We start from the raw sequence: 125,212 nt of genomic DNA on the forward strand, positions 1-125,212 counted from the left end.
GACTGTTGACAAAATGTTACCATTCATCTGAGCATCTCTGATCTCAGATTCAGACTTCTTTTGAAATCAGTTACTTTCTATGCGGAGCGTTTTATTAGTTTTGTCACTATTACCCAGCTGCATTCCGCCTACCATCCTAACTTTTGCCAAAGAAGTTTCATCGTCTTTAACCTCTTGCCTTTTACATTAGTCACATGGATAGCATGGTCTACGTGACAAACCGTCAGCATTGTCATGTCTTCGGCCTGGACAATGTTGTATGGTCACCTTGTAAGTTCCAAAGATTTCCAGCCACGGCGCCATTTGTCCCCCCAGGTTCTTGAATTTATGGAGCCAGTTAAGTACTCCATGGTCTGTGCGAACAAGAAAGTATACTCCATACAAATAATGACGAAAGTGTTTGATCGATTGTACCACTGCAATAAGTTCTTTTCGGGTAACACAATAATTTCTCTTAGCCTTGGAGAGTGCCTTACTGTAATAAGCAATTACTGTTTCAATACCATCTTGTACCTGAGATAGTACGGCTCCAATAGCACATTCACTTGCATCAGTGTCCAAAATGAATAAATGTTCTACATTTGGATATGTAAGAATAGGGGCTGAGGTGAAGAGATCCTTTAATTTCTCAAAAGATTGCTGGCACTGTGATGTCCACTGAAACTTTACCTGTTTCTCAGTCAGTTTGTGTAATGGTCTTGCGACCTCTGCAAAATCTTTGATGAATCTGCGGTAATAGGAACAGATTCCAAGAAAACTTCTCACGTCATGTAAATTCCGGGGCTGTGGCCACGCTTTAACTGCTTCAGTCTTGGCTGGATCAGTCGATATGCCCTCACTGGAAACAATATGGCCAAGGAAAGTGACCTTCCTTTTGAAAAGCTCGCACTTTTGGGGTGACACCTTTAACCCTGCATCGCGGATACGTGAGAGAACATCAGCAAGCCTTTTAATATGAGTGTCTATGTCTGTGGAAAACACGATGATATCCAAATAAATGAGACATGTCTCCCAATAAAGACGAGACAGGACAAATTCCATCAAACGCTCGAAAGTCGCTGGGGCGTTGCACAGCCCAAATGGCATAACATTGAACTGATAAAGGCCACATGTCGTCACAAATGCTGTTTTATCTTTGTCTCGGGAATCCATTTCAACTTGCCAGTAGCCACTGGCAAGATCAAGGGTTGAGAACCAACTTGACCCTCTCAGTGCATCAAGTGAATCGTCTATGCGAGGGAGTGGATATGAATCTTTCCGTGTGACATGATTGAGGGGCCGGTAATCAACAAATAACCTAAGTGAACCATCTTTTTTGTAACGAGAACCACTGGAGCAGCCCAGGGACTTTTTGAAGGTTCGATGATTCCTGAGTCCAACATCCGCTGTATTTCTTCTCTGGCTTCCTCTCGCTTACTAAGAGGCAGTCGTCTTGGGGCTTGCCTTATTGGAAGCGCATCTCCAGTATTAATCCTATGGTGAACGACATTTGTCCTCTCAATGTCTTCTTTATTTCTAGCAAAAATGTCCTGATATGACCAAAGGAGTGTTTTAACATCTTCTAACTGTTTTGATGATAATTGCTCTTGACAGTCCACCGAAATATTTTGTAAATGCTCTGGGCAACCATCTTGAACTTTGACGGAGCCAACACGGTCTTCTTGGACATCAGTGTCGTCTTCTGGTATTTCTACTTTTACACAGACCGCGGCACGAGTACCTCTGTACAGTTTCCTAGTTTCATTGGAAACATTCGCTACCCGTAGGGGAATTTTTCCCCCTCGAGGATCAACGAGAGTTCTTGCTATAAGAATTCCCTCCCTTGCTAATCTTTACCCATGATTTTCTACAAGAGCACTCTCGATGTTTGAGACATCACCTTTTACATCGGCCAAGATCATCTTTTCGGTAGCTGGAGGTATTATCCATGTTTTGCTTATTGTAATCCGAAAAATAGAGTCCAGCTCATTTTCCTTTTGGCACAACAATTTCTCTCCATAAATTGTGAGTGTTCCCTGTCTCATATTTATTTGACAGCCATTTGCATGTAGAAAATCATATCCAAGAACGGCAGGTGCGTCCACTTCAGCAACAATCACCTTATGTTCTACAACTTTGCATTTAACCTTTATAGTGGCTTGTACGTATCCATAACGAGTGACAAGTCCCCCATCTGCAATGCGTAGTTTTGCGTTATGTTGTATAAGTTTCGGTCTGTTGTGCTTTGGAATGGTGTTAAATTTATCTGGATGGACAACTGTAATGGTAGATCCAGTATCTATCAAGCAGTTTACTTCAACTCCACATATTTCTGTTTTAATGTATAATCCATCTGGTAATGATTCAAACTTAACAGCTTCTAAATCCTTGGACCTTTTTGTTGAGAAGGCCGATGTCCATTACACCAGCCGATTCAAGCTTTCCGATCTCTTTTGTTTGTTATTAAGAGCTCCCCTATTGCCTTTTGCGAGTTCGTCCTTCTGTCTCTTGATACACTCTCTTTTCCAGTGTCCTGGTTTATTACAATAATTGCAATTCCCCAGTTTTCTATTGCTAGAACCATTCCTAGCTTGTCCCACAAGTGTTGATGAAATTCGTCCGTCAGTCTGAGCCTGTATCACAGAAGCTCTATATACCGCCGAATCCATGACGTCTTTATCATCGCAATCTTCTCTCTGTTGTCTGATGCTGTGTTTGAGTCCAAGCCTCCTTCTTCTACCAGTTTGAAACGCTTCGTATTCCAGGGCTATCATTAATGCATCCTCAGCTGTTTTTGCCTTCCCATGACGCACGGCCCATTCCATTTCAGAGTCATTCAACGCATCTGTAAAATAATCTAGGCATAGCTGTTGTCGAATCTCCATCTGTGCAGAGTTATATGCCAATCGGACTAACCTCTTTATTTCCTGTGCCAACTCAGGACGTGTATCATCCCTCTTTCTTAATCGTGTCTTAATCTGAGCCCTATATAATTCAGCCTGATTCTCAGGTTGGAAACGTGCCGTTAGTGCAGCAACAAGACTATCAAAATCTCTACGTTGTGATACGGAGAGGTCGCTCAGCACCCCTTGGGCAATTCCTTTCAAAGCAGTAGCTAACTCTAGAGCTTTGCTTCTTTTATCCCAGTTTTTAATCTCAGCCACCATTTCGAAATGGACAATATAGTCCTGCCAATTTATAGTACCATCATAAAAGGCTGGTTTCCGATGTTTCAGCTGACCCCCACTGAACCGGACATGAGACTGACTTCCACTTAAATAACCCGGATCATCTCTGACATCCTGTAACATCCCAATTCCATATGACCGCTGGCCAGTTACATCACCACCAGCATAGGAAACAGATGTCCCAAAGATCCCCTGCCGTGTCTCACATTGAAAATCCCTGGATATTCCCGTGGTGCCCAGCACATTACCCAAATTAGTGCTTGAGCATCCAGCCCCAACCTCGAGGTTTGAAGCATAACTTCTAGAATTACGTGTTCCCCCAGTCTGGGACACTTCTCCTAGACCACCACCATTAATTCCCCTGGAATGATCCACAAACAACGGCTCCCCATGAAAGTCAAGTCGTTGTCTCACTATTATGGTTCTCAGGGCATCATATGCCTTTTGTAACATATCCAATTGATAATGCAAGTTTTCCCTTTCCTTACTTATCTCTTCCAACGTTTGACATTTTTCCCTCTGGCATGTCAGTTCTGTTTCAAGGTCACAATCAGAAGCTGGCATCCTTAATTGCACTTCTCCACTTGGTGTTCCCGCTGTATAGGCAAAGGCCTGCGTGAGTTTAATTCTCCCGGCACTGGGTTCGCTGTCTCAACTGTACCCCTCTGTGGACGACATATTCCTTTCCATTCTTTTGAAGTATCAAAAGATGTATCTTCCAGTAAGATCTTCACCGCTGCCACCACTGTAACGTGCTCCACCCCGAGGTTAATTTCCCAACGCAAGCTCCCTTATATTTAGAGAATTTCCTCCTGTTTCGGCAATCCTTAAACTGAGACTTTGAATTGTTTGCAATAGTATAATGTACTGGTAGTACATAGTACGTCGTCTGATAACAGACGAAATCTCTGTAGAAATAATGGCTTCTTATACTAGCTACTTATCCGTGAGAAGATTAGTTATCTAAGTATATAAGCAACATAAAATCTGAATGAGAAAAATAGTGGATTTATTTTAGTCTTAACATGTCAATAAACAATTCAATATAATAGAATTCAGATATTCTCTTCCTAGTCAATAAATAAATTAGTATAACAGAACGTACATATACTTATAGCCAGCAGTCTCAACAATTAGTATTTAATAATAATATTGATCAAATATAATTTACTATAATAATTTTATAAAATTCATAGGAGTAACATTAAAATCCCAATACAAACGGATTCAAATAAATAGAATTAACAGGCGAAACGGGTGACCATTTCTTTTACGATAAAAATATAAAGTCATACAAATGTACTGAAAAAGCGTTATGGAGGCCCTATATCCCTACGTAAGAGTACTCAACACTTTATCTTTGGCTTTGGTTTTCCTTAGTACATAAATTTACTATTAATTTTTATATGCATAAATGAATGTATATTTTCTAATATGATTATTTCTACTTAGAGAATGATAACATTCCCTATCACATTTGGAAGCCGATTATATATTGCAGTTGCATACGAACCCGATGCCGGTTGAAGGGAAACTGACTGGTTTGTGCGACACCGGTATTTATAACCTTCGGTCGCACTACACAGTGTAACACTCCGCCAAAATAATACATATTGTTAACAAGTATTTAAGACTTAATAAATGGTAAATATCGTTAAATTATTGAGATATAGAACAAACATTAAATGCTAATTATATTATTACAATCTTAATCGTAAACATATGATCAAACACTAAAATCCTTGTGTCACACGTATAAACAGTAAACATTGGACTCCAAACAAGTTGGTGGTGCGGGAAAATTAGAACATGCACCATCCTAATGCGTTATCCTCGCAGGTGAAGGTAAGTGCATTATTTTCTTGTTGAGCATAACTTATTCAACATAAAAACTAGTTATATCAACGGTTTATTGGTGTTCAATAATGATTGCATATACCGCGTAGTGGAAATCTGAGGTTCCTCCAATACGTAAATTACCTCCAAAACAAAGATGGCGGACATCATGAAATACATTTAACGTTGTACATAATATGAATGATACAGAACATTTATTTTGTAATACATCGAACTTAACAGTCTCAGAATATCCATCTGTACATGAAACTGTTATATGTGTAATTTACAGCATTGAAACAATGTAAACCAATGATATGACACACTGGAGGTGCCTCCAGTACATAAATTGCCTCCAAAATAAAGATGGCGGACATCGTGAAATACATTAACGTTGTACATAATATAAATGATACAGAACATTCTTTGGCAAGACATCTTACTTGACATAGTCTTAAACTACCCATCTGGACATGAAACTAGTATATTTGTATTCATGTAAAATTCGTAACAATATTATTAATCATTTATGGTTTCTACATGGATTAAATATAGACCTTTCTATAGAATTCAGGTGTGTATGTGTGCGTAAAGAGTACATACGCAGGTGGGATGTGTAAAAAGTACGCATGTGTACAGGGAGGGGGAGAGGTCAAGCTTTGCCAGATTCTTGCGTACGTACTAAATGGATGGCCCCTAATAATGCAGTACCAGTCCAAACTACTTCAGTGAACTTAATAATGAAGTACATAAAAATTGCGGACTTAATGCAGGAAATCGGAGAGCGAATATGATTAACTTGATAACATTACTTATTTACTCGGGTTAAAACATGATGCAAGAGATGTGTGTGTGTGTGTGGTGGCTGGATTTGTTTTGCCTGAATTTTCTAAAAAAATGAAATGAAGTACATCTAAGAGGGATAGAGATATAAAGACCTCATAAAAACAGCGCGCGCGCGTGTGTGTAAGTGTGAATATCTTTTTCATCTGAGAGAGAGAATTTTGCATGGAGACGGTACTCTAGTATAGAGTTAAGTGAGAGGGTTGGATACATTATAAAATGTGTGTAAATATATTACCCATATTTTTAAAAAAAAAAAGAATGAAAACTTTGTATGCTATATATTCCTTTTGAACGAACGACAGTGAAATTTCTAAAGTGCATTACAAAACTACCCCACAGAAATACTCCTTTTTATGAGTAGTCATAAAGCTTCCACAAAGAATGTTCATGTGAACGATTTCCATCGAAATATGTCAAAAATACACACATGACATGTTATCAAAAGAAAATCAAATGAAAACATATCGTTGAGTAGAATCCGACCTTTGCAAAATCGCAAATGACTGAAGAGTAGATACGGCATTTCTTTTGTAGTCGTCGAAGAAATGTAAAAGAAAAATACCCTTATTTGTGCTGTCAGCTATCGGTGTCTGCCTTGAAGTCGGCAAGTTTTTTTCATTCGTCCGTTTGTTATGAAATTTCATTAGTTTGGTTAAATGGTTGTCTTCAGCTTACGTAAGGTACAGATTGAATGGCATTAAAAGGAGGCCCAAAGTTAATTTCACTTTGTTCCTATAATCCCACAAAAATGCTAATCTAATGTTGATTACATATTGTCACACAAGTGCCATTAAAATGGCATCCTAAGTTTAATTATTACTTTACTCTATAGCTAACCAGCATGGTAAACCTATGGTCATTTGTATCATAGGATGTCCCCTTGTCCCCAGAATCCTACAAAAATTGAAAACGTAACGTTAATTTGACCCTTCCTCTAAAATTAACCATCATGCTAAAGCTGTGGACATTTTTCACATAGGATTTTCTCCTTGTCCCAAGAATCCCTAACGGAACAACAAAGAAAATGGTAGTTGAATGTTCATTCCCGTCGTCCCTATAATCCCATAACAATGGTGGTCTAATGTTAATTTAATATTTTTCCACACCAGTGCCATACAAATGACGGCATAGAGTTGACCTCCGGCTTGGTTATTTAAGCTTTTAACCCTATTTAACCAACGAGTCACGAGATAAATGATAATATTGAATCAAAGGCAGCAAGAGTTATTAGATAAACAGTCACAATCAGCTTCTTCTGTTATAAGGTGTAGTAGTAACAGAGATCCATATCTTCATCAATTTCATGATTTTAGGATGAATAGTGCCTGAAAAGTGAACAACACACAAAACGTTAATTCATGCCACTGAAGCCTACAATATGGACCCAGTCTTACTTCTGTAAAGAGTGTGACTCTCATAAAGTTGTATCCTCTCGCCAAGTTTCTTGACTCCAGATACGAATATATTACACAACAAACCAAAACGTGTGTGCTCATGAGATAAATCCAGAAATGGAAACTTAACCGAGCGAAATTTACAATGTAAGCAAGTTCACTTCATCATATTGATGTCCTACTAAAAAAGACGTATACAATGAGCTAGTTTATGACTGAGCAAAAACTGTAAATTTGCGAAATTTAACCAGTCAATGAGTGTACAAAGTTGGTCAGTCGCCTACTTTAAGGATAGGAAACAGTACTCGACAAGATGCATGCTCTATCCATGTTTTATAATTACAGGTATCCTACAGTATTGTACCGTGATAAAAGAAAAAGGTCTATGTGGTCATAAGCTGAACAAAAACTGAACATAAGCCAACAAAATGTAAAATTGAGGTCACAGTTACCTTCTGTTGAATGGCTATGGTATCAATAGAGATGCATTTAAATTATTATTTTGATGATTCTGGCATGAACAGTGCATGAGACTAAACCCATGTCTAAGAAGCATGAAATAGGGGACACGGTGGCCTACTTGTGTGATGCAGCTGTATTTACTCATCAATATGCATCCCACCTGCCAACGTTCACGATTTTAGGTGCATTAGTATGTATACTGGGTGTAATGGACCTATTTAGTTATGACCTAATTGCGAAATCACTTAAATGTGAACTAGAGGTCATCATGACCTCTTTTTGCAAGTGTGTTATAATATTAATATACTCATCTGGTTTAATGATTCTAGCATATACAGAACATACAAGAATAAACTTACACCACGAAATTTAATCAGAGTCGGTAAAATATGAGTGACCTACTTTTGTTATGAGGTGCAGTACTCAAGTTTCATGAATGTAGATATAACAGTTTTTGTATGTAAATTTGTTGTTACAAATCCGCGCGGAGTAATTTGTGCTTTTGAGAAAAAGTTTTTAATGTAAGCATGTCCATATTTCCACTACATCAAGTTTGATGAATGTTTCTCAAAGTATGTGCATCAACTCCATTAAACACAACTAAAATATTGCAGTTATCTCTGATCACTTTAGGTATTTGTGTATATCGCTGAGTAACATAAATCACATCAATATTTTTATGTCTGCCTTGAGAAAATGTCCGAGCTGGATTTGATTGTTTGTCCAGCATCACATCGTCGTATACAACTAAATTATTAATAAATCCATCAAGGTCGTCTACGGATGATGCTTAATCAATATCAGATATAAAATTAATAATGTCAACGCCATATTCATTTAACAATTTTGCGTTTTCATTAAACGCTTTAAGTACATCGTAACATCTCTGATCATCTACAGATGGAGCTACTCAATATAACTTATCCCACTGGAGCCATCTTATTATCAAATTAAGTAATAATTGCGTTTTACCAGACCCAGATAGACCTATTATTATCATTCTGATAGAATTTGGTAGCGCTGGATAATGTCTGTCTGGCTCTTGCTTTCGTATCGCTGAGAAATCAATGACATCCATGTTGTAGAAATATAATAAATAATATGGATCTATATTGTGTTCGATGTAGAGCATTTACATCCACATGTGGACTAGCAACAATAATAACAAAAAAAAAGCGTGCACTTACAGGTAAACGTAGTACAAAAAAATATATAAATTTTCTACCAGTAATAAAATTACTGAAGGTGGTGATATCGCTACTTCATTAGAAAAATTACCAGGAACTCCATGGGCTAAATACCCTGGAGAAAAACACCTCCCTGTATATAATTATTGCGGTCCTGGTACCCGACTCAATATCCGACTTGATGAACAAGATCAACCAAGACCTGGTGAATATCCAATAAACGCTATTGATAAAGCATGTCATATTCATGATATAGCTTATAAAAGTAAAGATTTACAACAAAGATATATTGCAGATGCGAAGTTGATTCATGCATTAAATTCCATAAAAAATAAATCAGAACAACCAGTTCTAGGTAATGTTACTGTAAGATATTTGTATGAACCCGGTAAGCATGAAGGCCGTAAAAAAAAAAAAAAAAGCGAGTGGTCCTATTTGGAGTATTACAATACATACAATTTCTAGCGTGGTACGATACGAGTAGACCTGCAATCTAAAGACTTTCAACTGCTCCTCAACGTGGATTTCTACGTGAACAATTACAGGTAACTCCTGAAGACACAGTTACCACCGCATTCACTTTTGTAAACTAGCACGAGTGTCAGCACCCCTACGTCGATTACACTCAAGACAGGTCAGCATCACATTTTCGCGTGTGTGACCAAGACTACTATTAATTAGGTCTACGGTAAATTATCTTGGATTATTAAGAATATTGTTCCACAACATTACCGTGTTGCAGCTTGTACAATGATTATTATGTTGTTCTTTTAGAGTCATGATAAATTTAACATCGAGATCAAAATTGCGTTTATTGTTTTATCACAGTTCATAACTAATTTGTTTTTTAACTATATCATCGTTAGCTTCCTGAGTTTGATTATTTTTTATGCAAAGTCTGTGACAATTCTCCGCAACTGAGATATTCTTCTGACTCGAGACACTGCGAGATAAACTAAGTTTGACCATTCGAAATGATCATCGACGATCTAAACATTTGTATCAGAGAGGGTTAATCCTTGTGACGAATGAATCGTTATAGCATATCCTAGCGTCCATGGCGTTTTGTCCCTGACCTCATCAGGAGTTAACGCGCTCTCGACAACACTGATGGAAACTAAAACTATATAATTTAGTACAAGATGTTGTTTTTCTGACGATCCTGGTATATCAGATTCAATATTTTGTCGTCGCGTATCTGCTGGTTCATACCAAAATAATTGTTTTTGAAGTGTATCACGAACTATCTTTATACTTACAGCTATCAAGCCATTTGGTCTCCACACTTGCAGAATATCATTCATAGGAGTTTCTGAAATTATTTCACGCATTATTTCACATTGAATTATATAGGGCTCTATGATCATCAGTTATTTCTTCATACTCATCTACAAAATCCTTTGACCATTCAAGTGGAGATAATCCAACAAAAGGTGGTGGTTGACCGTGATCTCCGCACATTATTACAGCAGTGTTCTTCAATAACAGCCAATCAAGAAATATTTTTAACATATCCAAGGATACCGTGCATATTTCATCCCAAACGATAATCCTTGGAATATATCTTAACCCATTCGTTCAGGAGTCCATGCGTCTCCTTTCCATCGAAAACAGCTTTGATAAGTACAAGATTTTACTCCTCGTGCGTTCATTTCTCCGGTGAGTCTGTGTGTGGGTGTTAAAACAATCATGTTACCACATCTATAACGAAATAACTCGATCACACGTGTTGTTTTACCACAACATCCAGTTCCGTTGAGATAAAGTTTTATGTCTAGCCACAGGATCATATACAGATGGTGCTGATGACAATTTTGATATTTTATTATTTTTGTAATAAATATCTTTAATCGAAACATCAGCGGATTCCGAATAACTAAGTAGCTTTTTTTGTTTTGTTCTCCATTCTCCACATGATGCATCAGCGCCAATATGTACCTGTTCTAACAATCCTGTATTCTTGCTGACATAAAATGAATCTGTGGCGAATCTAATGGAAAATTTAGAAGATCTGTTCACCATCGATAATAAATTTATTGAAACGCACGCGAGCATTGAAGATCTTAAATGAGTAAACTGCGGTGACTCACCATCGGTCTAACTAACAACTGTACCTAATTTAGTTCAGTCATATAAGTTAACATTACTTCGACTTATAAACGTATTTTCTTCGTTGTATCAGCAATTATAAAATCTAGTTCAGCATCATCTATAATCAATCTTGTACTGTGTCGTTTATGATCACAAAATCTTCCTTGGATGAATTTCACTATTATTTTTCTGCCAAGATCTTTTGCGAATTTATTCTCAACATCGGTTATATCAGGATTTTCATCATCAGAATATTTCTTTTGCTGTGGAACCAAACTTGTTTCTGCGAACTATATGATGTAATTGCTTCACTTACAACCAACTATATCAATATTTTTATATCAAGCATATATCGTTAATAATACTTTCGGTGCTGACATTTGTTTGAAAAGTGTTTGCCAAACCAGACATAACAAATCATATGGAGATCTTCGGCAAACTTAAATGACTCGATACAAGCAAATCCAGTCAAGTCAAAATCTGGTAGAGGTCCATTTAGCGATACTCTGGTCATTTCATGGGTTGGATGTCCAAATCTGTTAAAATATTTCGAACATTCCCCCATTCCAAGAAAATTTCCGGGATAGCATGCAACTATATCAAGCGAAATAACATCCTTATAATCGTATATAGTATTCCATAACCCACCGTGTCCGTATTCGACACAACTTGATATTATGTCATCTAGAAAATCAAATCGAGTCGGTTTCCACGAATTTTTCTCTCTAGCAAAATGAGCCGCAACAGATGGAACGGTATAAAAATTACTCAGTAATTGTTAAGCCCTGACATCGTTAGGGTCATGGGTATATTTCAACGCAAGATTTTTCATTTCTTCGTGGAGAGATTATGTACGATAAATATCTCCATTAGGCCGTACAAACTGATCATAGTTTCCACCAACTGAACTTTTAAATAATCATATCGATACACATCAACGTCATAAAATTTAACAGTTCGATCTTGTGGAAATATTGTTACCGCAGAAGTCCAATCGTGCGCATTGTGATCAACGATACTTATCGGAGCTCCTTTCGATTAATATTTTGGCTCGTAAAAAATCTCTCCGGTTATTGTTTTTACTTTTATTGGGAATTTTAGTGGGTTTTTTTTTCTAACTTAGCAACATCATTTACTGTATCTCCTTTATCCCTGACTGATTCAGCCCATTCGTATATTTTTTTTCACGTCGCAGATCGGTTACTTTATTTCCACATATTACGTTTGTGAAGTATTCTTTCATTCGCTCGACTACACAATTGAATATCAAGGAAGAAAATTTCATTGGTATGATATCAGTAACACTAGGTTTGTCATTCAGCGGATATATTGCATAAATAACTGCGGTGACAGGATAGGCTCGCTCATAATACGGTTCGTCAATACCAGTCACTATTCCTGGTTTGGAATTTTTATTTAACCTAACAATATTTACAGTGTGAACACCGACTCGGTCAGTTTGTCACGGATAATTCAAGTATTGTCTACTTCCGCAATAAATTTTATTCTAAAAAAATATCTTTGATTCTTGAGATAATTAATAATCGTCGCCGCTCGATCATCGTTTATTGTAGCATCGACATTTTTATTGTCAATAATTCTGAATGTTGACCACCCATGAGATGCACAATCGTAACGAAATTCTTTCTTGGCATCACGAATACTTTAATCAGAGTTTTCGTCGGATCAACCAGAGCTCATATTGGTAAGTCAGGGGTTCTTCTGTCAAAATCGAATCTGGCATTAGAAGGCTCGATCGTAATTAATCTCTCAAACTCTTCCATATTATAATTAAGACAAATATGTATTTAAATTTAAATATAATTGTATATATAATGATTCAAAAAACAAAGAATAAATGTAGTTGGTTAATGATAGGTTCTACAACTCCTTGTGACAAATCTTGTGTAAACGAACTCGACGGACTTCATTTACAAAGTGTACGGAGATGAAATTATGGACCTAAACCGCGTTAGAAATATGGTGTTGGCGTTAGAGGAGAAACGCAGTTGTGTGTGAAATATGGTGGTAAAAAGTACAGAGCTGAAAAGATATTGATTTTTAAAAAATAACACCGATAATAATAAGATTATAAGAAATGTGAAAGATTATCTAGCTAGATAATAATTTCGACAAATAATCATTTAAGCAAATATTATTATATATAAATGGAGCAGAAAGAATTTGTGAGACATACTATCATCATGAATTATGAGGCATCCAGGTATGATCAGACACTGTCGACTAAAAAAGCCAGTCGGTAATGTCACTAATACTGGTTATCTCATGATCAATACTAAAGGAATAAACATTATTCCAGTCACAGGTTCGTCTAGGAATGTTTTCGAGGGGTACTCGAAGACGGTCTTGTGATCGATCATATTAATAATCACAAACTCGATAACTCTATAAGTAATTTGCGAGCTAATACACAAAGCCAGAGCAGCAGATTTGGAAATATTGGTAAACATTCAAGAATTGCAAGACTTGTTAAGTCTGTAAATTCAGAAACTGGCGAAGAAATTATATCTGAATCGGTGAATGCAGCTGGTAAATATTTTAATATTTCAGTGTGTTAGGTAAAACATGTCGCAGATCGGAGTTTTCAAGGAAATATAACAAAAACTTACATTTCATAATTGTTAAGACTTAGCTCTGGGTAGAGTAATTAAGTAGTTGTTACTTTTTATTTTTTGTCATCTTATTTATTGTTACAAGAGTTATTTTATCATTCTGAAGGAAGGGAGATAACTGTTAAGGATACGTAGAGCGGTTAAATAGTTATCTCGCCTGTATTTTACAATAGTATTCGCTTATAAATTATTTTTGGGTTGGTTTTCTCTCCCATCGTGTTGCAAATAACATAACCAAATCGCTATTTTCAAAGAGATCTTACTTCAGAGTATAAATTCAACGTCAATGACTGTCATTAATATGATCCTTGACTAAGTACCTGTATGATCAGGGGAATAACTCTGTTAGATAATGTAGAGCCTGTAATCTTATAAAATAATTTTTATTTTTGATGAATAATGTTGTTTTTTAAAGAAGTATCCTATTTTTTCTGATTCAGTCAGGTTTCTTGCTTCATCTAGATTTTTTCAGCCATAATGATTAAGAAAAACATACAGCAAATAAGCCATGCGAATTGCGTAAGGTACTTTTAGATTTCTAAGTATAAGTTAGCTTATATAGCATATGACCCATAATTGCTCGAAATTCAACAGACAAGCACATCCTCCCACACTCACCACATATATATATATTGTGTGGTCCATAGAATTAAGTTATAAGTAGATAAAATTGTATGTTGTTCAGTGTACAGAATTAAGTTAATGTGCTAAGTAGTCTATAGAATTAAATAGAATTAAGTTAGTGTTGTGCCGTCCTTAGTATTAAGTTAATGTTGTGCCGTTCTTAGAATTAAGTTAATGTTGTGCCGTCCTTAGAATTAAGATTGTATATCCTGTAAATATGCTACCATATATACTGTGCCATTCTTAGATCTAAGATTGTATATATATTTCGTGGCCTCTGAACTTTGCTAGAATATCCTTTGGCAATCTAGGAATTCGCATGGGAGTTGTGTTGTGTAAATGATTTTTATTTTAAATAAATATTTATGATTTAATGAACTATGAAAATATTAGTATTATTTCTGAAATTAAAAAATTAAAAGACGGCATAAAAATGTCAGATAAACTTAATCCTGAGAAATTATTTCTGATTTTGGATCATTACAAACATGAAAATTTAAAGATAGATACACACTACCATCAGAGTACAAATTCATTAAGCAAATTCAACAAGCTATGTTCCAATCCTTGACAATGAAACAGAAGTTAAAAATTCGTATCCCTCGCAAGCGTGACCGAAAAAAATTAAATCAGAATTAGCTCACGAAAACGAAACAAAAAAGACTTAACACTCTTATAAGACAATTAAGAAAGTTTGTCAGATCGTGAAAGTATGGCAACTGGAATCTTTGTCGCTAGTGAATAATAAGACGTGTAATACTTATTCTGAAATATTTATTCAGATTATAATATTGATCCTTGACTTTCAGATTTATTTTTATTCTGATTATATTTAACTGATTTATATCTTATTTTCTTAGAAACATCAGATATTTTAGTAAAATTTAGTCAAAATTCATCGTTGCTTTCAGATTTTGGTCGATTTGTCAATGAAAATCAAATTATAGATTTTCGAATGGTCAAACCTCACGCGATTATCTGAATGATATTGGCATGTTTTGATAAATTCTCAGCAATACAGATTTTTTATGATTCTCATTTGATTTTTTACAAAATTTGCGAGTACAAAAATGAAAATATAACGAAAAATGCCAAAATCAATTAGAAAACCGTGGAGTTTTCACCTGAAGAATATCTGCAATTTGATTTTCTGTGACAAAACTAAAATAGGCGGGAAAAACCCGACAAAATTCAACATAAAACGACTAAATTTCAGAACTTTCAGATTTTTCAAATATAAAAAAATAAGTCTGTAATTTTCAGAAAATTTCTACGATCTTACATATAAATTTATATTCACAAATTCTCCATGTAAATCATTTGTGTTTGGATTGGTCAGTAAGTTTGGAATGTATTCTTGACAATAAATTATTATGACACTAGATAAACCGGATTGATCAGTTCTTGTACAATCAAATATCCAGGAGGTACTTATGGTGTAAATGTATATAAGATATAGCCTTGTTGAGCCTAACTAGATTTTTCAAGATCTACTTGGTAGCTACCATCAATTGTATCACATACAAGAATTACTGCATTGATGTAACTCCTGGTAAAATATGACGCACGCCTCCGTATGGATCATTGTCATTCTTGAGAAGAGATGCTGGTGGGGCTATTTTTTCCATGACTCAACAATTATAGCAAAATTTTCATTAATAATGTTTTTTAAGTTCCTCTTTATTAAATTTTGGTACAGCAAATGTAAAATCTCCTGGTCCTTTATACTCTTCTTTTATCTTACAATGATTGTTAAATGGTTTTCTAGGGCGGGGTAAAGAAATGGTTTGTTTAAATGCTTCTTTAATGAAAGTGTCAATAACAAAATCATAATCCAATTCTACTTAATTTAGACGTTTTGTTTCAATGATCTGTTCTTTTATATCATCATTATAGCACTGTGATAAGGACGAAAATAAGTTTCTATTTTGTTGATTGGTTGCTTTATCTCAGAATTAATGGGATCAGAACATTTTATAAATGTCCAAATATCTTAACTCATCACGAAAAGCATAAAATATATACACTATCAGTTCCATTCCACGGAAAAATATTTTGATATTTTGGAGTTGCTGTATTTTTTATTTGCAAGAAATTCATTTAACTTTGGTTCTAGTCACCTTGATGAACAGGTGCTATCTCACGCCACCCTAACATGGATCTGATTGATGATTGATAAATGTCAATGACATAATCTGGGGAATTTATTTCAACTGCACCTGATAAAGTTGGTTCATCAACTGTTGTAGCTATTTTCGATTCTTTTCTAGTTATTGATTTTATTCTGCGTTGAAATTCTTTATCGATTTGTTCGATTTGATAGCTACCTGTAGGTATGCCGACAACATCCCAGTCTGGTGTTCCATCTGGATTATTTTTATTTGCAAATACAAGCGAATTATTTGCTGGTAATCCACCAAATGATTTTGATCTGATATTATATTGTAATATACTCATAATTGTGCAAGAGCTATTTGTAAACCGGTATCTTTATTTTGATCACGTCCCATAAATGTCACTAAACAATGAAATGCACGTGCTATAAAATTATTTTCAAAATTTTAAGTTATATCTTCAGATAGTTCTTTATGTCCTTTTATCCATAAAGAAATTTCACTAATTGCAAAGTTGTCAAATATATGAATACGTTGACTATCTATTTGAAAAGCATTTTGTAAAGCGATAAATATGCCTTGGCGCAGAAACTCCTTGTTGTGATACAATATGCCATGTAAATAACCCAGCAATATTACTCTGAATGATATCTGTGGTCATTGTTAACAATGATAATGATTTACCACCCGAATCCATAAAAGAAAGTAATTTTTGTTCCTCAGCAATTGATGGAGTCATTACTGGCATCCAGACTGAAAGTTAGAAAAATATTATTTTACCAGCAGCAATGTCTGGTCGTCAAACAGTATCATTATCATTACCCTTTCTTCAAGTACCAATGTATGTTTCGCTCCAAATATAACTTTTCTGACATTTCTACAAAATCCAACGATGTGTGATAATGGAATGACTCTGGAAAATCTTCTATGACCATCTTTCAACACTGATTTACGTATAGCAAATCCTAGGTTATAATTTGGTCTGGTGTTAATAAACATTTTCAGCATCAGTGTCAGCAGCGCCTGCATTGTTTCTTGGTCACCTTATATCATACTGGTTAATTTCAGGTTGATCCATGTTACCTTTGGCAAACATCATTTATGGACCAGCTGATCTTGTATAATCATCTGAATATCTTGCTAAATTTATTATCATTGTAGCAAAATCAACGTCTTTTTGAACTGTTTGAATATTTCTTAGATGAATCATGTATGTAGCGCTATCAAACAATGCCATAATACCATTTTTAACAAAACCAACTACAATATCGGCTTCATATGCTGTATTAGGAGGGACATTTGTTGCAAGCTCTCCTTGTACTTCAATAAATTCATCAGCAGGTAAGAAATATCTGCTTTTATCTTAAACTTGTAGTTCACTTCTTCCTCGTGCGTTAGGTACATGTGTGTCATAAGAATAATATTGATAATCACATATAGATTCATCTTTAGGAATTGGTGCGTCCATGTTGAATGCTGGATCGGATATATTAAATTGCTTCTTAAGTTGGTAATTGCAAATTCATCACCTTGACAATGATCCATCTACGATGAGCATTAAGTACAATCATTTATTATTTATCTAGTCACTGTGATAAGCATCAACGATTTCATCGATAAGAGATCGATAAAAATTTATGTCCATGATACCACCAGTAAATAATCTTCAACAAATATCAACTGCTTCATTAATAATTTCTGGAGAATTATTTCCAGCACGTTTCCCTCCCATGAGGACTTCTAGTCGTTCTACGTCAGAAAGAACATTGTTAGGACAAGCAGTAAGACGACTTCCTCCTGGCATAGTCAGGGAAGAAAAACCACTTTTGGTTGCTCCTTCTTCCCCACTTTTGTTTGATCTGCTTTTTTCTTCCAGGGTCTTACAGGTGATCGGTGATCTTTCTACTTTTGCTTTTTTAGGTTGCTGCTTCATTTCTTTTTCACCCCGTTTCCTTTCTTTTCTAGTCTTTTCAGATTCCAACATCATCTCTTACTGCTGTGAAGAAGATTGTTGTCGTTCTATTTGTTGCTGCAGTGGAGGAAGTTGATATGAAGGTTCTTGCTAGGGAGGTTATAGTCTTTGTTGTTGAAATTGTTCTGACTAAAATCTGTCATTAATATATTCATTGTATACTTCATTACTTCTAGCCTGGGATTTGCTATATACGCACAAAATAGCCATTTAAAATAACTAGCAGCATTTATGTTAACATAGTCCGTTTTAAAATTTCACACTTTTGAGAAAAATATTCAAAAAATATCCTTCCTTTTAACTCTTTTCTTTAAGTTCTTCAATAACACCGTCTCTAAATTTAGTAATCAGTTCAATATTTTCTTGCTTTAGGTTTAGGTGCAAGTTCTTTTCTCACATCGGCTATTTCAGTATGAACTTTGCCAATGCCTTAAAGTATTTCTCCATCTACAGTGGGAGGTTGTGCAGCAGCTATCTCAGTTTGAAGATCTCATAAAATCTCTTTTGTTTAGTCCTTTTTGCTATTTTTTCAGTTTGTTCAGCAGTTTGTCTTACTGATGAAAGAAGACCTTCAGTAGCCTCTGTAACTCTTTCAGTAACTTTTGTAAATAACTGTTCTGTGCCTTCTGCACATTCAACTTGAGATTCTTGATGTTCTTGTCTAACAGAATCACAAACGGGAAGAATTTTTTTTATTGCTTCTAATCTCTCTCAAGTTAATCTAGCTGTACAAGACTCCATAGCTGGTGTCATTAATGATACAATAATGATTTAATTAAAGCAGCTGGGAGGGTGCAACCTCAATGAAGTGTCACAGTGGGTAAACATGCACGCACTTTTTAAAAAACGACAACAATAAAGTACCAAAAAACTAATTTCGGGTTTGAGTCTGAAGTTCAGCCAATGTGGATATGTGAGAAAGCATGTCAATAACTTCTCGAGGGTCGGATTTTTTTTCAAGGCTTTTCCACCATTTATACTGGCCCCCATGTATAGCATATCTTGTGCTAAAACATGGAGTTAACCCCTACAACAACAATAAGAACCAGTTCTTGGATGATTCTAGTGAGAACAGAGGTTGAGAAATAATCTTGCAACACAAAATGTTAACTGAAGTCTGTGTAATGAGACAGTAAACTTGTTTTATGAGGGTGTAGTACAGTACTTAAGATGCATCCCTCCACCAAGCTTCATGATTCCATGTATAACAACATTTATACAGTGTGTAACAAAAAAAAAACCTGAACTACATGCAAAACCTTTACCAAGAGTGTACAATTATGTACATGGACCAAGCTGGCCTCATCTCCTATAGGTAAATGTAATGAATCCCACTCAACTCTGTTTCCTAGGATGTAGGAAAAAGAATAGTTGAAACACAGCATATAGTGTATACATGTCGATGCTTTTATTGTGTGGATGTCGACCCTGTGATAGTGAAACAGTTCTTTACTTCATGTTGGTAACAGTGACCTAATTTTTCCTCAAAGGGTTATTTGAAACGAAGCATGGAAGAACCATATACAAGTTCCATAAATAAAAGTGGCTGCAGTAGCTGTAACAAATAGTCAATATATGTTCTGTTCTTGATATAGATGAGCTAAATGTATGCAGTGAACAGTTTGTGATGCAACAATTATTGAAAAGATGACTTCAAAATGGTTTTATTTTTAAAACACAATTTTTTACAATAGAGGAAACAAAACTATTTACTGTCAATTTTAACTAGCAACATAAATCCAAAGGAATTAAAAAAGCCAATGCTTTGCCATGTACGTGTCTCTATAAACATGTCAACTCAACAGAAACATCAGTAAACAACTTGAATTATGAACAAATGTACCAATATCAGAAATGTTGGGTTTTAATGACAAAATGAATGTCTTTAACCTTTATCTACACCATACATCTGGTCTCCTTTAGAGCACAGATGGAAATATCAAAGTTTATTGCAACTGCCGTTAAAGCTAGACTCGACCATGTGTTAAAACTTTTCCAAAGCCCTTGCACTTTTACACTGTTCAACATCCCTTCAACTTTGTCTATTTTGTTGAAAAGGCATTAAATGACACTGTAACAACAGAACTCAGTTGGAAGTGTTAGACTTGTAAGCTGAGGGTCACAGGTTCAACACAAACCTAAAGGCAAGAAATGACGATATAACAACAGAACTCAGTTGGAAGTGTTAAGACTTGTAATCTGAGGGTCATAGGTTCAACACCCACCTATGCCAATCTGGGTCAGCCAGCCCTTGGGAAAGACACTCAACTCCCATTTCCTCAAATGTGATATTACCAGTAACATATTAAAAGTGCCTTTAAGAAGCTGTTTGCCATGAGCCAAATGAATGTCTGCATCTTTCTGTACCCATACTTTATATTTTTTATTTTCGAGCTATGATGCTTGAAATTTTGTCTTGCTCACTGTCTTTGCATCTGGGCATATGTATTGGTGATAAACTACATCCAGGCAAAACTGACAGTTACGATGTTCACAAAAGTCTCATTTAAGATCACCATATCTTTTTTCTTGCATCAGTTTTCATTTTCAAAGGCTTCCTGGATTACATTAAAATTAAAGCCTTTTTCAAGGTTTTCCAGGATTTTCATGGATTGCTACAGACCCTGATTTTAAATAAAAGTGACCTTGACCTTTGACATTTGGACAACCAAATCAATAGGTTTCTTTCTTACCCAATGTGCAGGCCAGCCACAAACTTTAGTGAAGGTACATTAATGAGAATTGAAATTCCCAAGGAAAAATTATTTTTCCCCTCTGTGGCCTCATCTTTTGACCTTTAGATCCCAAAATCTTTGATTTTGTTTCCTTAATCCAAATTCAAGTTATACACAATGTCTGATTCAGGTACATATATAACACTAATGTAATCGTAAACAATTTGCTGGTGCAGAAACCCTTCTTCCGTTTGAGTCACATTGACCTTGACCTTTTGACCCCAAGAATAACTGGGTTTTCCTTACACCAAGTAAAAACCATCCACCATGTCTGGTCCATGTAAGTGATGTAGCACTTGTGTTCTTTTCTCAGTCAGTGGCCATAATTGTTGACCTTTTCACCCGAAAACTGATAGTTATTTCTCACCCAAGTGCAAGCTATCCACAAAGTTTGGCAATTGTAGATGCTGGAGAACTGAACTGTCATGCAAAAAAAAGGAAACATTTGTGAACAGCAAGACGGAAGTGCAGAAAGGGTCATAGCATAATATGCTCCACCAAAAAAAAATATATTAAAGACTTTATGTAGGTTTGCAAGATGGGAACAAGTTATCTTACAAACTACTGACTGGAAAAAATGTCACCTTAATATTTAAACATAAAATTCTGTGCAAAAAACAGCAAATCTGATCAAACTCAATTTGTTCTTTATTGGCTTTTTTGTTAACACTATACATAGCAGTAAAATACCATGCATAACATATAGTGTTGGTTTGATGCTATACTGCCTATCAAAAGATAAGGTTATTGAGTGCCAAGGCAACTGAAGTTAAGTGACCTGCTCAAAGACACACCACAATAGCCACCAAACCCACACGCTTTCTGTCAAGGGTCCAGCATGCTGACCACTAAACAACCACAGCTCCTCCATGCATAATGCAAGCTGAACTATGAACAACACAGATCCCAATCTGCCATCACTCAGAGGGCCAGCAGTCCAAGATCAACACTGCTCTGGTCAGCTTAAAATTATGAGTGAACACTGTAGACCCTGATGTGCTACAACTTAAAATTATGAGTGAACACTGTAGACCCTGATGTGATACAACTTAACCAACAGTAGGTTTGGGTCCATGATGTTTGCAGTTACACATGGAAATATTATGATACTAAATATTATCCTCTATGATGGAGTTATGCATAACATTTTATTAGGAATAAAAACACAATAGACTCAGCTCTCATATTACAAGATCTGCAAGATGTGCAGCAGAAAGGCTTTATATTGCTGTAATGAGCAGATGGCTAAGCAAGAACCAGTGTTAAATAACATTTTCGAATTGTCATTTACAATTTACATATATACTCGCTTCAGTCAGTACATTTACAAACAGCTTAGACCCTGATCTGACATCACATAATGTGCCAGCTGAGCAGAGTCTATGTTGTTTATTCTACTAATTATTTCTAACAAACTGCAAAGACCCAGATCGGCTGGTGCATTATGCAACAGCAGATCTTGGTCTGTGCTATTTGCAACTGGACTCGGTTTGTGAGTATTTACAACATATACATTCTACTCATGAGAACATTTTATCTCAGCATTTTATAATGAACAAAACTGAGTAACATATTTAATAAATGTCATACAAATCCACAATTTTTCATAACTTTTATTTTCATTCGGTAGGTTTAAAAGCGAGGTGCATTCTAATCTTCAAAACAATGAATTTGAGGAAACCCAAATATCCCATGATATGACCTGATAATCTAGTTTTGGAACCAGGTGGTATATATTTTAAAAGCCCAACATGTGCAACCAGTCCATTAGACAGCACAAAAAAGGAGTAAAATCATGTGCACAGAACACAAATGCGCCACATGTATAATGATGACCAGATGCTTCATTTTCATGGCCTGTTTATCGCATGTGCATGGTCAAGGTCATACATTCTTGGAATTCAAAAAACTTTTTTGGCAAGAAACTAAAACCTGAAGTCCAGAATCTTCAACAGTCTACAACTTTCATTTAGAATAAAGCAAACAAATAACACCAATTATTCTAAACTTGAATTTCTTCACTATACTGCTAAATTTTCATGACATGATTGCATCCCAAATATATCTGATTTGGGGATTCCCATCTTGAGCTAGAGTTTCTTGCACAGAAAAAGTTTTGAGAGAAAAGGACCAAGTGTAAGATGCTGGAGACTGGTCTTAAAGTTTTTAAAATATTGTCATTGTTAACTTCCTTGTGCTACCAATACATATGAAAGAAAAACACTCAAGATGAACATGTAATATATTATGTCGGCCATCTAACACATCAAATTTTCCAGTGACAGAATAATGTATTCCATATGAACATCTGTATATACATATATATCCCAATATTATTACATGCAAATCGTGTGACTATATGATCTAACACATATCACAAACCTCGTACCATGCACCATCATACAAGGTAGCCTAATCCACAAAATAAAATAATTTCTCTTAGAAGAAAAGAAATTGTACAAGTATTTTTCCACATCAAATTTCATTCCTTTTTGTCCTACTTGATTACTTTTATAAAATTTCACTTGTTCAAATAAAATATGCAACCAACTGCAAACCAAGTAAACCATCATCTTCCGGGGTATACTGTGTTGGTAGATCTGGGTATATTATTATCAACTAGGTACATATGATATGAAATTGCATATAAGCTTTTACTATATAGAGGGTAAGCACCTGATGCCTCATGGAATCAGTTGTTAATTATTCCAATTTCAATTAAGTAGTTTTAGATGTGAAATGTATTTTGCACTGCATACTGATTTTTTCTACCTGCTGGTTTAAAATGTGTGGCTGACCCTCTACAAAGACTCATTGGTCATGAAATTTACAAAAATCCTCCTCAAAAAGGAGCAGCGGTGTCTCTGAAATATCTAGCTTTGTTTTAGGTTTCAAAAGGTTTCAAAACATATTTCAAACATCGGTGGTTTGTCTTTGTACCTTTATTGAAATGTTTTTCTAGGGCCTATTTGGAGCTGAATATTGGTACTGCTCCCAGTGGTGAATTACTTTAAATTATGCAGAATGTCCTGTTCCAAAAAGTTAAACTGGAATTTTTGTTCACCAAAAGTATATTTTGTCAAACATGGTTTTCCACAAGTAAGGGCAATGAGTCTCATTTGGAGAATAACAAAAAGTCTGAAAATCTAAGATCCTCCATAAGACTGGAGTTAAGCTGAAAATGAAGGATAAGTATTTGCAAACAATATTATCCCATCCTGGACTAGTTTCCTCATTTTCAGTGGTAAAAGTGAGTCACATAAATTCTTGGTATGAAACCACGATCAGTCAGGAAGAAAAATATCAAGTGTGATGTGATATAATAAATAACATCATTTTGTCATTCAGTCACTCAATGTTTCTCTGCCCTTTCTCCACTAAAAAATGTCAGAAGATAATGTGTAAAGAGACCATTATGGTCTTTGGTGGGGTAAATTTGTTGCATGGCTTGTTAGTGACCTTGTATGGAATGATTTGAAGTCAGCAGGAAACTCATCACGCAAAACATTTGTGCTGAGCACAGGTAAGCTTTCTACTGATTCAGCATCATTCTACACCAGATTACCAATGAACCATTAACAAATACCACAGAGATTACAAAATTTCATTGAGCTTCAACATAAACAAGAATGTTCCTAACACAGATGATATTCATGACTATTGGAAATGCAATTACTGCGACACCTTACAACAGACACCTGCTCATAAAGGTCAACATTTGTGAATCCTTATATTTAACGTCACACAACCTCTACTCTATATCAAGGTCTTCTTTCCATATATGACAAATTTATGTGATCACCTGAATGGTAACAAGGAGATAAACATTATTTGAATGACAAAATATTTCACTTAAGAATAATCAACAGCATTTGACCCCGACACTTTTGATCACATTTCAAGCACTCTAATGCACTTCCTCTAAATGAAAACAATACTAATAAATTTTAAAAAAGCAAAAAGTAAATGTTAAATAGTGTATGGACTATCTTCCACTCATGCCTGTGCAGATGCCACTGGAGTTCACCGCTCTATGCTGTGCAGATGCCACTGGAGTTCACCCCTCTATACTGTGCAAAAGCTAAGTGCTACAGATGTAATCAGGTCCATGCTACACTATACTGCAGCATGTCAGACTTTGATTACTTTATGGCACATGAAGTTACCACCTAAAGTAAGAGCCTCAAAGATAGAGTTTAAAACATCCATAATCCATAAACTGTCTAGGTAGACTCCCCGCATGTCTGTGGAACCGTCCAGGTAGACACCACACATGCATATGGAAGTGAGTGTAACTTGACACAGAGAGTAATACTGCCAGACTGAGAATATTACACTATCATGTGTCAGCTATCGACACTCAAATGCATGCTACACACGCACCAGTGTTGTATTGTCAAATCACTGTATATACTACACAACTTTTGTGCACGTGAAATACTACAAATTAGATCAATTATGTACAATTATGCAATGATCAAGGGCAGTCACTTGACATAAAAGTATTCATATAATATAAACCTTTTTTTTCTCCCTCTAAAACTTCATGGGTCAGAACTGTATATTTACATGCAAAAAATCACACTCAACAAGAAAGTCATTGGTTTATAACATGTACAAAACAAATACATTCATTCGTAACGGTTTATACAGAGTAATCTCACTTTAAAAAGAAAAAATTAATCCTCTGACACTATTCTACTTGAGATCTTCAAAAATAAATATTTAATTTTTAAAGTAAAAATATAAAAATTGTCATGTATTTATACTATTATCAGGAATCATCCATACTTGTTTTTCAATGTACAAGTCAGAAGATAAACGTCCCATATGGAGTGGATCTTCAATTTAAGCGTCATGTGTGGTTCCTTTTTTTCTCACCTACTGTACAACTGCTTTACTTCGCACAACATTGAATTTTTTACAGTTCCTATCTGTTAAAGTTCAAACAACACTTAATCACATGCAAAATTAAGATCCAGTAAAAATCTGATTTTTATGTTCTCGATGCACCAATACATTATCATCAGACCCTCATTACCTCCCAAAGAAAAGTATTTGAATTTTGACCAACTGGGAAGCACTGGCAGCACTTATCAAACATGTATAACTATACATATATTATGCTGAGTGCATTTCCAATGTTGCTATAATCATGGCAACACTGTTGGCTTCAAAAGGCAATTTTGGCTAAATTTACCAGTAAGAGTGAACAACATATATCTATCCCTGATCAGGTAATGGACTACAGAAATGCATGTATGAAGTAAGCTACTTTCTGAAATGGACAGTAGTGAATGATCAGCCTAGAGTGTGTTGTAAAGGGAAGTCATGGGGGCAAATGACAATACTACACTCAATTCGAATCAACAGTACCCTTCAACTTTCAAAAGACTGATCTACTGCATTTTTGTTTACTCCTACATCCCCATATCAGTCTGATCACTTCATCTGTCAAAAAAAGCCTCATGAATTATTCCTATATTTATGTAACTTTATCAACGCCAATGGATGGCTCTTGAATTCATTTCCAATGCTGAAGAAACATTAAATTTAAAAATTCTTTACACAGTTTATGCCGAACAGTATTGCTAAAAGAACAAACACAACTCAATGAAATGTAGAGAAAAAGACTTTTAACTATTAACGATGTGCACATCACAATTGAAATGCATTCCATCAGCGATCATTGTGCTCCAAATGTTTATATTTCAAAATTCATAATTTAAAATGACAGCTAAATATAGCCTTTTCAACTATGAAGAGCTCCATTTACGCAATTTGCTTACCTTGGGCAAGTCACAAAAGATAAAATGTTAATATTTTCAGAACATCTTTGGCAAGACTTAACAATAATGTTCCTATGCAATATCTTACCAAGATTTTAACAAACATCCTAGAGCCAAGATATCACAAAGCATGAAAAGCAAGAATAAAAATGAAGCACAAGAAGAACTAAGCTGGCAGATAGCTAGAAATGAATAACTTCATGATGAAAAACGAGATCTAAATCACATGTCAAAAAGAAATCAATGTTAAACCCGAAGTTAACATTCCCTCACCCGACTCAAAATGGCTTGTGAAAATTAACATTCCCTCACCAGACTCAAAATGGCATGTGAAAATTAATCAAGTTCTGAATTGGAGATGACCAGTGGTTCCCTTCAATTAAAAGGTTGTTCTGTTGTAACTGTTTCTAATTTGGTTCACTCAAGGTTCATATTTCAACCAAAAGTTTGTTTTCCAGTTGCTCCTATCATGCTCCTATCACACTGTGCATCACTCTCACACTTCACTACTAATAAATTAATACTATATAGTAAGCAGGCTGGTCTTAATTTGTAATTACTTACGACTTGTGTCAGAAGGGTCACAGAACAAGTTTCAGAAAACAACCAGAATGATAAAATTAAGACAACTTTTATATTTTTGTTCATTCTAGGCAAATAAAGTTTTTAGTAATTGCCTGACTCAACAAGTGGAACTTTGAATTTTTTTGTCAACCCTGTATATGCACTTGAATTCATTATAAAGGACACAAATTTCATGATTTCTGTTCTCGATACAAACCACAAATTTAAAACCCTAACAAACAATTATCCATCTTGTAAGACAACATAGACCAGTTTCCCCGTTAGATGCATTTCAACAAATTACCAAAACAAATGTACCATATATACTCACTTGTAAGTAGAGTCTAACTGCAATAACAACAGAGGCTGATCTCAGGGTCTATGTTATTTGTTCTATTTATTACTCCTAACAAATTGCATCAACTCAGATATGCTGGTACATTATGTGACAGGTCTGTGCAGTTTGCAGTGGACTTGATTTGTGAGTGAGTACAGACAGTAATTTGGGGAAAAACCACCAAAATTGATCCCCACGAATATAAATGAATTAGCAGAATATTCTAAGTAGGTAATAGAATTAAAATTGATCACGTTTATCATGTACAATAATTCCTACACATGACTTCTAACATTTGAGTTTTGGGGGTTTTGATTTATTAGTTCTACCTGTCTGATGACATAAAACTGATCAATTAACTTGAACTTTGTAAATAGAAATTAACATCACAGAATTTTAAATTTAAGACTTTTGTTTAAAATATTTACAGATAAAAAAAAATAGTTGAAAAGAGTATTTAATTGATATCGTTTCTTCTTGCTTGAGCAAGAGAAGTCAGAAGAAAAACAAAGTCAGATAACCGTGTTAACTGTAATGATTTGCCCAAGGATGCCCTCTTGTCCCAGTAGGTAAGTGGTCGCCCATGATGGAGCTGACTTTTATTTTTACATTACTTCTTTTCAACTTCCAGTATTGTCCTCACTAGAAACAGTGGAATCTTGAAGCCCACTGCTCATGATGAGCACGTTCTTGTTAGCATTGGAATCTCTTCCAGTTCACTCTGAACAATGGTCGCTTCTCCATTTGAACATGTAAGCAGAATTCCGTCACTGCTTGTGGTCTTAACTGGCATATGGCTATACCATTCATTACCTCCAAGATCTGCATCCAAATACTCCATGGTGTCAAGGAACCTCTTGCTGTCAAACCCACCTACAGCATACAGTCTGTTGGCAAGACAACATACACCTGCATTGGCTCTTGGCATGTTCAATACAGGGCCCATTGTCCATGACTTGGTCGTTGGATTGTAAATTTCTGTCGAGTTGAGGGCATACATGCCGTCATTTCCTCCAACTACATAGAGTTTACCTGAAAATTTTCATGAAAATAAAGGAATTTAGACTTGCTCATGTAATTCAGAGATTCGGCCAAGCAGAGCTAATAAGCACAAACCACCCACTGCACATAAAATTCTGCTTGCATATTTGTTTCCATATCATGATGACCCATTTAGACTTTTATTAGTGTCACTACTATTATTCTTCAAGGTCCATTTTTCATTTTTTTATTCTGAATTCTTTTGTTTCTTAACTTTGAAAAAATCAAAAGCATTAAACCACAATTATAAATCTTTCTGTATGCGTTATCTAATATAAACATTGCAACACCAACCGTTGAATATGTCTATCCCAGCCCCACGTCTGCAGAGATTTAGTGAAGGCCCAGGTTGCCAGGTGTTTGTTTCAGGGTCATAGATCTCAGTAGAATTAAAGCACTGCCAGCTGTTTGTTCCACCAACTGCAAAAATCTTGCCCATATAGCCGCATACTGCTACCTGGAATCGAGCTAAAGAAAAGTAAAAGAGTAAGAAAAAATAAATCTGAACTTTTCCCAAACTGAAATGGGTTTTAGCTAACTTTTCCAGCATAAGGAATGTTTGTTCCTCCATGACTCATTTCAAAAGAACCAAAAAAAGCACTAAATAAGCAGGTTTCCGGTTAAGGGTTGTTACTGTACATGATCTTTATAAATGAAAAACATAAATAAAACCAGATTTCCAACACCTAAGCCCTAAATCATTGCCGTAAAATGTGTGACTGTGACACAGGAGTCATAAGGTTGAGCAAGCACATCGAAGAATGAAAGGCCTCATTTTTATAATCAATTATCCTAGTTATGAACAAAATCCAGTGCTTTAGGAAGCATAATTTTAGCCTAAAATTTAATGCATGGTTTAAGTGACCATATTTATCATTTTGGCCACATGGTCAAAGAGGCAAGTGAGTGTGTTGAAAATTAATGGTATTAGCATCACAATTCATTCCAAGTATGAACAAAATCTATCATGGGCTTTAAGAAAAATAAGCAACTGAAAAAAAAACTAAACTTGAGCTTATGCCTTAGTGCATTATTTCTCTGACTAAGACCTCAACCCCAGTTGCACAATGAATTTATCTTAGCATCCTAAAGATTTAAGCCAAAACATGACATGTATACCTAACGAAGTTTTTAGGATATATACACAAATGAAAACCTATAACCAAAACTGAAAATTATTAGTACCACTGTCACTGCTTGCAGAAATATTAATGCCACATCTCACATTCCCACTAACACGAGCTTGCCAGCCATCAGTGTTCCAAGAGTAAGCATCTTTATCACCCCCAATGGTCTCTGGGGTTCAGCAAGTGCTTCTGAACCTATGACCTGGGATGAGAATGTTCCAGAATGCCTAATCAGGAACCTTTTCCAAAATTTAAATCTTGCCCCGAAGATGAAAAACAACAGTCACTGAGACAAGGGCCAAAACCATGTACTCAACAACTGACATAAATAAAGGGCCTTGCATACAGAAGGACCAGATTATCACAGATTGCCCTCCTACTTGCAAGAAAACAGTGAATATTAATTTACTGCCAATTTTGTCCTTTTACATGCTATGAAATTACTCCCAATCAATTAAATTTTGTAATCTCCCAATCTGAATTATAAAAACTTGAATGAATGGATCTGGCCTATTTATCTTATGTGTGACTGTTACTGTATGCATCCAGATTCTGCCATTACCTGTGTGACTGTTAATGAATGGACCCAAATCATGACTTAAGCTGTGTGACTGTTAACACATTAACCCCTAGCGACGACTTTACAGGGCAGGAGGTATTAGCCTACTGCCGAGCTCTGTAGCATCATGGTCATGCATGATACACTAAAGTGGGTGGTATTATAGAAAGGTAGACAGATGTTGCTCTACAATGATACCAAATAATCTGGAATATCTAGTTGCAATACAAAATACTGATATAAAAACCTCATTTTTTGGACCAGATTTTTTTTAACCCAAAATTTGCCAGTGGTCGGAATCCGATTTTGTGTCAAGATTTTAGAATTTTTGGTCTCAGATCTAAGGCAAAACCAGTATGAACTGCAAACAGACGGATGAGCCTTTGCAAAAAGTAGGATAAGATGGACATTTGGAATAAAGAGTGGTCTCCATACAAAAATAATGGCTCCATTCAACAAAAAAAAAATCCAACTTTTACGTTTCTGCTCATGCCCGAGTCAAACAGCCAACGAAAAACGATGTTTCTAACACAACTAGGCAGTATGTTACTGAAAGATGACCGGGCATTTGGTGTTATCGAGTCTATTCAGAAATAGCTTTCAAAATGTGTTTCTTACTCAATTTTCAGGCAAAAATGACAAAAAGCTCCAGGGGTTAATGTGTTAATGAATGGATCCAGAACCAGACTTTACCTGTGTGACTGTTAATGAATGGATCCAGATCTTGCCTTTAACCGTGTGACTGTAAATGAATGGATCCAGATCTTGTCTTTATCTGTTTGAATGTTAATGAATGGATTCAGATCTTGCCTTTACCCGTGTGACTAAATGAACAGATCCTACCTATATTGTAACTGCATGGATCCTATATTTGTGACTGTGAACGGATCCTATATATGTGACTGAATATACAGATCCTGCCTATAGTTGTATGTGTAACTGAAAATATGGATCCTGATCCTGCCTATATTTGTATGTGTGTAGCGTGTTATGGGAGAGGGGGCCACGGTCAGAGAGAGAAAGGAAAAGCAAAGAATCCAGTATATACAAATGAACATCAATAACTACTAAGCTTGACCACTGCCAGATATCTCTCACCGAATGTGTTTCAACTTAGTGGTGAGGAACCAATTTCAATAGGATGTCAGCTACTTAAAACATGAACATCAATAACTACTAAGCTTGACCACTGTCAGATGTCTCTCACTGAATGTGCCTCAACTTAGTGGTGAGGAACCGATTTCAATACGATGTCAGCTACTTAAAACAGATTATTCACTAAATAGTGATTAAAGACAATTTATGCCAGGTAAGCATTTCTCAGAAAACAGCCCAAGAACTGTTACAAATTGCATGATACAACAAAGACTCATGGAATACATACCCATGTTAAGGGGTGCTATGCTAGTCCAGGTGTTAGTCTCTGGGTCATACAATTCACAATCTGTCACAGTAGTCTGTCCCATGGATCCTCCAATGACATAAATTTTCTTATCCAATACAGCAATACCTGTAAATAAACAATCACATTCATTTGTTATTCTTCAAAACAATAGATTGTAAATAAATGTTGGTTCAGCAATACCTGTAAACAAGCAATGACTTGCATTTTATTCTACATAATGCAGGCAGAGACTGTTGCATGGAAAGCAAGAAATGATGATGTATATTTCGAAACTTTTGAACAAACTGTCACATTAACTTGAATGCTAAGATATATGTTACAGATTCCAGAAAATGTATGTAATAATTTCCTACACATTTTATCTACAACTCTGAAAATTAATCTCTAGAACAAAGCTCTATATAAGAACTGAAAGAATTTGGGATTTTACTCCAATTTCAAACTAGCTGCATTTTTAAAACTTCAATGGGGTATTTTGTGAGTATTGCAGAACACAAACATCAAGACATTAAACATGTCTTTCACATTCTACAAAACAGCTTAGTAACATGTTGCAAAGAAAGCCGACTAACTTCTTGCATATGTACATTACATGTGAGAGGTTGCTAAAAAGCAAAACATGACACCTAGATTATTAAAAAGCGTTTAAAAAAAACATTACAAAACCGAGTTAGGTGTAAAACTACAATATCTTGATTAACAAACCTGATCTCGAATTTATCTAAGGGGTCATATATTAGTGAGGCTTTAATCTCAATGCCTTCATTTAAAACACAATTTTCATGATTTGGGCCATGTTTAATATCAAGCCAGCATTTGGTGCCTTTGGTTTTGTTGCAAGTTGTGAATTGGATTACATGTACTGTGTTGAGTATAGTCATGACTAGGGCAAGTATCCATTAGAACTCATTCATTCTAGGGATGAGTACTTGGAATAAATTGTTCCTGTTCTGTGCACTAATTATCCAAAACTAATAATGTAGTGTATTTAAAAACTTTATAAAATGTGTACACCTTTAAGACCAGTTCCCTCTTGTCAAAGATATCAAGAAATGAGTATGTTCAGACTTTTTTCAAAATGATATTGCCCAATTATTGATAATACATCCGTTTCTTGGAGATAAAAATCCAGTGAATCTAATTACTCTAGGCTGTATATCACAATATTTGCTGAGGTCTTAAATACTTTGTTTATTATATCATTATCTTACACAGGGCTGTTATTATGATTATTAAAATTGTACAAGACTTTTTCTTTATATAACACAAGACAGAAGTCACATCCATTTCATGTCCAATCTCTCCCCAAATTCATAATGCTAAAATACAATAAGCAAAAATGTAATAGCATTCATGACGACATAATGTATTATTCATCATGACATTTTTAGAAGTGGACTACCTGAATAATTCAAGTGATTATATTCATAAAACAACTAAATATGCAGAGAAAAACAAAAACTACTTTCACACATTGTTTCTCAAAAGGTTAGACATCATTAAAACCTGTAACTACAACAGTGACCAACCTGGGGAAGCTTTTGGTCTCAGCGCTGATGTAACCGAAGTCCACTTTCCTGTTGCAGGATCATAGCAGTCCACACCACGAATGTCCTGATGTCCATTTGATCCACCAACAACGTATATCTTCCCATCTATTTCTGCAATATTGAAACGGCCTCGTGGGCCTCTAAGGTTGGCCAATGGAGTCCACTTGTTAGCTTTAGGATCATACTCCTCCACGGATTTAAGACATTCCCCACGCTCATATCCACCTGTAAAATATTATAAATTACATTCCAGTACAATATAGTGGTGCAGTTCATCACACTTTGACTGCTGTAACTTCTATAGAAAAGTAGTTCCTGAAATGTGTCATCAACTAAATCGATGTGCAATATTAATCCCAATACAGTATATTTTGTATGAAATTTAATGGCACATCAACATATTAAAGACCATATAGTTCAAGCAATGGAAGCAATGTGCCTTGCCCAGAGACAAACCACAGCAGCCAACCAGGCTGATTTGAACAGGATTTGAACCTGTGACCTTCTGAATTGAAAGTCCAGCATTCTAACCTCCAAGCTGCAAAAATCTACACTTTTCCCAATCAAAATATCAAAGCTGAAAACAGACCAACAGTTGGACAAGCATCGACCCATTTTACTTTTTGCCACAGTTTCAAAGTTTGTAGTTCATGTCATAGTACTAGGGATGTGTCAGGGTAAAAAAAAAAAACACTCACTCCATATATCAACAGAAACAGCAGCTTCCAACTCTTTGAACAAAATGGATCAAAATACAAAGTAATGATCTCATTTTTTTTTACATGACATTAATCTCAACGCTTAGATTAAATGTCAGACAATCACATAGGTACTGCTTGATATATGAAACCTGTGATGCATTATCAAGCTGGTGTCAGCAAGGAACAATTCACTATTATTTTCGCCATATGCTTTGCTTGGTACGCAAAGTTTATACATTTCAATACAATTAAGAAAAAAATATTCACCAGGCGGAGGGACCTACAAATACAGTCCAAGCAGGGGAATGAAAATCAGCTAGTTACAAGTGGCTTTCAAGAAATGACAATGCCACATTTCGTCCACATGCTCCTAGTTACCTTCAGGAATATTAGATAACACTTGTTTTTGATAAGCTCAACACACTTAGAATATGGGAGGGGTCTAATCAAGATTTAGAGAAGTCCTGGGAGTCGGGGTATCTGATTTGTTTTTGGTAATCTACAATAATACAACAAGGATAGTAAGCAAGCTAAAATGGATATTCCAAGACCAAGTATGTGGACTATTCCTAATTCCAAAATGATGTGTACTTTTTCAGTTTTTACATAATAGTTACCATTTTAATGAGTGAAAGGAGAACATGTTGAAGACCAAATAAAGAAAACTACTGAACACCAATCTGATATTAATGTCTACGTTTTGTCCAATAACAAAAGCAATCAAATATTACAAAAATGAAGTATATAAGAGACAAATTTACTTTATTATTTGTAAACTCTCTGGTTGATTACATGAAACTGTTTTAAACTCCATGGGCTCTGCTACTTTAGAAAACCATGCAGACCTAAATGTTTCATGTCTTCATGTTTGCAAAATACATCTACTTCCTTGTACATATCGGCTGACCCTCATACAGATGCCTACTTCCTTGTACATATCGGCTGACCCTCATACAGATGCCTATCAGCAATTTCCCCAAAGCCCAATCCACAATTTTTGCCACCTGTCCATATTTGCCCTTACCAGTGCTGACAGCTGTTCAATTTTCAACAGTTTGCCACACTTATGCTGACAGATGGTCTATCATTAACAGTAAGCCATACTGATGCTGACAGCTGGTCTATCATTAACTGTCTGCCATACTGAAGCTGACAGCTGGTCTACCATTAACAGTTTGCCATACCAATGCTAACAGCTGGTCTATTGTCAACAGTTTGCCACACTTATGCTGACAGCTGGTCTATCATTAACAGTAAGCCATACTGATGCTGACAGCTGGTCTATCATTAACTGTCTGCCATACTGAATCTGACAGCTGGTCTATCATTAACAGTCTGCCATACTGAAGCTCACAGCTGGTCTACCATTAACAGTTTGCCATACCAATGCTAACAGGTGGTCTATTGTCAACAGTTTGCCACACTGATGATGACAGCTGGTCTATCATTAACTGTCTGCCGTACTGAAGCTGACTGCTGGTCTATCATTAAAAGCTCTGACTGACACAAAGTATCTCTGTTGCTATTTCTAGAGTCCCTGACTCTCTAATTAGTTTACACCCATCCAGCTTCTATACCAACAGTAGTTTGCATGAAATGGTTGATACAAGATCACAATTCTTCATGCTTACCTTCATCACAGACTCCATTCTGATCATGCCATCTGTTATTAAAGTGATAAATAAATTCAGCTTTATTTTGTCAGCAGTTTATTACTGCATCAAGACTCAGATTTACATAAAATTACCACACCCAAAATCACATAAATTCTTCAAACGAGTCCAGCACATTAATTTTCAAGCATAGAAGAGCTGAAGAGACTAATAAATGAATATAACTAGTAAAAGCACTGCTTCTATAAAAAAGGCTCACTAAAGCACTGTCCTGAGTATGATTTGTACTCACTGCAACAATGTCTCACCTATTAATTGTACTCAGTGAAACAGTCTCACCTATTGTACTGGGCGAAACAGTGTCTCAACTATGAATTGTACAGTGAAACACTCACCTATGATTTGTACTCAGTGAAACACTGGCTCACATATTAATTGTACAGTGAAACACCATCTCAACTATGAATTGTATCCTGAAACAGTCTCACTGTACTTGGACAATAATCCTTCCAAAAGCTTTAACCAAATTTTCATTACAAAATCTTAACAATGCTGCCATGCTATGACCAGCAAGCAGATAACTGTATCTTGCTGGCTGAGAACTGTCTCACCTGCCGACAGCTCTATCTTGCCAGCTGAGAACTGTCTCACTTGATGACAGCTATATATATATGGCTGAGAACAGTCTCACATGATGACAACTGTATCTTGGTCACTGATATGTATTGCTGGTTGATAGTTATGAATGTTGCAGATAACAATGTCAGTCAAAGGACAATTACCAATTTTTACAATAACAACAGACTTTTTCATCCAGAGTTCAGACGGATTGAGAAATATTCAGTATCTCATTTAATCATGTTTTGTGTGCAGGTTAATGCCCTTTTGTTTGCTTTCTTAACTGGTTACATTAATCGTGCTTTTGATTTACTGAATCATCACATGATATCCAATGGCAGCATGCTTTACACGCAAGGCATTTAATTCTTAGCAAAATGGTATTGCCCCCATCAGTGAATGTATTGCATAGTTTCCTTATCTGAATAAAGATGCCTGAAGAATTTTTGCATTTTTTTTTAAACAAGGAAAACAGTTACACATAAGTATGATTTTCTTTCTGTAAATGTTGTGTAACCCTGAAACATGATGCACATATGTATGCTGTTTGCCATGTTGTCTGCTATGAGATATATATATATCATTTTAATGCCAAAAAACTGATTTTCAAAAATTCAAAGTACTTTTTGTTGAACAATTTTCTATTCTCATTATCTGGCACTAAATAGCCTAACAGTGCTCATGTGCCATAAAAATACAATCGATCAATCAATCAATCTGATCTCAATATCAGTTTAGTATGGAAAAAAATACACTGGTCATAATTTATGACTTACAACATGAACTTGTGTTGATTTAAATACTCTGCATCTATCCAAGTGATTTCACTTCCAATTTCCATATCAGTTTCCATGATGTTATTTCATATATTTCCATGACTCTAGTTCCTATATCCATATTACTTCACATTTCAATGGATTATTTCCAATTTCCATGATATTAGTTCCTATTTCCACATTTATATTTCAATGGTTCTGGATCATATTTTCATAATATTAGTTCCATTTCCATTATATTAGTTCATAAGTCAATATTAGTTAATATTCCATATTAGTACATATTTCTATGGTATTAGTTCACATTTCCATATCAGTTCATATTTTCATGATATTAGTTCATATTTCTATTATATTAGTTCACATTCCGATATCAGTTCATATTTCCATTATACTAATTCATATTTCCATTATACTAATTCATATTTCCATTATACTAATTCATATTTCCAAGATACTGCTACATCTGTCCATCAAAACTGAACAGGTTTGTTTATAAACATTAAAATTAAGTATTTTAAACTGAACACAAAAAAGGTAAAAAATTTCAAGGAGCATTTGTCCTCAACTTAAAGTAAATCACATGCATGAAAAGTCCATAAATATTATCCTTTTAGTTTTTATCCTATTGAGATTTCAAATACGTATTTATTTCCTATGAAACTTTTAGAAAATATTAAATTTTTCCATTTTTTGACAACTTTTTTCCTTGAAAAAAGTAGTCTTGCAAAAGAAATTAGAATTCAGGAATCTGCAATTTATTGAACATTTGACATGCCTAGAAGTGCTAGATGTACAGTGTTTCAGTCAGGTCTGATAAAAATGAGTCCAACTGGTGGTCTTCATCTGATAAAATGGGTCAATAGTGTAATCCGAATGGAACAACCATATAATAAAATGATATATCTTTTATTGATAGTATTCTACATGTTGTCTGTATGAAAACCCAAATAAATAACCAACCATTCTTTAACAGCACACAAGTTGAAGTCTATATCTCTAAATCCCCAACATTATAGTCATCGGTCTTTTCAATTGATTTGTTGAGGGTTTACCAGCTTCTTCACTTGAGTTACATCTGCAGTACCTCTTAGCAAAACTTTGCAGAGTTTACACATGATAAATGGCACTTCATATCATATGACGGAAACACATGCTTACAAGAATCGCCATGACCGCAAATTTGTCTTTTAGTTAAAAATGTCAATAAAACAGGAGTGGAAGTTATACCTTAACATGTCACATTGTTTCAATGTGAGTACTGCAGGTTGGCAGCATGCAAATCTTATTCTGAACCTCTCAACCAAGACACAGTACGAGACATACAGAGCATATGATGATCTACAAACAATCATCAGCTTTACCATATATGGAATTTGGAGATTGTTGTTGTTGTAGAGTTTAACGCCATTTTTCAGCACACGATAGGCTATACATGGCGGCCAGTATTAATGGTGGAGGAAGAACCCGGGAAAACCCCGGGATGAACCACCAATCCACAAGAAGCTAATGGCAAGCTTTCTCACATACCCATATAGGCTGAATCCGAGACTTGAACCCACGCAGATGGAGGAGAGATGGCAGTGATCCATAACGGAGAGGGCTTTAGACCACTCGGCCACTCGGGGCCCCGGAATTCGGAGAATTGGGGACAATAGATAGTCCATTCATAGCTATCAGTGTAAGTGACAAGATCACTAGATAGTCCTTAAACACTTGCAACACTTTAAGAAATAATGATCAAATAAGTTTTGTCAAGTACAATCTCTTTTAATTCAGTCTCAGTGTTATCATCATAAATGTGATATGCCCTCTTATTCAAACGTAAAATGTGTCCATCTAATGTTACAACTATGAGAACATAATTAAGTGCGGACTGTTTTAATTTCCGATTTGCATAAGTGTCTGCTGTATTGTTTCAACCAATTAAAAATAAACCTGCTTGGTATTATCATGTTAATTAAATCTTTTGCATCAAATCAAATAAATGAGACCAAATTAAAATAAAGTTAAAAGGCATGCAAATCCTTCCTGCACAAGAGCTAGCAGTCATGGCAGAGTGTCAGGTCAATTTATTTCAATACACCAATTGAACTGCTATAGATACTATTAGGTAACAAAATGCTGCTTCACAGATATGATCACAGATAACAAGGGAAGCAAGTGAAAGGGGCACTTACTGCATGAAAAACGTCTGACATAAATTATGGAGAGGCAAGTTCCAAAATTTGTAGTAAATTTAAAATTCCTGAATTGGTACTCAATGGATTGCTTGAGGATGAGCAGAAATTCACTTTTACTTGCAATAAAATCACATCATTCATATTTTGATTAACAGAACAATTTAAAAATAATTAGTTTTGATGCTGACAGTATTTTCTTTTATGAATGTCCCTAGTTGTTTAAGAAAAAGGAATTTTATTTGTAATGAGATTTTCTTTTATGAATGTCCCTACTTTTTGAAAAAAGGAATTCCGTTTCTGTTATGAATCAAAAATAACATTGAATATATTCACATTCACTGACCAAAAGCAGTGACACAATTTACAATGTTTTCGCAGGTACATATATGGTATATGCCTCATGGAGAAACATTTTTAATGACAATTCAAAAGTTGGTTATCTTGAGAATAAAGGAAATTTATACAAAAAAGTGAAAAAGCATGTCAATAACAATTATTTCTAAAGCAATTATAAAGCAAGTAGTAGACCAATGAACAGTAACCCCTTGGCAATGTCTAGCCAGGAAGGAAATCCATTCTATAATTTTCAAACATCTCTCTGTAATTTGTGCACTTGCTTATTCAGCAGTCTTCATTTTATTACCCCCACAGCACAGGTTTTTAAAGGAAAGGTTTTTTTTTTTTAAAGATTTGTATCAAGTGTTCAAAAAGTTATCAATGGGTTGGGTACATCATAGCACTTGTTTGCCTAAGAATCTGACAAAAGTAAAACTTGTGCATATACACATACGGACAAATGTACAGTCAGACAAAGATAAATTAATAAGTTTAAGATGCATACAAACCCAAACATCTATATCTCACTGTCTGCTGTTCACAAGCCGAACAATAAAAAAAAAGAACTCAATTACTAACCACATGCAAAAAGCTTGCCATCGATGACCTTTAACCCAAAGGCACAGCGTGGATTGCTCAATACAGCAAGTTGGATCAAGGAAACACGCCGGCTTATTGGCATCTCAGATTTGGGTGATGCTGTCTCCTTTGGAAGCTTAGATTGGGGAGACTGGTAGTGCACAGAGAGTGCAGTCAAAGTTCCATTTAACACGGCAATGGCCATGTACATGCGATCTGCAAAATAAGATATATATATATAAAATACATATTTACACTGTGACACGATCATGCTATAAGGATTCTGGGGAATATTGTACTTCCCCTGCAAGCAGCCTGAAGATAACACTAAATGATAGTGCAGGCAAGGTAGGAAATTTAGTATATCAAGGAATAAGCAGGTCCAAGATTGATCACTTCAGCAACATGTGCTTAACAGTGATATGCAAAAGCAATCTGTCAATAGGATGCTTTCTATAAACATTTTTACAATGTGATTGACTGCATATATTATGAAAATTGTTATGTCAAGTTTTTTCTAGTTCTTGCATCTTCTTGCAACTCCATTTCCCCTGGAGATTTTATTTTATTTTATTTTCACCTGAAATATGAATAAGAAACACATTTGGGATAACTTCTGATTGCATCAAACACATCTATTTCCAAGAGATTTTTCTTTTGCTGGATACTTAATTATTCAAAAGACAATTTTGTATCATTGGCTACTTCACCAATGCATGTGCATAATGATGAAAATATGAGACCATTTTTTGTTGGGCAGTGGGGCTGGGGTTGATTGGACCCAAGGTTTTCATGTCCTAGCCTCTTTTTACTTCAAACCTCAAACATTTACTTATTGCAAACCTTCAGTGTGCAGATCGGACTGGTCTGCTTGAGATATAATGTAAAAAGTCTCAATCAAATCTGGACACAGTCTGGTTCTGCAGTAAGTATATTTCAGCCTTAAAAAAAATGGTCTCAAAAATGACACTTTTTCACTATTTTTAACCTAATTAAAAAGTCAATACAATTACATCTTTCTTCTTGTCAATAACAACACCCACTTTGATTGATCATGAATGGTGCTGAGGTTAAAGAGCTCAGAACTAGGGTAATACCTCATGACACATAAATATGGCATATGGGGGTAGGGTGTTTCTGAATCTTCCATACCTGAAAACACCATTTTCATTTTTACTATGAATTTCTATTGCATCATGAATAAATGTATTCAAACGTAGCATAGGAGCATCATGCTGTAGACAGATAGCGTGATGTCCCACCCAGTCACATTATCCTGACACCATGCCGACCAGTCCTAACACAAACCTCTTAACGTTGAGTACTTAGTGAGGCAGCTGTTAGTGCAATGTCTTTGGTATGACGTGGCTGGAGGTTTGCACCTGCGACCTCCCACATCTGAGGCAGACGCTCTAACAACTAGGCCACCAGAGTGGTGAACTCAAATGAAATTTTTTAATATATGGCATCCAAGAGCAGGGCTATGAGGTTTGTTAGAATTATTATCAAATAAGGGCAATATCAATGCAGCTGAAATGCAATGAATTCAATATTTGACATGGCTGTGATGTGTGTAGGTAGCATTAATGCCATAATCCTGTCAGACTGACCAAAAAACAACCAACCTTTTCTGTTACTATCAAAAGTGTACCCTGAAATAGGAAAAACTGGAATAAAATCTACCCGTTATAATACTTAAATATGGTAGTCTTGGGATGCATGGACGTCAAAAGAAAGTTTACAGGTGGTTGCTGCTTGTGCAAAAGTAATAGCCAAATCTTGATTTGTCAACACAATTTTCATGCAAATGAATTGTTCATGAATGGTTACATATTTAGCAGCACTAGACAAATGTGGCTGTCAATTCTTATGGCGAAAAAATGCAAAGCGCTTAACTTGCCTCTACAGTCAAAATGGTAATAATTTATTCAGGAGAAGAGCCATCCTGTTTATTGGAAGGAAAAACCATGCAGCTGTTTATGCTTGAAGTGCAAGATACACATGTCCACCATGATAAAAGGGACAACTTATATTTCAACATACTCTCTCATCCCCAACCCACCACCACCAAATGACCATCTCAACAATAGGCATACATCTCTTACTCAAATGATTCCTGATGATATGATAGTTTGTGATATATGCTGAAATACATAATTAGAATGGATGGTGAGGTTTGCTGGGAAACCTGTTCATAATACTGTTTAAAAAAGTATGATTGGTTGATCCCAATTTTCTGTGTCTGCCATCATTAGTAAATTTAAAGAAAAGGAAAGTGATAGCATTGTTACTGACAAAGCCAGTCAGCTGATCAGGACACTCTTGAACGACATCACACTCACACAGCAAACAAGCCTTAGTTGAGGTAATATTGGACAATCCAGCTCCTCAGTACATTTAACGATAAATTTCAGGAATTTGGTTGGAGTAAATTTTACCAGCACAACAGATTTTTAATATGCATGTTTTATTCAAAGCAAGACAAATTTAAAGTTGGAAGACTTTGACCATAACTGACCATTAACTCTTGTTAGCAATCAGTTTCATGCTGGACTGAATATAAAACCTACACTTACAAAAAAAGTTCCTATTAAGGGAGGTAACAATGAATGAACTGAAACCAAAGTCTGAGTTCAGCTACATACAGTCGAAGCCATCTATAATTAACTCGCACGCTGGAAACTTTTCCAATTTTTAGTAAATTATATGACACAGAAAAATAATTATGAAGTAAAACAACTGTTGTACACAGTAGCTTCTCCAGGAAAGTTGTGTTGATTAAAACAAAGGGTTCACATCAATAACCCTGCATGCCAGGTTTATGGATCATGAGGCTGAACCCTCTTTCTTACTTTGTAAAGTCAACATCATTTATGATAGACTAAAGTTGGAAGTATTGGAGAAAAGTAGGCCGGTGTAGTTCAATTATACCAAATAACAGAATTTCTACTTGCATTTAAAATAATGGGGGGGAAAACCTTACTTTTGAGATCCTATTTTTTAAAGTCAAATATTCCTGATTTCAGAACCAGAGTTTTGTGTCCAATTTAAGACGTTTTGGCCTGAGATCTAAAGCAGACCAGGCTGAACTGCACACATACAGGTAAACCTCTGCAACAAGTAGTAAAAGTTTGAGATTTGGAGTGAAAGGTGTCCAGGACATGATGCATCCAGCTAGACAAAAATCTCTTGGAACCATATTTGTATGGATGCATTCAGAAGTACCTTATTTACTATATATGTTGGGACACGATAAATTAATTTTAAAGGTAATTTTTTTTGTGCGCAATGTATGTTCTGGGACACATTGGTTTTTTTTAGTTGTAAGTTGTGAGACAGTTGTCTTCAAGATATTGGTTGATTGCTTCCCTATATGCGATTTCGTTGGATCCAGTTTTCAGTCGGATAACATATTCAAACCTTTTAGCACAACCAAACACAATCTGTTTCTCAGTATTTTTATCAATTAACAATGCGGCATGGATTATCAGACATAAGCGATATATGCTAAGTATGAAAACCTACGCTACATATGGATTTCGGAGGGATATATTTTATTCTTTAATACTCATGTTGATAAAAAGGAATAAATGATAACAATACAAGGTTAGTTTCTTTCTTTTTATTATCAAATAACCATTTTCTATATCTATTTTATTGCAATGTGCAGTGGGAGGGGGGGAGCACAAATGCAATACAAATTTATTTCTTTTCTTAAGTCTTAGGACATATGACCTAGGTGAAAAAAGTTTCACCATAAGTTCTGGGACAGGAAAAAAAATAATTATTTTATCATGTCCCAATATATACAGTAAATATGGTAATCCCAAAAATGCATTCTGTGATAAACAGATTGATTCAATGTCAAAAATAATAAGGCAGATCTACCTTTTGTTTTGTAGCTTGCCACAATTGACCATTCCTGTTGTTGCACAGGGTTCTCTGGGCTAATATGAAATTTTCTGAAGTTGGTGTTTCCAATTTCACATTGATAATTGTTCCATTCCTTTTGTTTCTGTGCCTCGGTCTAAAAGAAAAATTTAAACTTTTCATTAATGTGCAATTAAACTCCATGCCATAAGAAAACAGCATGGTTTGGTTTATAAAAAAAACAATTACACTGTATTCTGTGCTCCATGTGTATTTTCTTGCAACCAGGTATCACTGTACTGGATTCTCTTGCAACCAGATATCACTGTATTATACTCTCTTGCTGTCAGGTATCACTGAACTATATTCTTTTGCAACCAGATATCACTGTACTATATTCTCATGCATCTAGACATCACCATGCTGGATTCTTATATAACCAGATATCACTGTACTGTATTCTCTTTTGCGACCAGATATCAGTGTACTATATTCTCTTGCAGCCAGACATCATACTGGCTACTTTGTTCTCTTCCAACCATATATCACTATACTATATTCTCTTGCAAACAGACTAGACATCATCATACTGGATTCTGCTCCAACCAGATATTAAAGTACTATATTTTCTTGCAACCATATATCATTGTATTATATTCTTATGCAACCAGGTATTGCCATACAGGATTCTCTTGCAACCAGATATCACTAATATATTCATATGCAACCAGATATCATTTTATTATATTCTCCTGCAACCAGATATCACCATATTGGATTCTATTGCAACAAGATATCACAGTAAACAAGAAATTCACTTGCAGCCAGATCTGTAACATGTTCTAATGCAGCCAGATATTGCTGGACTATACTTAACAGCTAACTCCCAACTTACGTGAACTGTTTTCGTGCAACTTTTGTTCCGAAGAATGATAGCTTAACTCAAAGTCATGTATGTCTAAATTTTCAGTTTCCCTGCCTTTAATTATACCAATCATTTAACCATTTTACAAATCCTAATTGTTTTGTTTTAGACAAATAATTTCATTATTTTTTAGTCCTCACTAAAAACAAATTTTATTAAACAAAGTTTTTAATGCAAAATTCACCAAAGTATAAATCATTACATAGCCAGCCAGATACCACTCATCTTCACTTGCCAAGGTTCCGATAACCTTGATGAATCGTACAGATACAGCAATGCTTTGTCCTAGCGACATCTCTTGGATTTCACGAGTTGCCTCCCTTAGTATGAAATACCAACTTACAGATAATGTAGTGCATTGTATATTGACTGAAAACAGTGGAAGCAATTGACCTAAAAAGGATACTTTCTAAATTCATCATCGAAAGTATGACCATGTACCAGGGTGAAGCCATTACAGGTGTATATGAGGGAAAGACACTTGTGCAAACATGGACTGGCAATGGAAAAATGCTTATTTATCAGTCCATTCAAGTTGTGTGCTCCCCTTGTCTCGATCACATAGGAACAGTATCCAAATTTGTACAACTTAATTTTGCCTGGATGTGGTGGTTGCTGCCTTATCCAATGATATTCAAAAACCCAAAGCACAGAAATGTCTGCTCATTACACCAAGGTGTAGACAGGGTTATCAGAACCTTGGCTAGCGAAGATGGATACCACTGTACTGTGCTATATTCTCCTGCAGCTAGATATCACTACTATAACAACTTGCAGCCAGAACTCATAATTACATTTACTTGCAGCAAGACATTGCTGTGCTATTGTTTATTTTCTTGCAGCCAGGTATCACCATATTGGATTCTCTTGCAACCAGATATCACTGCACTATACTCTTGCAGTGAGATACAACCATACTCAATTTTTCTGCAGCCAAAAATCATTATACTATATTCTCTTGCAATCAGATATCAATGCACTAAATTTTGTTGCAGCCAGATATCACTAAACTGGATTCTTTTGCAACCAGATATCACTGTACTGTATTATCTTGCAGCCAGATATAACCATATTGGATACTTTTGCAGCCATACTACATTATAGTTCACTTGTATTTTTGGAACTCCGCATATTACAGTGGTGGTGGGGAGAGTGGAGATGATTATTTTTTAAAAAATCCACCACCTCTCCACACGTTCTGATGTAGTTGCCATGGCAGCTTGCAGCAAATTGCTCTGCATACCACACTTTCTCAGAGACATGTCGAGGATGACCACCGCAGAGTGGACATGGTCTCTATCAAATGGGCGTGGCTTACTGTATATGACCCCTGCAATCATACTCTTTAGACAGCGAGTGAGAGGAGAGAAAGAGAAAGAGAGGGAGGGAGAGCAAAGCCAATTTATCTACATCATTATCAGATGATCATATACATTTCCTAGTTCTAATATAGACTAAGTAATAGCTATGCCAATTCAAATTTTAGATAATGTTAACATGGTGGCAATGCCATGAAAACTGTACTGATACTACTGTACTTTTTCAGTTTACAAAAGGCTGAATTTACATTTATATACAAATCGTTTGTTTTGTCCTTAAAAAGTAATGACCCAGACACAAGGCTGAATTAACATCTACACAGGCTAAGAACTTCAGTTCAATTCTTTGTACTGTATCAGACTGGTCATTTAACTTATTGTCCTTTGCAACTTGGGTATTTTTTGATTCTTCCATTCATCACAAGATAAAATTGTTTCAAATAATATAACCCTTTGGAAATTGAAATGGTCTCTCCCTAATAAAGAATGAGCATGAGTGGATGTTCAACAGAAATAAAGACAGTGACCAATATAAACATTGTTATAAAATTATCATCAGAAGACCAGGTCAATTTCATTGTGGGAAAGGTGCAGGTCAAATTATGATTTTGTCATTAACAGTGGAAGTTTCTTAATTGTTTCTAATTAATCTGATCTCGGCGTATTGTTGAAATGAAATATGTGGATTAACGTCAAATCTTAAATTTTAACAAATTATGGCATTCTGCATGGTTGTATCCACATGTCCTATTATTTGTTTGTTCTTGTAGGAAAAATGTAAAAACAGAATTTTTATCATGATAGAAACAACTAATCAGTCATATGGAAATGAAGCATCAAAAACCTAACCATAATAATGATCTAAGACATTTAATTACTTCAATGCAGTTTCTGGTTGGTGACTATTGGAGCATTTGGCTATCACTGGTATCACTGTACTATATTCTCCTGCGACCATGTATCACTGTTCTATATTCTCTTCTGACCAGATATCACAATACTATATTCTCTTGTAGATATCATTGTACTATATTTTTATGCAACCAGATATCAATGTACTATATTCTCTTGCAACCAGATATCACTGTACTATATTCTCTTGAAACCAGATATTACTGTACTATATTCTCTTGCAGCCAGATATACTGCTGTACTGCAATGTCAATATTCTATTCTCTTGCAGCTATTTATCACTCCAACACATTCTCCTGTGGCTACCCTTATTTTATTACTTTATCTACAAATACTGATTATATACGGTTCTTACCTTTTTCTTCTGTTTCTTATAATCCTGGGCAACAAGGCTTTCCTTTAGATTTTGGTCATCCATATCTGCACAGTCCCTCAGCTGGTTACTCTGGTTCAAGTACAGAACATTCACCTACAAACAGAAAGTTCTTATAGAACACAAACACCAAGGAAGATGGGTCACACCACCCACCTCAAAACACTACAAGCAAATAATACCCAAGTGTTGGTGTTGTTGGTGTTGTGTGGTTTAACGCCATTTTTCAGCACACGATATGCTATACATGGTGGTCAGTATTATTGATCGAGGAAGATTCCAGGAAAACCCCGGAAAGAACCACCAACCCTCGAGAAGTTACTGGCAAGCTTTCTCACATACCCACATTGGCCGAATCCAAGACTCAAACACACACAGACAGAGTTGAGATGGCAATGATCCGTAACAGAGAGCACTTTAAACACCCAAGTGTACCTTTTCATCAATTTATCTCAAGTGGAATAAAAATTACAGAAATAAAAGGTGAAATGGAGAGATGGACAAACTGGAGGGATAGAAATACAGTAAACCTGTCATGAGAGACCATCCCTTCTGCCAACAAAAAGCTTCTCACTGGCCAACTGAAAATAAGTTATAAATAAATACAGGACGTCATTTTCTTTTAACCAATGATAGGACAGTTTTCCATTCAACGCTTTGTTTTTGCATATTAAGTGGGCACGATCAGGTACATGTCAAGCAGTACCATGGGAAAATGATTTGGCATTCCTTAAAGGTATGATATTAAGTCAAACTTTTGATAGGGATACATAGTCGAATGCCTGAGCTAAACATTGATACCAAATTGATTATGCTACGTGAAATGTGGCTTGAAATAACAGCGTTTATTCTTAAATGGGTCATGCGAGAAAGGAGAGAAGTGTCCTCCCTTGTAGTTATTATATAGTACATGTATGATAGGTCAATTTTAAGCAGCGATATGAGCCCCTGTGGTCACTATGTAATAATTTCGCACCAAAGATCAGCTCAGAGATTTTACATTTTTCTAATCCAATTTTCCTCCAAATATTCCAACCCCATTTTTCACATATGGACATTTAGGATGGAGTTTGGGTTCTGAGCAATTACATATAAAAAAAATTGGAATCTGCCACCACGGTAAGATAGCTTACCAGTGGGCCTAGCAAATTTAAACTATGTTATATCGACTTATATCTGCATGAAATTAATAGGGAAATTATTTCTTTTTACCAAAAATAGCAAGTATTATAAACGGTATGTCTTTAATCCACTGACAGACTAGACGAAACTCAGCACAGATGAAACCTGACCCGGTACTAGACATTTGCGTTAATAGTCACATGACTTCACAAATCTTAAACAATGACATCGGAACTCCATTAGTCATGTGATAACAACAAACTCCTTTTCAATGTTGTACAAAATTTCAATTATATTTAATGAAAGTCTAATACCTTTTGTAAAAACCAGAAAGAACATAATTCTAAACATTTTTATTACGAGAACAACTACAAGAAACTTGGCCAGTCTGATTCATCAAGCAGAGTAGTCTGGTTCCCTGCTTCATATGCTCCCTGTGTGACAGAGAGAGCACATGGAAGGAAATACTGTGCCAAGGCAATAAGAGACAAGTGCCCTGCATATCGAAGGACATTCCAAAAGAAGCCTATCATGGATAATCCAATGTGGAAATCAAACTCTCACCCTTTTGGTCCCAAGTTCAATAGCAACCAGGACACAAACTAATGGTAGAAACTTGTGCACACAAGATTTTATTTAGCCTTAGGACAAATTGAGTAACCAATCTGAGGTCCAAATACCTTACAGCTTTGTTGGAAAAGAATGATGGCGATGGGGGGGGGGGGGATAAGAAAGAGTAATTTTTGGAGTGTGCCACAAAAATGACATTCAACATCGTTCAACATCTATGCTAGTCTGGGCACTCATAACCAGTAAAAATGTTGAGGGACTTGTGGAGGTTTGCTAGAATGTAGTCCTTAGACTAGTGCAACCAAACAGAAAGAAAAGAAAAGGTACATAAAGGAATGGGACATAATGCTGTCTGTATAGCTGCAGCAAGAAACTAAAATTCCAACTGAATAAACAACATTTCCAACTCATCCCAGAAAGTATAGCTAATTAAGTTATATTCCTGATCAAGAAGCTGTTTGAATTTCATACACAAATGTAATAGTCAAGCGTATTAATGACCAGGACTAGATTACACAAAATCTCATTGGCTAATGAGCAATACATATGCCTTCACAATACCACATGCACTGTATGTTGTAACTGAAATGGGGAAATATCTGACCAAACACATCAGCCAGTTGTAAGTGTTTGAAAGTTAACTGTAATACTCGATTTATTTGAAATGCTGTAGAAAAGTGTGAACTTTTTTCATTAAATTACTATATTCATTTTTAACCCAACAGTACCAGGGAAATGTGTTTCAGTAAATACAAGCAGTTAATTACTAGATGGACCAAATCAACAAAACAAGGACTTGAAAATTCATAAGGCAGTTGCTGAGAACCTAATTCCCTGCATGGAGCGCAGCTTGCCAGTAATGGAGCCAGAAGTTCTTAAAGGTGGTGCCATGATCAAGATGAAACTTTTAAAACAATGACATAACCTGTTCATAAACAACTTTCCTACCTAAGTATGTAATCTATTTTTATCAGAGTTACCTGCAAAATGTTGGTAAAGACTTTGAGTGGGGTATTTTACTATCTGTTGCAAACTGTCTCCACAGTGAATATATGAACATTTTCTCTACAATGTCCTAGCATAAATAAAAAATTAATACAAACTGGACAGACCCAGTCCTACAGTTGCATAATGTGCAGGCAGAACTGGATCTATGCAGTTTGTTGCGAGTAATCAGTAAAACAAACAACATAAAGCCTGATTTGCTGGTGCATTATGTGACAGAATGCCAGGTTCTATGTTATTTGCAGTTGGACTCTACTTTTAATTGTGCATGTACAGTAATTTAGCTGACTCATTTTGCATGTACAGTAATTTAGCTGATACACTGTGCATGTACAGTAATTTAGCTGACTCACTGTGCATGTACAGTAATTTTGCTGACTCACTGTGCATGTACAGTAATTTAGCGGACTCATTTTGCCCATTTCAGGTGCTTGCTAACATGGTGATGAGCAAAATGTTCTTAACAATATTTCAAAGATTTTTATTCAAACAATCTAAATATATTATTCTACATATTTTTCAGGAAATACACGACTTTTACATTTCTGAAAATCATTTACAAAAACCCACAACTTTTTGAAAAATTGTTTCCATGACAGTTTTTATATTTGTCCATACAAGGTATACACAATGGTGGACAGCACAAGTTATGATAAGGAAAGGGTTTTTTTTCTTTCAGTTAGTAGCTTTGACCTCTTTTCGACCCACCAAAAGCCCAAGTGCAAACTATGAGCTGTACGAGTTATCAGGAAAAACTACCTGAGAGACAGTCTAAAAGGATCATAGCCTGATTATTTAACCCATCCAACAGGGGATATATCCCAAACCCCAAAACAAAATTGAGCGGCCTCTTAAGTAGGTTTTTCTCTCAAGGTTCTTAAGTCATTTTGGACATGGTCTATTCCTCTCACACTGTTCTTACAACCCTAACAAGTTTATTTTCAAAGACTTCGAACTGTTGTACAGGAGTATTTTGTGTTTTACTGAAATCAAACTTTGTCCATATGGTTACTCTGCATTATCTCATCCACCAAATTTGATCCCATATTATTTTTGGACAATTTATCAAAAGAAAAACTTCTTAATTTGAATTAACTTACATATCATATTCCCTTAGATAAATTCAATGATGGTTTGGACAATTTCAAGATGTTTTTCAACAAAATCAAGGATTATTCCAGAATAAAACCATCTTCTTTTAATTCAAGGAGTTTTCATGACAATCGTTCAAATTCAAGAATATTTCAGAGATGTACGAATCATGTCTCATATACCTGATCAGAAAGTTGACGTAGTTTGGCATCATCTAGTTCCTCTCTGATCCATTTTAGCACAATTTTAAAAATCTCTCGACCCTCACTGCCATCAACATTCTCTTCAGCACCTGCAACACAGATTAAGAAGACAATGAAGTTGATGTTTCTATGAAAGTGACATTTTTTTACTTTCTCACTGAACAACTTTTCCACATCACTAAATAGCTCTTGTATTTTTCAGTGAAAAGACTATAATAAAAACATCATGCCACAAAAAAATAACCTTGATGCAAATGTAAAATTCATCATCTCGTCCCAGAGTTATCTACTGATATGATTTGGATTAGACAGTTATGCATTTTTATTGGAATTAGTTGCTCTAACTGGTTAGTATTATTGATGCTGAACAGTTCCATATCTGATGGGGAAAAAATACTTTGAAAATGAAAATAGATCTAAAAAAAATGTATACATAATAATTAAATCCTTCACGACAGGAAATGTATCATATTTGTCATATTTAAAGTAACTGTTACTTAACTATATGCAATCAGAAATGTGAAAGACCTCTTAAACAGACACATATCACACTTATCTACAATTAAAAATGTTACTTATTTTCTATATATACTCACCTGCTTTTTCTGGAATTTTAATTAGACAAAAGTTCATGTGATTAAAAACAGGTCACAGAAAAGGCTGTTAGAACTGAAACAATTCAAAAACCCGAGTGAAATCAATGATTACAAAGCTCACCTTTACATTCAACACTCTCCAGAAGCCACTATGAATACCATCATGCAATAAACCAAAACTAAAGTGATTTTTGCTCATTTTCCAACCAAAGAATTTATGCCATCATTATCTTTTAAAATGTGAAATTTGATGTTTTAATCTGCATGATTTACAGACTTGCCAACCCTAACAAGACCTTCCCACTAAGCCAGTCAAATGTTTTCCATATGTTGAACCATTTCTCAGTAAGGTGTAAAATGATATCATATACTACTATAGTCAAACTTTGATTATCCTGTCCTAACACTAACCTCTTAATGCAGAGCGCCAAGAGAGGCAGCTGCAAGTACCATTTTTATAAATCTAAAATCCAAATCACACACAAACCTCCAGTACAGTTTGAAACTGCAGCTTCAATCCCTATGGAGCTTAAAGGCTTCTTGCTAGATCTCTCAACTTCACATAAAGAGTTCATTTCTTTTTGTTTCATTCTTACGTCTCTTCTGAGTGGCAATGGCAATCATCTCTCCCGCCATGAGATGTACTCAAATTAACACAAAATGATGTCCAATAAATGTAACTGTTGCCTTTCCTGCTTTTCCTCCCGAAGATTCACAATATCCCTTTATATACCTCTGTGCTAACTGTTTAAACAGAATCTTAATGTTGATAATGACATCACCAGTTGAAAAGAAATACCTATAGTACATTTTCTAACCATAACACAAGATACACCAAACTACACATTTTGTTCAGAGTAAATGGGACGAACTATTTTGATTTGGAGCAGGGGTATATCCAGGCCATCAGGCCAAGACATAGTCATACACTATATGAAAGAAGTTCTTTCCCTCAACAAACACGTATGCAGTTTTGTATTTATTACACACCACACTTTATCACTTTTCTGCTGGAAAATGTCAATGAAATTCGAAGCAAATTGGAATTGATAAAGTTCAACTCAGTGCACAGAAGAATACAAGAATACAGATGTGCACACATCACTGAAAATATATTTTGTGTGTGTGTGTGTATGGAGGGGTGGGGTGTAAAACTAATTTTAATTCTGTAATACTTGCCCAAATATATTGCATTGCCTACCTTTTCTGGGATGCCAAATGCCCAGTCCGAGCTAAATATGAAATATTCCCTCCTCCAATTAGTAAGGAAGGCCCAGAATTAAAATGAACATGCTCCTAGTCTGATTTCTTTGTCAAAGATATCACCAGCAATACATTCCTCATTCAATCTGAACCTATATTACAGGACATGGTGGGAAAAGTCTCTGTAGTAATTACAGCAGTTAAGTCTTGTATAACTAAAACTAACTTTCCATCCATTACTTGCTCTTACTGCATTCTGCATGGAGAGAGGCTGATGGCCACACACAAAAATTAGAATAAGAAAACACTGCATTTACCCTTATGGTAGAGGCATTCACTAACATCTGACATAGCTTGGACACATGCTGTGCTGTCATACTGGACCCAAAGAGTAAACGCTTTCGCTCTAATGCAATAGGAAGGTAAATGGAGGTAGTGTGAGATGATCAGAAGACTGTTTTCATAACAACATCCAAAAAGGAGTAATTAAAATAGGTTCAAGATGTAAAAATAGCCTATATCTGATGGTGAGGACAATCCTCCTGGAAATGGTGGCGGCCAAAATATTAGAAGAACCCCTGCGAGGTAGAAAGATGTTTCTGACCCTTCCTACTTCTATTAAAAGATGCCAAATAAAACCCAATGGTCTAAATGGAGCTATCTTCATCAACCCAGCACAGATACAACTGTTGCTAAGAAAAGGAGGAAGACTAAATTCTCGAAGGAAACTTCACTCAAATATTCATAAGAGGGGCTTAATAATGCTCAAAGAACATATCCATCTGATACCAGTCTCTGAAGCTCATATAACTAACCAATTAGCAGAATCCATAGAGAACTTATGTGTTAGGAGAGCTGCCCTGTAACCAATCACAGTATAATTAGAACCTTCTTTCTTCAAAAGAAAGAGGAAGTCTGTAACTGCATTTAGAAGGAAGCTAGGATCGACTTGTTTCCTACTTCACCATTACAGAAGCTTCTCCACTGTGCATCGTAAACTTTGGCTACCATGCTTAAAAACTGGTCTTGCAAGGTCGATTATTTGAGATGAGCCAGGCATTTAGGTGAAGAATCTGTGGCTTGTAAGAGAGATAAATAGATCACTGAACCACAACTGTGGCCACAGGAAAAGGGGAGGGAAACTATCAGGATGAATCATGACAGAGATCCCAACCTTATATAGAACCTGTGGAATGTTTTTGAAAGGTGGGAAGGCATGAGCAAATAGACAACCCTACTTCTTACTAAAGCATTCACATCCCATGTTCTCTGATCTGACACTGGCAAGACATATAATGGTAGTCTGCTGTTCAGTCTCTTATCGAACAAGTCCACTAATCCCCCAGATATGAAAAAGAGCCTCTGGATACATCATTCTGTGAAGCCCAAATGACCCCATCTGGACAGGCTGTCAAACAGCCTATTCCATTGGCCTGAAAAGTGGCAAGCTCTGAGAGTGATTTCTTTTCAGAATGCCCATGAAAGGAGGGTTGAGACTTCCATGTTTACACATAAGGTACACTACCAATGATTTGTTATCTGAGGCAACCATAACACAACGCCTTATGAGATTGAAACACCCAGTCAACAGACAAGTGTACTCTTATGTCGTAGTTATGGAGAAGCCATCTCTTCTAGAATATGATCTGTGGGATCAATGAGATGTTAATAAAAATGGGAAAACTTCATTGGGGAGATGGGACATACTGAAGAAGTGTAATCCATATATGGGCAAGCACAGGACAATTTAGTGAAAAATTGCATAATGATTATATTAGATGTTTAATGGTTGGCTTGTGTGTGTCTATCATACCTGTGTCTAGATATCGTGGTGGAAGGAGGTTAGACTCTCACTTATCTTACTATCAGATAAAGGGGTCCCCAAATCCCATAGGAACTAAACAGGAACATAGGGAAGGGGGAATGCCAGTCACATCTTCATCAGACTGGCAAGTAAAACTCAACTCCTTATTATCTTCGCAGGAATAGGACAGTAACACAGAGGCAGCCAGAAAGAGTGGGTGATGCTTTTGACACAAACCATGTCCCAAGACCAATGAAGAAATCCCTGTATCAGGCTTCTCAACAGGCATATCTAATTACCATTAGTTGACCAGTGTCCAATGCCATGATACTAAGTTTACCTTGAAAGGGCACTCCTCCTATCTGCCAGGAAGGCACCACTCACTCTCAGAAACACTCAGGTTGCTCCTAGTTTCTTCTCTACAAGGACACTGGGAGCTGACTTCTCTAAATAAGGAAGTGATCCAGTTCCACCCATCTCAGAATGATAGGGGTCATCTTTTGATGACGAGAAAGCAAGGCCTGTCCTCTCCCATCTACAGGTGTTTCTACTTTCTGTCCATATACACGTTTCTGATATGTGCCGATGCATGATAGGCAGGTGGTGTGTATATCCCATATGAACCAACCTGTGCCTGCACTTTCCCACATCCCATGACATATTAATCTCAGAGAGAAAAAGATTTTTTTTTAAAATAACTAAGATAACCAGGAACCACAAAATGTATTAATACTTACCTCACTAAACGGAACCACCAACTGCTGAGCAAGGCATAAACCCCCATCAAAATTTAGCACAGAAACATCAATATTACTCAAATAATGAACAGTCTGGAGAGAAAAATGCACAGTCAATACAAGAGATTTAAGTTTGGCTGAAAAGACATTTAAACAACAATGTACTCACACAAAGTCTAAGGAAAATGAGGAAGTTATTCCATATGATGACTGTGGACAAGGAATCAAAATGGGATCATGTTCTTTTGGAGGGAATATTAAACTTGAACTGGAGGACTTGGCATTCCAGTAAAGGAAAACAATGCAATTGGGGCAGGTAAAGTGCTACTGCTATTAAAACACCAATACAGTTCCTGTCATGGTGTATGAGACAGAAATATGGCTTGAACATTCATGTCAAACACCAGATTAACCATATATGATTAAATGAGTAGGTAATAAACAAAAAACATGAGGCAAGACAGTCATTTTAGATGCTTGGACAATAAAAAAGAAAATTACATGCAACGATAAAATCTAGCAAAGAAACAAAAGTAAGGTTTTACCTGACTCTGGTCTTATCTGAAACTTCATCCATCCTTCAACCTGGAAAGACTTGTATTTAAAAAGTACAGGAAAATAATCCATTCCATCCCCCCCCCCATTTTTTGCACATCTTTAATTAAGATCAAAAACAAAATGTTTCTTTTTAAAAAATTATTTAAGCAGTCATGATAATTACCAATAATTTCAACTTGCACTTTGGGAAGACCATAGAATTTCTTGCTGCTAGTGACTTCTGTTATGTTTTCTTCTATAAAACTGTTAATTTGTCTACAGAATTCCTCCTCCTTCGCTATATTTCGGATTCCTGAAAAATAAACATAAAGCGAGTTGAAATACAAAAACAACAATAGAACCCAAAAATACATTACACATAAATCCTAACTGCCTGACTGTTATTGATTTATATAAAAACTTAAATAATTTGAACATTAGCAATAATTTTCAATCTTCAGACACTACTTGTATCCCTATCATTGTATCTTGAAATTTTTTTTATAATTAAATTACTAAAGGCAGGGTGTTTGCTTTAAAATGTGTTTTGGAAGATAAATTCTATAATAATTTTTTTTCTTTCCATTTTGGTGTAATGGATGTATGTCCTGCAAGCCATGTTCACTACTCTGCAATATATGCATTCAGTTGAAACCATCTTCTCACCAAGTCAGTAGAGTTATTTCCCTTTAGATATTTACGACATGAGCCAGAGTTATTGTCTTTTACATTTACTGATTTACATTTACATGCTAATCACAGCATATTTTAACACTTAAAACGCTTAAAGAGAAAAATAAAACATAATATACTTAATCAAATTAGATGTGAAAGTTAATTTTTCCTCTTTTTTTCTAGCTTGATTTGAATGTCTAATCTGTGCATTTATGAAAAATGTGTACAAACCAAAAGATTATAAGACATAATCAATTAATCTAATCTGGATCAAGCTTGACTGCATCTGAGACTTGGATACTTTAATGCAAAAAATATGCAAAGCCAAAATTACAGAAAACCAATTTTAATGTCTCATCTTTCCTCATATTTAAAAAAAAAAATGCAACAATTACTCATTAGATGGATCATTTCAACTTCTGTACAGTATTAACTGCAGTGCACCAAATGCAAGCATGCATCAACAATAGCTATTATTTCATTAGTAAAGTACCAGCACTGACTTTTCATATTTATAATTAAGCTTTATATATTGAGAAGTTTACTGCCACATTTTAACCAATAAACCTGTGTCTGCATCCATGAATAATAATAATAAAAATAAAAATAAAATAATAATAATAATAATAATAATAATTCTTTATTTAAAGAGGGTGGCTCAATTAGATATATGCATGCTGATATTTTTAGGTATTTCTAGGTTTCAATCTGCTATGTATTTATTTCTCAATGCTTGTTCTTTTGCATACATGTAATACTGTTTACACATACATTTGTACATGTATATACAATCAAACCTGCCCTACTAGTCATCATTATATGGTGTTCACCTGATCAAAAGGGCCATTTTAATTTTCCCCCTGGCAAACTTCCTATCAAAAATCATGTATATAATGGACACCTGCTTTCCAGTTGATGGCCAGGTGCTTCTAACCCAATAACGATTTCTCCCTGCTTTAAGCGGCAACTTGATTGCTCTACACATGAAAATTAAACTTTTTGTTTGACCAGGAAGGAATTATTTATGTACAGGTATCACATGACAATAGATTTTTTTTTACATATTTCTTATCTCACTTGTAATCACTGCAATCCAATCACACCATCAGTCTAACTTCGTGTGGGTGTGTATGATTTAGATTTTTAACACAGCTTTAACCATTTTTCAGTCATACTGCTACAGTGTCTGATGTGTGGCAGTTTATAGTTATGTCTAGCATTGGGGCATTGTGCCACAGACATGTACCCAGTCACATTATCCTGACATCACGTCGACCAGTCCTAACACTACCCTCTTAACTCTGAGCACCAAGTGAGGCAGTTGTTAGTTCCATTTTTATAAGTCTTTGGTAGGACTGAGCTGGAGTTCAAACCCGTGACCTCCCACATCCGTGGCGGATGCTCTAACCACTATGCCACCAGGGCGGTCTAGTAACTTAAAGATGTCAATATCTCAAATTTTAAAGCGATGTAGTCTTTATCTTTAGACTCATTACCTGGATAGTAGGAAAAGTGATTGCAAAGTGATAGAAGAAATGAGTTGCCTTTTGTAATAGTGTGAAAAGTATTGCTCAAAATCTTGGTTGTTTTTTAGTATGATTTAACTTAAGCTATATCTGATGATCAGTGAGTAAAAATATAAATTTATCCCATTTTATTCTGGTCAGGGGTCATTCAATATTTACAAAACTTATCTGTAAAAACAGGTGAAGTTATGTTTCACATGTTAAGAGCAATATAGCCATATTAAGCTTCTTTTCAAATCATTACAGGCCTCTCCCATTAGCCAACTCTTGGTCTCGTTGACCTGAGCAACTTGTTAATCCAGATATTGTTTTCTAAGGGTGTTTTCTTAAGCCTAATTAAACAAGTTGGCCAGATAAAGGGCCAGTCATGTATGGCAATCCTGTGCAAACTGCCAGTAACATGTTTGTATTGTCATGATGCACAATATGGCCTATGTCAGCGATTTTTCTTTTAATGGGATGGATTGAACTGAGCAGGATAGTGTAATCTTGTGTGGAACATACCTTTGGGACAGTTACTTGTACATGTATTTTATGATTTTGTTGAACAGTGCACTAAAATAATAATAATAGTTTTATCTGATGCATAGCATTTGTTAAAAACTAAGTTTGAATGGTGAACATGCATATATTAGGTCATCCGTGACTGTACAAAGGTCAGTTTGGCTTTCTCAAGTGGGTGGCTGCTACTGACAGGTTTTCTTATGCATTTATAATAAATGGATGTGTGCAATATAGAAGCAAAATAACATACACTGATTTGTCCAAGAAAATTAACATTTATAAAACTGACAAATTTATTACTGGCAGTGTAAATGTAAACACATACTATCTAATTAAATGAAATTTTCTTCAATAAAACTGATGTGTTTATTACTGGCAGTATTCGAGTTAAATTCAACAATCAACAACAAAAACAAATATGATAATCAGGTGTGATTAAAATGACAGAGTTATCCTTTAAAAGTGTTATCTTGTATTATCAAAACAGCCTATCGTATTTGACACAATATGCACATATGACTTAAGTATATGTACCACTTTGTGGTCAAAAACATGCATAAAATTGGCATGTGTTTCAATCCCAACATACCTCGTACAACGAAATTGATGCTAATCTCCGTCTTGAACATCAGATCTTTCTACTAACTTACCATATACAGTGATCTAGCTAGTTTTATAAACGGCGCGGGGGGGGGGGGGGTGTCTGCCCAATGTGCACAAATAGGGTGGTCAGCACCAAAATCTGAGGGTGCAGACAGCTTGCAGTTGCATTATAGAAACCAAAGTCACGCAAGGGGACCTACACCATGCTGCATTCATGTGACTTCTGAATTTGGGGCCTGTATGAATATATGGTACAAGAGGTGTGATCTTAGGCAAAACACAATTGGTGGCAACCAGTAGAAATGACCATAATGCAACATTTGAATTCCCAACAAGGATTAAAGTGAAATGCATTTGATGAAATTATTTTAAATGCAAGTTGTTATTTATTATGATTCACATAAATTTAAGTGAATATCTGGTGTGTCAATACCATTTAACATGCAGTTTAATTTCAGTCTAATAAATCAATCTTGCACAAATAACAAAAGGAAAATAAACTACATCCTTATTTATATGGGAAGTGGGGAAAAAGAAACTGACTCCTAAAGTATGTGTATACATTTGGTACCGAATAGCTAACAATGTTCATGTCTGTTTCTAAATAATATATTTTCGAGTGCATAGTGGATATCATGTCAAATACAGTATTTCTGCCTTGTGTCATGAAAACTATATTAAGACAATTGCCTTATTCATCAAGATTCATCCTAAGTAAATTTACGCAAAATGAAGCATACAGTTTTGAAAGATCCAAAAACCCTGACATATTCTTAAATTTGATTTAATCCTATCAAAATGTACTCCAAGATCTATGAAAGAATTAACTCTACAAGGTAACATTACAATACAAGCAAATAATAAATAATATGTGAAAGCATTTACATATCATTACAAGTTAACAGATAGCATGCAATAATTTTAGAGTGAAAATTTATTGGTCCTTGTCAACAAGTTTCTTTTCCAGCAATAGTTAGGTTCCAACTTCCAAGACGAAATGCACAATGATATTCCAAAGGCTGATGAATCAATTTGGGAAGACCCAAAAAAAATATAAACTACTATATTAGATCACAGTTACTTTACATTTCCCCCACGGTTTGAAAACCTTTGTTCAATGGTTGAGTACCCTTAGATACCCTTCAATGGTTGACCAAGAAATCTGGAAAGAAAGACATGTTTAAACTACGATAATACCCTAAATTCTATCAAACATTGCATCCATTCTCAGACACATACAGATTGCCTAAGTGTCCTGGCAGTTTGATCCTGAACTTGAAAATTTATTTCAGCATTCATAAATAACTTTTAGAACCCGTGGACTTCAGGCCAGTAACTATCAAATAGCAAAATCATTTTAAAACAACTTATTGGTCCATTCTGAAGATCACATTTATCAAGCCACTAAGCACGCCACGACTTCAAATGTTAATTTACTTGGTCACTGTACACGTACAAATTGGGTAGACAGCTTGCATGCTATGTAATGATGATTTTACACCATCACTATGACTTCATTAAATTGCCAGAACTACAGAGCAGTGATTTAGGAATCCAATGTCTATCAGTAATGGACAGTCATCACTGACATATGAAGCCAGTCATCACCATCTAAATGACCATCAGCAGTGGACATTCATCACAATATGCAAAGCCATCGACTCAGCAATGGACAGTTATTACCAACATACAAAGCCATCTAAACAACCATCTGCATCGGAGAGTTACAAGTGTGTGTGTGTGTACATGATTTGGAGTTTTTAACATCGCTTTAATAATTTTTCTGCCATATTTCTATGATGTCTGCAGTGTGACAGTTTTATGTGATTTCTAGCATTGTTGAGGTATAATGCATCATCATGTCCCACCCAGTCACATTATCCTGTTACCAGGCTGACCAGTCCTAACACTAACCTCTTAATGATGAGCACCTAGCGAGGCAGCTGCTAGTACCATTTTTACAAGTCTTTGGTATGACATGGCCAGGGTTCGAACCTGCAACCTACCACATCCAGCGGATGCTTTAACCACTATGTAATCAAGTGATCAATGCAATTATTTTGGTAAAAGAGATTAATTTATCTTTTCATCCTAAAATAATTACTCTTTTAGTTCTAAATAATAATAATCTGATTTCTCGTGACACAAGTACCCTCGATGTAGGAAAAATCATATTTCATCTGGCAGTCAATCAGTGCCTGCTGAAGATCATCTCAAACGCATTAGTACAAAACTCTGTTAACAAAAAATACAGAACAATCTCGAAGGGCGAAAGACTGCAAAACCACTATATGGAAAGGTCACAATCAGACATCATGGCTAACTTTTCTGTGCAATTTTGCCATTTTACTTTCGACAATGAAGAAAGCATAAGAGCTCTATAAAGTTACAACTGGATCTTTAGTGAAGATGTTTTAACTGGTTATGGCAGCCTTGTGTCTAAATAAATGTATAAGTGTGCTTTATATAATTCAACATTGTGCTGTTACTACCTACTGGGTCAGCTCAATTCCATTTCCCTGTTTTGCTTTGACTATTTCTACCCCTGTACAAGTCATAGGTCAGATGGTGTATTAGTGTAAATGAAATATTGATTTTGTAAATGTGTACTTGGAAAACACTAAAGAATGTAATTCACCAATGCAAATATAACAGCAATACATATTACCAAATTTCTTTCATGCATTGTTTGATTAACAGATCCTACCCAAAGTCAATCGGTTAATTCATGAATGTTTTAAGATTGCTCTGTACCACAAATTTTAGGAATAAAAAAGATTTTAAAAATCAGAAGAAACTCCCTGGGTAACAAAGAAAACCCATTACCAAACCATAATGAAATGAAAATGACTTTTCCTGTCCAAAATGACCAAAATTTGTACCAAAATGTCAATTTAGTATACAAGACATTGAACCCCACCATCACACCATCCAGTTAACATTCATGGACCTTAAATAATAAAAACATAGGTACTTGGTTTGTAATCTATTTCGTACCAAACTATACCACTCCCTTGATAACTTGCAAGCTCGCTTATAATGCAGGGTGGGTGAGGATCACATTTTTAAAACACAAAAATAGCCAAAAACTGACCCTTATTTTGTTAAAGTTAATTACATCTTTTGCATCAGACAAAGGGGGTGGAATAATAGAAAAGTTAAAAAGCTGGCAAATACTACCTGTGTAAGAGCTCAGTTCAACTCATTTAAATTCATCAAATGAACACTTAAAAATATTACTGTGTATGTAATATAATTAAACTACCTTAAATTAGCATACTCGTTCATAAATGTGATCAAAGATAGCAAGGCAACCAAGTGAAATGAATACATGGTGAAATAAAAAGTTTTGTTTCACAGATATGGTTCACTGTGGCATTGCAATTTTCAAAGTTTGTTAACTTATTACTCCTGATCTGGCACTCTGAGATTTCATCAAGGGATCAGAAGTTTCACTATTACATGCAAAGAAATCACAGCATCAATATTTTATTAACAGAACAAGAAAAAAAATACAACTTCAACACTTGATGCTTGTTTGACAAAATAAATATCCCTAGTTTCTTTGAAAAAAAAAGAAATCCTGTTTGGTTTTAAAATGAATCAACAACTAATCTGGTTTGTATGCTCCATGCATTGTGCTCCGTTATAGCGGAGTGCCATGCTGGAAGCATATGAAGAAGGGAAAAAAAAGCAGTTTTGTGAACACATGAAAGCTTTTGAAACCAGTTGGAATAACAGATTTTTCTTGAAAATAATGATAATTTATACAGAAAAACAACAAACATTGTTAGTAAAAGCGCTTCATTGACAATTCTTCTTAAGATGAGTATAAAACAAGTATTCAACCTATAAACAGCCTAAATGACCCACACACACACACAATTCTTATTTTTTGGAGATTCCATGGTAACTTGCCCCTCACTTAGTTTGGTCTCTTGGTTTTTTTTCCCTCAATGATGATTGTATATGAATAATCAAGGGTGCAATTATATGTATCCAGTGTTGTACACACTACTTTTTACACTGCAACTCAGCTGACTACCATAAACCTCAAATGTTTTCAATGCCAGGTACATTGTTTTACAATACATATATATATATATATACTGCCATTTTACAGTTTTATCACACTTTGTAACTTTGGCCATTGCTTGCACCAAAACTTGAGGTATGGATGGACATCCATTAACAAAATGTTGTAGACACTTTCCTTTCTTTTCTGATGAAAAAGCAGGGCAGACCATCAAGATTTGTGAGACTATGGACAAAACTATTGTGGGAAACCTACAAGTCCATATTTAATATGCAACACTGTACCTAATTATTCCGTTTAGCAAATTATAATGCACTGAGCCAAGTTCAAACTGCCAAGTCACTTTGCTCAATTTGTATACCCATACACATACACACACACACACACACACACACAGATATAACTGTGACAGTCAATCAAGGAAATACAGCTCTCCTTCATTATAATGTAATAGCCGGGATCCATAACTGCTGACAGTGCTATGTACTGAAAATCATGGTATCACGAGATGGAAACTTTGGTAATTATGAGTATGCATGTTTGGGGCAGGGGAAGGGGGAAAAATAAATACACCCCAGTCAAATGTCTACCATTATGCTAATCTGTGTACATTTCTATTTTTTCCACTTAATCCAACTTGTACATCTAATTTTGTTCAATGTTTGAAATGGAAAAAAGATCTAATACTCATAAGTTTTTTTTCTCCAACCCATACTGTCATACATGTGAGCCACCAATTCATGTACAATGTTCGTTTTAGTCATGGGATCCACAGAGTTACTGCACTATATCCTGAATTGCTGTTTAATGAAGGGCTTTATAACAAGGGAGAGCTGTATTAAGTAATGGCTGATAGGCCTGTAAATTAATATTTCATGCCAGCATCATGCTGTTGTCAATTAACTAAAAATTTTAATTCAAAGATGTTCCCTATCTTGGAGAAATTAAGCAAGCTTTAGTATTTATCTTGTATCCATTTTAGTCATAAAACGTCAAGGAAAAGTCTATAACGGCAATGACTAGAGACAAATTATGCATATCATCATCATCACAATTTATGATATTTTTTTTAAAACTTCATTATGCAAAGTTGGACAAGCTTGCCATTACTATAGCGTGTTTAAATAAGAGAACAACTACCTGTCAAAGAAAATTCAGTGTCCAGAAAGAAATGCATATTCATTAAAATACATAAGCTGGTTTTTTTTTTAATTGTTCTTTCATCCAATATTATACAATAACAGAAGATCAATGGTCTCCTAAAAGAGGTAATTACATTATATAATAGGGACTAAATTCACTCACCTGGCTGACATCGACGAAACATTCAATGAGCATTTGGCCCAAGAAATCAGTATGACATTTTGTGTCAAATTTCTTGCAATGTTGCCAATTGAAATATGTCAAAAGGACAGTCGTTTCAAGGTTTCTATAATTGTTTTATCCTCACCTGCATTTTATGGCATATCAGCATCATTTGTTCAATATCTGAAGCTCTTAAGCTTTCTGTTAAAGTTGGTCAAATTCTTTCACATGGCTTTTGGGGAATAAAGCTTTTTAAAGGATTTTACTTTTTTTATTTGCTGGTGGATTATACAAATCTGAAAGCCATTCATGTCAAACTGCTTTCTGTCAAATTTAGTTAAATTCTGTTACGTAATTTTTGAGAACGATTTTTTTTCAAGATCTTGGATTTTTTTTAGTGATTCTGTCCAAATTTGATGGAAAGTTGGCATTGTGATTTTTGTATTTTCTTGAATTCAGTACAGCAGTTTTTTCAACATTTCAAGAGTTTTTCAATTTTTATTTGTTAGTAAATGCTGCCATATTTGACAGTGGATTGCTATATTTTGTACAAACCTGAAAGACTTTTAGGCCAGAATGTACCTAATCAACTCAGATGTTACTAAAAGTTATTCCTTTTTAATAGAAGTTACTATTTTTAATGCTAGATCAAAATCGTGTATACAAACATAATAGCCCTTGGTACAAGGATCCTTTCTGTTATATGTAGTCAAATTCTGGTGAAAGAATTCTGAGAAACCATTGAAAGGATTTTTCTGTTTTTAATAATGGTAGCTAAAAAAATTTCTCCTATTTCTAGTAATGGAAGCTATTTTTTTATGCTGTACTGGCATTAGTCTGAATGCTCTTTAGGTCAGAATTTCTTTCGTCAAATTTAGTCAAAGTCTTCCAAGTTTTTTTTTTTTTTTTGCAGTCATCATTTTAACAACTTTCTGTCTGAAGGAAATATGTGAACATAGTTGATGGTCGAATGGCAATATCTGTGCAAATCGTAAAGCTCTTTATGCCAGAATGCTTTGAAAGATTCTGTCGAGTTCTACTGAGCATTTGTTTACAAGATAAATGTTTTTCTCTTTTTAGTAATGGCAGTCATATCTGAAAGTCAAGTCTGAAAGACATTCATAAGTATTCTGACATTTTTATTAAAATTCAGTCCAGTGGTTTCTACAAATAAATCATTAGAAATTTTTTCTGTCTTTTCAATAATGATGGCCAAATTTGACAGTTGAATTACAAGAAATTTGGTAGCCCTTAAAGGCATAATGCTATTTGTCAAAATTGGTCACATTCTGTTGAGCAGTTTTTGTAAAGTCATTTAAAGGTTTCAGTTTTCATTAACAGGCTGCCATATTTGAATGAATTGGCATCTTTTTTATGAATTTAAAAGGCATTCATGCAGTTTCAAACTATGGTGCTCTCTGATACATTTATCAGTGGTTTTCCTATTTTTATAACAGTAGTCATATCTGACATTGGGTCTGCATTATTTTCATAAATGTTTAAAGACCTTTATGCCACCACAGGGCCCCAGCATCATTTGTACAACCTGAATTCCTCTTATGTCAGAATGCTCTCTGCCTAGCTTGGCTGAAATCTGTGCACTGGTTTTTGAGAACTTTAAAATAGCAAAAGTTGATGGAAGCACAATGGATAACTCAGGGCCAAGTTCACATGGCTTTATGAGCAGGGTGATCTAAAACTTGTATAAACTTCTTATCCCCTATGTCAGGCTTTAAAACATGTCCATCTGTCTATAACTCCATTTCCTCCACAACTATTGGGTGAAACTTTTTCAAACTTTGTAATTCATTTGTCCACATGACATACTGTGCAAGAGGTTCATATATCATTTAAGTCTCTGGATAAGATCAAAAAGTAAAATGCACTCAAACTTTAACTATGATTAATATTGTATGCTTAATCCTTATGTATCCTTAAGTTTAGAATGTTATTTTAAAGAGTGATCCTACTTTACAAAGAGATGTATTATTTCACCCACACACATACCCACCCTGTTTGTTAACAAATGGCATTCTGTGATTGTAATTATGTTCAAGAAACAGACAAATATTGGACACTTTCATCTATCATGTAACATAATTTGTGTGAAAATTAGACTGTCAGGAAAAAAATCAGGATCATCTCCATTAAGCCAAAAGAGGTCACAATCCCCCATTTTGCAAGGTTATAAGACAAGGTTGTGAATTATAATTACGCCAATTCAATACCACCAAAACTATTTTTAAAAATAATGTTTTAAACACATCAATAACATTGAAAAGTTGTAAAATATTTACTGCTGATTTCCTAATCAACTGACTGGTCAATTGTTGGCTAGTTTTGAAATTACATCTGAACACGAGATGGTATTTAGTGCCAAGGCAAGAGACACCATGGCATGTAATCTAAGCCAGTCTGGGTAGGAATTACACCCACAACCATCTACTTTGGGTCTGGAATGCTAACCAATGAAGCATCATGACACTAGAAAATTGAGAAGTCATGCAAAAAATAATAGCAAGTTGGCTTAAAATCATATTCACATCCCTGGATAGTGCAATGCTGATCAATATGCATGCATGAGCAAGATTTATGTGGAAAACAAAAGTTAGGTATGGACAACCATAAATGCCAAAGTTTAGCAATGTCAACAGACTGAACCATTTTTATGTACATTTTCCATAAAAAGTCACAATAGTCATTGATGAACAGGACACTACTGAATAAAAAATAGTCACAATACTGCATATATAAAGCACAAAATGCAATTGGTTTACATTAATCAGTTACCTACAACTCAATGCATACATTTTTCATTTATACAATAACAATTCAGATATATGTCAATCTATATTTGTTTGAAAATTAATGAGACAAACAAGTTTACATCAATGCTATTAAGACTAAATTCAGAAAATTACTAAACATTTAGTGAAGCTCGCATGATTCTTCGTTTCTCCACGATTCATGTTTGTGATCGACAGTGTCAAGAAGATTAAAAAAAAAAAAAAACTTCCAATTCATCAAAATCCATTTGCATGCTATAAAATGGAAAAATGATCCAAAATGGACAAACAAGCTGTTTGATAATCATCAACCTCTTTCAACCTCTAAACCTACCAGTTAATTATATATATATATATATATATATATATATATATATATATATATATATATATATACGTCTCCATCACTGAACCATCCGAATCTGATAAATTAATAAAATTAATGTTGCCTACATCACTAATTGAGCTTATATCTGACTTGTTGAAGCCTTCACATTCATAATTCTAGCCATCCAAACTCTTGAAAGTCCTTAATGATATCCATTATCACCATTTTGATTAGTAAAGAACCTTTAAAAAGCAAATTACAAGTTTATCTTATGCACAACCATTTGATACATCATGGTCATTATCTGAATAGCCTTCTAACAGAAGGTATTCATCTAAAGTTGTTCGTTGAAAATCATCTCAAACTGGTACAAGTTGACAGTAGGCAGCAAGATAAAAGCATCCTAATATGCAAATCGAACCAAAGCATCAAAATATGTTCCCAACAAAATGTGGTGAACATGTCCAAAAGTGTTTATGCAACGTAAAAAGTTATACAGCACTGTTTTAACTGTGCAAACCTAATGGGATTATAAGAACAATGACATAAATTTATGCAGCTCATAAAAGTTGAAAACTGTGCCTTCTGAGAAGTTAGTGTAAACGTTTGATCATATTTCTTTGAAATAAAGTAACAATAAATAAAACTCAAAAGTGAAAATTAATAAAATTCAATGAAGGGAATTTCCCTCTCACCTGACCATGATGCAAAATTGATAGGCTACACCATTTAATTGCATTAGGAATTCACACATTTCTGATAAATACAAAGTTCAAAGTTGTACAATGGACCAACTTTTTAAACAATTTGTAGTAACAAAACAAAAACTTTATCCAAACATATTTTTTTATTTGATATCCAATTCTAAATCACTCCCAAGTTTCAGTCTTTCTATAGGTGGCCTTCATGCATTGGCCATTCGACTGTAAATCACTCTCCTGACCCACCTGTGCCAGAGTTCAACAACAATGCAGAGCAAGACTGGAGGGACTTAATGTAATGGGTGGAGAAATGAAAAATTGTGCGAGCTGAACTTCATGTCTAACTGACATTCTTTACTGAATTTTATTAAGCTTATGAAGCAACTATTTAGTTTTTTTTTCCCACTTTAGACATTTTCACAAATTTCTTTTCCTTAAGTACTTTAGCCAAAAAGAATGATATATTAAATGTGATCATTAGAAACCAAGCTTTGCGCCGATCTTTACCTGTATCATTTCTTGTCACAGCAGACTGGTGCTCCCTCCTTGTCAACCAATCATGTACTTTACTGTCACCTGTGGAATCACAGCTGTAAACCAAAGGGCATGAACCATCAAATTCACACTGAAAAGGGAAGACAACTCTAAGCCTAGCATTAGGCTGAGGTGGATACCTAGACAATTTTCAGGGGTGAGGGTGGTCACAAGGTGTCGGGCACAGGCCCTTGCAGCGGAATCCATCTTCAGCATAGTGGCAACTTTGTAGAGACCCTTTACCTCCTCTGCAGGAACATCCAGTCTAAAATAAATAAGCAAATCATATGATCAGATGAGTTACATGATATTTTTTTTGTTAACAACTATGATTCAAATTTAAATGAGTCAGTTGATACGACTATTGCTCTACTGGTTGCAAACAATTTCTGGGAAACAATGATAAGAACATTTCTTCTCTTTAACTACAGCATACTGACACCATTTCAGGTATCCTGGAGAAAATCCAACACAGCAAATATGGAAACAAAACTATTTTCTAACACATTCACAAGATTACTCTAAGTGCAGGACAAAACTGTTTGTTTGACATGGCATTTGACTTTGATCACAGTCTGATGGACAAAAAAAATCATTAAACTTTCACACAAATGTGAAGTCACAATCTTGTGTTAAATTTGGTGAATTCTATAAGTTTTTTTGGGGGGGAGGCAAATTTTTTTTAGTGACATTATTCAGGACTTTTAACAAATATATCCACATTCTGAATGTTACATAAATCCAGTCATGCTTGTTCATGATGTCATGCACGTAAGCCAGTACAGCATGTCAAGACCTTTGACCTTAAATTCAGAGTGCAAATTATCAACTAGTTTGCTGATGTACAACTAAATTCAAAGTCGGATCAAAATTCACATGCATATGAACAAGCTACTTGCATATGTCATTTTCTTTTGAGTGCCAAAGTACAATGATTTTGAATGATGTGTAAGATCCTTGGATGTAGTCTGACTGAAGTTTTAGGGGAACCTACCCTAAAAAATCCATTACTGAAGTTAGGTAGCTGGGTAACAATTTTGCATCTTCAAACTAAACTGCCACCAAACAATCCCAAAACACCAAAATTCCTTGACTTTCCATAATTTTGAATGACCTGGGAAGATTTCAAAACTTTTCAAGGCCCCTGAAATGCTTTTCTGTAATTTACAAACTTTTCCAGGATTTCCATGACTGCAGGAACCCCGACTTTAGCACACAGTACTCAACAGTACCCATCAGGCTCATTACTGATAATTCTATATAATGTTGTTTAAAATACATTTACCTTTGAAAACATCAATGTTAATAAAACCTTTGATTAGTAATATTTCATTTTAAAAGAAACATGGTACAAGTTTTTAAACCAGCATAAAGTTTCTCGGTCATTATAGATCCTACAAAAGCATCCCGTGACATCCAGTTGCATTATCTATTTCAGGCATGTTCAACTTCCTTCCAGATATAGAATTTACAAATGTATCTATAAGATCTAAATGTAGCTAGCTGGATAAAGCCAGATCACGGGTCATAGGCTACACAATCCTGATGTATTTGTTTTCTCATATACATTAATATAGCACAAGTAAACTATCACAATGGTCATGGGGGTGTTTTGCCTAAATTAAGATATACTCAACAAAGAGATAGATTACATACTGAATTCATAAGCTGAGGGAAGTACAGGATGCACAGTATGGCAACAGTTACATTTTCTATAAGCAGATCAGAAAAGCAATGTGAAAAGTAGAGTTTCTAATTGTTTTTATTAAACATTATGTGTTAGTTACAGTAACTGATGTACACATTTATAAATTTATACAAACATTGCAGCCTCACTTTCCATCTAGGTGAAGTATCAAGTTTTCAAGATGGCCACCAATTTAACAGTGGCTTCTGCAGTGGCTATAATGAATGTCTGGACATGACCCTTTTTATATAGGACAAAACAGATGCCACAAAATGTTGTTTGGTGGAAAAACCATGTCATTATGACCATCTATTCAGGAAGAGTATCAATAAGATTTTTAAGACAGAGGCCACTGTGACATTCATTGAAGGTCAGATTGGCACCATTTTAATATTGGGCAAACCAGACATTATACATCATTACTTTTAATGAAAGATATCCAGGCAGCAGCTTTTTCATAAATAATGAACAGGGCATGATAATAAGTTTCTGGTGAAAACTTTATGTTGATATAACCAGCTGTCTGCAGTACTAATATCAAGACTTACAAGAAGGCTGCCACTGTGGCCATATCAGATGTTGTGATTGGCACCATTTTCATAAGTCTTTCACTGTGGTAGTCATACTGGATGTCCCAGCAGCACCATTTTCATTTAGAACCAACCTGACCTTGGGATGAATATGCGCATAAAGTTTCATGGCAATCCTAATTCAATCATCTACACATAAAGATATGGATGCCAAATTTTTTGTGTGTATGTGTGTGTGATTTGGAGTTTTAAGGTAGCTTTAGAAAAAATTCAGTCATATAGCTATGATGCCTGCAGCGTGACAATTTATAGTGTCTAGCACTGGCAACATGCCGCAGACATGTAGCATGGTGTCCCACAAAGTCATTATCCTGACACCAGGCTGACCTGTCCTAACACACCTCATGCTGAATGCCGAGCGAGGCAGCTGCTAGTACCATTTTTTTAATAAGTCATTGATATGATTCACATTCCCACATCCGAGGTAAATGCTCTAACCACTAGACGACCAGAACAGTCACCAACTTCTGTATGTTTATGTACACTGGTTTTTGCATAATCATGCAAACAAGTTTCTCTGGACAGATGAATGCATCAAAATAAAAGGATAATTAAATCAAAATGAATGGATCATGTAACCAAATATTTGGGTGCTTTTTATGGCACACCAATACAAGTAGGTTGTTTAGTGCTCAGGCAACTCATGTTCCTTTGCCAAGAAGACACCACAGCAGCCAACCCAAATGATCCAAAAGTTCAAACCCACAACCTTTCTGTCCCACGTCTGGCACTCTGAACACCAATACACCAGTTCCTGCCTCCATTTACTGCCTCTTACAGCATAAAGGAAGGCGCATCAGACTGGTTCTACAATATCTACATCTGAAGCACATAAGATTAAAATTGAAGCAATAACAAATCTTGAATGGAAACTGTTAATTAATTCGTGAAATATATCTATGGCATTATTCTTTATAATAATAATAACTTTAAATGATTTGATAATAAATTTCAACCGTATCTAATGGCTATTCAAACTTTTGGAGAAAAGATTACTGGAAATGGTCAAAACAAAATTTGCAAGGCTAATAACACATTGGCTCAGTGAGCATTGTAAATGTACATACAACTGTATACAACAAGATCCAAACACTCCTGATTGCTATTTACAGCCAGACTTAACATCATTAAGGTACAGTGGCATGTGCATGGGATACATACATGTATCAGACATGTTTTTGGTATTAAACAAAAAACCTGAAAATTTGAAAGGGTTGTTTGGGGGTCCTCCCTTAATGGGGTCTTGAGGGGCAATGCCCCTGCTCGGGGGGGGGATCCAGAGGTCCCCAGCCAAAAATGCATTTTACAATCATAAAAAACTGCTCCTGGTGCAACTTGTGATCATAATATATAACAAAATAATCTTTTGAAAAACTAACAAACTTACCAAAAAATTTCACCTTGACTTGAATAATTTCACAATATTTATTGTCACATGAATTTATTCTCCAATACTATTGGTGCTTAAGTTATTTCATGTGCATGTCAGTATTCACATCGTAATTAAGTCACAATAATTTCTCAATTTTTGCAGCAAAAATATTATACTTCTCTCTTTTCATAACAAATCTGTAAAATAAACACCCAAGAACATCAACTATATACAAATAATCCCATCTTTTTCTCCAATGGACACTACCTGTTGATATGCCAGACGAGCTCTTTTTGCAACATTGGCAAAGATTTCTTTAGCCTTCCTTTTTCGGCTGATTTTTTGGCTCAATGTGCAATCGTTTATTTTCCTTCTCAGTGCTTGTGTAGTACTAATATTAGTACCCCTACTCCTACCTCGTGGACGGGGTACTAACATGAGCATATATGTGTCAATGGAGCAAGCCTCTTTTAGCCTAATATCAACAATTTGAACATATTCCTTGCATATAATGCAATAAATTGAGTAGTCCTCTTATTTAATACAGGAAGTATCGCAAATCATTGTAGAAATAGTTGTAAAATCTTGTTTACCTTTTTCATCCGATACTTTTGTTTAGATCGTCCTCCATATTAGTTCAAATAATGATTACTTCCATTCCCTGCCTTGTTTGTTTGTATGCCATATAAGGACATTGAGGCCTTATTTGGAAACAAACAAATTGTAGTAAAAATATGATGCGGTTTGAGTCAGAAATTCTGCGCATTAAAAGTAAATACGGTTTATCTGCAATTTTGAAATTCCACCAGGAAGCCATTATTCGCCACTTGATTGATAATAACATATCGTAGAATATCCAAATATGGTCTGGCAAGCCTTATATAGAAAAGCGGTCATGGCGAGAGTCTCGCATTATCTGTCATGGCGAACACGGTGAGGTTAATGTAACCATGCCAATTTATTTTATCATGTACAGTCTTAATAAATTCAAAATAAGCCAAACTTCTTTCACAACATGATTATACTTATGTTGTTGCTGTTGTTGTAGGGTTTAATCCCATTTTTCAGCTTAAGATACACTGCGGCACATAATAGGCTATACATGGCGGCCAGTATTAATGGTGGAGGAAGAACCTGGTAAAACCCTGGAAAGAACCACCGACCCATGTGAAGCTATTGGCAGGCTTTCTCATGTACCAACATAAGCCAAGCCTGAGACTCAAACTCACATAGACAGAGGTGAGATGACAGTGATCCGTAACGGTGAGCACATTAGACCACTTGGCCACTCAGGGCCACCGATTATACTTATGTAGTAGAATTCTACACTATTTGTTTTTCTGACTTTAGTGATGATTTTTTTTGCTCGATTACATGATATCGGATCAGTTCGTAGCCTCAACCACAACAAATCAAGTTGAGGCTATGACACTGTAGCTAGTGCTTGTATTGGCGACATGCAGTGCACATATTCTGACAGACAGCTACATCTTTTCTCTCATGCAAGAAATCTTTCTTCTCATAGTAATTAACTGCACTTTTTCCAGATGCCTTCTGGGCTTAAATTTTTCCATATGCAGCTTCTTTTGTAGGTGCTGTTCCAAACGCTTCCAACCACAATTACTATAGAGCAGAGGTCAAAAAATGCCAGTCCTCTAGCATTCAGTTTTCTTATAAACTGACCAAGTAAATTTCCGTCAACTTTTTGCTCCAGCCATTCCCATATTTTTTAAACCTTTATTTAAACTTTTCGTGCTATGGTCTCTCTCAACAACTCAGGATGCCATTTTTTGCAAGCATGCTTCTTCTTTCCATTGTCATCAGTTTTCATTACACGAAGATTCATTGGATGAACTTAAACTTTTGACCAATCAGAATACTCTTTACGAGAGTCATGGGCTAACTAATATATGGAATGAATACGTTACAAGGGTCACTGCGGAATGGAACTGGACTTTTTATAAATTAAAAAAAACAGTCGAAGACAATAACAAAATGACTATATCAAGAAAAATCGGATTCAAACGGAGAAAAATCATGTCTGATGTATGTGTAAACTCTTTTAGTATTAATAGCTATTCCATAACCTTTCTCCAGCAATACATTTGTTTCTACAAACAGATACTATGTAATTAACATCTTAACACGATATTATCAAATGTCATGAGGATACCATGTCAGTGCTAGAATAAAGTCAGTTCTTGATGATTAACCCATCCTCCACATTTACATCATTGTCAAAAATTTGGACAACTTAGTTTTTCACAATAAGCATGCACTCTGCTTGTACAAGGGAGCCATGATAACTTGGTTGACAGAGCATTAGGCCAGTAATCCAAGGGACTCAGGTTCAATACTGCACAGGCCTGCCTGTGTTGGGTTGGCTGCCTCAGTCTAAGTGGAAAAGGCAATCGGTTCCTATTTCCTCCGCATATATTGCCTGATGTTAGAAATGCAATTTAAACCAAAAAAATAAACCTAAACAGAACTATAGGTAAAGAATTTTTTTTTTAACAGCAATGGGAAGGCTAAAGTTACGGATTAGGCCTGCAGCGCTCTTCCCCATCTTGTACACTCTCACACATCTTGCAATAGGCAACTAAGGGACACTGTAGCTAGTGCTTGTATTGGCGACATGCAGTGCACATATTCTGACAGACAGCTACATCTTTTCTCTCATGCAAGAAATCTTTCTTCTCATAGTAATTAACTGCACTTTTTCCAGATGCCTTCTGGGCTTAAATTTTTCCATATGCAGCTTCTTTTGTAGGTGCTGTTCCAAACGCTTCCAACCACAATTACTATAGAGCAGAGGTCAAAAAATGCCAGTCCTCTAGCATTCAGTTTTCTTATAAACTGACCAAGTAAATTTCCGTCAACTTTTTGCTCCAGCCATTCCCATATTTTTTAAACCTTTATTTAAACTTTTCGTGCTATGGTCTCTCTCAACAACTCAGGATGCCATTTTTTGCAAGCATGCTTCTTCTTTCCATTGTCATCAGTTTTCATTACACGAAGATTCATTGGATGAACTTAAACTTTTGACCAATCAGAATACTCTTTACGAGAGTCATGGGCTAACTAATATATGGAATGAATACGTTACAAGGGTCACTGCGGAATGGAACTGGACTTTTTATAAATTAAAAAAAACAGTCGAAGACAATAACAAAATGACTATATCAAGAAAAATCGGATTCAAACGGAGAAAAATCATGTCTGATGTATGTGTAAACTCTTTTAGTATTAATAGCTATTCCATAACCTTTCTCCAGCAATACATTTGTTTCTACAAACAGATACTATGTAATTAACATCTTAACACGATATTATCAAATGTCATGAGGATACCATGTCAGTGCTAGAATAAAGTCAGTTCTTGATGATTAACCCATCCTCCACATTTACATCATTGTCAAAAATTTGGACAACTTAGTTTTTCACAATAAGCATGCACTCTGCTTGTACAAGGGAGCCATGATAACTTGGTTGACAGAGCATTAGGCCAGTAATCCAAGGGACTCAGGTTCAATACTGCACAGGCCTGCCTGTGTTGGGTTGGCTGCCTCAGTCTAAGTGGAAAAGGCAATCGGTTCCTATTTCCTCCGCATATATTGCCTGATGTTAGAAATGCAATTTAAACCAAAAAAATAAACCTAAACAGAACTATAGGTAAAGAATTTTTTTTTTAACAGCAATGGGAAGGCTAAAGTTACGGATTAGGCCTGCAGCGCTCTTCCCCATCTTGTACACTCTCACACATCTTGCAATAGGCAACTAAGGGAGACAGGAGCTGCAGTGGCCAAGTCTTCAGTGCAGTGCTGTCCAACCTTTTTGACACCATGGGCCACTGAAAAATGTTTTTCTTGAAGCCGAGGGCCACAGCAGAAAACTGAAAAGCAATGACTATATAGCTGCTTGAGCTCTGGCGGGCCATTTAAAATCAACCAATGATGGGCCGCATGCGCAGGTTGGACAGCACTGCTTTAGTGTGCCAGATTTGTGACTGAAAGGATGTGGATTTCAAATCCAATCAGTGGATCAGCAAGACTGGCCAGAGGCATTCTCAGGCATGGCACTTTGCTCCAACTTCCTCTGAACTAAAAAACCTATTTGCATTATAGTACCATAAAACATAAAACCAAAACAAGGCTGGTCACCAGGGCTTTTCAAAGAATTCCATCTTTTAATGTTACGGTATTCTTTTTCTAAAATTACAAAAGAAAATAAATTCTGATATAAAAGGCATGTGTGTTTGTGTGTGTGTGTGCATGATTTGGATTTTTAACATGGCTTTAACATTTTTTTAGTCATACTGCCACAATGTCTGCAGTGTAGCAGTTTATAGTGATGTCTCACACTGGGGCATCATGTCGCATGATGTCCTCCACCCAGTCACATAACCCGAACACCATGCTAACCAGTCCTAACACTAACCTCTTAACGATGAGTGCCAAGCAAAAAGACAGCTGTGTGTACCACTTTTATAGGTCATTGGTGTGACTTAGCCAGGATTCGAAGCCATGACCTCCCGCATCCAAGGTGGACGCTCTAACCAATAGGCCACCGGTGCAGTCAACATTCATAAGGCAATTTTTTATAACTCTTGCTCTCATAACAAATAAAATTTCCCATCATTTATATATCTTCATAAATGTTTTAATGGCTTGACATTTTTGATGGATATTAACTAAAAAATATGGTTTTCAAACTACCGTAAATCCAACAAATATTCACATTTCCTATTGGACTGGTTTTAAAATAAGTGTAGGTATGTATGTCAAAAGCGCTCTCCGTTACGGATCACTGCCATCTCACCTGTCTGTGTGGGTTCGAGTCTCGGATTCGGCTAATGTGGGTACGTGAAAAAGCTTGCCAGTAGCTTCTCGTGGGTCGGTGGTTCTTTCCGGGGTTTTCCCGGGTTCTTCCTCCACCATTAATATTGGCCGCCATGTATAGCCTATCATGTGCTGCAAAATGGCGTTAAACCTTACAACAACTCTATATATATATATATATATATATATATATATATATATATATATATATATATATATATATATATATATATACGTATGTGATAATGATTAGTATACTTCAAGCGCTGGGCTAAACTGACTCAGTGAGATGCACAAATCAATATCCAATTATTTTGTTTTTAAATTTTACCTGGGGAAAAAAGTGCTAGGGTCAGCACCAAAAAATGGGGATGGTCAACTGACTGAAAACATGTACATTTCTTTTTGGCCTAATTGTATTCCAATGGATTTAATATGGTAGCCCAGCAGTTAACAAACAAACATATATTTACATGGGAAAATGTCACTAAATGAAATTTTGATGGCTCACCTGTATATTCTAGTCAGAAAAACCTTTCTATAGCCCCTGCTCTCATGACACTAAACGCAAACTTCATATGGTAACCCTGGGGTAATCAAGCAAAATATGTCTTACATATAACAGGCCTTCCAGCTTAATACTTTATTCAAATTTAGTCAAACAAATCTGAAAACATGATTTTAAAAATGAAATTTCATACGACTGGCCATTTGACCACCTCCAGAAACTCTAGGGGCAGAAAACTGAGAATAACACTCTCACTGATCGTTACCACAACAATAAAGCTTATTTCTATCAGACAATGTAGATGTGGTAATAGACAAATGGATAAAAAGACAGATGAGGGATACAACAATATTCCCATTGTTGATGGTCAGCTAATGAACTGCTGTTACTATGAAAAACAAAGGTATACTATTATTATCCTCTATGTGATAAATATTTCCTGTATCAGTGCAATCAGGTACACATGCACAATGAAAACCATTATGACTAAGTATACATCAGCAACTAATTTCACTCCATGTGAGATGGAAAAACTATGTTAATATATCACCAGTGAAACTCTTGGAATTTTTGTGGGGAAAGTGGATAATATAACAAATTTCTGGACTATGATTTACAGATTTTATATTTTTGCATTTATCTTTTACATTATAAGTCTTTTAACGAATTTAACATCTTAACCTTTATTTTATCCTGGCGACTATGAAAATCGCAATACATTTTTAACCTTTATTTTTTCTTGAACCCCCTCCAATCTTCTACGCAACCCCTTCATTTCCAAACAAATTTTACAACCAGAACAAAGTCTGATTTTAATGTGAAAACAAAAACTTTGATATGTCAGGAGAATCCCATCTGCATCATGACTTGACATGTAATATAATAAAATATAAAAAAATGTTTCATTGTGATGAGTACATGGAGAATCACAATGATTACCATATGTACTCGCTTATAACCAGATCCAATTCCAAACCACATAGACCAAGCTCTGCCATTGAATAACATGCCGGCAGTTTGGAGCCTATGCAGTTTGTTAGGACTAACAGTTGAACAAAGACCTGATCTGATAGTACCTTATGTGACAGTAAATCTAAATCTATGCTGTTTGCAACCCGACATGACTAATAATTGGGTATATATGGCAACTGCAATTGTGTGTTTTAGGTTTTTAACAATGTAAATCAAGTTCTGATTAAATTATAAACATCAGCCAAAAACCTCACCACAGCAGGATTGATAGAAGTTACCATTACAACCAGTACTGTGCTCATGTAAACAAAACTATTTTTATGTTCACTATACATGCTTATCATCAGCTAATGATTATTCAACAGGTTTTCCCTTTCTGAGGCATGTGACTAACATTTTCTTAACAAATTAACCCCTGATGACGAGTTTAAGTGGCAGGAGGTAGTAGCCTACTGCCAAGCTCTGTAGCATTTTGTCATGTATGATACACTAAGTGGGTGCTATTATAGAATGGTAGACAGAAGTTGCTCTACAATGATACAAAACAATTTGGAATTTCTAGTTGCACTACAAAATACAGAGAGAAAAGCCTCACTTTTTGGACCCGATTATTAACTACCCAAAACCCGCCCGTGGTCGGGATCCGATTTTGTGTCCGGATTTTAGACTTTTTGGTCTCAGATCTAATGCAGACAGGTATGAACTACAGACAGATGAACCTTTGCAAAAAGTAGGATAAGATGGTCATTTGGAATAAGAGTGGTCTTGATACGAAAATAATGGGTCCATTAAGCAACAACAAAAAAATAAAAAATAATCCAACTTTTACCCTTCTGCTCATGCGCGAGCCAAGTAGCCAATGAAAAACAATGTTTCTAACACAACTAGACAGTATGTTATTGGAAAATCACCTGAAGTTGGTAGTTTTAGGATTTATTCATAAATAACTTCAAAATGTGTTTCCTGCTCGAATTTCAGATGAAAACAATTAAAAAAAACAGGGATTAATGTGTTAATGGCTGGGTCATAGTCATCCAGGTCATATGTCTAAGACATGTACTGCCTTTTAACATATGTCTAAGACATATACTGTCTTTTAACAGGCAGCAAGTGTTTTAAGGTAACTTTAGCACAAGTATATAGTCAATGCAGACCTGCCAGGAAATTAAAACTGCACCTGTCTAGGTTCTATCAACACAGTTTATATATGCTTGTGTCAGTTTAATGCTTCCTGTTCAGACTTTTCTTCCTTTATTGTTAATTGCAAACTTGTACTCAACAGCATTGACCTATGAACAATGCTGTTGTTGTTGTTGTTGTTCTGGGGTTTAACGCCATTTTCAGCACAAGATAGGCTATATATGGCGGCCAGTATAACTGGTGGAGGAAGAACCCTGGAAAACCCAGGAAAGAACCACCGACCCACGAGAAGCTACTGGCAGGCTCTCCCACATACCCACGCTAGCCGAGCCTTGAACAATGCTGAAGCCATCTATTTATCTACCTGTAAACCAACAGTGCACTGGCAAATAATCATCTGAATCGTGGGTCATGTACACTCTTGGCAAGTAATAATCTACAGAGGACAATGAACTGTTTGTACTTGCTTATAAGACGGTCCAACAGCAAACTGCACAGACCCAGATCTGCTGGAACATAATGCGCTGTCAGATCTGGGTCTGCACAGTTGGTGAGGAGTAATCAGTAGGGAAAAGCAACACAGACCCTGATCTGCCGGCACATTATGCTACCAAGGATCAGGAGCTATGTTGTTTGCAGTTGGACTCACCTTATAAGCGAGTAAATATGGTATTACATTGGCAAATAAGAAAACCTTTACAACTCAAAGCAGCTACAGTGAGTGGCTCAGTGGTTAGCATAAATGACAGGGTAAAGATTGAAATAATACCATGATCAGCTACAGTTACCTATTATTAAGGGTAATTTCAGGCAAAATGATTCAACTGCACACCAAGTTTTAGTACAAGGAAACCATTTTAAAACTGATACAAAAAGAGCCAGAAAAATACAGATAAAATATTGTTAAGGCTCATTTTAGACTGAATTTAGTGTACCGCAAGCTGTGATGTTCAGAAGCTTGAAAATCTATCATTGGTGGTAATTGATAGTCAAAAAGAACCTAGTATAACAATTTTACATTGGTACATTTAATGTTTTCTTCAATGTCATCATTTACTTGTTTATTTGTCACTTATTTTTACAATTTGTTCTGATGTTTTCATACATATTCAGTTTTATAATATTGCCTCACTGTGAGTTGTTTATTTCCTCTCACAAATTTTCTTTAGCTTGCCTCAATCTTATAGCATGTTCCAAATACACCACTCCCTCGATAACTCGTGCCCAGATAATTCGTGAACCAGCTTATAACATGGAGTCAGGCATGGATCCCACTTTTTAAACCAGAAAGTAACCCCAAAAATTGATCGCTATCTGTTAAACCCCAAAAACTGATCCCTATCTGAAAATCGCGTAACGGAAACTTTGATGTATCTTTCGTTTTATCATCGAAAACAGTTGATAGGACCTGGAAATTTTAATCAACACTATGAAATATCAAATTTAAAAATAGGTCATACAATTTTTTTACATTTTCTTTCCATACGACATTCTTAGTACACCGCAATTAACGATATGTAAGGAAATTTCCATCAATGAAAATGTCACTTACACCAAGTGGAGGCAGTACTTAATAAATACAAATTAAATAATTTTTTTATCAATTGAAATTTGTGTTCTAGTTCTATCTTTTTGTTCATTGTATGTGTAATTGTCATAAATGCAATGTGTCTTCTTGTAATTAAACGTAACGAAAATGCATCAATCTACTGTAACAGGTATGTCCACAAGCGTTTCTCTGGGAACCTAATTAAGTGCCAACCGTTTTTTTGATAACTGACTTCTAGGAAGTATTTGTTGTATTGTTGCACTAATTAAAAGCTGGCCTCCTTTGTATTATCATGTTAATAGTGTCTTTTGAATCAAATAAAGGAGGTGGAATAAAAGAAAAGTTAAAATGTACGAAAATCCTACAAACTTAAAATCAAGCGGCCTCCATCATATGTCGGCTGAACTCGCTTCATTTGATCAATCGAACACTTATAAATGTTACTGTGCATGTAACATAAACTACCTTAAATTAACTGACTCTTTCATAACTGTGATCAAAGATAACAAGGCAACCAAGCGAAACGAATACTTCATAAAATAAAGAGCTTGATTTCACAGATACGGACCATTGTGGACAAGCGAGTTTCAGAGAATTCTTGAACTGGCATTTAGAGATATCTCAAGGATGATAAGTTTCATATTAATTCTAATGAAATCAGTACATCAATATTGTACTAACTGAGCAATAAAAAAAACTGAGTTTCAACGTAGCCAATTGTCTCACGAAATAAATGTCACATGTTTTTGAAAAAAAGGAATCTTGCTAGTGGTGTATCAACAGTTAGTCTAGTTTCCTGCTCTGTGGACTCACGATTTGGCAGGATAATATTAAACACCACTATGGGAACCAGCCTCATCAAGAAAACAAAAAGCAGTGACGTAAAACAAGATTTATTTCTCGTACATGTGATGGTTGTTTAAACCAGTTGTAAAGATCTATCATTAGTTGGACATTTTGAAAATAAATGTTATTTAACCCTTTACCTCATGCAAACACCTTTGGATGGCTCTACGCCATTCGCATACAAGTGCCTTTGGACACTTCTACTCCATTCGCATACAAGCGATTTTTGATGCCTGCTGTAAACAGCAGCCATTTTGAGCAGGTTTTCGTAGTGCCACCTTCGGGTAAAAGCCCCTATTAGATACTACATTCATTTCTGCGGATGACCATTACATCAGATCATGTGGTCACTGTTTATGCTCTGGTCGAAATCGTCTATTTAAAGTAACTGGGTCATATTCTCCACTCTCCAAAATGGAGGTCGCGGATTTCGTTCAGCACTTACGCAGTTTTCACGACTAACATCACAACTATCAAAACTTCTATAACTTAGGTAAAGGCTCTGATACTGATATAGGCTGCAATTGGTTTTTATATATTATCAAATTCAGATGACTTAGTAATGTAGACACGGATGAGAAATTGCAGCTATGGTTTGGTCACACGGCTTCAATGACTTGACGGTGAACGAGTTCTCTCAAGATTTTAAAGCACATAAAAAATTCTTCCCTGAAAAAATTACACAGCTATAACAATCGGACTTTACTCTTAAAATTTTCCATATATCATACATGTGTACCAAAAATCTAAAATGGTTCAAACTGCTGTTAAATAACATTATATTGCTTAACAGTTAACAGGCAGGCCTATGTGTATGGAGTTGAATAGGTAACAGGTGTTCTATTTATAGCACACTGCACTGGGTAACTTTGCTACATGCGTATCAAAGGGCTAAAAAGCCATACATTCTATGAGGTAAAGAGTTAAACAGAATAACAAACAACTTATTAGAAAAAGCGCATTATTAAAATTTATTATCGATGTGATTGTAAAACGAGGCTTCAGTCAATAAATAGCCCAGTTCTTAACGCAGCTCCACCCACACACGGATTTCTCTATGTCAAAGAGATTTTTTTTTTTCAATTTTTGGAGGTCACTTGGTAACTCACACCTACCTTATAGTGCGGTATATGTTTGTGGACCCTGCTATGCGCACGTTATCAAGGGAGAGGTGTAGTAATGACTACCTCACATTTTGTTATATGTACATGTATTACAGTACAAGTTAGGCAAATACTAAAGTACTATCTTCAGATATTATATATGTACATGTATTACTGTAAAGTTAGGCTAATAGGGAAGAAGGAATAAAACCAGTTCACAATATATAAAAATGGAGAACGGGAATACATATCCTCCAAGATTTGGTTTTTAAGACAACATAACTCAAGCTTGATGCAAAACCAATTTAATAAACCTCTTACTGCATAGTTCTTCATATAAATTTAGCAAACATAATCACAATGACAAATTTTGTTTGGTTGCTGGAACTTCCTTGGTTCTTAATTAACAAAACGCAATGTCGCTTCCATAAATCCGACTTATCTCAGTGGTTTGATCACATCTCCAAATTTGAAATTTCTGGGTGAAACACTAGGTTTTATGTCAAACAAATATTTTCTTTTAAAAACATGCAGCAACTTTATGCAGCTTTATTAGACAACAAATGTGTTCCTACTGCACTGGTTTTAAAACTGAGGTAGGTGCATCATTTTTAAATTTTTTGTAATTTTGTTTTTTTAATAATGGGGGAAAAAAGTGCTAGAGTCAGCAATAAGAAACAGAGACAGCCAGCCAAGCAGAAATGCATACATTTTTGGACCTTATAGCAATGAAGTCAATGTAGACATACCAGGAATGTTCCATGTGCATGGTCATATAGTTCAGGTCCTAGTCTTAACAAGGTAGTCAATATGTATGTCAATTAAGCGCTGTTCAGACATCCCCCCCCCTTTTCGTATTATAACCTGCAATCTGAGATAAATCACCTACCTGATTAGGCTGCTGATGCCTAGTGCCAAATGACTGACGTGTACTACATTAGCAACTATTGATCTACATCCAAGAGCCATGTAGTGACAATCAAAAACACTTCTGAAATCAACTGAAAGGGTGCAAGTTTAAATCCTACTTTTGCCTCAGCTCAGCCCTGTTTAGCTACCATGTTTATCAAGGAAGCTTTAATAACCTTGAAACTAAATAACCTGCATGTTTGGTCGGTTATTATTTCAGGGGTCTTTCAAGGTTCTTCATCCATTAAATCAATTACCTGCCATAAAACCAAAACCAAACCTGACCAAAACTGAAGTGCACCCATGCTGTAGAGTTGGGACTATAAATATCAATAATGGATGATATACAAGTAACCATTAATTGAATACCTTCAGTAACCTTCACATGAAAATTAAAATGCATTTCATCATTTATTCATTTTGCATTGTTTCAAAACACTTCCACATTTAGGTCGGGCATTATTTCCAGGGTAGCAATGGGTCTGTTCCTGGAGTTTCAAAATGAAATAAAGCAGCAGCAAATGTCGGAAAAGTAGCATGGGTGGGGGGAAAAACCTGTCTCTGCTGTTTGCTGGGCAATATTTGCTGGGTTAACAGCCTCAATCTTTTATGCAATATAAATAATACAACCAGTCTCTAGAAGCACAGAAGTTACAGGCTACAGGGAGATAGCTTTGCAGGTGAGAACACTAGAAGAAACTTAACTGCAAGTCTCTCTGCTTCAGTACCCATTCCATGATGTAATCATTGAGCTCATGAGGATAGATTATCTTCTATCCATTTTTTCTCCAATTTCTATACTTTGTATGGGTGATGAATAATCTGCACATTATCCATCTGCAGACATTTTTGTTTCTAGCCATGTAAAAGTTTTGGACCACTGTATTCAAGGCATGGACTTTGTATAACCAACTATCCAATGCATTGGGATAATCATATAATTTTTTTTAGACCAATCATCTCTGATTTGTCGCTATTATTTAACGTGTCAGGCAGGACTGGTTTTCAACTCTTAACTGGAGGACTGGTGAAGACAGAGAACTTAAATCCTGTTTTCAACAGAACAGCAAAAATAATTCTGGGAAATTTGGTGGCATTTAGAAAGCATACAATAACTCCCACAGTAGTCTTAATTCATATCACTATCACACGGTCATATATCAAGTTGTGTCCCTCTGCTAAATATGCAGTAAGTGACAGCATAATTAGTCATTATCATTTTGTGAAACAAATTCAAATTCAAAGTGAATAGCAGACATGCTTACCACATCCACTGCTAGTTACATGTATGAGACATCAATTATCGTTAATGCCTCAGGCATTTGCATTCAGATTTTTGGGTTGTTAGGTTTATCATCTGAATGATAGCTACCTTCGAGGTATCAATCTCTTTTTACATTGCACAAACTTCAAATAATTATATGTTTATGAATGCGAAACAGTTTGTCAACTTTTCTTCAGTATTGACTTTACTCAAATTGTTTAATTTTTAATTAAAAAAGTTAAAAATGTGAACTCTAAATATTCAATTTTGGGAGCAACTATATAAAATATAAATTGACTACATTCAGAGCTCATATAAACTTTTTTCTAGACACAGACCCAGGGCTGGTGACTTTAAAATAATCACAAACCTTGGCAATCAGTTCCAAATTCATAGGTTACATACTTCGCTTTGTATGCAATCTTTACAGTTTCAATAGTATGATAAGTAGACATCTTCATAAAGGTAAGGGGCATACATAGGGAACAAAATACTAGTCTCTCAACATCCTAAAGAAAGAAAAAATCTGTATTAAATCAGCAGGATCAAAGTTTTCTCAAGCAATTTAGATTTACTTTTGACAAGCACCTCACTTAGAACACAGGAGGGGTACATCTAAAATTAGAAGGACTCCAGGAGAGGCCCTATCTAAAGAGCCATAGGCATCAGGCCATTGGATTTTCTGAGTAGTGATATTTAATTTGGCCAGTGCAGACTTCAGAGCAATGACACTAGAATTTTGCAGTATTTCCAACAGTGACTTTTACTATTTCTAAGCGAGGATGAACTTGAATATCACAAGCCTTTTGGCGAAAACCAAAAGTTGATCTGACCATCTATCCTGAAGATGTAGTGACAAGATTTTCAAAATAGCCACTTTGATAATCATAATGGGTGCGAGTCACATTCAGTGCAATTTTCATCTGGAATCAACAACTAGACGTCATAAGAAGTCTTTTGGTGAAAACTCCCATGTAGATATTGATAAGAAGCAGCAATTTAAAGATTATCAAGATGACTGCCATGGTGGCCATATTGTATGTCAAACCCGATTCAATACCTTAATTATTATACAAAGGGTAGATAACGTACATGTGCTGACAATGTTACACGCTATAAATAAACTACAGAATGGTCTCTAAAAGAATTGAAGGAAGTAGACTCACTTTCAATAAATGTTTCATATACAACATAATAGGTGTATTGCATTCATTTTGTAATATGTTGTATTTAGGTCAAACTATAAAACATAATGCTTGAGGCCATCACTGGCATGGTTCATATATTATATCAGTAAGCATCACGTAACTTTACATATTGCTTTAACACTTCTTGCCATCCACTCTGTATGACATAATTTACAGAACTTTGTGATATTTGTTACAAAACACCTCTTTTTTTTACTTAGCCCAAAATCAAACGTGTACCTCATTATTTGCTCATGATGACCACTCCTGATATTGATCAAGTGGACTGATGGTTCTCCCCAAACTAGAATTAATCACGCCTCAGACAACAGCTTTAAACGATTGCCAAATTGGAAAAAGCATGCATCTTCACGGATCAGCTCAGTTGGTATAGTTTCTAGTTTTAATTTGGTGAATCGTCTCCAAATGAATACATCTCTCTTATAAAATTATATAATGAACTTTTCTGAAATTCAGAAGTTGTAATTGCAACTGATCTGTCAAGTATACAGGAAAAAAATGCCTGATACCAGCTTCTATTGAATTCTGTTGTTCTTGTTCATCGTCCAACATTTTCAAATGTGTTACATGTATACATGTGGACACTTGCTGCAAGGAACAATGGCCACATAACCAAAGACAGTTGCGACGGCTGAGTGGTTAGCATGCTGGACTCGTGATCGAAAAAGTATGGGTTCGAATCCTACCATTATACGAGCCTGGATCAGCTACCATGGCATGTCCTTGGGCAAGGTACTTTACTCCAATCACCTTGGCACTCAATAACCTACTTGTGCTGCTGGGCCATAAAGCACCAACCAAATCGTATCAACGTACCAGCAAGCAGCCGTCAAGGTACAGAGCAATCATTATTTCCCTCACTGCAGGCACATGCGCACGTAAAGTGAATAACTCTTCTTACATTGGTAACGATTAAATACTACTCCTGGCTAATTAATTTGCTTATTAAAATGTAAATTTCATGGTTTTAAGATTCTCGTTTAATTCATATCGTCAAGAATTGGACTGCAAGTAACTACGTTCAGATTCTAATCAATCATTCCAATACCAAGCTTGTTTAATGAACATTGTGCCCACTGTGATTTTTATTTTAAAACATGAGGGGGAAAAAGTGCTACGGTGGCAATGAGAAACAGATGGTCGGCTGACCCGAAACACATTTGTTTGTTTGCTGTAAGAAGGAATGTGAATTTTTACTGTACAAACAGGGGCTGGAAAATCTCAAGTTCTCGAATATTAGTTGCGACACTACAACCACTTCCACATCAACAGCAAGCATAATCCAACAAAAGTTGAAATAGTAGACCAATTTATACATCATTACTGAGAAAACATACCATACACAAGGTGTTGCTTACACAGATGTAAATGTCTGAGTAAGTGGGATATAGGTTCCATGTGTTTGCTACTCGACAAGAAGTATTTTCTGTGTATGACATTAAGCTACTGTAAATAGGTAGCACAGACATACAGTATACCTTTCATGAAATAAACATTTCTTGGTGTAGATAACAAGGTTATTTTTACAGTTGCTGCCAATATTTGTCAGATTATGAGAAGTAACATTCTGGCATCAATCCTGATTAGTGTTTGGAAAACTGCAGGAAGTTCTATCAGTGGTTTATTTATGACTTGTGTAATGACTTAGGTGAACAAATGTATTTTACTCCTAAGGTCAAGTACAGTGAGGAACTTGTGGGTCAGCATAAATTTATCCAATTTTTGGTATGTAGCATGTCTGACATCTATCTTACTTTTCCAGAGATGGTGAAACATAATTTGAAATTATTCATTTTGTTACGAGAATTTCTGTGTAATGTAAAATGTGCATAGTTATGCTTTCTAAGTAGTGCTCTCCCCCCTTATAACATGCATCATTATATCATTATAACAGATATTAGGTGGTACTACCATGGACCCATGACCAAACAATAACAGCTGAAAGAAAACAAAGTTAAACTTGGTCTTATATCTTCAATTCCCTGCCAAAAACACCATTATTTAACTGCTGTACCATGGCACTGTGCATTCTGCTATTTTCATATATATAGCGGTTCACTGTACAAAACAATCTGGTACATAATGTGGTTGGTGGTCATGGACCCCAAATACAATGCTGTAATGAGGGAGAGCTCTAACTTGAACTCTTGATGAAAATCTCAACATTATGAAAGTAATTATGACACCCTTGTAGTGGAAATGATAAAACTTGGGATTCCCCTTAACATTCTGCTAGAAAATTTTGCTTTTTAAATATATATTACTTACAGTCAAGCAAAAGAAGAAAAAAAATCACAACATTTTCTACGTGTTAACTCCAAATAATACAAGCAGACATGATGGCCCTTATGGCTTGAGCACAAGCCTGACTGAAATGACCCTTACATTAAATATATTTGATTTTGCCTCATCAAAAACAAACGGACATTTGTTTGGTTATTCAAAGAGTGCTTTTAGCGGCACCTTCAATAACACATGAACCTTTATCAAAGCAAGTCAAAGACCTTTGATCACAGAAAGTTTGCAACAAACTTAAATAAAAGTATTGTTTCATTTTTCAAAGTGATTGGAACATTTATTGTGCAGTGAAAATTTCCTGTTTGCAACAAAAAAGTTCATGCTTATGATCGCTACCAGTGGCGGTTTAAAACCAAAATTTAAGTTCCAATAGTTTCAAACAATAGATATCTGGCCACTGAGTTAAATGAACATGGGACATCTCGCAAGAATGTTAAAACTTTTTAAAATTTGTTCACGTTTTATTTTCCCTATCAATAGCTGCATCCCCTTGGTAGCCTCGGCATCATGGTAGTTGTCTCTGGCTGACCAAAACCTAGGCCAATTTAAATACATAACTATACAGCCACATGCTACTAGGATAATAAATATCAAAGTGAATTATTTCAGGAAACGTGTTAGTTGACAATGGGATATGGACCAAATGAGGACTACCATTTTTTACACATAAGCTTTGGTTGTTTTCTAATGGGATTTGACTGATACATGAATTTTCTAACACATGATTGAAAACTCTAATTTGGATTATTCATATGCATGTATATTATTTAACACATCGTGGTGTGTACTACACAAAATGTAAGTTGTCAACATGCAAGTGTATTTCAGACTAGTTGCCTTCATTTTTTTCTGTGTACATCCTAGTCACTGACGACAGGTCATTTACTAAATTTCAATTTACTTTCAGCTGCCCCCAACTTACTTAAGCACCCACTTATGTCGACAATATTACTATGGTCCCAAAGGTGTTGAGATAAATGGAGAGCACTGGTTTATGAAAATGGCGACATAATATCGAGGTTGGCATTTTTTGGGGCGACAACTTTTTAAAACCAGTGCAATTCCATATCATATATGCCAATGTCCCCAATCCAAAAGTTACAGAGTATAATGTTTTAATATTGCAGGTTCTTTGATATCACAGAATTCAATGTTTTTGGTCATTTTCTGCATAGCATCACCTATCATGTGCTTATCTTATATACACTAGATGACCACAAGTTACTAGTTCTGTATCACAAGTTTTATTTCAGAACATGTCAGGACTGCGTGGGTAGTACAATATTTTAAAATGCACCCACAAATTTCACTTTTTCAAAACATAGCTGTGCCCCATGTTCTAAAAAAAATATCAATCTTCGTAACATTGATATCATTGCTATGAATTGGTAAACTAGTTTGACATCTGATAATGTCCAATAATTTTATGATTTTACGCAAGAATCAGATCACATGATTGTCATATTTATTAAGAAGCAAGAGATCGAATCTAAAGTAGGTAATAAAAAATAAAAAGTCAAAATATGAACGACACTGTTTTGTGGTGGATTCACAACTGACAGGTGTTGACTTAAAAACATTGTTGTACATGATTTATTACTTTTCGTTGTAACACCAGATTTGTAGAAATGCTAACACCCAGCTACCTGGGTACCTGCCCATTGATAACAACCCAAACAACCCAGGTAAAAAAATAGACAACCGGGTACCCCTTTAAAAAAATGTTTCCAAGTTCAGATCGAGACATAAAATAAAGATTACTGGGGCTCATATCATTGCTTACAATTTACATGTCACACATGTACTAAATAATAATACAAGGAAGGGCACTTCTCTCCTTTCTCACCCAACCGATTTAAGAATCAAGGCTGATATTTCAAGCTAGATTTTGCGTTTAGTGCAGTGTAATAAATTTGGTACTGATGCTTAGCACAGACATTCAACTTTGTATGCTTGTCAAAGGTTTGGCATAGTATCATACCTTTAAGGAATGCCAGACCATTTTCCCATGCTACCACTTGACACTGGCATGATCGCACCTACTTAATATGCAAGTGCAATGCGCTCAACGGAATACTGCCCTCTCAATGACCAAATGAATATGATGTACAGCATCTAAGTAAAACTTATTTTTGTTTAGTAAATTGTACATATATGACTGATCGTTAACCCTTTACCGCACAGAGCATAGTGACAAAGTGCAGCATGCTATAAATAGAATACCTGTTACCTAGTCGAGTGCATACGCATAGGCCTGCCTGTGAACTGTTAAGCAATGTAGTGTATCTTACATTTAACAGCAGTTTTAACCATTTTACATTTTTGGTACACATCTATTATATGTGGAAAGATTTAAGAGTAAAGTCCGAATGTTATAGCTGTGTAATTATTTTTCATGGAAGAATTTTTTAAGTGTTTTAAAATCAAGAGAGAACTCATTCACCGTCATGTCAGTCAGGCCGCGTGACCAACCGTAGCTGCCATTTCCCATACTCGAAATTTACGTTTTTCGTCTGCGTCTACATCACTAAGTCATCTGAATTTGATAATCAATAAAAAGTAGTTGCTGCCTACATAAATATCAGAGCCTTTACCTAAGTTATTGAATCTTTCATAGTTGTGATTCTAATCGTGAAAACTTTGTCAGTACTGAATGAAATGCTGCCTGTGAACTGTTAAGCAATGTAGTGTATGTTACGTTTAACAGCAATTTGAACCATTTTACATTTTTGGTACACATATATTATATGCGGAAAAATTTAAGAGTAAAGTCTGATTGTTATAGCTGTGTAATTATTTTTCACAGAAGAATTTTTTATGTGCTTTAAAATCGAGAGAGAACTCGTTCACTGTCATGTCAGTGAGGCCACGTAACCAACCGTAGATGCCATTTCCGATACTCGAAATTTACAAGGTTTTCGTGTGCGTCTACATCACTAAGTCATCTGAATTTGATAATTTATAAAAAGTAATTGCTGCCTACATCAATATCAGAGACTTTACCTAATTCATTGAATCTTTTGTGGTTGTGATTCTAAATGTGAAAACTTCGTACATACTGAATGAAATCCAAGGCCGCCATTTTGGAGAGTGGAGATTATGACCCAGTTACTTTAAATAGCAGGCATCAACCAGTGCATAAATAGTGACCACGTGATCTGATGTAATTGTCATTCGCAGAAATGAATGTAGTATCTAATATGGGGGTTTTCCCCGAAGGCGGCACTACAAAAACCAGCTCAAAATGGCTGATGTTTACAGCAGGCATCAAAAGGCGCTTCCGTGCGAATCTTGTAGAGGCAACAAAATGCGCTTCCATGCGAATGGAGTAGAGGCGTCCAAAGACGCTTGCATGAGGTAAAGGGTTAAAATGGAAACAACTATACGAGTCCCTGTGTTCCTAGTTAGACCTTCATCTAATTTCCTTATTTTCTATTTATAGTATGTACACGACAGCTCCAAGAAAAGAGACGGGTTTCTTGAATGTGAAACAATGTGTCACAGATTCATTATGTTTTGATACCACATAAAAAACAGACCAGTCTCAATTTAAAATAAATGCCACCAGATATTGTAATATTGTAATAAACGGGTTTTAGCAATGTAACTGATGGATGCTATATGACTGAAAAATGTTAGAGGAGAGGGATTTTGCTGAACTTAAAAACATGTTGCATCTGGAAAAGGACAAACCAATAGCACTTTAAATAGTTTGAAATAAGAATTCAACAACGATATAATACAACAGTCATCATTTGTGGACTTTACGACTATTCAGGAAAATTACTGTAGACAGGTAGACGAGTTAAAGTGAGTGCTATGCATAAATAATTTATCAATTTTTGTTGTGTTTATACGCTTGTACTAACTACTAATCCTCATGGATTTAGCCAATTTGTAAAAACAATTTTAACTGCAAATCCAAGAAGGAAAAATAAAAGTACATTTTTCCTGTAGTTTTCTGTAATAATGCCATGTAATATATAGACTGCTCTTGTTATGCTCAGATTTTTTTCCACTTATAATAGTAATAATTATGATTATATCTCTCTTGGGGATTGGCATGTGTGAACCCACAACAACGTAGTTCATGTTCACCGTTAATACGATTTCCATTTGATCGGTTATCCGGGTAAACGCTCTTTAGGATCGATGGGTACATGGAAGAAGTTTCCTAAAATTTTATTATCTCTACTGATTTTGTTTAAAAAGTCTGTGATCGACAAAGTACTTTTATTCTATGTTGGTGTGCCCATTTTCACTGACAATCCTGGCACCACCAATCCTTAATTCTCTCAGACAAGTTTCTGCTGTTGGATAGCATAGGTGACAGAATAAGAGCCAAAGAAGTAGCATCAAATTTTCAAATTAAGTTATAATTCATGCATATATACAACTAGATCCTAACATTAGGACAATTATACGCCACTATAAAAATATTTTTGCAGTATTACCCTGAGATGAGAGTAACACACCTTGCATAACCTGCAATCTACATGGCTTCTGCTTATTGTTTCCCACAATCATGTGATTTAAACTGGAAATTAAATGTATGTTTATTTAGAGCAAAGAACATCAAATAGACATACTGCATATAATATCTTGACGGTCAATGCCTTTATTTACTTATTTGCCAATCTATAACTTTAAGACTCAAAATACCTTAACACTGAGGTATAATTATATTAGAAGAAGTAATGAAACTTGCAAGTGATTGTCATCAAATCAAAAAGTATATATGGTTCTGTTTACCTGCACCTGACCAACCCTTGAGTTTTCTCTGACCCTTGTCACCCCATGTTTGATATTTCGACATTTATGTTGGGAGTGTAGGGTCAGAGTCCATTCCACATCAAAATGATGAAAAAAATCAACCCTGTCCGCATGAAGTACATTGTCAGGTAGAGTGCCAATCTGATACTTCAGGAGTTCTTAAAATTTATCAGCAGCCTTTCCTGCAGCATGGCACATTATATGACTGAGTTCATGATTTGTACAATGATGGAGACTGATGCAGTATCAGCTGAAAACCCCCATACAGTTCTGCCAACTTATGTTTATTCAAAGTATTATCAAGCAAATAACGCACCTGCATTTATAGAATTTGTTTTCAAAATTAAGTTCTGCTGCAAATAAGAAATTACCTTAGTGAAAAGAGCTAATTCAAGGTTTCTTTGTGTTGCCACCATGATCAATATTAAAATCCTTTCCACGCAGCCTGCAAGGGGCGCAAAGCTTCATTATAATGGATCGCTGTGTTGTGTAATTCATGTATTCATCTCTGAATCATTTTTCATCTTTTCCTAATCCATCTGTGAACTTATTTTTTAAATATTTTTGCTCTAACACACGCATCAACTAGAATAAATCTGACTTGACTTTTAGCGCCAAATACCTACAGACTGGTTCTGTACTAGATATGAATTAGAACAAAGAATCGGCGAACAAAAATTAAAAGTTAGAAAACCAGTCTGTCCTCTTCTAACTAAGCCATACATCTGCTATAAATAGCAACCGAGGTCAAAAGTTGAAAGTAAAACCAGCATGTTTCTTGGAAATAGGGCAACTGCTATAAATAGAACATAATACTGTTACGAAAGTGCTTGCAAGTTTTCAGACAAGCATACTCTTATACTGTAGTTACACAAAAGCCGTCTGTTCTAGAATGCAGTCTGGGATTAATGGGATGCTAATAAAAATGAGAAAACAAATTATTTTTGTTAGGATGGGGATATACCAAAAACGCGCAATCTGAATACATTTACGCGTAAAGCATAACTTAGTGGAAAAAAGCGTAATGATTAAGCCAAAAGTGTAATGGTTGACGTGTATGGGTCAGGTCAGGACAAATGTGCCTGGAAGCATAACAAAGCTTGAAAATGTTCTTTGCCAACCAAGACTTTGTATCAATTATGACAAAACAGTTCATAATTTAAGTTTTGTAAGGCGCATTATTTTGAGAAATTATCGTATTCTTGGGATTGTCATGGCCTGAAAAAAATGGCACTGCCACACACACGTCATCTCAAATGAATCAATTCAACCTTACCTTCCTGTATACATGAAGTCCAGAAGATGCTGAAAGCTGACTGGGTCCATCTCCTTTAGTTTGAACACAGTCTGTGGTGCTCGTACTGAACCCATCCCCTCTTCCTCAGACTTCCTGAACATTTCGAGGAAATAGTTGCTCGCAGCTGACAGAACAGCTCGATGAACATCAATTTCCGTTGCACCAACAACAAGTTTGGCATCACAAAACTGTCGTTTTTTACGGAAGAGGTTAAGGAAGTTGAGCATCTGACCATAATGAGATGACTCCTCATGCTGAAGTCTCTCAAATAGACCAGAATCACCATTCACATGGAGTTCCATTGGACCGTAGGTTCTGTAAGTATAAAACATAGACATTATTGAACTAAATACCTCTCGAAGATTCATGTACCTCTTTAACATTCCATTCAGTTAAAATCCAAAATCTTAATCCCCGTGTGGGTCCAGGGAAATAGAATAGGCCTTGTGTGCCAATATTCAGGTCCTAACAACTACTAATGGAGGCAGGAGCCTAGGTGGCTCAGTGGATAGTGCCAGACTTGTAACCAAAAAATGTATAGGTTAAAATCCTATCATTGGATCCACAGAGCTCAGCAAGTGGACATGTTTTTCAACAAAATATTTTACTCTAATTATCTTTACACTAAATATCCTACCAATTGGTTTCAAACGTAAAATGCACATGGTATTTTCTGTGTGTTTCGGATAGAACAATTGGTTTCAAATGTATTGTAAACCAAACTAATCAAATCTAATATATCTCAATTGCAAAAACACGTTGGGTTTTTATTTTTTTTTTGGCAGTTTGGGAACAATATTACCAATTTTCCATGTACAGTGAATTACACGTGCATCATGCAAAGGCAAGCATCAATGGCATGGATAATCGCTTCTTCGACCATAAATCAATACAAGCTGTGGAGCAAGTCAGCATTTCCTTTGTAACGATCCCGTGTGATCTGTAAAGGAGATATCTGAAACAAATCCCGCCATAAAATTCACCGAAATGTATGTTGGATCCATATCAACATATTTTTGGCCCCACATTTATTTTTCCCAGCAAAAGTGATATGTTTGCTATTATCTATCTGTTTAATTTTTTTCCCGCACAGTCAGCCGATTAAAGATAGATGCCATTTGTAAACATTAGCGACACGTGACATACATTTGTGAGCTTGATCGAAAGAACACATGGTTTCATTAAACAAAACAAAAAAAAAAACACATAACAAACAATATTTCTAATGTCGATACTTTGAAACCACTTTTGATCAGTGTTGTCACAGACTAAAATGTTGTTTACTTACCGCTATATAGTGTATATTGCAAGTTATGATTGTTTCATTGTAGAATACGAGTGATCAGATGTATGCCGCTCTACAAATCCCCGGTGAAGGTCTTCTCGTGCGCGGTCAGTGACGTAATCAACCAAGGGAGGTCTCGTTGTTTCCTTAACGCTTTAAACGAGATTCAAATTTTAAAAAAGATAAGATGATTCTATACCCAACACCTATACTGCTGTACACCCCGCCACAAATGATATCCGTCTATCAAATCTTGGACAAGCTTTCCACTTTATCTACATGTTTCATGTACTACATCTGACCAATTTAATCACTGCCCGGCGTGTGTCTAACATTTTTACTCGACAATGGTTCGGGCAAACAATCTGTCAGCAACAGTCACGTGTGGGTGACATTTACCCGTTGTACTTTATAACATATCCTTTATAACACATTTGCCCGTTGTACTTCATAACATATACCATTTCAAATTAAATGTAGCTTCAGCATCTCTCTCCGTCCTCATTACATTGTCGACAAAAACCGTGAAGACCTCTCTGTTTGTCACCACGATTTTCAAAGGAGAGGGAGATAATAAATCAATCATAAACATACGCATAATAATAAGAAGAAGAAGAAGAAGAAGAAGAACAACAACAACAACAACAATTATTATTATTATTATTATTATTATTATTATTTGTGCGCGTGACACAAGAGAGATTAGACCCAGTTCAATTTTAAATTGGAAAGGGACATTATAAAGAGAATTTCCAAAGAAATGATACAATTAGTATTGTATGGAATATATTAGTTTCCCAAAGTTTGGAGCTTAGCAAGCTCCTGGAAAGTGGAAAATAAGTGAAACAGGAGCTAGAGACATATACATATCAAACACACATAACAATGGGGGGGGGGAACAGTTATAACTGTTCAACAGAGAAACGCTGAACCCAACACTTTAACGTGCTAAACGGACAAACAGCAAAATGAAATAAAAGCAAATCCACCAAAACAAAACTAAAAAGGATGAGAGACGGGGCAGGCGACTGTCTTGATTCTGATCTAACTTACACCCCACCCCCACACCAAACCAACCTCAAATGATAACAGTTCTTTTTGTTTTGATTTTAAAAAGTTCAAGCCCTTCCTCGTTACTGTTAAAACATCACCACCAAAATGGGCGTTTGCTGTCTCTACAATATGCAATATATATAGTGATAAAAATGTGTTTGTCCCTGAACATAGACTAAAGAAAACCCATGTGAATAGTGCTACGCATAACAATATTATGTTAGTACCCATTTTTGTAGTGTGCGGTCTTCGAATCGATAAGGTGTCTGTGTGTGTATATGTGTTGGACGGGAGGGGGGGGGGGATGAAGATCATACACCGACCAGTTAGTACTTTCGAACAAGGCTGCATGTATATGCCCTAACCATATGACCTTATCAGCAGCCATATTTACAGAACGCTAAAGTGCTTGCTCTTGATTTTAACTGTTGTTTGGAAGATGAAATAAGTTCTTGGAATCTAATATTACAAACCACCAGGGACAGTATATAATACAGAAACTGGATACCCCATATATATATATATATATATATATATATATATATATATATATATATATATATAAAACAGGTTCCCAGTGCTCGACAGGTCATTAACATCAAAGGCACATTCTTCGCCCTCGTGCTAGAAACCTGTCAGTGCTTACCTATTGAGAGGCTGGGGGTAACTGTTCTTTTGGTAAGCATCGTGTTACCGTTCCTAATGTAATGTACATTTTCAAATACCAACTAAAGCAAACTTTGCTTGTGTGCGTGTTGAGAGAGAGAGAGCGAAATAATGGCATTGACAAGATCATTCAGCTGCTCATAATTGTACACCGACTTTCAATTCTGAAGATTCAAGTTGGGTAAATGAATTTATTCGCCGAGTTTAAATAAGCAGTAATGCAGTGTCCTGTGAGTACATAAATGTAACTTTTATTCGTATCGTGCACAAAAAAAATTTATGTAGTAACTACAAAAAGTAATGGTGCACATTATATATATATATAATGCTCATTTTTTAAATCTTATAAATCGAAATTCAATATTCCATAAATTACAGTACTTAAGTCCTATAGGTTTTGAGAATAAAAGAAGAGCTTTATTTCATGGGATAATTATGAGATACAGAATCTGTGTGGTTTAAAAAAAAAATGTGTTCCATGAATGAGCTCTTCTGGTTCCTTCAGCAAGTGTACCACTTAAAATACACTGGGAACCTAATTTTTTTACATAATTATTTCAGGTGATATGTTGGATGGCTAGGTACGGAGGTTCAGTTGGCGTATTACCCAGATTAGACCCAAGGCCAAATTAAGGGTGGTAGCAAGAGGTTCCCTGTTTGCCGTGGATAAAACTGATTCTTTTTAAACAAACCATACATAGATCATACCTAATCCTTACCCTAATAATGTTATTAGACTTATACACTTATAACGTATATTGTAAGGACTGCTTTCTGGATGTATTTGTAGATTTATAAGCCCCATCCACCCCATCTTAAGTTCCCATGGTGCTCCAAAGGCCTAATTCGACCCTGGTGTTACCGTGAAGCCATGTAGGGGCAACAAAAGCTGCGATGCAGCGAACTTCACGCTTGGAGTGAAGTCAAAATGTACGTGGTCCTATCTGCTTTACACCACAGGGGCTCGTATCGTTGCTTAAAATTTACCTGTCATAAATGTACTCTATAATAACTAACCACAGGGGCTCCTATCGTTGCTTAAAATTGACCTGTCATACAAGTACTATATAATAACTAGAAGTTAGTTATCATATAGTACACGTATGACATGTCAATTTTAAGCAGCGATACGAGCCTCTGTGTTTTACACCTGCCATGACACCAACTGAGTTCACCGTTTCCTGTGTATGGCAGTCTGAGAACACATGAAAAGAGAAAGAACACCAAACAGGTTTACTGCCAGAATTTATGTTTGTCATACATGTGCTTATTTTGCCACGATTTACCTTGTTGAAAATGACAAATACGGACAGCCTTGCATGGGCCAAAGTGCCATGCTGCTCGCAAAGTAAGAGTGCATTGTGGTATAGATGCTTCCCGATAAGGTCACTAGCAGACGATGTTCTGCCCATTTTACCTGGACGATGGGCAACCTGGTAGTTTCTCGTACATGCGATAACCATAATTTACCATTTTTAACAAGGCACACTAAAGCAAGATCAACTTATGAATCACAAATATAGCTGCCAACAGAAAGCTTGATTTGCGTTCTGTTTATGTATGTAATTTTCGTAAAAGTATCTTGAGTTTCAATGAATTTATTTCAACTTCCAAACACCATATAAAGTCAACGGTATATCTGACCGCTGACCACAAATATGGCGGCTGATGACGTCATTCGGGAACTATCTAATAATATCTGACAAAATGAACTTGTTAAGACAGATTTCATAAGCCAATAAATCTTTCTGTTTACGCACGAAAATGGTAAAACCAGATAGGAAGGCAATTTCTAATTTAAACTTTTTATACACGGTCAACAACAGACGAATGTTTTATTAACTTTATTAATTTATCTGATGACAAATTTTCTTTGTCGACACGCAGTGTGTTAGCGTCTGCTGGACGCTCGCCTATTCTCTATTTTGCCACGCATTCATAACCTAGGATAAGGCCTGGGCACACTTAGGTCCCAAAACATCGACTTCACGCGACTGCTATGAATTCATCAACTTGACCAATCAATGATCAAATTGAACCGTGTTCAAGGTCAGAAAACTGCGAAAATATGGCCCATGTTAAATGGTCAGAAAATCGTTGCTATTGAAGGGTATGAGTCATACACCTTACTAAGCAGATAAAAGAACAAAAAAGAGACTATATATGTGCAAGCTATCGAAGACATCATGTCATGAATACGTGTCAAGCCAAACCTTCTCCCAAATAATTCTTCCGTGCGCATTCTAGCACGACAATCAATTGGTTCAAGTTTGGACTTAAAAAAATCCATGAAGCAAAAAGAATGCGTCATTCAAAGCCCAAACAAAAGGTGCACTAAAGAGGGTTGACAGTTTACAGAGACCAGAACTTGATACCGTAACCACAGTTAAAACAAAATATAGTTGACACGTACCACATGAAATTTCGAAGTGTGTATGCTTTACTTGGCAAATTAATTTTCTTTCATTATTATACATCCTAGGTGAATCCCTCGAACGAATTCTTATTATTCTATTGGAAATAGCGAAACAGAACAAAACCAGTCTATTTTTTAACCGGTTTATTCGTATATAGCTGCATTGTAATCTTTTGCTTAGCTCTACGCCACCGAGCATTTATAACATTTTGGATATAATAAACAGGTTTATGATTGCGACATACATATTGTATAACTACTTTTTCACAGCAATTGTGCTTATGACGCATAAGCATTGATTATCGTGGATTAGTTTTAACACGTCTTTGGTTTTATCATACAGAGATTATTGGAGCAAACTATCTTTTTCAAGGACACACCAAGGCAGCCGACAAAGGTTGGTTTGGTCGAATACTGAACCCGCGAATCGTGGGTTAAGTGTGTGACGTCCTACCAACTGCGCTACATCAGCTCCCGATGTGCTATAAAATTCTTATGAGTTAAGTAATCACTCGCAATTTTGAATATATATATATATATATATATATATATATATATATATATATATATATATATATACTGTATACCATGAAAGTCTTCGTTCAAGTCCCATGAGATTATTCCATTTTGTGAATACAGCTTTGCTTCTTTAACTGAGAATTCACCAAAATTGAACTTTACGAACATTTTTATGTGAATTATAAGATCCAGATCTTTCGTTACGCTTTATTAATCCAAAGCGCCTCAAGTTTTGGTATTAGCAAACTGTTATTTTCGAAAACTGGATGACCGTTTTCAAATACATAGCCTATTCACTTCCATTTTTCTTTCTATCGAGACGCATTAGTAGTTGAAAATTCTGCATTAAGGTGTCCTCTGTTACATTTCACTGACGGTAATAATATCGAACTTCGTGTACGCTAATGTTTACGAGGCCAATCTTTTGGTAAGTACTTTTACTGTCAACGTGAATAAATGAGAAACCTCTTTGTTAATTAAATCCCACGCGTGGACCCAGATTAGTTTAAATGCCATTAGCAAGAGTAAAAAATAAAAAATGACAGCAGGTGGCAGTTGTCCTAAATTTTCACGTGTACATTCGATTTCCGATAAGAACACCTTACTATGCGAAACACTATATAGGAACAGCAGTGGTCCTCTATGATAACATCGGTACGTGTTCTTAAATTGCAAAGCATTGGTTATGTTGTAGGCATTGGTATGTAAGCATTGGTTATGTTGTAGGTCTGGTTGCCCTCGCATGGTAACGTCCAACTAGAACCATGTACATGTACTGTTCAAGATCAATGTTTACGGGTCAGATAACAATACTTAAGAGGGGCCCCGAGTGGCCGAGTGTACGGATCATTGCCATCTCACGTCTGTCTGCGTGGGTTCGAGTCTCAGGTATGTGGGTATATGAGAAAGCTTGTCAGTAAGTTCTCGTGGGTTGGTATTTTTTTCTGGGGGTTTCCCGGGGTTTTCCTCCACCATTAATACTGGCCGCCATGTATAGCCTATCTTGTGCTGAAAAATGGCGTTAAACCCTACAACAGCAACAATACTTTGAACCTTCTTGGTCTTGGTTGGGTGCTGGGCCTATGACAAACATGGAAATTCGTTGCGTTCACGAGGTTATTTGCATGAAAAATTAAGAGTGGCATCTAAACAGTTTATCAAACGAGTTTCCAAAATGAATTGCAAATTCTCTAAAGACCGAATAAGTCTTAGATATTACTCAGAATAATATAAGCTTGCCAACATATTTTTTAGATTGTAGAAAACAAGCTTAAGCGGCGGGGAGAGTGCCTTCCCCCTCCTAAAAGTTTTCTCGCAACAAATGAAACGTTTCCTAGAATTAGATTGTTAAAACTATGCACTAGAGGCAACTAAAATGCAAAACTGATCGCCCACTTGGTTACGCTCCTCCTAAACGATACAAAAGGATATTTCTGGATCAGCCATGTAAGCAAAATACTAAAATGTGTATATATGCAACAACGAGCAAAAATTCATGTGATTTGAGGGGTTACATTGCACAAGTTCGTCTGGTTTGTGCAACATACACACACACACACACACACCAGAATATTCATTTGTTTGCCGGAAAATAGAATCGCGATAAATGTGATGTAAGAACTGTAATGAAAGTGATGCAAGAACTATACCAAAAAAAATATGTAAGAACTGTGATAAAAGACATAGTTTCGCAACGGTTGTGAGTTAGAGGAAGTGAAACGGGAAAACTGTCAAATCAGGTTCAAATCAAGTCTGAAGAAAGCTGACACGTGATCATTATTTAGTCACCGCTTATGTCTCTGCACTACTAAATGTACATTTAATTTATATTGTTTGCTTGGCTTTTGTCCGTTATTTAGGGTTATGGGTAAAGCGTTTGTGCGCCTAACTTTTGTCGTGATTGTAAGTGCCAAGCAAGAAGTTGATTAGAAGGGTTAAGAACATGTCAAAGAAAATGAATATTTTTACAAAATATTCTAAAGCGACGTAGGTCACGCGGGGAGGTATTTTAGGACTAAAACGCTACTTAGGATTATTGAAAACCCATTCAGAGCCATTCTGGAATTTATGATTGTGGCGTCAGGACATTACAGATTATTAGTACATCAGAAGAGTCAAGATTATCAGAATTTATTCGGAAAATGACATATTTTTGGACTTGTCATATCACGTTCGTGATTATTTGGAATTTAATTCACAACACTGTAAGAGTCTCTTTAACGTTTACACTGTATCTTCGAGAAATAAATTATTGGTTGATTTTAATACATTTGCTGGTTTCGCTTTTTTCCCTTACTTAGTTTAAGACTTAGAGCCGTAACAAGTAAGCGAATATATCTCACCCCACCTCAACACCCTCATTTTCCCTATTTTCTCTTTTTTTTCTTCATTATTTTTCGGCTTTTAAAAATACAGCAATATTTTCTGCTATAAATGCTTATTATCTGCTGTTTTATATTATTACAATATTGTATGTCACTATTTATTTTAATATCTTATTTGCAGTTGTCGGCCTCAGGTACTTAACGCATAATTCAAGTAAAGATGTGTGTTAATCAGGGTAGACAACTCGAAATTAGTTTACTTATACATCGGTAGTCTGTCTCTTTAAAATGTGCTGTCTTTGCAGACCTTTCCATAATAATGCTGTTTAATCTACACGCTCTTTTTAAAATCATAATATTTTCGATTACCTGTTATCTGAAATTACAACATTCGTGTTAAATTAAATGTGAACATTTAATTCTTCGCAAAACTGACATAACTTTCGACTGAAACCATGTTTTACGCCAATAAAAATTAAACAAAATATTGAGAGAAGTTGAATACTTTCTAAACAACTCAGATATTTTAGAGTTATTTGCAAACCAATTCTTCATGAGTTTTGAGGAGTAAAGAAAAATATTATACCAACAGACTTGTTCATAACAAAAGATAAAATCGTTTTATCTTCTTCCAATAATGTGCTGGGTTCCTCAAGAAACATACTCGCAGATTATGTTAACTATGTCCATGTGCTGAGGGGTCAAAATTCAGCTAAAAATCAGGTTAAAAACATCGCTGGTTGGGAGCTAAGGTTGGATGGTATCTAGTTCCATATGCGGATTCCTGATAGGAAGGAGGAGTTCTTGTATTAGTTTAGTCTGATGAAGGGGACAGTCAACTGAGATATCAACTAGTTGGTGTATAATGTGGCTGTTCCATGATAAGGCGCTATTAATAGTGACTCCAAACTATTTGACCTTGAATGTCGTCGCCAGTTCTTAACCATGGATTGAATACATGGTTGGGACTATCCGTCTCTTGTTGGTAATTCGGATATATTATTAAAAATGTCGATGTTCTGGTACATTATAATAACGAGTATCTCTTCAGCTGGAAAACTTTTCTAGGGATTAAAAAAACTAGCTCAAATTTGCTAAATAAATTCAACTTACACAAAAATATATAAAAACAATCGTCTTACCTGTAAAGCAAAATCAAATTCGTCATCTGACTTCATGCATAACTCTTGTATTCTGAGGTCGGTTTGAGAGTGGGCCGATTCCTCTTATATGTACTAAAACGTTTTGCAAAAGGTGCGAATTCTGCACAAGCCAATCCAATTGGTCATTACAAAATCTATTACATTTAAACAAATGAACGTGGCCGTTGATCTTGACCCAAAGAATGTGTTCGGGTCGAATGACTGGTGATAGCCATAGGCGTTTCCCAACTGTGTTAAATGACCTATGTACTATTTGCTGTCTCCAATGTGGCATGCCACTGATCTTAGCTCTTAGAGTAGAATTAGCTACGCCTTTCTCATTAGCATATCAAATAATATCAAATTAAGTTATGTTCACACTTATTATCAGGTGTGAAATTGTTTTAATTTTTAGCGCATACGGTAAATTTAATGAGAATGGTTTTTAAAAATGTCTATCCTGTGACGATTTGAATTTGTATATACTATATCGTGGTACTCAGATAGGTGACGGTTATTAGGTCTGAAAATCTGTCAGACTGCCAGTGTGCCTGCAAATCACGACATGCCCACTCCCTTTGTCAGCGATATTACACGTCGGCGGCCCATATGTATCGGCACGCATTAATGTCTGAGTGACGTAATACGTCGATTGTCCTATTGCCAGAGCAAAGAAAACCAGGTCCACCCATTAGCCATTAGCAAAGCATATGGTATAGAATCAAAGTATTTCTCGTTCGCATTCGATATGAATTAAATGCTGTGTTAGTACCCATGTACAAACCATTGACAGGTATTAATTCGCTGCATAGTGTCATTTAGGCATACTAGCTTAAAGCGGGATTAGCGAAACAAATGCAAGCTATTGTTTGGCAACAACAACAAATTACACTTATCGAGAATTATTTAAAGACGAGGAAAATAGAAACAAATTAAGGACTTTTCTTAGAATGTAGATATGTAGAGGGAGCTCAGGAAATAGACACTAAACATATTCCAATAAATAGACCAGGAATGTGTGTGTGTGTGTGTGTGTGTGTGTGTGTGTGATTTAGATTTTTAACGTAGCTTTAACAATTATTCAGTCATATCGCTACGATGTCTGCAGTGTGGCACTAGCACTGGAACATCATACCGCAGACATGTAGCATGATGTCCCACCCAGTCACATTATCCTGACACCAGGCCGACCAGTCCTAACACTAAGCTCTTAATGCTGAGCGCCAAGCGAGGCAACTGTTAGTACCATTTTTGTAAGTCTTTGGTATGACTCGGCCGGGGATCGAACCCACGACCTCCCGCATCCGAGGCGGACGCTCTAACCCACTAGGCCACCAGAGCGGTCTAGACCAGTAATGACATAAATCTTAGGAAACAATGCAACTTCGCACTAGACGATATTAAGAAACTGAAAAAGTAACTTGGAGAATGGGTAATAACATGAGGAAACTTTAATGCACACAATGCTCTATAAAGAAGGACTAAAACTGACGTTAAAGGAAAGATTGTAGCAAAATGGGCACAAAAAAGCAAATTGGTATTACTAGATAGCGATCCACACACACAATTAGACGACAAAGACAAAGATCGGAAATCTACCTATCCTTCTGCATACCAAAACTTGCAGGAATGGCAAGTTGACGAAAGGGACACTTTAGGAAGCGACCTCTTCCCCATAAATATAGACAAACAACTCAAAAGCACATAAATTGATACATTATTTCTCCCAAGATGGAAATATAAACAAGCCAACTGGTGCATGTTTAAAATGTTAGAGGAAACAATAGAACCCACAAATATTTACAACCAGGGCATCGACAGTTTTAATAATAACTTACTAGAAACCCGAAACACACTAGCTCAAGCCACAATACCCAAAATGAAAGGGATAGTCCACAAACTCACAGTGCCATGGTCGAATAGAGAGTGCCTAACGGCCAGTAAAGACACAAAAGCCCTAAATAAATGTAAGGGGACAAAACAGCACTAGGGATCTTACAAACTACAAAGAAAAAGAGCAAAAATTCGTTATGGTAGCAAAGCAAAAATCCTAGAGAGATTTTGCTCCAATCTAGGTTTAAGTACAAAATCGAAGTAAGCATGGCAAAGAATTAACAAAATGAGAGGTAAAAGAAAATTAATAGCCCCAAATATTCCCAGACTTGACAATAAAAGTAAAGCAGAAATGTTTGCAAATTTCTTTGCCAGCATAAGTAGCGAGACCAGCCTCGATTACAGATGTAGAGAACACAAACATGTTTCCGAAGAAACAACCTTAAATAGTCTTAACAAAGTCGCAGCCGATAAAACATCCTTCCAAAGAATTATCACACAATAAAGGGAGAAGACGCAAGAGATAAAAGAGAACTCTAAAAGACCCATCGACAATAACGTCGGAAAATATGGAGGAAAGACAACGGCAAAAAATAAGTAGAAGAACAGAAAGGGAAGAATATGGTGAAACAGTACAAATTTACTTTCGTAAGTTCGGATGATAGAACTGACTGAAAATAAATGTATATATGGGAACAACATCTTTATAAAAACGATGCGTATAACACACACACACACACACACACACACACACACACAGATATATATATATATATATATATATATAAAAGAAAAATACTTCTAAAAGAGAGAAATCATTAAAACTAAACTTATGCTTGATCCCATGTAGACAGGCAGGAGGCCCACCAAACGATAGATGGAGTGTAATAAACAAGCATGCACTCATAACAGTCTAGTTAAATATAAATAATCACAAGTTTGGCAAAATTTGACAACCAAAATTTTATCATATAGCCTAAATTAATACTAGTAACAACAAGAAGAAAAAAATAAGACAATATTACAAAATATGTAACAAAACAAAAAGACCAAATTGGCGAAGGTCAAAACTTTTTTTTTAAAAAGCAGAAGGGGTGGATGTTGTTGTGGGGTTTAACGCCATTTTTCAGCACACGATAGGCTATGCATGGCGGCCAATATTAATGGTGGACGAAGAACCCGGGAAAACCCCGGGAAGAACCACCTACCCACGAGAAGCTACTGGCAAGCTTTCTCACATACCCACATTGGCCGAATCATAGACAGAAGGGATGGAAGGGGAAGGAAAGCCGACCAACAGAAATAATACCTGAAGGGTAGTAAGTACAGAACGGACAAACTTTGTAACATGGTGCTTAAGTTTCAATATGTAGAGTTAAATGAAGACGATTTTTTTCCCCCCGGGATAAAAGTGATTAACAATCTAATAGAAACTCGCTCTATTGTACAATTACAATGAAATCTCCCTACAAAGGGAATGAAAGTAAATTTATACTCTTTATTTTAGTAATTTAGGATATCCTCCTATGCTACATTCGAACAAGGCCACTATACTGGAGGCCAATGCATTTCTTATAGTATTTCTCTCAGACATTACATACAGGCTTTTGTCTAGCTATTAAATGGCATGAGAACCGTTGACGTGTTGATGCAACCAAGCTATATAATATTTCATAAGATGGATTGATACACCAACGTTTATCTTAACATTTTATATCTCTATTAATTTGGTAAATTAGAAATAAAATGCGCAGTGTTTGTCAGACACTAATTTATTTTCGGAAAGGAAGTTACCACCAAAACAAAACCTCCCACAGCAGTTATACCTTTATATCCACCGGCCTCAATATTAAGTTTATGGTTAGAACATCCAAATATAGAAAAGTGAAGACGTATCCTCTGCACGTATTTTTTTCTCAGCATTCTATAATGACTTGTATTCTTCGTAATAAATGTATTTTTATCGACTGTTTTTCACGCCTATTTTTAAACATACATCTTTCTAATGCATAAAAAAGCTAATGCATGAAAAACTATTAATAGCGCATATTTCTTCGCTAGATAAAATGTCAAATAATCTTAAAGAATTCCCCAACCATGGCTGTATCTATTTGACTATAACTATGTGCCAAAAGATTTTTCTAAAAGTTGTTGTTATTCTAAATATTTATTATTGAGATTATCCGTAATAATCTAATTCGTTTAGCTTTAGATGTCACAAGTATATTTATAAGGGATGCACAATGAAACGAACGAACAAATAGATGTAGATTCATGTAATTTGGTAATTTAACGACTAGAAGAATAAAATGAATGAACAATTAAAGGATCGAACAATAGATGAATGAAAGAAAAAGAATTACAAAATATATGAATTTCAACACAAATTAGAACAAACACTAGCGTAAAAAGGACCATAACATTTCTCAAAACTTACCTTACAATCTTACTAAAATATGTGAATGGGAACAACAAGGTTTAAATTAAGACAACGAGATGAGTTACTATTGAATTTGTTTTTATTTACTGTTTTTATTGCACCGAATAACAAAACAAGTATGTCCTTATCCGTTAAATCACTAATCTCCCCAAACTATGAAGCAAGTCTTTATTTATTTTATCTACTAAATCTGGTTGATATTTTATATTTGAGTGTTATATTAGACACATTGATATTAACAGAGCAGTATAGCCAGGGACGTACCACAGCAGCCGACCTGAGCTGGTCTTTGACCTAACTAAAGGATTTAAACCCACATCCCTTGGAATACAAATCCGACACGTTAACCACTGAAGCTCCTGAAAAAAATTGTGAAATTTTAACAATTTAAATTTGTATATGTTATTTCGTAGCAGTCAGTTTGGGTGATTCATATTAAGTCGGACAAGCTTCTGGTACGTCTGCAAATCGCTTGATGCTTGTCATTGCCACTAAAGCGAGAGAGAAAATATGAGATTCCGTAGCGGACAAAAGCTGGTCCAATGAGAAAGTTACAATTGAAATCTCGCTGTCGTATGTCAAGAAATCCAATATCAAGTGTTGGATCAAACTGGATGCCGTTAAAGTTTCATTTTCTAGATCGAGATTTTATATTTAAGATGTTGAATTATACAGTGGTGTTTAAAGTTCTTTTTCCTATGTCGACGTTTTACAGCGTATATATTGAATTACACAGCTGTGGTTGAAATTTCAATAGCATACGTCGAGAATCCCTAATTCACGCGTTGTATGTAACTGTTTGTGATGAAAGTTCCATTTGGTATGGCGAGTATTTAGATTTCATTTGGTGAATTTCACAGCAAGGAGAAGTAGCCTCCTTGTTTAAAAAATAACGCGGTACGTTCACGAGAGCGACCTCAAGCGAATAAATTCATAATTCTCGACCTGTGAATGGTAACTTTCAAACGGTAAATGCATTAAATGTAATGGCGCCTCATAATTAAATACACGAATGAAGTATTTTAATACTCGATACTATTTTGAAATGTTAAAGTGGACATTGTGCAATGTTACTTTTAACACCAAAACATAATTTGACTATATAAGGATAACAATTATGACATGATAAATTGAAACTTGAGACGAATGACATCAAAATTTCAGCAACCGCCGTGTAATTCAGAAGATTCAATCTAAAAACTCGACATTAGACATCGAATTTTCAACCAGCGCAGCGTAATTCAACAGATGAAATCTTAATACTCAAAATATGAAATGAAACTTTCAAAATAAACTCTTGGAACCAATACGTAAACGATATAATCCAATACCTCGACATAGAAAATATAACGTTCAACCACTACTATTTAATTCAACAGATACAATCTAAAATCTCGACCTAGCAAATGGAACTTTAAGGACAAGCATTTTTGATACAACATGTGAAATTGGAATTCTGGACATGCGACATTACAATTTCAACGGCAACGTTCTGATTGGACCAGCTTTTGTCCGCTACAGCGCCTCATAAGAAAGCATTCCAGTAGCTTCTCGTTGATCGGTGGTTCTTTCCGGGGTCCTCCCGGGTTCTTCCTCCACCAGCCTATCTTGCGCTGAAAAATGGCGTTAAACCCTACAACAACTAAAACAACAACAACACCTGTAACAGCGATAATATTGGTCAACGGTCCATTTGTATCGCATCGTGTTAGGATTTAACTAGCATACGGCAAAACATTTATTGCAAAACAGCATATTGCACACACACACACACACACACACACACACACACACACACACACACATATATATATTGTTCTAGAATGTATAGTAAGCAATGTCAAGTCGCTGAAACCTAATAGAACACGTCGCTTGCTAATTGTCCCACGTTCACTTAAGTTAACTAAAAATTATAAATTAATTTTTCAAAATTACACATTATTCTGCATATTGGGAAAAAAAATAGTTTAACTTGTTACCAAATATTTTAATTTGGCAATGTAAGTTTATGAAAGTTTCCATGTACATTACTGTTGCCAAATACAATTTTATATTGATCTTATTCAGTTCAAGTTCTATGTCTTTCAGTTTAGAAGAAAAAAAAGTTTTAAATGTTCGACTTTATATTAGAAAAACCTAAGAAATCGTGAATAATTGTCATGCACAACACTACATATTTCAATGAATAGTAAAAAATCAAATAGATACTCCTCTCTGAACATTATCACTATACGGCTGATTCGGTATTTCACGAAATAGATATTGTGTTTATTTTATTTTTCCTTTAATTTACTAAAGCGTATTTACACGCCTTGACTAAAACGTTTGAATTTCCTTGGTCAAGTTATTAATGTCACTGTCAATATTGAACTTAGGATACTCTTTACGACCCACTGTTCGTCACACGTGACTGCTGTCATGCACCTTGGAGACAAATACTTTATAGTGGAAAATAATTAGTAATCATTTGTTGCTGTTGTTGTTGTTGTTGTTGTAGGGTTTAACGCCATTTTTCAGCACACGATAGGCTATACATGGCAGCCAATATTAACGGTGGAGGAAGAACCCGGGAAAATCCGGGGAAGTACCACCGACCCACGAGAAGCTACTGGCAAGCTTTCTCACATACCCACATTGGCCGAATCCTAGACAGAAGGGATGGAAGGGGAAGGAAAGCCGACCAACAGAACTGTGATGGCAGTGATCCGTAACGGAGAGAGCTTTAGATCACTCGGCCACTCGGGGCCCCAGTAATCATTTGCTTTAACTTCCAGGATTCGTTGACCGGCAGCATTCCTGTCCCTATCGCCTCCAGAGGACTATGTAGACTAAGTACAGCAAAAGTACTTAGGAAAAAACGCAAAATAAATAAGGAAAAAACCAAACAATAAGAAAGGAAATAATTCAATAATAAATAAGGAAATGACTAAATAAAAATAAAAAAAGGACATAGCTGAATAATAAATAAGGAAATAACTAATAATAAATAAGGAAATAACTAATGATAAATAAGGAAACGACTAAATAAGAAAGAAGGACATAACTAAATAAATAATGAGGACACAACTAGATAAGTATGAAGTACATTGATATATATCAAACTGTTATTTATTCATGACATATAAGGTCTAAAAATATCAGTACTATCCATGCTCGCTTTTAGGTTGAAACAAACTGTAAACGGCACAGATTCTGATCTACTGTCGCATTATGCATCGGTAGCTCTAGGTCTACGAAGCTTTTAAGGGGTACTCAGTAGAACTTATGCGACGGCAAAACAGGGTATATGCTCTTTGCAGTTGTACTCTACTTACAGACGGTAAGAGTTGCAAGATATGATGCAATTTAAATGGGCTATCCCCCCAAAAAAACAAATATCTTCTCGAAGGAAATCTGAAAATAAAAGGGAAATATAACACACACGCGTAGACAATTCTATACAAATTAAAGTGAATGTTCAAATGAAGGTAAAGACTGAACGTCTTGAGCGCTCTGATACAACACTTCAAATGAACAGTTTACAATATCCTTCGGACCGTTCAGGTGGCCTAGTGGTTAGAGCGTCCGCCTCAGATGCGGGATGTCGTGGGTTCGAACCCCGGTCGGGTCATACCAAAGACTTCTAAAAATGGTACTAACAGCTGCCTCGCTTGATGCTCTGCATTAAGAGCTTAGTGTTAGGACTAGTCGGTCTGGTGTCAGGATAATGTGACTGGGTGGGACATCTTGCTACATGTCTGCGACATGATGCCCCACTGCTAGACATCACTATAAACTGCCACACTGCAGACATCGTAGCGATATGACTGAAATTTTTTTAAAGCTACGCTAAAAATCAAGATCACACACACACACACACACACACACAGTATCCTTCTTCAGTACTCTATATAATCCGTCCTTGCAAACGGGCGAAAAAAATACAAAACATTCTGCACTGAATATTTAAGTAAGATATGCTTAAAGATTGTACAGCAAAAGAGTATCTTCAATACAACGGTGAAACCGTGAAATTCACATTGCTAAACACAGCTATTAAAGAACTTATGAACTTGTATATTTGAACAAAAGATTGTGTTAATGACGCAATAAACAAGAAAACTCAGACTACAGACGTTGACGTGAATTCCCAAATATTAGATTTCTTTATCGCCATCATCGGTACCACACCAGGTCTCGAAAACTGCGTCGACTCACAGACTATGCTTAAATGTGATGCTTTCGAGAATGATCACAGTAGTTTTAGCTATACAAGAAAACGAAAAACACTGAAATAATGTGTTACCTAGTTGGAGAGATTTATCTCCATCGTGCCAACAAATGAAAGTAACAAAAGGTTTTAGAAATTGTTGAAATGTTTACTGCGAAACTCGACGATGCCATGAATATCTTAAATAGCAAACTCGTCTCTCATTCCAGGCAAATGAAATGAACATTTTCTTGATGTGAATGTCATTTACGCAGTCCATAAAAACAGGTCTGGTTTGATCATTTCTACAAAGCAAAGTAGTTCTAGATAGGTTTAATTTTTTGGTCTAAAATGTGAAAGAATCTGACAAAACTTAGACTGGATCGGGTCCGTGCTAAACCGTCCCCTAATACTGACAACAGATCGTCGGCCGAGTCCAAAGTTGAAAGACCTGAAAATACAAAGTCCAGGTCAAATCCTGCTTCCACTAACGTTCCATCGAACCCCAACAATACTCGAGCCAGAAACCTTGGTCTACCTACAGATTTTTATGTCATTAATGGGTTGGAAGAGGCGGTTTGCAATCGAAGGTAAATATATATCTCAGGGAGCAATTGTCGGTTGTGGAATTTTGAATTGAAACCAATATGGTGAAGTTCAATATGTCAGTTTACATGTAGACGGCAATTATGTAATCGATGGTAGTGACATTGGTGCATTCAAATACCTATACGAATCACTAATTGCATATTGGCACCACTCTGTCATGTAAATATTTTCGTTTTTTTTTTTAATAAGGATACTTATAAATATATTAAAGAAGGACTTGCTCAAACATTGGGCTAGAAATCATTTCTTTCTGCCTCTGTTATACTTCCTGTCAACCTTGAGGAACAGTACTTTAAAGCATATTACACTAATCATGAAATTGTGGTAATGGGGATATTTCAACATAGATATTACACTGGTTGCTGTAATAACAAGTAGTCACACCGAATCCGACTGTTTGAGGTATGATTTAGTTTGGGTTTTTTACGTAGCTTTAAAAGAAATTTCAGTCATGTCGTTACGATGTTTGCTGTGTGGCAGTTTATAGTGGTGTCTAGCACTGGGACATCATGTTGCAGACATGTAGCATGATGTCCCACCCAGTCACATTATCCTGACACCAGGCCGACCAGTCCTTACACTGACCTCTTAATGCTGAGCTCCAAGCGAGGTAGCTGTTAGTACCACTTTTAGAAGTCTTTGGTTCAAACCCACAACTTCCCTATCCGAGGCGGACTCTCTAACCACTAGGTTGTCCCACACCTGTTTGACTTATAAAAAAATATAATAAATATCACAACTCCCATTATTGATCATACATCAGCCATTACTGATCACGTCTGTGTATATAATCATGAAATTATGAATCAAATCATAGTTCTTTACATACCCAACAAGTGATAATAATTCTGCTTTTATTACAAGGATCATTTTTTTTAAAAATCCACTTAAGAATCAAAACGAATTACAGAATATATAACAACTTCGATTACAGTTATTTTCTGTTTGACTTAAATGAACTCTTGTCGGGATTTGCCGTATATACTCCCTTATAAGACGAGTCCGATTGCAAGCTGCTCAGACCCAGATTTGCTGTCGCATAATGCGCCGGAAGATCTGGGTCTCCACAGTGTGCTATGAATAATTAGTAAAACTTGCAACATAGACCCTGATCTGCAGGTCCATTAATCTGCGGCAGATCTGGATATTTGTTTTTTGCAATTTTAACAATGCAAGCCGGAATGTGTAGTTATTGTCAGTTTTGGACAACATGCTTCCAGCAAGATCAGTCAATTAAAGACTAGAGAATTATCATGTTGGTTTAGTCTTGAAATACTTGTGGTACAAAATGCAACAAGATTACTACATAACATACAAGAAACAAACAACAACAACAACGATAACAACAAAAAAGCTTTTTAAAAAAGATACGACAAAGTACCAGAAATATATGGATCAAATGCAAGCTTTGAAGAGTCCGATCTGAACGAATTTAATTTCAAAACCAATCTCAGAATGAAAGATCTACAAAATACACAGTTCTCTAGAATCAGGCTACAACATTCCAATAACGAAAAGCCTTCCTTACCCAAACAACTCGAAATAAACCATAACCGTATTATGGACAGTGACAACGTTAAGAGCAACTCGATTTCTTCCTGGCAAGGTCCAGAACCAATTTAGAAACCGCAGATTTGATATATAGTATGCCCGATAAACTGACTGAATTTGTTAATGAAAGAATACCGTCGAAAACAGAAGTTTTATTTCTCATTTTAAATAGATGCGTATACCTATCTGATAAAATTGATACCTCAAAAGCTAAGGTCACTAAAACTTAATTAGCCCTAAGGATACCTATAACTTAGTAGATGATACTTTACCCCCCCCCCCCATTTAATAGATTTAATTTGTAAAACCGTGCCACTGACTATTTTTTGCTGATGTTTTCACATCAGTTAAAACAGTCCTCATCCATAACAACGTCTATAAATCTAGTCCCATTAATTATCGACCGATACCTGTACTTTATACGGTGTTAAAAATCATTGAATACGCATCTTCTTCTTTACGGAAATAAATAAATGGTGTTACACATTATGCAGTCTGAATTTCCTTAAAAGCACTCATGCTAAACAGCTTCAATCAAACGTATCGATCAGTCGTATTCAGGTTTAGGTAGAGGTGACGTCGGTAAAGCAATTTATCTTGATTGATTTAAAAAAAAATAGAAACGGCTTTCGACCTTGCAGATCATGCAGTTCTCATACATAAAGAGCATAATTAAAGATATTCGATTTGTTGCACTAGCTTGCTATTATCTTTTGCCTTTTAACAGAAGATAGCTATCGACAAGACAAGACTTTATTACACAATTGTTGTGTAGTTTATAACATATTAGGTGTATAAGAAAAAGGACATGAATATAACGTGTAATGTTATTACACAATGCTTAACAGGGTTTACAAGATTCGGAAAACAATTTTAAAAACCTGAAAATAGTTGTGTTTTTTTTTTAAAGATTCGTACGTTACCTATATTTATTAATTAGTTATATTAATAAATGTTAGTCCTGGAAGTGTAAAAATGAGGTGTAACGTTTGTCTTTTATCGTAAAAATAAAAACATGACAGAACATAATGATATTTACTCCCTATTCCTTAAGACTGACTGAGTGTACAATATCTTTCGTTAAAGGGAACATTGGCCCAACTATTAGTTTCAAAGGGAAACCAATGGTATGCAGTTCTAGACTTAAGTAAGTTTTTAGATATATTGGTAATGAGAAATAAATCTTTTATAAATCCAAAATAATTTTAAATAACATTTTATTAAGATCTTTAGATGACGTATTGGTATTAGCTTCCGATCCTTGCACGTTTTGATCTTTTAGTCGTTGTTTTACCGAATTTTTACATGACACAAAACTTTGATTTCTCCATAGGTAGCTTAGCCCAACATGATCTAATATAGACTGTACATCAAGTAACCATTTATTGTCATATGAATTATCACCAATGTGTTTGTATAAGTGACAATACATACGATAAGATGTTTTTTTTTCTTCTACTCGTAACTGATAACCAATGTACCCCAATAGTTCATCAAGCGACTTTTAAGGTTGATAATGAAGGAGAAACGACCAAGTTTGCCGTATACCATGTATAGAGGGTGTATTGTTTGACATTAAAAGACTTATGCGGAAAGACAGATGAGGTTTGTTTTTTCCAACTATATCAGACCTCATAAAATTCAAAATTTCACTAGCATATGTTAAAATCGGTGCAATGGATTGATCGAAAATTGTGAATACAATTTTAAAGTACATGTAATTGTATACCTTTACTATTCAGGTATACTAGATAACTGAGGTAATATACAACATCAATATCGGCCTTTCTTATCTTAAATTTATATTTAGGATTCTTTTTTTAACCAAATACGCTAAGCTTTTTTTCTCAATATTGGATGTAAGTAACAGATTCAAGGAGAACAACAACGGAGTTAAATTTCCCCCGCACTGCGCTCGTCCCTCCTTCGCGTTAGTCTTTACGTGACGAGTCTTGTCGCTACACCACAACGTCTACGACAAGCTTTCCAGTGATGCTGATGTGGAATTCTAAAAGTGCTGTAGATCAAATTAAATTGCTCAGCACCCATATTATATCTATTTGATTTGAATGCATTGTCTTCAGGTAAATGTGTTTACATTCAGAAAACAGATTTTCATCTGGAAATAAACGTGAAATTTGTATTGGTTAACTATTTCCTGTTTGTGTTATTAAATGCATAAATGAAATTGTGGAACCACATGTTGCATACGTAAAAACCTATATTAACCAAAAATGGCAGGAACACTGGAATTCCATCCCCAAAGGTAGGAAACTGCACTAAATCCTAAAAACAGTAGACCGATCCATCAAACCATCCAAGGGTAAATGTGTAGACAAAAAAATCATTAACCGCATTATGACAGAGAAAATCAGATTAGCAGACAGTTTTGGTAAATACATAAGTCCAAAACCAGTAAACATAAACTGCCACAGTTGTCACACTGTAGAAGACCTAAATCACGTATTTAATGTTTGCACTAAACTCCAGATAGCAAGAGACAACTTTCAAAGAGCTCAGAAAGAAATTGGATCCCCCTATACATAACCAGACTTCCTATATCCAACAAATCCTAACAGACACTTAACAAATCATAACATATTAAAGTACCTTTAACCAACCCCCCAAAAACCAGTCAGGTAACCAATTAAGACGGGCGACTTTGATATATCTAAGTGACTTAAGTATTCAGCAAAGAAACCCGTCTTACCCCAAAACTACCTGTTACCCCACCCCTTCAAATCCAAACAAACCGTCAGGTAAAACAATTAGGACGGGCGACTTTGATACGTATAGAGTGACCCGAGTATTCAGCAAAAAAAAAAAAACGCCAAACCCTAACATTACCATTACCCCCCCCCCCCCAATTAAACCTCCACCTAATGACCAAATACCCATAAAAAAAAAAATACCTTTTCTTTCCTCTTTCCACTTACTTACTCTGAACTAACCATTAAAAGACAGCACAGAATACTCTAAGTGTCTCTTTTGGCAAATAGTATGAGTAAATCAAAATTCTAAATATACCTTGGGACACCAACTTGGATCCAGCGGACACCTACTGTGGACCTACATCAGCCTTCCCCGCACCTTTCCTCCCTTGCCTCGGCCGGACACCAAATTCCAGCGTGCAATGCGCGCATAAATGTTCCAATGAAACACACTTCAATAAGAGTGAGTCTAGGTACCATTCCTACTCATCCAATCAATTAAAGCAGAACTAATTAAATATTATACATAAGTGAGTGTTGGGTCTCTTCCCACTTTAGCCAGCCTTCCATTCAGTTAGCATAAAACATGTTTCGCTAGCTGACGGCTAAATTAACAGCACTTCTTGAGGGCATAAAAGCCTGATGGATGAGACACTGATTCCTTCCCTCAGGATTAATTATCATCCTGCGGTGCAGGAATAAACCAGAGGCACATGCACATTTGTGCGCAAGCCTCTGTAATTCAATTAACTAACTAACTAATGTTGCATACGCACTGTCTAGAGATTAACATACAAAAGCTTCATGTCACATTGTGATATGTATCTTTTCACAGACTCCCTACTGTCAAGATTTAAAATGTATATATAAACAGTGGTCAGTGGCTGTATGCTAAAAACACAAAATCTTTTTCAGTGAGGTAAATCCGTATCACGATAAATGCATTCATTATGTTTGTAATGAAAGTGCACGCGGCTCCGCTTCTGACTAGGCTATGGTAGGTTTGCATGATGTACATTTTTCATCTAATTCAATTTCTAATATTCCATTTTTACTGCCTTTTTACAGCATTCGTTCCATTTCAGAAATTGTTTACACAGTGTTCGTGCTCTTTAATACGACAATCTAACTGAATAACGCTTTCTGCTGCCTCTACCTCTCACTCTTAAGCAATTCGGTTTATCATTTCCAATAGTCACGTGCATACTGTCTGCTTTCATTCTCATGGTCTTCAAGATGTTTTCACCTTTGCATGTATCGGCCTATTTATCATCAAGAAATTACTCTTGCTCTTAAAATATTCCTTTAGGATCATCTCCCTTCAAATCTTCCAGCTTTTAAAGCACGGTATGAACCAGGATTTCAATGTTTCTCAGAAGCATCAAGTATGTCATGTTCTGTTTCAATTTCTGGGACCATGCTTGTTTTGAAACGACATCGGTATTTTTGACAATCGATTATTTTTCGTCTTTGTACATTTCAACAATGTCTGCTTGCCACTAATAATTTACGTTTGGGACATAGACGCTTCTGAACATAAATCTTTTTTTTTTCATTGCTAGTGTAATGCGTACGCTGTATGATCATATGATCAGTTAGCGAATTTTTCAAATAAGGTTATTTTATTTTATTTCTCTGCTTAATTTGTTCACACAAGTCACTGATATTTATGCAAGCAGCTGTACGTTCAAGGTTGCCATAAAGATGCCTTAAATACTTGCTCTAAATCAGCCATATAAAAACTGCATGAAACATCCAGAGAACAACTGTATGAAACATCCAGAGAATATTATAGACCCGAAGCACTGTCTTTATGCGTTATCAACAAACCAACATTCATGTATGAATGGTTTTAGAGTGATGTTATATTTTGCCATTTATATTGCTGAGATATAAAAACAGCTAGTTCGTATACTGAGTCACTATTTGTTGTTTCAAATTTAACTTTCTTTCCCAGAAACTCACGGCTCCGGTTGCCTAGTGGTTAGAGTGTCGCGGGTTCGAACCCCCAAACAAGTCTTTCAAAGACATAAAAATGGTACAAATTGTTGCCTCGCTAGGCGATAAACATAAGGAGGTTAAAGTTATGACTGGTCGGCCCTGGTGTCAGTATAATGTGACTGGGTGGGACATCATGCAACACGTCACTGACATGATGCTCCAGTGTTAGACATCACTATAAACTGACACACCGTAGACATCATAGCGATATGACTGAAAACTTGTTAATGTGACGTTTAAAAAAATCCACAAACAAAATCCATACCCAGAAATGCTGTTACCGTATTTTGTCGGATCGATGCGTATCTAACAAATTTACGAGCTCTTCGACATGAGCAATAAGTTCATTATATACGTTTCTTCACTTAATGCATACATTTTTGCTATATCAATATGCGTCTATCATTCCAAAAAAAAATCAATGTGAACAATAAATAAAGCTTGGATCTGAAAATATCGCAACCTAAATAGTGTATATCAAAACCTACGTTACTGTCGCTAATGTAATTACGAACCAATTCTGTCAGATAAAGATGAAAAATGAAACTGAAGATTAAATTAAAAAGTCTCTGAATCAATCGTGTATACTCTTTGAGAAATCTAAAAGCAAATTTTGAATAATCATACCCTGAACATTCATTCACGAGACTTCTGAATGTAGGTCGCTAAGGTCATGATACATACGTAACCCTTTTTTATGACGGCATTTTTGTGTGTAAAACAAAGGTTTTGGGGAGTATAAAAGGCGCCCAAAATTCACTAGTACGTTTTATTATAAAAAAGCAACCAAATAAATGGTTATTGTTGATGCATATAATTTTGTACGTGCTATATGTTGTGATGTTCATTGGTTATAAAATATGGGATACTTACGTTACTTGGTCCAAATAATATGAAATCAAAATCAAAGGATTGAATAAACCCTTCGAAAATGTAATCATGTTTCATATATGTCTGAAAATAAAATCTTGATAAATCTATCAAGTAATAATCTGTCACATTTTAGCATAAATAATGCTTAGGAATACGTACGTTACCGATACATACGTGACAAAGATATATTAAACGACGGAACATGTGATGATAGTAGGCCAGCTTTGCATGCTGAGAGGTGTCATGCCGGTATCTTTCAATTGTCAGTATTAAAAAAACAAAAAAAACAATCAAGTACAAAGAGGACAAGCCAGTAAATTGTGTTATACTATATGTACTAAAGCCCACTTGAAGATAAGCGATTACAATTAAAGCGTTTGATTGACACGATTTTATTGGACATAAATCAGTGGAAAAAAATGAGTAGATATCATACATTCAAATATAGTGACCTCTTTGCTTATAAGCGATGTAATCACTGTGTATTAAGTACTGATACAAACGTTACAGAGCATAACGCATGTATTAAGACTTACTCCAGATTATCAGTGTCAAATATGAGTACAACTTTGATCTTCAGTTTAGCTCTACTATACATTTATTCTTAAAGTCACCATTAATATTCGACAAATTTTTTAAAAGTTTTAAAAGTGACTATGAATGACATGAGTATGTTCAGTAACTAATGGCTGAAGGACTAGCATAAAAAAGAACAAATCTTTAGTGCGAAGGCAAATTATAAACAAACTAGGAAGAAAAACCCACTGAAAAGGTAAATTAGAAACATACCATGAGTGTAAACATTTATTAAAAAAATAAATTAACTTCAGCTATACTCAATACTTCACATGATAATTTCGTAACGTATTCTCGATATTTAAGTTAATAGTCCCCTACCGGTGAAACCGGTGGGGAGGGGACTCTAGGTTTGCACTGACTCGTTCTTGTCTTATGTTACGTGTTTAGGCTCTAATAAACAGTAACTAGAAAAAACTGAATTCAACAAGCTTTGTAAAATTTAACAAATAATTTATTTCCCTGGAAAAAAAACAAGGTAAAAATGACAAAATGGAACTTAGGGTTTTAAGAATTAAATCCAAAATAATCCAAGAATTACAAATTAGAAGTCCTAATAATATAATGTTCTAAAGAAATTTTAGTCCGAGTCCCGACAAAAACCCAAAACGGAAGGCGATGACGTATACTTTAGCTAGTATAGTGCTGTTGTGTCTACAGTTCTTTGTTATTCCACAGACAATAATATTCCGGTGTTTGTATTCCGAATAAAATTTAAAGAAATGTCTTTGTCCAATAATCCTGTATAAGCACTAAAATATTTCCAGGAAAACGAATTAATCTCTTAGAATCCAAATAATTTGAATAAAAATTAAAATGTAACTCTAAACTGGTCACAACAAAACGAACACCATGACATCAAGTGTTTTCAAGCCCAAACTCACTAAATTCTCGATAAACACCGGTATTAAACATTGCTACTGCGCAATTCAGGTAAAACCATAATTTCGAAATAGAGGCTGTTGATATCTAAAGCCACGTATTCCCAGTGTGACCTTGACAAAAACCAATCATTGTACTCTAAGAATAAGATAAAAATAGAAAGTTGTTTACTTGACTCACTGGTTTCTGAATCAAGGTCGGGAACTAGGTCAGCTTTAGGTGTTTACGACAAACATTTAGATCTAACTAATTTCTGGAAAATGCCAAATTTCAGTAAACAAAATTACATTAATTTAACATGTAATATTTTTTTTAAACTTACAGACAATTCAATTAAATCAAATATAAATTAAATCAAATACACATAACACTTGTTCATTTCAGAATTGTCAAAACAAGAAAGGAAATACAAATGGCCTACAGGAAAAGCCAGAAGGCTAAAGGTCCAGAGTTCCTCCAAAAAGAGAGAGCTATGCAAAGGCAATATTATGTGCCATCGTCACAAGTAAGTAAGAAGAAAAGGGCGGAAAGAAACATGAAAACTAAATTAAGAAACAGACTTTCACGGCTGAGAAAAAAGAAAGAGAAGAAAGCAACGAAAGCAGAAGTGAACAGACCAGTGGATATGACATTGATATTGTACCAAGAAATGAAGAGCAGAATGATCACCTGATAGTAAGGATATCATTTATTATTAAAAGTAACAAAGGAACAGGTTTGCAGATGATCAGGCGAAGGGCTCTTGCGCATTCCCACACAAATATAGGTATTCTGAAATCTGACGTTTCAAACCTGAGACGTAAAATAAAGACAAAAGAAAAGAAAATTGAGCGACTAAGTAAAAACTTCAGACTGTTTACAGCACCTAAGGAATTAACACCAAGTAAACGAGCCGTTGCAGATATCGAAAATTTATATCTGACCCCACGAAGATGGAACCTTGTAAGAAGAAAACTCATTGTATGCAATGCAGTTTTGTCTGAAATAAAGGCGTCAAAACATTTGTTTGAACCTTAAAATATTTCCGTGTTTTACACTACAGCACATACGTTACCATTCTACGTTACAAAAACATTTTATAAAATATATTAGTTATTTTGATTTATTTTTAAAAATTCGTGAATTCACTTAATTAAGCATAAAAATTGTAATCATTTTATCTTCCTATAAATATAAAATAAGTCAAAATGATTATATCAGATCAATGATCATATGATTAATGATGATGTTCAACTGTTACATACAGGAGAAAAATACTAAAATGACGAATGTACGTGTTTAATAGGGTTAATCAAACATATTTGTAATAATTTCATGCCATATTTTTATGATCAAATTTTAACCAAAACAATTATAGATTGAATGAACAGTCTCTTGTCGTATGTATCTGTTACACACGTTATATTTTTGGAGTGACTGGAAAGACATACATAATTTAAATTTTCGTGCTTAGATTTTTAATCGGAAACTGTTATGATTAGAATGATATTACTTTGACAACTTAAAATGTTTTTGGTGTTTTGAATATTCATTATTTTCAATTTAAATGAAATTTAAAATACGAAAAATTTTGGTAAAAATGCATTTTACTTTATGCACATTTATCTTATTTTTTTATAATTCATAATAGCCAAGCGCAATAATGATTTGAATTAAATTTATGTGAAATTATCTCAGAATACCTAATTATACAATTTTCAACCATTTCCCGGTATAATTTTAGTTGTAAATCACAAAAAAAGACTTTCGAATACGAGAAGATCTATTGTAACGTATGTATTTTGCCTGAGAGACCATATTTGTGAGTAAACATAAACATAAAATTTGGGTCAATTGGTATTGTTGAAATTTTTACAATTTAAGTTTCAGATATTTCTCTGTAAAATAGGCGAATAAAGTTGTTGTTTCTAGATCAATTTTTCTTCCATTTTTATGCGTCTAATTGCGCCTCATTGGTGAAATTGGGTCAGTATGCGTTTCATAGCACGTTTGCCAGGTGGCCTGGCTCTATCATACACATGAAGGTGTGATGTACAGAGTAAATATGATATGGTATTTCTAAACTGGATGTCATTAATTTCACCATCCGTATATGTTCACACTTTCTTTTTTATGAGAAGGTAACATAAAACCATAGCAGCTAATATACGTTGGGCATAAAGGTGAGGAAGGGCACGCTAATGAATATCTATTTGGCGAAGAGTATGCATCGTTATGCTGCACGATGTTTGCTGTTGGTGACGGAAACTTCGCAGAGTAATGAAATTTGTTATGACTTTAGTT

General features: G+C 35.5%; 1 protein-coding gene across 3 annotated transcripts; it reads right to left on the reverse strand.

The window, feature by feature from the left end:
• Window positions 1–19,974: 19,974 nt before the first annotated feature.
• Window positions 19,975–119,024, reverse strand: LOC149774968 (influenza virus NS1A-binding protein homolog). Of its 3 annotated transcripts, none has more exons than XM_089944599.1 (12): window positions 118,914–119,024; window positions 95,839–96,174; window positions 69,646–69,770; window positions 56,692–56,820; window positions 51,610–51,719; window positions 47,621–47,734; window positions 44,128–44,266; window positions 40,240–40,455; window positions 33,413–33,658; window positions 31,863–31,988; window positions 29,087–29,260; window positions 19,975–28,783 (listed from the first exon to the last, which is right to left on the reverse strand). In XM_089944599.1, exons 2-12 carry the CDS (start codon window positions 96,159–96,161, stop codon window positions 28,425–28,427), a joined length of 2,061 nt encoding a protein of 686 aa, XP_089800725.1. In that variant the 5' UTR covers window positions 96,162–96,174; window positions 118,914–119,024; the 3' UTR covers window positions 19,975–28,424. The 3 variants fall into 3 exon arrangements, with proteins under 3 accessions (XP_089800725.1, XP_089800723.1, XP_089800724.1); XM_089944597.1 differs by lacking the exon at window positions 118,914–119,024 and adding an exon at window positions 105,265–105,280; XM_089944598.1 differs by lacking the exon at window positions 118,914–119,024 and adding an exon at window positions 97,148–97,480.
• Window positions 119,025–125,212: the final 6,188 nt, after the last annotated feature.

This window comes from Sinohyriopsis cumingii, unplaced genomic scaffold, assembly GCF_028554795.1.
Source record: "Sinohyriopsis cumingii isolate HCF-2022 unplaced genomic scaffold, ASM2855479v2 utg000066l, whole genome shotgun sequence".
Classification (NCBI taxonomy): Eukaryota; Metazoa; Mollusca; class Bivalvia; order Unionida; family Unionidae; genus Sinohyriopsis; species Sinohyriopsis cumingii.

What these genes read in the sequence shown, in the direction of transcription:
- LOC149774968 (XM_089944599.1), bottom strand. Translation starts at nt 96,161, where the DNA reads ATGGAACTCCATGTGAATGGTGATTCTGGTCTATTTGAGAGACTTCAG. An exon ending in TACGTCAACTTTCTGATCAG is followed by an intron (nt 47,735 to 51,609) that starts GTATATGAGACA and finishes TTCTGTTTGTAG; the next exon opens with GTGAATGTTCTGTACTTGAA. An exon ending in TGGGATAGACATATTCAACG is followed by an intron (nt 28,784 to 29,086) that starts GTTGGTGTTGCA and finishes GAAAATTTTCAG; the next exon opens with GTAAACTCTATGTAGTTGGA.